General features: G+C 44.8%; 1 protein-coding gene across 1 annotated transcript; it reads left to right on the forward strand.

The window, feature by feature from the left end:
- Positions 1–59,860: 59,860 nt before the first annotated feature.
- On the forward strand, positions 59,861–118,935 carry FAR2 (fatty acyl-CoA reductase 2). The gene is made up of 11 exons (XM_038742340.1): positions 59,861–60,085; positions 65,779–65,954; positions 70,284–70,463; positions 73,899–74,076; positions 83,344–83,388; positions 95,569–95,687; positions 99,748–99,815; positions 104,218–104,389; positions 106,074–106,203; positions 112,836–112,963; positions 118,334–118,935. Exons 1-11 carry the CDS (start codon positions 59,897–59,899, stop codon positions 118,494–118,496), a joined length of 1,548 nt encoding a protein of 515 aa, XP_038598268.1. The 5' UTR covers positions 59,861–59,896; the 3' UTR covers positions 118,497–118,935.
- The last annotated feature ends 2,961 nt before the right edge of the window (positions 118,936–121,896 follow it).

Genomic DNA, 121,896 nt, shown 5'->3' on the forward strand with positions numbered 1-121,896 from the left:
TGACAATTGGCGGAGCCGGGATTTGAACCTTTCCATTGAGCCACGCTGCTTCTGACCATATTCAGTTGAATTGAGGGAAACAGCATCAGGAGACCAGAAAGCACAGCCCAAGATTGTGGTCAAGGAATGTGTCCATTATATTGTACTCTCCCAAGTGCTTAGTACAGTGCTTTGTGCACAGTAAGCACTTAACAAATACCACTGACTGACAGAAATGCTCTTAATAAATATGATTGAGTGTCTCAAGCCCCCAAGATCAAGGTTCCCTTTGACAGGTGAGAATCAATCTACCCTGCAAAACAAGAATCGTGCCTGACTTGGCATTGGGTCGTTACACATAAGCCCTTCGAGGAATGAAATGACATCTCTTTCCTCTGTAGTAGTAATAATAATAATCATAATAATGGTATTTGTTAAGCACTTACCATGTGCAAAGCACTGTTCTAAGCACTGGGGAGGTTACAAGGTGATCAGGTTGGCCCATGGGGGGCTCACGGTTTTAATCCCCATTTTACAGATGAGGTAACTGAGGCCCAGAGAAGTGAAGTGACTTGCCCAAAGTCACACAGCTGACAGTTGGTGGAGCTGGGATTTGAACCCATGACCTCCGACTCCCAAAGCCCATGCTCTTTCCACTGAGCCACGCTGTTTCTAGTACACACCTAAGTGTGTGTGCTTCTTAGTACACACCTAAGCTCTTAGTTCAGCCCTGTGTCCCCAGTGAGTGCTCAATAAATGCCCTTAGTTGATAGACTGAGCTCTCTCTTTACTATTCGTTGTCAAAGTGAGACTGTAACAGTCTTTCACGTTTGTGCTGAAGTGCAGGAGTTCATTACCATCCCAAAGCCCAGATTTCAGGCCTCTCTGTAACAGACTTAGACCTTGCCAGGTTGCTCCAATAAAGCAGGGCTCGGCATACCATAAAATATAAGGCTTCCGTCTGCCACAAGCCAGTCGATGCTTGTCCGACTGCCATCCTGAGCTCGTCTGAACTGTGTTTGGTTGAGAAACCTCTCTGTAAATTTTCCAAGAATCAGTTTGAATCCAGCTTTCCATCGGACTGATGATTCTCTTCCCTTCACTCCCATCATCCTGCTTCTGGAGTGAATAATTATCTCCAGGAGCTGGTAGAGATCATGAGAAGCAGTGTGGCTTAGTGGATAGTGCACAGGCCTGGGAATCAGAAGGAGCTGGGTTCTAATGCCAACTCCGCCACTTGTCTGCTGTGTGACCCTGGGCAGGTCACTTCACTTCTCTTGGCCTCGATTCCCTCATCTGTAAAATGGGGATTAAGAATGCGAGCCCCATGAGGGACACGGATGGTGTCCAACCTGATTAGTTTGTATCTATCATTATGCCAGGCACTGTAATAATAATAATAATAATAATGGCATTTATTAAGTGCTTACTATGTGCAGAGCACTGCTCTAAGCGCTGGGGAATTTACAAGGTGATCAGGTTGTCCCATGTAGGGCTCACAGTCTTAATCCCCATTTTACAGATGAGGTAACTGAGGCCCAGAGAAGTTAAGTGACTTGCCCAAAGTCACACAGCTGAAGAGTGGTGGAGTCAGGATTTGAACCCATGATCTCTGACTCCAAAGCCCATGCTCTTTCCACTGAGCCACGCTGCTTCTCCTGTACTAAGCACTTAATAAGCGCTTAACAAATGCCTCATCGTAGAGGAAAGACCTTGGGTCTAGGAGTCAGTGGACCTGGGTTTTCACTAATTACTTCATTAATTCCAGCTCTGCCTCGAATCCTGCTATGTGACTTTGGGCAAGTCACTTAAATTTGTTGGGCCTCAGTTCCCCCATCTGCGAAATGGGGATTCAAAACCCATTCTCCTTCCCACTTAGACTGTGAGCCCCATATGGGACCTGATTATCTTGTATCTATCTTATATCGTATCTATTTAGAGAAGCAGTGTGACTCAATGGAAAGAGCACGTGCTTGAGAGTCAGAGGTCATGGGTTCTAATCACGGCTCCACCACTTGTCAGCTGTGTGACTTTGGACAAGTCACTTAACTTCTCTGTGCCTCAGTTCTCTCATCTGGAAACCTGTCTACATGTTTTGTCACTTGCCTGTCTACATGTTTTGTTTTGTTGTCTGTCTCCCCCTTCTAGACTGTGAGCCCATTGTTGAGTAGGGACCATCTCTATATGTTGCCGACTTGTACTTCCCAAGCTCTTAGTACAGTGCTCTGCACACAGTAAGCACTCAATAAATACAATTGAATGAATGAAAATGGGGATTAAGACAGTGAGCCCAACGTGGGACAACCTGATTACCTTGTATCGCCCCCAGAGAGTAGAACAGTGCTTGGCACATGGTAAGCGCTTAACAAATACCATCATTATTATATTATTATTACCCCAGAGCTTAATACAGTGCTCAGCACCATAGTAAGTGTTTAACAAATGCCAATACGTATTATTATTGTCATAAAAAAAGAAAAGATCAGAAAAACCTGAGCCTACTATTCAACCCCCATATTCAACCCATCCCTTTATTCCTGTTGTTCCCACCTTCACGACATCACTAAAATCTACCCTTTCCTCTCCTACCATGTTAATACCGTCACTCCTCCTATCCCACCTGGATTTCTGCATCGACCTCCCAGCCTCCTGTCTCTCCCCACTCTCGTCCATACTTCACTCTGCTGGCTGGATCATTTTTCTCCAAAAACATTCAGACCATGTTTCCCCACTCCTCCAAAACTCCAGTGGTTGCCCATCCACCGCTGCATCAAACAGAAACTTCTCAAATCAGCTTTAAAGCAGTCCACCACCTTGCCCCCTCCTATCTCACCTCGCTTGTCTCCTTCTACAACCCAGCCCTCATACTTTGCTCCTCCAATGCTAGGCTTCTCTCTGTGTCTCTATCTCACCCCTGACCCCTCGCCCACATCCTGCCTCTGGCCTGGAACTCCCTCCCTCCTCAAATCTGTCAGACAATGATTCTCCCCCACTTCAAAGCCTTACTGAAGGCACATCTCCTCCAAGAGGTCTTCCCAGACTAAGCCTTCCTTTTCTCTTCTTCCACTTCCTTCTCCATCACCCTGACTTGCCCCCTTTGCTCTTCCCCTCTCCCAGCCCCACAGCACTTATGTACATATCTGTCATTTATATTACAGTCTGCCTCCCCAACTCTAGACTGTAAGCTCGTTGTGGACAGAAATGTATCTGTTGTTATTGTTATTATTATTATTATTATTATTATTGTATTTGTTAAGCACTTACTATGTGCCAAGCACTGTTCTAAGTTCTGGGATGATGATGATGATCATCATCATAATAATAAGAGTATTTGTTAAGCATTTACTATGTGCCAAGCCCTGTTGTAAGCACGGGGGTAGATACAAGGTAACCACAGGTTGTCCCGTGTGAGGCTCACAGTCTTCATCCTCAATTTATAGATGAGGTAACTGAGGCACAGAGAAGTTGTGACTTGCCCAAAGTCGCACAGCAGACAAGTAATAATAATAATAATAATAATGATGGCATTTGTTAAGTGCTTACTATGTGCAGAGCACTCTTCTAAGCGCTGGGGGGGATACAAGGTGATCAAGTTGTCCCACGCGGGGCTCACAGTCTTAATCCTCATTTTACAGATGAGGTAACTGAGGCTCAGAGAAGTTAAGTGCCCAAGGTCACACAGCAGACATGTGATGGAGCAGAATTCGAACCCATGGCTCCAAAGCCCGTGCTCTTTCCACTGAACCACGCTGCTTCTCTTGTGCTTGTTGTATTGTACCTTCCCAAGCGCTTAGTACAGCGGTCTGCACCCAGTAAGCTTTCAATAAATATGATCAATCAAATGAATGAATGAATAGCCAAAGCGGCCACCAATGAAAGAGGTCAAAACTGTTGTCACTGTAAATCCTCAAAGTCTGCCTACCAAATTATATTCTCCCTGGGCATTTCTAGACAGTCTTCTAGCCTGTCTGCTTTTTAAACACTAAGGAATACATTTGCATTCAATTAGTATGGTTACTGAGCTGCAAATATATGCAATTCCAGTCGATAAAAATGCAATGAACTATAATTTAATAAAAAGAATGGTCTTTTGCATGGGGTTTCCAATTTCTCTCCTGGCCTCCTTTGCAGTTTCTGGGGGGTGGAATCACTGCACGACAAGCTGTAAAAAGGAAATTATTTATAAGGGAAAAGATTATCTAGAAAGAGGATGTTTGAACACACATCTATCCTCATTTTTCCCTTTGTGGGCAAAATCTACCCTATCCGTTTATTCAAAATATTCATTGAGCACTTCATGAATTTCCCACCGGGACTTCAAGCTCAATCTGTCTCATACTGAAACTTCCAAACCTTCTCTCCCAAATCCCCCGCTCCAGCTAACTTTCTCCCAAGCCTGCTGAGCTTGACTCTATTCTTCCATTCAGTCATATTTATTGAGCGCTCACTGTGTGCAAAGCACTTTACTAAGTGCTTAGCTTGGTTCCTCTCGCTCTCTCAGCGTATATATCTAGTCTGTCACCAAACTCTGCCCGTTTTACCATCACTTCATCTCTAGGATCTGCCCCCTTTCCTCTCCATCCAAACTGCCACTGATGTAATACCCCCTGCTGCATCAGCCTTCTCACAGACCTCCATGCCTCTAACCCCTCCCCTCTCCAGACCCGTAACTTTTCTCTCTTTCTTGCATTTTCTGCCATTTCTGTTTCTTCATTTCCTAGCGAGCCGGGATTTTAAGCAAGATGGGGGCTCTTCCGTTTTAGCAACCACAAGATCCTAAAAGCAACTGTAACCGTTTCTGAAATCAATCCACTGCCATTCCTCTTTGCTGATGAAATGACAGGATGTGAAGGCTTGCAAGGCTTCATTAGTCAGGAGTTGGAAAAGGAAATCACGCTACTTCTGGCCAGAAAACTAAAAAGTCAACCCTGTGACTAGGAGAGGGCCATCGAGTCACCCAACAGAGAGATTTAATAATTGTGATGTTTCTTAAATGCTTACTAGGTGCCAAGCACTGTACTAAATCCTGGGGTAGGTGAACATAATCAGAGAAGCAACGTGGTCTAGTGGATAGAACATGGGCTTGGGAGTCCTGTGTAGGACAGGGGTTTGAATCCTGGCTCTGCCACTTGTCTGCTCTCTGACCTTGGGCCAGTCACTTCACTTCTCTGTGCCTCAGTTACCTCATCCGTAAAATGGGGATTAAGACTGGGAGCCCTGTGTGGGACAGGGACTGTGTCCAACCTGATTAGCTTGTATCTACCTCAGCTCTTAAATAGGTGCCTGGCATATAGTAAGCACTGAACAAATGCCATTTAAAAAAAAGACAGACGTAGTCCTGTCCCACATGGGAATCCCACCCTAACAAGGAGGGGGAACAGGTATTTATATCCCATTTTACAGAGGAGGAAGCTGAAGCACAAAGAAAATAAGTGACTTGCCCAAGGTCACCAGCAAACAAGTGGTGAAGCTGGGATTAGAATCCAAAATACCTGACTGCCAATCCTGTCCTGTTTCCACCAGCCCTCACTGCTTCCTTCCTTTCTAATTACCAGCCTCCACTGAGACTGCATTTGTAAACTCTTGCCACATGTAAACGAATTAGCATGGCATGCATTTTTTTCCAACAGGTTCCTCCCCAGCCTTCCCCAAACAAAAGGAGGAAACCCACTTGACAGCAGATGTGAAATCTGGAAAGGTTTTCTGAGACCCACAAGACAACAATGAGAAGGCAGGAGAACTGTAGACCCTGACTTCAACTGCCACCAGCTTTTTGTGAATGACAATAACAGACTACAGATAACTGAGCGTTTAAAGAGTAAGAATCTTCCCCAGCTGAACAGCTGAGCTCCTTAACCCATTTAATATTTGTGCTATTTAAGTGCATAAAATATGCTAAGCTCTGGAGTAGGTACAACCAGATCAGACCACTCAATCCCCACCCATTATGATACTTCAAGACTAACAGGGAGGGAGAACACATAGGTAATCTGCATTTTACAGATGAGGAAACAGACACAGAAGTGAAATGATTTACCTAAAGTCACACAGCAGGCAGGTGAGAAGCAGCATGGTGCAGTGGATAGAGCACGGGCTTGGGTGTCAGAAGCTGTGTGACCTTAGGCAAGTCTCTTCCCTTCTCTGGGCCTCAGGTCCCTCATCTGTAAAATGGGGATTAAGCCTGACAATGTGACATGAAGTAGCCCAGATGGGGGTGCTTGAAAGCTGTTTGCATGCAAAAATCATCAGAGTTGAATAGCCTAGAATACAACACAGGACAAGCAGCATAGCCTAGTGGATAGAGCATGGTCCTGAGAGTCAGAGGTCATGGATTCTAATCCCGGCTATGCTATTTGTCAGCTGTGTGACCTTGGGCAAGTCATTTTAGCTCTCTGTGCCCCAGTTACTGTATCTGTAAAAAGGGATTGAGACTGTGAGCCCCATGAGGGACAGGGACTGTTTCCAACACGACTTGCTTGTCTCCACCCCCATGCTTAGTACAGTGCCTGGTGCTCAACAAATGCTAGTTATTATTATAATTATTATTAAGTGGTGGGATTAGAGCTCAGGTCCTTAGACTCCCAGTCTTGTGCTGTTTCCACTAGGCCATGCTGCTTCTTTTTTTCAGTAACATTAAAAAAAAACAATGGCATTTGTTAAGCGGTTACTATGTGTCAACCACTAGTCTAAGCTCTGTGGTAGATGCAAGGTAAACAGGTTGTCAGTCAATCAATCAATCGTATTTATTGAGCGCTTACTATGTGCAGAGCACTGTACAGTCCTGGCTCCATCACTTGTCAGCTGTGTGACTTTAGGCAAGTCCCTTCACTTCTCTAGTCCTCAGTTACCTCATTTGTAAAATAATGATAATAATAATAATAATTTTGGTATTTAAGTGCTTACTAAGTGCCAAGCACTATTCTAGGTGCTGGAGGAAATACAAGATAATCAGTTTGACCCACGTGGGGCTCACAGTCTTGATTAGAGAAGCAGCAGGGCTCATTGGAAAGAGCCCAGGCTTGGGAGTCAGAGGTCATGGGTTCTAATCCTGCCTCCTCCACTTATCAGCTGTGTGACTTTGGGCAAGTCACTTAACTTCTCTGTGCCTCAGTTACCTCAGCTGGAAAATGGGGATTAAGACTGTGAGCCCCAAGTGGGTCAAACTGATTATCTTGTATTTCCTCCAGCACCTAGAATAGTGCTTGGCACTTAGTAAGCACTTAAATACCAAAATTATTATTATTATTATCATTATTTTACAAATGAGGTAACTGAGGACTAGAGAAGTGAAGGGACTTGCCTAAAGTCACACAGCTGACAAGTGATGGAGCCAGGAATTGAACCCATAACCTCTGATACCCAAGCCTGGGATCTTTCCACTGAGCCACGCTGCTTCTCTTAATTGATCAAGGTTGCCATTTTCAAAGATTACATTTATGACAGTTTGCCCAGATAGAAATATCAGAAACACCTTAAAGCAGGATGTCTGCATTTTTGTCTGCTATATAATCAGTCTCCTGGATTTTATTCAGTGACAGTTATGTGGCAAAATCCTTAGAGGCTTCAAGATGACACCCCTTATTTTTTAAAAAACATTTTTATGGTATTTAAGCATTTATTATGTGCCCGGCACTGTACTAAGCACTGGGGTATCATCATCATCAATTGTATTTATTGAGCGCTTACTGTGTGCAGAGCACTGTACTAAGCACTTGGGTAGTACAATTTGGCAAGATATAGAGACAGTCCCTACCCAACAGTGGGCTCACAGTCGAAAAGATCTTAGGGGTAGGTCCAAGATCATCATAGTCTATGTTACACACGGGGCTCAGTTACACAGTTTTAATACCCATTTTACGGACGAGGTAACTGAAGCACCAAGAAGTGACTTGCCCGAGATCATACGGCAGACAAGTGGTAGAGCCAGGATTAGAACCCAGATCCTTCTGACTCCTAGGCCGGTGCTCTACCCACTAGGCCATGCTGTTTCCCTTTGATATTAGGTTTAATCTCTTTCTCCGCCATTTTCCTAAGCGCACTGGTGAAGCTTCACGGTGCTCAATGAGCAGAGTGATATGTTCTCCATCTACGCCCCCTCTCTTGGAGAACTCATTCGCTCCCATGGCTGCCATCTCTACATGGATGATACCCAAATCTTTCTCTCTAGCCCTAACCCCAAGTGCTTCTCTCCAGTTTCACGTTTCCAGCTGTTTTGATGACACCTCTAGTTGATTGCCCTGCCTACACATCAGATTAAACAATATCCAAAAAAGAACTCCTCATCCTTCTGCCCTATCCTTTCGCTGACTTTCCCACACCACCATCCTCCCTGTCTCACAAAACCCTAACCTTGTCATTATCCTCAGTAAATCCCTCTCATTCAACCCACATATCCAGTATGTCACAAAATCCCATCAATTCTACCTTCACAACACCTCTGAATCCTCCCCTTTCCTCTGGATCCAAACTACTACTACACCAATCTAAGCAATTCTATCCCACCTTGATTACTGCATCAACCTTTTTACTGACCCCCCCCTTGTTTCTATCTCATCCCTCTCCAGTCCATACTTCACTCTGCCGCCCCGGCCATTTTTCTAAAACAAAGGTCGGTACACATCTCCCCACTCCTCGAGAACCTCCTGGGATTGCCCATACACCTCTGAATCAAACAAAAACTTCTTCCCATCAACTTTATAGCTCTCAATCACCTTGTCCCCTCCTACTTCACCTCGCTATTCATTCATTCAATTGTATTTATTGAGCGCTTACTGTGTGCAGAGCACTGTACTAAGTGCTTGGGAAGTACAAGTTGGCAAAGTATAGAGACGGTCCCTACCCAGCAACGGGTTCACAGTCTAGAAGGGGGAGACAGACAACAAGACAAAACATGTGGACAGGTGTCAAGTTGTCAGAATAAACAGAATTAAAGGACGTGGGTGAGAGGTCAGTGGCAAGAGAGACGAGATCAAGGTACAGTGAGGAGGTTGGAAATAGAGGAGCAAATTATGCGGGCTGGGTTGTAATAGGAAATCAGGGAGGTAAGGTAAAAGGGGGCAAGGTGACTGCTTAAAAGCTGATGATAAGGAGTGTTTTTTGAAGCGGAGGTGAATGGGCACCTGGAAGTTCTTGAGGAGCGGGGAAATATGGCCTGAACATCTCTATAGAAAAATGATCTGGGCAACAGAGTGTATTAAGTTCTTGAGAGTAAAATACAACACAATTAGTGAACATGTTCCCTGCCGATAATGAGCTTACAGTCTAGAGGGGGAGGCAGACATTACTATAAACGAGTAACTAACCCACAGCCCTGGATCACTGCCACTGTCTGCCTCCTTCACTCTTATGCTTGAACCGCTGAACACTGCTGGCGAAAGTCTAAACACCATGCCAACCTCGTTCACTTCAAGTTTATCCTTTCCTGTCTTAACTCAGCCCTCTCCTCTGCAAGAAAAAACTATTTCTCCTCCCTTATTGACACCCATGCCCATCATCCCCGCCAGCTCTTCCGTACATTCAACTCCCTTCTCAGGCCCCCGGTTCCTCCCCCTCCTCCTTCCCTCACCCCCAACGATCTGGCCTCCTACTTCATTAACAAAATTAAATCCATCAGGTCCGACCTCCCCAAAGTCTCTTCCCCCCTTTCTCCAACCCCCCGGCTCTCAACACTCTCTGCTACTCTCCCATCCTTCCCAGCGGTATCCTCAGAGGAACTCTCCTCCCTCCTCTCAAGTGCTACTCCGGCCACCTGTGCTTCTGACCCCATTCCCTCTCATCTTATGAAATCTCTTGCTCCATCCCTTCTCCCCTCCTTAACTTCCATCTTCAACCGCTCACTCTCCACTGGTTCCTTCCCCTCTGCCTTCAAACATGCCCATGTCTCTCCCATCCTAAAAATACCCTCTCTCGACCCCACCTCACCTTCTAGTTATCGTCCCATATCCCTCCTACCATTCCTTTCCAAACTCCTTGAACGAGTTGTCTACACGCGCTGCCTAGAATTCCTCAACAACAACTCTCTCCTCGACCCCCTCCAGTCGGGCTTCCGTCCCCTACATTCCACGGAAACTGCCATCTCAAAGGTCATCAATGACCTCCTGCTTGCCAAATCCAACGGCTCATACTCTATCCTAATCCTCCTCGACCTCTCAGCTGCCTTCGACACTATGGACCACCCCCTTCTCCTCAACACGCTATCTGACCTTGGCTTCACAGACTCCGTTCTCTCCTGGTACTCCTCTTATCTCTCTGGTCGTTTATTTTCAGTCTCTTTTGCAGGTTCCTCCTCCCCCTACCATCCCCTTACTGTGGGGCTTTCCCAAGGTTCAGTGCTTGGTCCCCTTCTGTTCTCGATCTATACTCTCTCCCTTGGTGACCTCATTCACTCCCACAGCTTCAACTATCATCTCTACACTGATGACACCCAGATCTACATCTCTGCCCCTGCTCTCTCCCCCTCTCTCCAGGCTCGCATCTCCTCCTGCCTTCAGGATATCTCCATCTGGATGTCTGCCCGCCACCTAAAACTCAACATGTCCAAGACTGAACTCCTTGTCTTCCCTCCTAAACCCTGCCCTCTCCCTGACTTTCCCATCACTGTTGACGGCACTACCATCCTTCCCGTGTCACAAGCCCTCAACCTTGGTGACATCCTCGACTCCGCTCTCTCATTCACCCCTCACATCCAAGCCGTCACCAAAACCTGCCGGTCTCAGCTCCACAACATCGCCAAGATCCACCCTTTCCTCTCCATCGAAACCGCTACCCTGCTCATTCAAGCTCTCATCCTATCCCGTCTGGACTACTGCATCAGCCTTCTCTCTGATCTCTCATCCTCGTGTCTCTCCCCACTTCAATCCATACTTCATGCTGCTTCCTGGATTGTCTTTGTCCAGAAACGCTCTGGGCATGTTACTCCCCTCCTCAAAAATCTCCAGTGGCTACCAATCAATCTGCGCATCAGGCAGAAACTCCTCACCCTGGGCTTCAAGGCTGTCCATCACCTCGCCCCCTCCTACCTCACCTCCCTTCTCTCCTTCTCCAGCCCAGCCCGCACCCTCCGCTCCTCTGCCGCTAATCTCCTCACTGGGCCTCATTCTCCCCTGTCCTGCCATCAACCCCCGGCCCACGTCCTCCCCCTGGCTTGGAATGCCCTCCCTCTGCCCATCGCCAAGCTAGCTCTCTTCCTCCCCTCAAGGCCCTACTGAGAGCTCATCTCCTCCAGGAGGCCTTCCCAGACTGAGCCCCTTCCTTCCTCTCCCCCTCGTCCCCCTCTCCATCCCCCCATCTTCCTTCCCTTCCCCCACAGCACCTGTATATATGTATATATGTTTGTACAAATTACTCTATTTATCTTACTTGTACATATCTATTCTATTTATTTTATTTTGTTAGTATGTTTGGTTTTGTTCTCTGTCTCCCCCTTCTAGACTGTGAGCCCACTGTTGGGTAGGGACTGTGTCTATATGTTTCCAACTTGTACTTCCCAAGCACTTAGTACAGTGCTCTGCACACAGTAAGCGCTCAAAAAATACGATTGATTGATTGATTAAAGATATGTACAAAAGTGCTGTTGTGTTGGGGGTGGGGTGAATATGCTACCATTTAAGTTTATGGCTGTTTTCCCAGTTCTCTCCTTTGGGGAAAAAAAAAATTCCTTCTAGTACAGTTTTGGCCAACTTCTTGTCAGAAGAGGCAGAGGACATGCTATAAAATCCTGGCTCTGCCACTTGTCCGTTGTGTGCCCTTCGTCACTTAACCTTTCTGTGCCTCAGTTACCTCATTTGTAAAATGGGGATTAAAATTTACTCCCTCCTATTTTACTGTATGCCCTATGTGTCTGACCTGATATCGTGAATCTGCCGTAGTGCTTAGTACAGTGCTTGGCATGTAGGAAATGGGAAACAAGTACCACTAATTAGAGGAAAAAAAAGAGAAGTATCCAGAGGAGGCAGAATTCCTTATTAGATATAATATATGTCGGTGTAGTTTTAATAAAGCAGATCCTTCAATGCAAAATTAATTCCATTATAAAGCTTATAACCAGGAAATGTCAGGGTTTTTCCTTTTTCATGAAATTAGAAACTAAAATAAAATCTTTGTTTTTCCTTATTGAATGCCAATGGAGAAGGATGGAAAAAATGAATTTAGAGCCAGCTAGAAAGATTTAACAAAAGATCCTTTAAGAGAAAGGTATCAGTTTTGCTTGCCTATGAAAGACGATGTTGATTCAGTCAAGAGTTGGTTGATACATGGCACTCCTTTTTTCCCTAAGTAGAAAAAAATTGCACCAACTTTCTTTATGTGTGTGTGTGATAAAAGAACTACTGGATCATTGGGAATGAAAAATGCCTCAGGATGAAAATGTCATTTCAAACTAGGAAATGTCACCCATTTAATTTTAGGACTATCAAGGTCCTGTGATGTCTAGAGCCCTAAAAATGAGTAGTTTTCATTAAGTATCCTCAGGTGTGATATTAATGACCATCTGATGATGTTGTATCTCTCTAAAGCAGAAGTGCTATGTCAAAACCATTCTGTTAAAGCTTGATGGGACAGATGGAGCCAACTCCAAAATGTGATAATTGATGGTCACGGTTGAATCCTACTTAATGTCCACTGATTCTAATTCTAATTCTCCCAAGCCTTGAGTATAGTGCTGTGCACGCAGTCAGTGCTCCATCCCTACGTCTTAAAAACTTGATATTCACCCCAAACCCCTCCCCAAAGCACTTATGTACATATCCATAATTTATTTTAATTTCTGTCCCCTTTCTAGACGGTATGCTCCCTATGGGCAGAAAACATTTCTACCTGCTCTGTCATGTGCTTAGTACTGCATAATAATAATAATGATGGTGTTTGTTAAGCGCTTACTATGTGCCAAGTACTGTTCTAAGCACTGGGATAGATACAAGATTCTCAGGTTGTCCCATCTGGGGCTCACTGTCTTCATTCCCATTTTCCAAATGAGGTAACTGAGGTTAAGTGACTTGTCCAAAGTCACACAGCTGACAAGTGGCAGAATCGGGATTAGAACCCATGACCTCTGACTCCCAAGCTCATGGTCTTGCCACTAAGCCACACTGCTTCTCTGCATACAGTTAGCTCTCAATAAGTACCATTAAATGTTCGATTGATTATGAATTAACCCAAGCACTAAACCTGCAGTTCCACTATTACCACACTACTCCCCTTATTGTAATTATTATTATTATTATTATCAAGTGCTGTTGAGTCAGAGCGATTCTACGGATACATTTAATCCAGCACGTCCTGTCTTCTGTCATAATCTGTAACCTTGCTAATGGTTTTCTATCCATCTAGAGCTGGTCTGCCTCCTCCATGTATTGAAAAGTTTCACTACTTTTCCACATTTCTATATTTCACTACTCCCCTTACCTTTAATTTTAAAATGCCATCGTATTTTGAATTTGTGCTCCAGGATCGGAAGAACCCATAGTCGAAATATATAGTCTTTTGAGTAACCTTAGTCTTATCTCTAAACATCAATCAATCATATTTATTTATTTATTGGAGAAGCAGCGTGACTCAGTGGAAAGAGCCCAGGCTTTGGAGTCAGAGGTCATGGGTTCAAATCCTGTCTCTGCCACTTGTCAGCTGTGTGACTTTGGACAAGTCACTTCACTTCTCTGGGCCTCAGTTACCTCATCTGTAAAATGGGGATGAAGACTGTGAGCCCCCCGTGGGACAACCTGATCACCTTGTAACCTCCCTAGCGCTTAGAACAGTGCCTTGCACATAGTAAGTGCTTAATAAATGCTATCATTATATTGAGTGTGTAGTGTGTGCAGAGCTCTGTATGAAGCATCTCAGGAGAGTACAATATAATTACCTCCATTACCTCATCTGTAAAATGGAGCTTAAGAGTGTGAGCTCCATGTGGGACATGGATTGTTTCCAACCTGATTACCCATATCTATTCCAGTGCCTGGCATATAGTAAGCTCTTAATAAATACCATCAAATTTAAAAAAAACTATCGTAATTTGCCACAGTGTATGTGGATGTCTGTGTCAAGCAAAAGGTTCCATCTAGGGCTAACTTTGAAGTTCTATCTGGACTAGAGTCATTTGTTTTCACATTTTCTATCGTACCTGTCTTCAAAATCACTTTTGTCTTCCTTGTTACACATTTTAAACTGATCAGTGGGTTGTTCTTATTCATCAACTGTGCATGCCGCTTCTTTGGAGGGTCTTGAATTCTTTTTAATATAATGCAGTAATGCAAAACCATTATAGCTATTGCAGCAGGAAGATTTTCTTTCTAAATAATAATAATGACAATTATAATAATGATTATGGTATTTGTTAAGCTCTCACTATTTGTCAGGCGGAGTACTAAGTGCTGGGATGGATATAAGCAAATCGGGTTGGACACAGTCCCTTTCCCACATGGGAATCACAGTCTCAACCCCATTTTCCAGATGAGGCACCTGAGGCCCGGAGAAGTGGAAATGCTCGCCTGAGGTCAGAAAGCAGACAAGTGGCGGGGCTAGGATTAGATCCCATGACCTAATAACGTCTTGAAAATGTGTAAAGCTTTCATTTTTGCCAGATTGCTTTCCCATTAAATTTTCTCATTTTAGCCCGAGAACAATCTGAGAGGGAAGGTGAGTTAGGGGTAGCAATTCCCATTTTACAGATGAGGACACTGAGGCACAGAAAGTTACTGTTACTGTATGTCATTTGTTGAGGGCTCACTATGTGTAGAAGACTTTTCTTAGCACTGGGGTAGATGCAACTTAATCAGGTCAAACACAGTTCCTGTCCCACATGGGGCTCACAGTCTTACTAGGAGGAACAGCAGGTATTGAATCCCCATTTTACAAATGAGGAAACTGAGGCACAGAGCTCTTGTGACTTGTCCAAGGTCACATAGCAGACAAGTGGTGAAGCTGGGCTTAAAACACAGGTTTGTGCTATATTCACTAGGCCACACCGCTACTAATTCCCAACTCTGTGTATTTTTCTCTGAGCCATATTAGATCCCAACTGCCCCAAATGCAGGTCATTATTTTATTCAGTGTAATGGCATTTCCATTTTCTCTCTGTAACGTTTTCTTTTTTGATCCACTTTGACCAAATATTTTCATTATTATTATTGTTATTATTATTACTATATTTAAGCACTTGCTTTGAGCCAAAAACTGCTCTAAGCCCTTGGGTCGATACAGGTTAGGTTGGATACAGTTCCTCTCCCACATGAGGCTCACAGCCTTATTAGGAGGAAGAACAGGTATTGGATCCCCATTTTACAGTTGAGGGAACTGAGGCACAGAGAATTTAAGGGACTTGTCCAAAGTCACACGGCAATCAATTGGCAGAGTGGGGATTAGAACCCAAGTTGCTTGACGCCCGGGCTCTTTCCACTAATTACCAACTTGTACTTCCCAAGCACTTAGTACAGTGCTCTGCACACAGTAAGCGCTCAATAAATACGATTGAATGAATGAGTGAATGAATTCATGCTCCTTCTCAACCTCCTCACTTTGCCTCGATCTCACCTGTCCCGCTGTCGACCCCCGGCCCACGTCCTCCCCCTGGCCTGGCATGCCCTCCCTCCTCACATCCACCAAATTAGCTCTCTTCCTCCCTTCAGAGCCCTACTGAGAGGTCACCTCCTCCAGGAGGTCTTCCCAGAGTAAGCCCCCCTTTTCCTCAGTTCCCCCTCCCTTCCACGTCACCTCGGCTCACTCCCTTTGCTCTTCCCAAAGGGAAGCATTTAGGACAGTGCTTGGCATATAGTAAGTGCTTAACAAATGCCATCATTATTATTATTCCCCCGCCACCCCACAGCACATATATATACATATATATATATATATGTATATATGTTTGTACATATTTATTACTCTATTTATTTATCTTACTTGTACATATCTATTCTATTTATTTTATTTTGTTAGTATGTTTGGTTTTGTTCTCTGTCTCCCCCTTTTAGACTGTGAGCCCACTGTTGGGTAGGGACTGTCTCTATATGTTGCCAACTTGTACTTCCCAAGCGCTTAGTACAGTGCTCTGCACACAGTAAGCGCTCAATAAATACGATTGATGATGATGATGATATACACATATATAATTCTATTTATTTACATTGTTTACTTGTTTTGATGTGTACATATCTATAATTCTACTTATATTAATGCCTGTTTCCTTGTTTTGATGTCTGTCTCCCCCCCTGTAGACTATAAATCCGGTGTGGGCAGGGGTTGTATCTCTTTACTGCTGAATTGCACTTTCCAAGTGCTTAGTACAGTGCTCTGCACACAGTAGCACTCAATAAATATGATTTAATGAATGAACAAATGAATTAAATATCTAGTTATCCTCTGCCTGATTTCTTGGCTTAGTAATAGTACTAGTGCTAAGAGTATGTATTAAGCATTTACTGTGTTCAGAATGCGGGAAAGAATTCAAAAGCAGGGATTAGACATGCTTCTTGTATCTCTCAATGCCCTATTATTTTTCATTCCGTAGCACTCATCCGCCTCTTTACCCTCCCCCACACTTCCCTAGCACTTATATTCTAATATCTTTAAATTCTGTTACACGGTAATCAAGTTGGTTACAGTCCATGTCCCACATGGGGCTCACGATCTTAATCCCCATTTTACAAATGAGGTCACTGAGGCACAGAGAAGTTAAGTGACTTGCCCAAGGTCACACAGCAGACAAGTAGCAGAGCCGGAACTAGAACCCACATCCTTCTGAATCCCTTGATGAGCTTGTATCTACCCCAGAGCTAAATACAGTGCCTGGCACACAGTAAGTGATTAACAAATACCATAAAAACTAACAATAGAGGAGAACCTAGATGAGCATGAAGAGAATGTACAATTGGAAAAATTTGACAATGCCAGATGTAGGAAGACTCCCTGAAAAGCTCTTTGAATCGGGTAAGCAAGGTTGTGATTCTCGTATATCTTTCCTCTTCAGAAATTCCTTTCTAATGACCAGGAGAAAGAGTCAGTCGCAGTACTGTTTTGTACTCTTAGCATGTGGAAATAATTTCCCTAACCTCAGAAATGTTTCTGGCTATATACAGAAAAGTCGCAGGGCGGCAACGCCATGCGGTATCCAAGCAATGCATGAAATGAATTGATCCATAGTATTTAATAATAATGGCATTTATTAAGTGCTTACTATGTACAAAGCACTGTTCTAAGCACTGAGGAGGTTACAAGGAGATCAGGTTGTCCCATGGGGGGCTCACAGTCTTAATCCTCATTTTACAGATGAGGTAACTGAGGCACAGAGAAATTAAGTGACTTGCCCAAAGTCACACGGCTGACAATTGGCGGAGCTGGGATTTGAACCCATTACCCCTGACTCCAAAGCCCGTGCTCTTTCCACTGAGCCACGCTGCTTCTCGTTTTTCCTGAGCCCTTACTCTGTGCAAAGCACTGTACTAAGTGCTTGGGCAAGGACACTAGTTAGTGGACATTATGCCTGACCTAAAGGAGTTCACAATCTAATGAGAAGCAGCGTGGCTCAGTGGAAAGAGCACGGGCTTTGGAGTTAGAAGTCATGGGTTCAAATCCCCGCTCCGCCACTCATCAGCTGTGTGACTTTGGACAAATCACTTAACTTCCCTGTGCCTCAGTTCCCTCATCTGTAAAATGGGGATTAAGACTGTGAGCCCCCCGTGGGACAACCTGATCACCTTGTAACCTCCCCAGCGCTTAGAACAATGCTTTGCACATAGTAAGCACTTAATAAATGCTATTATTATTATTATTATTAATGAAAAGGAAAAGGGACTCAGATGAACTCTGAGAGGTGCTATTTATTGAGCACTTACTGTGTGCAGAACACTGTACTAAACCCTTGGGAAAGTACAGTATAGTAGAGTTGGTAGATATGTTAGGAAGCAGCTTGGTATAGTGGCTAGAGCATGGGCCTGGAAGTAAGAAGGTCATGGGTTCTAATCCTAGCTCTGCTATTCATCTGCTGTGTGACCTCTGTCAAGTCACTTCACTTCTCTGGACTTCAGTTACCTTATCTGGGACAGGGACTGTGTGCAACCTGATTTGCTTGTTTCCACCCCAGCGCTTAGTGGAAAGAGCCCGGGCTTGGTAGTCAGAGGTCATGGGTTCTAATCCCGGTTCTGCCCCTTGTCTGCTGTGTGACCTTGGGCAAGTCACTTCATTTCTCTGTGTCTCAGTTCCCTCATCTGTAAAATGGGGATTAAGACTGTAAGCCCCACATGGGACAATCTCATTACCTTGTATCTACCCCAGAGTTTAGGACAGTGCTTGGCACATAGTAAGCACTTAACAAATTCCATAATTATTAATTATTATTATGTGGCAGAGGTGGGATTAGAACTGGTGCTTTTCCCATTGGACCAAACTGCTTCTCTAATATAATATTATGTAATCATAATCATAATCGGAGAAGCAGCGTGGCTCAGTGGGAAGAGCACGGGCTTGGGAGTCAGAGGTCATGGGTTCGAATTCCGGCTCCGCCACTTATCGGTTGTGTGACTTTGGGCAAGTCAGTTAACTTCTCTGTGCCTCAGTTACCTCATCTGTAAAATGGGGATTAAGATTGTGAGCCCCCCGTGGGACAACCTGATCACCTTGTATCCCCCCCAGCACTTAGAACAGTGCTTTGCACATAGTAAGTGCTTAATAAATGCCATTATTATTATATAATAGCTCTCAGGTACCTTCAATTTCTCTCTTTCACAGCATGTAAAATATCTCTGAGAATTGATCACTGGCCTACAAGACCAGTAAGCAGCACCTTCTGGTCAACCTGAACCAAGACATTTCTGGAGCTTATTTCTTTGGTCATAAGTAGGTTATAAAAATAATAATGATGGTATTTGTTAAGCGCTTACTATGTGTGAAGCACTGTTCTAAGCTCTGGAGAGGATACAAGGTGATTAGGTTGTCCCACGTGGGGCTCACAGTCTTCATCCCCATTTTCCAGATGAGGTAATTGAGGCCCAGAGAAGTGAAGTGACTTGCCCAAAGTCACACAGCTGACAATTGGCAGAGCCTGGATTTGAAGCCTTGACCTCTGACTCCAAAGCCTGGGTTCTTTCCACTAAGCCACGCTGCTTCTTTTAATGAGGTAATGAGTTAGTGGGTGCCTGAAGCTCTCCTTGCGCCCATCAGGATATAAATGAGGAATTGTGATCCTCAAGTTTGCTCAGGTAATCAATTGTCAATCCAATCTTCTGCTTCCATGGCCCCATCTCCACTCCTAATTATGGATCTAATCCCGGCTCTGCCACTTGCCTGTTGTGTGACCTTGGGCAAATCACTCCTCCTCTCTAAAATGGGGATTAAATACCTGTTTTCAGAAATTCCTGTTCTTCTTCCTACTTAGAGTGAAAGCCCCATGGGGGACAGGAACTGTGTCCGACCTGATGATTTTGTATAATAATAATAATAATGATGGTATTTATTAAGCGCTTACTATGTGCAAAGCACTGTTCTAAGTGCTGGGGAGGTTACACGGTGATCAGGTTGTCCCACAGGGGGCTCACAGTCTTAATCCTCATTTTACAAATGAAGTAACTGAGGCACAGAGAATCAATCAATCAATCAATCGTATTTATTGAGTGCTTACTGTGTGCAGAGCACTGTACTAAGCACTTGGGAAGTACAAGTTGGCAACATATAGAGACAGTCCCTACCCAACAGTGGGCTCACAGTCTAAAAGGAGGAGACAGAGAACAAAACCAAACATACTAACAAAATAAATAGAATAGATATGTACAAGTAAAATAAATAAATAGAGTAATAAATATGTACAAACATATATACATATATACAGGTGCTGTGGGGAAGGGAAGAAGGTAAGATGGGGGGATGGAGTGGGGGATGAGGGGAAGAGGAAGGAAGGGGCTCAGTCTGGGAAGGCCTCCTGGAGGAGGTGAGCTCTCAGTAGGGCCTTGAAGGGAGGAAGAGAGCTAGCTTGGCAGATGGGCAGAGGGAGGGCATTCCAGGCCCGGGGGATGACGTGGGCCGGGGGTCGATGGCGGGACAGGCGAGAGCGAGGCCTAACGGTGAGGAGATCAGCGGCGGAGGAGCGGAGGGTGCGGGCTGGGCTGGAGAAGGAGAGAAGGGAGGGGAGGTAGGAGGGGGTGAGGGGATGGACAGCCTGGAAGCCCAGGGAGAGGAGTTTCTGCCTGATGCATAGATTGATTGGTAGCCACTGGAGATTTTTGAGGAGGGGAGTAACATGCCCAGAGTGTTTCTGGACAAAGACAATCTGGGCAGCAGCATGAAGTACTGACTGAAGTGGGGAGAGACACGAGGATGGGAGATCAGAGAGAAGGCTGATGCAGTAGTCCAGACGGGATAGGATGAGAGCTTGAACGAGCAGGGTAGCGGTTTGGATGGAGAGGAAAGGGCGGATCTTGGCAATGTTGCGGAGCTGAGACCGGCAGGTTTTGATGACGGCTTGGATGTGAGGGGTGAACGAGAGAGCAGAGTCGAAGATGACACCAAGGTTGCGGGCTTGTGAGACTGGAAGGATGGTAGTGCCGTCAACAGAGATGGGAAAGTCAGGGAGAGGGCAGGGTTTGGGAGGGAAGACAAGGAGTTCAGTCTTGGACATGTTGAGTTTGAGGTGGCGGGCAGACATCCAGATGGAGATGTCCTGAAGGCAGGAGGAAATGCGAGCCTGGAGGGAGGGGGAGAGAGCAGGGGCAGAGATGTAGATCTGGGTGTCATCAGCGTAGAGATGAGAATTGAAGCCGTGAGAGCGAATGAGGTCACCAAGGGAGTGAGTGTAGATGGAGAACAGAAGGGGACCAAGCACTGAACCTTGGGGAACCCCCACAATAAGGGGATGGTAGGGGGAGGAGGAGCCTGCAAAAGAGACTGAGAATGAACAACCGGAGAGATAAGAGGAGAACCAGGAGAGAACGGAGTCTGTGAAGCCAAGGTCGGATAGCAATCTGTGTAGGAGGGAGAATGCCTTCTAGACTGTGAGTCTGTTGTTGGGTAGGGACCGTCTCTATATGCGGCTGACTTGTACTTTCCAAGCGCTTAGTACAGTGCTCTGCACACAGTCAGCGCTCGATAAATATGATTGAATGAATGCCTGCTTACTTGTTTTGATGTGTTTATTTATCTCTAATTCTGTTTATTCATTTTGATGCTATTGATGGCTGTTAACTTGTTTTGATGTCTGTCTCTGCCCTTCTAGACTGTGAGCCCATTGTGGGCAGGAATTGTCTCTCTTTGTTGCTGCGTTGTACTGCCCAAACCCTTAGTACAGTGCTCTGCACCCAGTAAGCACTCAATAAATACGATTGAATGAATGAATAGGTATTGAATCCCCATTTTACACATGAGGAACCTGAGGCCCAAGGCCACACAGTCAGTCAGTCAGTTGTATTTATTGAATGCTTCCTATGGGCAGAGCACTGTACTAAGTGCTTGGGAATAATAATAATAATAATGATAATAATAATAATAATAATGGCATTTATTATGCGCTTACTATGTGCAAGGCACTGTTCTAAACACTGGGGGGGAATACAAGGTAATCAGGTTGTCCCACATGAGGCTCACAGTCTTCATCCCCATTTTACAGTTGAGGTAACGGAGTCACAGAGAAGTGAAGTGACTTGCCCAAAGTCACACAGCTGACAAGTGGAGGAGGCGGGATTTGAACCCATGACCTCTGACTCCAAAGCCTGGGCTCTTTCCACTGAGCCATGCTGCTTCTCTATGTATGTACAATACAACAATAAACAGACACATTCCATGCCCACAACGAGCTTGCGGTCTAGACAGCAGACTACCCACTAGACTAGATGATTCGTCTACACAGCGGACCAGTGGCAGAGTTGGGATTAGACCCCTAGGTCCTCTGACCAACCTAATGATCGTGTATCTACCCCAGAACTCAGTACAGCACTTAAAACAGTGCTTGGCACATAGTAAGTGCTTAACAATACCATTATTATTATTATTACAGTGTCTGGCACATAGTGCTTCACAAATAACCCCAAATTAACACATTATTAATTATTAAACAGTTACTTATTATTGGAGGTGACACACTAGAAGGGGGACTGCTCCTATTGTGTACTTGTTTGTTATTCATTTATTCATATTGATGTCTCCCCCCGCCCCTAGATGGTCAGCGTGTTGTGGGCAGGGGATGTTTATTCTTGTACTAAGCTCCCAAAAGCTTGGTACAGTGCTCTCCCTCCCTTCCACGTCACCTCAACTAGCTCCCTTTGCTCTTCGGCCCACTTCCCCACCCCACAGCACTGATGCATATATCTATAATTCTATTTATATTGATGCCAGTTCACTTGTTTCGATGTCTGTCTCCAGAGGATCATTGAGTTTAGGTTACAGCGCAGTGTAAGTGAAGGAAAGGTGACAGGAGTCTGGGGAAATTGTGTAGTAGGGGAGAGCTTTGAGAAGCTGCTAGTTGGGGGGAGGGAATGAGACTGTTCATTGTTATATTGTACTCTCCCAAGCGCTTAGCACAGTGCTCTGCTCACAGGAAGTGCTCAGTAAATATGATCGACTGATTGAATAGCAGTAGGAATGTTTTGAGTGCTGTTGCACCGATAATAATAATAATATTTAAGGGCTTACTATATGTCAAACACTGTCTAAGTGTTGGGATAGATATACCCTAATCAGGGTGGACACAGTCCCTATCCCACATGGGGCTCACACTCTTAATCCCCATTTTACAGATCAGGGAACTGAGGCCAGAGAAGTGAAATGACTTGCCCAAGGGCACAGCAAGCAAGTGGCAGAGTCAGGATTAGAACCTAAGTCCTTCTGACTCCCAAGCCCCGGGCTCTATTTATTCATCCATTCATTCAGTCGTATTTATTGAGCATTTACCGTGTGCAGAGCACTCTACTAGGCGCTTGGGAAGTATAAGTCGGCAACATATAGAGATGGTTCCTACCCAGTAACGGGCTTACAGTCTAGAAGGGGGAGACAGACAACAAAACAAAACATATAGACAGGTGAAACATGGCCATACTGCAATAGTGTAATATTCAACATTTAAAGTCTGTCTTGTCCATATCCATTTCCACTAGGTAGCAAAGAGAGCTTACCTCAGTTACCTCTATCCATCAATCAATATTATTATTTTTTATGGTATTTTTTAAGCATTTACTATGTTCCAGGCACTGTACTAAGTCCTGGGGTTGATACAAAATAATCAAGTTGGACCAAATCCCTGTCCCACATGGGCTCACACTCTTAATCCCCATTTTATAGATGAGGAAACTGAGCCTAATAGAAGTTAAGCGACTTGCCCAAGGTCCTTAAGCAGCGGTAGATTAGGACCAAGGTCATCTGATTCCCAGGTCCGTGTTCTTTCCACTAGGCCACACTGCTTATCTTCTAATTGAGCTTTTTTTAATTCATTTATTCATATTAATGTCAGTCTCCTCCCGCCCCTAGATGGTCAGCGTGTTGTGGGCAGGGGATGTTTATTCTTGTACTCGTTAAATATGAAAGCATCCTTGTACTGTTTTGAAATTGGCCTTCCCTCAGGATCAAGATTTTTAGACTGTGAGCCCACTGTTGGGTAGGGATTGTCTCTAGATGTTGCGAATTTGTACTTCCCAACCGCTTAGTACAGTGCTCTGCACATAGTAAGCGCTCAATAAATACGATTGATGATGATAATCAAGGCATACCTGCATTGCTCCCTCTAGACTGTAAGCTTGTGTGGGCAGGGAATATGCCTTCTAACTCTTTTGTCTATTGGACTCTCCCAAGTGCTTAGTACAATGCTCTGCAGATAGTAAGCACTCAATAAATACCATCGGTTGAATGAATGAATGATTGGTCAGCTCTCTGGAAGATACTTTGATAAGTATTATTCTATTTATTTATTTATTTATTTATTTTACTTGTACGGATCTATTCTATTTATTTTATTTTGTTAGTATGTTTGGTTTTTTTCTCTGTCTCCCCCTTTTAGACTGTGAGCCCACTGTTGGGTAGGGACTGTCTCTATATGTTGCCAACTTGTACTTCCCAAGCGCTTAGTACAGTGCTCTGCACACAGTAAGCGCTCAATAAATATGATTGATTGATTGATTGTACTAAGCTCCCAAAAGCTTAGTACAGTGCTCTCCCTCCCTTCCTTTTCTTTAGTAGCTTTTACTAAGTGCTTGTGAGAGTACAATACAAAGGAGGTGGCAGATATGTTCCCTGCCCACAAGGAACTAATCCAGCCCCCGGGAAAAAGAACATTCCCCAAATCCTTGGTAAAACCCTTAGATCCAAGTTACCTTCTTTGTGTGGTCTCACTATATCGTCGAGCTTTCTGGGAAAAGTTAATATCCACTCCCTTCGGATGCTTGAGGGATAACAAAATGGCGACCATTTGCCTTTAATAATAATAATAATAATAATAATGGCATTTATTAAGCGCTTACTATGTGCAAAGCACTGTTCTAAGTGCTGATGTAGAAGTCTGAACTGTTCTTCGGAAATTTGAAGTCTGGAGGGACTGGAAATACTCCTCAGATTTATCTTTCTCCCCAGAATGATTCAGCTTCTACTTCTGGGGACCCAAATAAACCCCATATATCTGTGCCAATCGTTTTCCTTGACAGAAGCAATTGATCTTTTCAGAACTAATAAGAGATTTCAAATTGTGAGCTCCCTGAGGGAATTAAATGTCTTCAGTAAAAGTTTCCCGAATGTTCTCAGGTGCCTAGGACAATGCCAGGCACCAAGTAGATAATCAAGAGGTATTAGTACCAGTACCATTATTATTATTACTAATAATAATATAATCATTATTATTGAGAAGCAGCGTGGCTCAGTGGAAAGACCACAGGCTTTGGAGTCAGAGGTCATGGGTTCAAATCCCAGCTCCACCAATTGTCAGCTGTGTGACCTTGGGCAAGTCACTTACCTTCTCTGTGCCTCAGTTACCTCATCTGTAAAATGGGGATTAAGACTGTGAGCCCCCCGAGGTACAACCTGATCACCTTGTAACCTCCCCAGTGCTTAGAACAGTGCTTTTCACATAGTAAGCGCTTAATACATGTCATCATTATTATTATTATTATTACCAGTATTTAAATAGTATAGACTCCAAGAAAAATGATCTACGTAACCTTCAAGGATAGTGTTTGTTCTTCCGTATGCTCTATTTCTCCATATTTTCTATTTCCAATTTAACACAATGATCGAAACAAAAGCTAGATTAGCTTGAATAAACAGGTAAGTTTAACTCCATACCATAAAACTGATTTTTAACTTTTCCTTGAAAACGCAGTTTTCTTCTCTCACCAAAAGTAATCTTGAATTTTCCAGCATTTCCCTCTTACCATTTGATTTAAAAAAAAAAAAAAAATTGTTAAAACATGTTTAATGTAAGAGTGCTGATGATTCCTAGCTTGAGTTGTAGGACTTGCCTAGGTGGAAGAATCAGTAAATCAAATCAATTGAAAAAAAGTATTTATTGTGTGGTTACTGTGTGCAAACCGCTGTACGAAGTAATCAGTAGAGCAATCAATGGTATTTACTGAGCACTTATTATACCAAGCACTTGGGAGAGTACAATGCAACAGAATTGGTAGACATGTTCCCTGCCCACAAAGAGCTTACAATCAATCAATAATATTTATTGAGCACTTACTGTGTGCGGAGTACTGTACTAAGCACTTGGTACGAAGAAGTATCTCTTTTTCCCTGGATAAGGATATCCGATATAAGGTGTTGGATTTTTTTGAAGGCAATGTGGCTGGTGTTTCTTTTATTCCTTCAGTTTCATTTATTTAAAATGAATGATAAGCAGTCTCCTGCTTCAAGAAAATATTAAAGAAAATATGTCATAAGCTTGGTCACATACATTAATGACCTTCTGATGTTTCCAGCAAAATCATGAACAGTCCGAACCTGCCCTCGAGTGAAAAGAAATTTCAGAATTTTTCTTGAGAGTGTCTAATTCCTCACTGTGCTTCTGGTAACTTTGATGTTTCTGCAAAAGTTAGGTTAAGACCGTTAGGTGAATTGAACACCCAATTTCTGCTTTGTCTCATTTCCTGGAAGCAGCATGGCTTAATGGATAGAGCATAGGCCTGGGAGCCAGAAGGACCTGGGTTCTAATCCTGCCTCTGCCACTTGCCTGCTGTGTGACCCTGGACAATCACTTCAGTTCTCTGTGCCTCAGTTACCTCATCTGAAAAATGGGGATTAAGGGCATGAACCCTGGGGGAGTGGACTGTGTCCAACCTGACTAGCTTCTGTCTACCCCAACACTTAGTACAGTGCCTGGCACACAGTAAGTGCTCAACAAGTACCATTAGAGAAGCAGCGTGGCTCAGAGAAGCAGCGTGGCTCAATGGAAAGAGCACGGGCTTTGGAGTCAGAGGTTGTGGGTTCGAATGCCAGCTCCGCCACATGTCTGCTGTGTGACCTTGGGAAAGTCACTTAACTTCTCTGAGCCTCAGTTACCTCATCTGTAAAATGGGGATGAAGACTGTGAGCCCCACGTGGGACAACTTGATCCCACTGTATCCCCCCCCAGTGCTTAGAACAGTGCTTTGCACATGGTAAGCGCTTAACAAATGCTATCATCATTATTATTATTAATCAATTAATTATCAAGCGCTTAGTACAGTGCTCTGCAGACAGTAAGCGCTCAATAAATATGATTGATGATTATTATTAAAAACATATCTAAAGATCTGTCTGGCCTGAGAAAAGTCATCTCAGCGGGATTTAGAGATTTCAGAATGGCAAACCTCTTGTTAAAAAGTTCCAAGACATTTTGTGTGTCCTCCGCCTCGATTTCCCCAATTTGGAGGTAAATAATCTCTGCTTCTGAATGGTAGTGGGAGGTCTACTAAATTATCTGAGGATTTTAAGTAACTTGATAGGCAGTGAGGGGTGAAAAGCAGCAGGATGCTGCAGGGCCTAGTGGAAAGAGTCCCAGCCTGAAAGTCAGAGAACCTGAGTTCTAATCCTGGCTCTGCCGCTTGTCTGCCATGTGACCTTGGGCAAATCACTGGCATAATGACGGATAAAGCACAGGCCTGGGAGCCAGAGGGGGTTATAATCCCGATTCAAAACTTGTCTGCTGTGTGGCCTTGGGAAAGTCACCTCACTTCTCTGTGCCTCTGTTACCTCATCTGCAAAATGGGAATTAAGACTGTGAATTCCCTTGCAGGACAGGGACTGTGTTCAACCTGACTTGCTTGTACAGTGCTTTGTACAGTGCCTGGAACATAGTAAACATATAAGAAATACCATAATTATTATTATTATTACTTCACTTCTCTGGGCCTCAGTTTCCTCATTCGTAAAATGAGGATTTAATCCTACTGGCTTCTATCTAGACTACAAGCCCTATAAAGGACTGGGATTGTGTCCAACCTGATAACCTTGTACCTACCCCAGTGCTAAGAAAAGTAGTAAGCGCTCAATAAATGTCGTTAAAAAAAATTTGAAGTGATGCATTTAGTCTTTGTTTTCGTGCACCATTACCAAAGGCTGAACCATGCAATGATCCGTCAAATCTGGGCCATTTGCAGCATGGCTCTGTGGAAAGAGCCCGGGCTTGGGAGCCAGAGGTTGGGGGTTCGAATCCCGGCTCCGCCACGTGTCTGCTGTGTGACCTTGGGTGAGTCACTTCACTTCTCTGAGCCTGTTACCTCATCTGTAAAATGGGGATTGACTGTGAGCCCCACGTGGGACAACTTAATCACCTTGTATCCTCCCCAGCGCTTAGAACAGTGCTTTGCACATAGTAAGCGCTTAACAAAATGCCATCATCATCATCATTTGTGTGATCCTTCCTCTCAGGAGGTTTTGGGAAAATGGAACAAAGCAATGAGCAACGTGCTGTAGTGGATAGAGCAAGGGCCTGAGAGTCGGAAGATCATGGGTTCTAATCCCACCTCCACCACTTGTCTGCTGTGTGACCTCGGGCAAGTCACTTCATTTCTCTGGGCCTCAGTTACCTTATCTGTAAAGAGGGGATTGAGACTGTGAGCCCCACGTGGGACAGGGACTGTGTCCAACCTGATTTGTTTGCATCCATTCCAGCGCTTAATACAGTGCCTGGCACATAATAAGTGCTTTAACAGCATGGCTCAGTGGAAAGAGCACGGGCTTTGGAGTCAGAGGTCGTGGGTTCAAAGCCCGGCTCCGCCACTTGTCAGCTGTGTGACTTTGGGCAAGTCACTTCACTTCTCTGGGCCTCAGTTCCCTCATCTGTAAAATGGGGGTGAAGACTGTGAGTCCCACGTGGGACAACCTGATTACCTTGTATCTACCCCAGTGCTTAGAACAGCCTTGACACATAGCGCTTAACAAATCCCAACATTATTATTATTATTATTATTTAACAAGTACCATCCTTATCATTATTATTAGTATTAAATACAATGCAGGACCACCTCCCATATAGACAAAACACCTGGCAACACAAAAGAAGGGACCTTCTGAAATCGGAGATTACGAGAGAGACATGTTTTAGCACCCGAAAAGCAAATTATCCAGGGGAAAACCACTGAGGGACAAATAGACCTTCTGCTCATTTAGAATTTTCCCCATGATGGGGTCTTGGCGAAGCATTGCATCTTTGGACTTTGATGTCGACCTGTGATTTAGGGGAGCTGAGGAAGTAGCTGAGCTGAAAAGCAGCGTGGCTCAGTGGCAAGAGCAGAGGCTTAGGAGTCAGAGGTCATGGGTTCTAATCCCGATTCCGCCACTTGTCAGCTGTGTGACCTTGGGCAAGTTACTTAACTTCTCTGTGCCTCAGTTCCCTTATCTGTAAAATACCAATTAAAGACTGTAAGCCCCACGTGGGACAACCCGATTACTTTGTATCTCCCCCAGCACCTAGAACGGTGCTCGGCACATAGTAAGCACTTAACAAGTACCATCATTATTATCATGGAGAAGAAAGCGATGGTTTAGTCGTCCAGTTTGACCCTCCTAAGTCCTCTTCTTCTCAGACTCTGCAACAGGGCCCTTGAAAATGGACAGACGCTCGTAGATAAAAGAGACTTCAAGAAACAGTGGATGAATAAGTGCTGAACTTAATAATTAATTATTGTTGAAGGGAATAGGTAGAGTGCAAATGGGGCACTAAAGGAGACAGAAATAACTCAGATCTGGTGGGAGTAAATACTTTGGGGAAAGAGGGATGTTTAATGGGGTAATGGAAAGGCAATCCATTGGAATATCGAAAGGAATTCGCTAATGGTGAAGTCTGATGCAATGTGAAGCAGTAATTGGAATTGTTTGAATATAGTTCATAGAGTCTGGAGCTAGAGTCCAGTCAAAAAGGCCCACCTGTTTATCTCCTGAATATTTGCAGCCCAGATTGAATCTCCTGTGTCCACCTAAAGCACCAGGCCTTGAGGGACACCTACCTCCTAGGCTCAGCCATCTCAGTTTTGTGTTTTAATAGCATTTGTTAAGCACTTATTATGTGCCAGGCACTGTACCGGGGTAGATACAGAGTAATCAGGTTGGACACAGTCCCTGTCCCACACAATAATAATAGTAATAATGGTAATAATAATGGTATTCATTAAGGGCTTACTATGTGCCAGGCTCTGTACTAAGCACAGGGGTGGATACAAGCAAATTGAGTTGGACACAGTCCCTGTCCTGTGTGGGGCTCACAGCCTCAATCCCCGTTTTACAGATGAGGTAACTGAGGCCCAGAGAAGCGAAGTGACTTGCCCAAGATCACTCAGCACACAAGTGGCAGAGCCGGGATAAGAATCCAGGCCCTTCTGACTGTTCTATCACATGCTCTATCCTCTGGGTCATGAATTTCCTCAGATTGATAACTACCAATCTGCTTTTCAGCAAGTCCGTCCCAAGTCAGGAAAGTTTCAGGCACCGGACAACTTTATTTTTATTGTTTTTATTTTGCCGTCCGACCTGATGTATTTGGGCTCTCTGCTTCCATAGTAAAACCTGGCCTTGCTTTTTCATTTGAAGAGATTCTTGGAGTCCAGCGGAGGCAATCTTCACTTGGAAGCTGCTGCCTGTCATCAATCAATCAATGGGATTTATTGAGTGCTTACTGTGTGCAGAACATTCATTCATTCCTTCGTTCAATTGTATTTACTGAGTGCTTACTGTGTGCAAAGCACTGTACTAAGCGCTTAGGAGAGTACAATATAACAACGGACACATTCCTGCCCACGACGAGCTCACAGTCTGGAGTGGGAGAGAGACATTAATAGAAATAAATAAATAAATTACAGATATATACCGACATGGAAAGAGCACGGGCTTGGAGTCAGAGGTCATGGGTTCTAATCGTGGCTCCACCACTTTATCAGCTGTGTGACTTTGGGCAAGTCACTTAACTTCTCTGGGCCTCAGTTACCTCATCTGGAAAATGGGGATTAAGAATGTGAGCCTCACGGGGACAACCTGATTACCTTGTATCTCCCCCAGCGCTTAGAACAGTGCTTGGCACATAGTAAGCACTTAACAAATACCAAAATTATTATTATTATTACTGTGGGGATGGGAGGGCGGCTGAATAAAGGAATAAGGAAGAGCAGCGCAGAAGGGAGTGGGAGGAGAGGAGGGCTTAGTCCGAGAAGGCTTCTTGGAGGAAATGTGCCTTCAATAAGGCTTTGAAGTGGAAGATAAAAATTATCTGTCTGATATGAGGAGGGAGGGCAATCCAGGCCAGAGGCAGGATGTGGACAAGAGGTTGGCAGTGAGAGAGATGAGATTGAGAAGGTTGGCATTAGAGGAGTGAAGTGTGCCAGCTGGGCTGTTGTAGGAGAGCTTTAACACCAATGGTGAGGAGCTTTTGCTTGATGAGGAGGTGGATGGACAACCACTGGAGGATCTTGAAGATTGGGGAAACATGTCCTGAACATTTTTGTTGGCAAATGATCCAGGCAGCAGAGTGATGTATGGACTGGAGTGGGGAGAGACAGGAGGTGGGGAGATCAGCAAGAAAACTGATACAATAATCAAGGCTGGATAGGATAACTGATTGGATTAATATGGTAGCAGTTTGAAGATGAAAGGGGAGATTTTAGTGACGTTGTGAAGGTGGAACCCACAGAACTTAGTGATGGGTTGAATAAGAAGCAGCATGGCTCAGTGGAAAAATCAATCAAGCAATTGTATTTATTGAGCACTTACTGTGTGCAGAGCACTGTACTAAGCACTTGGGAATACAAGTTGGCAACATATAGAGATGGTCCCTACCCAACAACGGGCTCACAGTCTAGAAGGGGGAGACAGACAACAAAACAAAACATATTAACAAAATAAAATAAATAGAATAGATAAGTACAAGTAAAATAGAGTAATAAATACATACAAACATATATACAGGTGCTGTGGGGAAGGGAAGGAGGTAAGGCAGGGGGATGGAGAGGAAGGAGGGGGCTGAGTGTGGGAAGGCCTCCTGGAGGAGGTGAGCTCTCAGTAGGGCCTTGAAGGGAGGAAGAGAGCTAGCTTAGCGGATGTGGGGAGGGAGGGCATTCCAGGCCAGGGGGAGGACGTGGGCCGGGGGTCGATGGCGGGACAGGAGAGAACGAGGCCCGGTGAGGAGATTAGCGGCAGAGGAGCGGAGGGTGCAGCCTGGGCTGGAGAAGGAGAGAAGGGAGGTGAGGTAGGAGGGGGCGAAGTGATGGAGAGCCTTGAAGCCCAGGGTGAGGAGTTTCTGCCTGATGCGTAGGTTGATTGGTAGCCACTGGAGATTTTTGAGGAGGGGAGTAACATGCCCAGAGCGTTTCTGGACAAAGACAATCCGGGCAGCGACGTGAAGTATGGATTGAAATGGGGAGAGACAAGAGGATGGGAGATCGGAGAGGAGGCTGATACAGTAGTCCAGATGGGATAGGATGAGAGCTTGAACGAGCTTGAAAAAGCACGGGCTTGGGAATCAGAAGTCATGGCTTCTAATCCTGGCTCCCCCACATGACTGCTGTGTGACCTTGAGCAAGTCGCTTAATTTCTCTGAGCCTCAGTTACCTCATCTGTCAAATGGGGATTAAGACTGTGAGGCCCACGTGGGACAATGTCATCACCTTGTATCGTTCCCAGCACTTAGAACAGTGATTCGCATATAGTAAGCGCTTAACAAATGCCATCATTATTATCATTATTATTATTAATGAGAGAGAGTCATCAAAGTTAACACCAAGATTATGGGCTTGTGAGACAGGAAGGATGGTGGTGCCATCTATGGTGATGGGAAAGTCAGGGGGAGGACAAAGTTTGGGTGGGAAGATCAAGAGTTCTGTCTATGAAGTTCCTTGGATATTTATGCTGTAAAATGCCTTACCTCCCTTTCAGCAAAGTGATATTGAAAGAGATCGATGAATAATTTCATTTGAGCCTAGGCTTCTACTGCTTTTCTGAGGTACATTTTATAGATTCATCTTCACTCAGCCTTTGTCCTCTCATTTTTTTAAAAAGTCTGCCTTGAGTACTCATTTTGGAACTGCAGTCAAATAAGGAATCCTAACAGATCATTCACTTTACTGAAACATTCATACAGTTCATAGGACACAAATTTCAGTACTAAAGTACCTATGTAGCTTCTAATGATAATGGCAATACTAATGATAATAATTTTGAAATTATTAAGCACTTACTCCACTGTACTAGATGCTGACCCTCTCAGAGTTGCACCTGGAGAGTTTCTAGTACTCTACCAGTCTCTACTATGGGAGGGAAAGTCATGTGGAAAGCCTAGAAAGCCCTCCCTCCTCAAATCTGACAGGCAATAACTCGCCCCTCCTCAAAGCCTTATTGAAAGCACATCTCCTCCAGGAGGCCTTCCCTGACTAAGCCCCCCTTCCCTCTTCTCCCACTCCCTTCTGTATCACCCCCATTTGCTCCCTTTATTCTTCCCCTCTCCAAGCCCCACAGCATTTATGTACATATCTGTCATTTATTCATATTGATGTCTGTCTCCCACCCTCTAGACTGTAAACTTGTAGTGGGCAGGGAATGTGTCTGATTATTGTTACACTGTATTCTCCCAAGCGCTTAGGACAGTACTCTGCACACAGTAAGCACTCAATAAATACCATTAAATGAATAAATGAAGTATCTACCTTAGAGTTTAGTACAGTCCCTGGCTCACAGTAAAGAGCTTAACAAATAGCATTATTACTATTAATGGTAATAATAATAATAATCATATGACCTCAAAGTTGTCATTAGAGGCTACTTTCCAGAGTGAAGCAGAGATGTAGGGGAAATGTGGGTGGCCTTTTTTCTGAGGAGAATTTTAGGGAACAGGCAAGTGGGAGGGAAGCAATATGGCATAATAGAGCATGGGCCTGGAAATCAAGAGGTCATAAATTCTAATCCCAGCTCTGCCACTTGTTTGCTGTGTGACCTTGGGCAAGTCAAACTTCACTTCTCTGGACCTCAGTTCCCTCATCCGTAAAATGGGATGAAGACGGTGAACCCATGTGGGACAGGGACTGTGTCCAACCTGATTACCTTGTATTGCCGATTTGTACTTTCCAAGTGCTTAGTACAGTGTTCTGCACACAGTAAGTGCTCAATAAATACGATTGAATGAATCCACCCCAGAGCTTAGAACAGTGCTTGGCCCTTAGTAAGTGCTTAACAAACACCATAATCATTATTATTATGATTATAATTAGGAAGCGAGAGTCTGGAGTCAGGGTTGTGCTGTGACCTTCTGGTGTTTGCTGACATGTCTTTCCTCCCCTCTTCCTCTTCACATTGTACCCTGAATTTGTTCCTGGGGGTCTAGGCAGGGGAGAGAAGGGAGAGAGACTATGGAGAGACAAATTGACCCAACAAGGCAGTGGGGCACACCTTGTGCAACCCATATGAGAAGCAGCGTGGCTCAGGGGAAAGAGCACGGGCTTGGGAGTCAGAAGTCATTGGTTTGAATCCCGGCTCTGACAATTGTCAGCTGCGTGACTTTGGACAAGTCACTTCACTTCTCTGTGCCTGTTCTCTCATCTGTAAAATGGGGATTAAGACTGTGAGCACCCTGTGGGACAACCTGATCAGCTTGTAACCTCCTCAGCACTTAGAACAATGCTTTGCACATAGTAAGCGCTTAATAAATGCCATCATTATTATAAAAACCAGCGAGCCTGACCTTTAAAAAACTTAAACATCAAATACACTTTTCCCCTTCCTATTCCCTAACAAATGGGTGATCTCTTCCAGCCAATTCAGTCAATAAGATCCCTTCTGGGAGATGAAGAATTAGGGGCAGGGGAGAGAGATGAAAGTGTAGTTAATCACTAACCCAGGAAAGGGGGATAAACGGACACCTGCCTGAGAATCCAGCAGTGATGCTGAGATTTAAAAGGACCCTCTGGGATTTGCAGACTCCTCTCCAGTTAGCACTCCTCTCTCCTCCTCTCCTGCTATTAAAAAGGCAGAGTCCCCTTAAAGAGCTAAAAAAAACCACTCAGGCTAATTCCAGATGGCTCTTTTATGACATCACCTTTTTTAAATGGTATTTGTTAAGGTTTACTAAGAGTCAAACAGTAGTCTAAGCTCTGAGGAGAGATATAAATTTATCAGTTTGGACAGTCCCCCTGTACCACATGGCACTCACAGTCTAAGTAGGAGGGAGTAGGAGCTAATCCCCATTTTACAGAGAAGGGAGTGTGGCTTATTGGCAAGAGCATTTGCTTTGGAGTTAGAAGTCATGGGTTTGAATCCCGGCTCTGACAATTGTCAGCTGTGTGAGGAGGACCTCTGCAATAATAATAATAATTATGGTATTTGTTAAGTGCTTACTATGTACCAAGCACTGTTCTAAGTGCTGGGGTAGATACAAGACAATCAGGTTGTCCCACATGGGGCTCACAGTCTTCATCCCCATTTTACAGACTTTGAGAAGCAGTGTGGCTCAGTGGAGAGAGCCTGGGCTTGGGAATCAGAGGTCATGGGTTCTAATCCCGACTGCCAGTTGTCTACTGTGTGACTTTGGGCAAGTCACTTAACTTTCCATTTCCCATTGAGACCCAGAGAAGTGAAGTGGCTTGCCCAGGGTCACACAGCAGACAAGTGGCAGAGCCGCGATGAGACCCCACAGTCTCTGACTCCCAAGCCCGGGCTCCTTTTTTTTAAAATGGCATTTATTAACCGCTTACTATGTGCAAAGCACTGTTCTCAGCTCTGGGGAGGCTACACGGTGATCAGGTTGTCCCGTGGGGTGCTCACAGTCTTCATCTCCATTTTACAGGTGAGGTAACTGAGGCCCAGAGAAGTGAAGTGACTTGCCCATAGTCACACAGCTGACAATTGTCAGAGCCGGGATTCAAACCCATGACTTCTGACTCCCAATCCCGTGCTCTTTCCCCTGAGCCACGCTGCTTCTCATATGGGTTGCACAAGGTGTGCCCCACTGCCTTGTTAGGTCAATTTTTCTCTCCATAGTCTCTCTCCCTTCCCTCCCCTGCTCAGCCCCCCCAGGAACAAATTCAGCGTACATTGTGAAGAGGAAGAGGGGAGGAAAGACATGTCAGCAAACACCACAAGGTCACAGCACAACCCTGACTCCAGACTCTCGCTTCCTAATTATAATCATAATAATAACGATTATGGTGTTTATTAAGCACTTACTAAGGGCCAAGCTCTGGTCTAAGCTCTGGGATGGATTCATCATCATCATCATCATCATCATCAACATCAATCGTATTTATTGAGCACTTACTATGTGCAGAGCACTGTACTAAGCTCTTGGGAAGTACAAATTGGCAACATATAGAGACAGTCCCTACCCAACAGTGGGCTCACAGTCTAAAAGGGGGAGACAGAGAACAAAACCAAACATACTAACAAAATAAAATAAATAGAATAGATATGTACAAATAAAATAAATAAATAAATAAATAGAGTAATAAATATGTACAAACATATATACATATATACAGGTGCTGTGGGGAAGGGAAGGAGGTAAGATGGGGGGATGGAGAGGGGGGACGAGGGGGAGAGGAAGGAAGGGGCTCAGTCTGGGAAGGCCTCCTGGAGGAGGTGAGCTCTCAGCAGGGCCTTGAAGGGAGGAAGAGAGCTAGCTTGGCGGATGGGCAGAGGGAGGGCATTCCAGGCCCGGGGGATGACTTGGGCCGGGGGTCGATGGCGGGACAGGTGAGAGCGAGGTACGGTGACAATCACATCACAATCACACTTACGTTATTGAGCGCTTACTGTGTGCAGAGCACTGTACTAAGCACTTGGAAACTGAGACTCAGAGAAGTGGAGTGACTTGTCCAAGGTCACACAGCAAGCAATTGGCGGAGCAAGGATCAGAATCCAGGTCATTAAGATTTCCAGGGCTGTGCTCTTTCATCTAGGCTGTGCTGCCTCTCGGTGTTCTCAATGTTGCAAGCGGTGACTCTGTTGGTAAGGGTAGGGGGGTGGTGCAATTTGGGGTGTTGGAAGTGTACCCTCAACCAGTAGCTTTTACTGAGTCTTCGCTGGATGCAGAGCACTGTACTAAGAGTTTGAGACTGTACAAGAGAGTTGGTAGGGACGATTCCTGCTCACAAGTAGTCCACAGTTTGGAGGGAAAGACAGGCGTTGAAATACATTAGGGAGAGGGGAAATGGAGGAGTATAAGAATAGATGTGTAAGTGCTGAAGGTCCGTTTAAGTGTTTAAAGGTAACAATCCAAGCATAGAGGTGATACAGGAGGATGGGTGAAGAGGGGAAATGAGAGAAGCTACCGCAAAATGTGCCACAATCTAGATTGAAAATCGCTCAGTTATTCTGGGCCCAAACTGTTATATTGAAGCTTCAAGAAGCATGGCTTAGTGGAAAGAGCCCGGGCTTGCGAGTCTGAGGTCATGGGTTCTAATCCTGGTTCCACCACTTGTCTGCTGTTTGACTTTGGGCAAGTCTCTTAACTTCTCTGGGCCTGCTGTGTGCCCTTGGTTAAGTCACTTCACTTCTCTGGGCCTCAGTTCCTCACCTGTGCTTTGCACATAGTAAGCACTTACTAAATGCCATCATTATTATTATTATTATTATTAAAATGGGGATTAAGACTGTGAGCCCCATGTGGGACAACCTGAGACAGACAACAAAACAAAACATGTAGATAGGTGTCAAAATCATCAGAACAAATTGAATTAAGGCAATGTGTCAAGCACTGTTCTAAGTGTTGTGGTAGATACGAGCTAATCAGGTTGGACACAATCTCTGTCCCACGTGGGGCTCACAGTCTTAATGTCCAAGAGGATTCGTCTCAACCCTTGAGCCCGTTCTAGGGTAGGGACCGTCTCTATATGTTCTTGACTTGTACTTCCCAAGCGCTTAGTACAGTGCTCTGCACACAGTAAGTGCTCAATAAATATGATTGAATGAATGAATTACCTTGTATACCCCCCAGTGCTTGGAAGAGTGCTTGGCACATAGTGAGCGCTTAACAAATGCCACCATTATTATTATTATAATTATTTACATCCATGGTTAGCATCTTTTTTATGGTATTTGTTAAGTGCTTACTATGTGCCAGGCACTGTACTAAGTTCTGGGGTAGATACAAGATAATCAGGTTGGACACAGTCCCTGTCCCATTTGGGGCTCATGGTCTTCACCCTCATTTTGTAGATGAGGGAACTGAAGCTCAGAGAAGTGAAGTGACTTGACCAAGGTCACCCAGTAGACAAGTGGTAGACACATCTCCTCCTAGAAGCCTTCCCTGGCTAATCCCTCTTCTCTTCACCTACTCCCTTCTGTGCCATTCTTACTTGCTCCTTCATTCATCCTCTTTTCCATGCCCACAGCATGTATGTATTTTTCTGTGTATATATGTGTAAAAATATCTGTAATATTTTTATGTATCTTTTTATTCATTCATATTAATGTCCATCATCCCCTTCTAGACTCTAAGGTCATTGTGGGCAGGAATGTGTCTGTTGTTATACTGTCCTCTCCCAAGCGCTTAATACAGTGCTGTTCACACAGTAAGCACTCAATAAATATGATCGAATGAATGAATGAAGTAGCAGAGCCGGCATTAGAACCCATTCCTCTAACTCCCAGGCCTGTGCTCTTTCCACTAGGCCACACTGTGTCTCAATATCATCAATGGTATTTATTGAGCACTTACTTTGTGCAGAGCACTGTACTAAGGACTTGGGGGAGTACATTACAGCAGAGTTAGTTGATAGACTTTACACTGTAAACCTGTTGTGGGCAGGGAATGTGTCTATTTTATTGTATTGTACTTTCCCAAATGCTTAGTACAGTGCTCTGCACACAGTAAGCGCTTAATAAATACAACTGACTGTCTGACTACTTTTCTTGCCCACAATGAGCTCACAGTCTGGAGAGGAGCCATTAGAAGAGTTATCTTGGAAATCAAAGGAAACACAGACACACACACTAGTTTACTATGGTGGCATGGGCTTGAAACTCTAGAATGATGGTGAGTGAATGATGAATGGAGATTATTTTCTGAAGTAAAATTGTAATGAAGTGAAAAAAGGGAATCACTCTGAAATGAGAATTCATTCATTCAATCATATTTATTGAGCATTTACTGTGTGCAAAGTACTGTACGAAGCACTTGTACCACAGAACAACAGACACATTCCTTCCCACAGTGAGTTCACAGTAGAGGGGCAAACAGACAATAATATGAATAAATAACTAAATAGATAAATACATTAACGGATATATACATATGTGATGTGGGGATGAAAGGGAGGATGAATGAAGGAGCAAGTCAGAGCGGCACAGAAGGGAGTGGGAGAAGAGGAGAGGAGGACTTAGTCAGGGAAGGCTTCCTGGAGGAGATGGGCCTTCAATCATCATCATCATTAATAGTATTTATTGAGCACTTACTGTGTGCAGAGCACTGTACTAAGCGCTTGGGAAGTACAAGTTGGCAACATATGGAGACAGTCCCTACCAGGCTTTGAAGTGGGGCCAAGCAATTATCTGTCTGATAAGGGGAGGGAGGACATTCCAGGCCAGAGGTAGGATGTGGGCGAGAGGTTGGCAGCAAGACAGAGGGGAATCTGAGCCACTCTGCCCTATTTGTATTCTTTTTAAAGATGGTCTATTTGCTTGTGGTGTAAATGCTCAATGTGTCCAGTTACAGTTCACCCCATGAGTTGCACAAAACCCTGTGTCCATAGCCCCCACCAAGAGACAATTGCTCAGCCCCGCTTCAAAGCTTTACTGAAGACACATCTCCTCCAAGAGGCCTTCCCTGACTAAACCCTCCTTTCCTCTTCTCCCACTCCTTTCTCCGTCACCCTTGCACTTGGATTTGCTCCCATTTCCACCCCTCCCTCAGGCCCACACAGCTTGTGTCCATATCTGTAATTAATTTATTTATATTTACGTCTATCTCCCCTTTTAGACTGGAAACTTATCGGGGACAGGGAGTGCCTCTAACAACTCTGTTATATTGTACTCTCCCAAGGGCTTAGAACAGTGTTCTGCACACAGTAAGCAAACAATAAATATGAATGATTGATCCCCTGGGTCTCTTTGAAGAGATAAGCCATAGAACATCGCAAGGCGAATTGTTAAACCAGATCCAAATCACCTTAAATTGCTCGTGAAGGATGCCCGTTTCAGAATCTAAATTCAGGAGCTGGCATTTGAGCACTGAACAGACCATGAATCCATCGTTGTGCTTTTACTTTGTATCTGTCCACAGTGCCTACCCAGGGTAGTGACCAGGAAATTGGGGATGCCTGGGTTGACTGACCCCATGAGACATGCAAACTAGTTTTAATGAATGAAAAAGGGAACCATCTGGCTGATCCTGTCGAAAGAGTTCTTGTTACTTTCAACTCTGCCAAGAAAGAAACCTCATGTCTTGTGCAAAGGAAGCTTCTTTTTCCAACTTTGAGAAGCAATATAAATTCTAAGAGCATGTGTGTGTGTATGTTTGTGTGAGAGAGAGAAAGACTATGAATAAAACATTTGCTTTCAAACACATCAGCATGCACTTGGGTAAATGCATGCTAATACTATGTTGAACTGTTCAATTTATACTCTCGAGCTGTTCAGGCAGTAAGTTCTTTGCAATCCGTGGTCAACCTTTTAGATGGATTTTTTGATCTTTTTATCCTGAGTAGAAAGTTGAGCCTCCAATTTAGACTTTGGCAAACAGTGAATTTTGAAGGACGATAGAAACGAGGGGTTGTGGGAAGACACCAGAGGAAGAATTTAGAGGACAGGAGGACTTTCCCTTTCTTTGTCGAAAAGCTGGGGTCTATGTTAAGTGCTTCATATACCCTCAATCCTTTCTTAGAAAAGACTTGCCCAAAGGATCATTCCATTCCAAGCTGCTGAAACTTGTAGCAGTTGAATGATTTTGTTGCTCCATTGGTGATGCGTTTTGATTTTTTTTTAAAAGTGGACTGAACCATATATTCTCAAGGATTGGAGGACCCTTCACCTAAAACAGCAAAGAGCTCATGGATGGCCGGTATCCTATTCCCTCCCGTTACGGGGAAAATGGGAAACCAGTGAGAAGCATGCATGCATTCATTCATTCAATCACATTAATGAGGGCATACTGTGTGCAGAGCACTGTACTAAGCACTTGGAAAGTACAATTCAGCAATAGAGACAATCCCTGCCCACACCAGGCTTACAGTCTAGAAGGGGAATAATAATGATGGTATTTGTTAAGGGCTTACTGTGTGCCAAGCACTATTCTAAGCTTTAGGGTAGACACAAGGTAATCAGGTTGTCCCACGTGGGGGTCACAGTCTTAATCCCCATTTTACAGATTTGGTAACAGAGGCACAGAGAAGTTAAGTGACTTGCCCAAAGTCACACAGCTGATAAGTGGCAGAGCTGGGATTAGAAGCCACAACTTCTGACTCCCAAGCCCAGGCTCTTTCCACTAAGTCATGCTGTTTGGAGATGGTTCCCTGGTATTTATTGAGTGTTTACTGTGTGGGAGCACTGTACTATCAATCAATCAATCAATCATATTTATTGAGTGCTTACCGTGTGCAGAGCACTGTAGTAAGCGCTTGGGAAGTACAAGTTAGCAACATATAGAGACAGTCCCTACCCAACAGTGGGCTCACAGTCTAAAAGGGGCTTGGGAGAGTCCAATACAACGATAGACAGACACATTCCCACCTGATTATCTTATACCTATCCCAGTGCTTAGTACAGTGCTTGGCACATAGCACGTAACAAATAGTACAGGCAACAGCAACAATAAGAGTGCTCTTGAAGAAGCAATGGTATTTATTGAGCACTTACTGTGTGCAGAGGACTGTTCTAAGCACTTGGGAGAGTAATAACAATAATGATGATGGTATTTGTTAAGCGCTTCCTATGTGCAAAGCACTGTCCTAAGCGCTGAGGGGGGATACAAGGTGATCAGGTTGTCCCATGTGGGGCTCACAGTCTTAATCCCCATTTTACAGATGAGGTAACTGAGGCTCAGAGAAGTGAAGTGACTTGCCCAAGGTCACACAGCAGACATGTGGCAGAGCTGGGAATCGAACACATGACCTCTGACTCCAAAGTCCGTGCTCTTTCCACTGAGCCACGCTGTTTCCCACTGAGCCATAACAGAGTTAGTAGACATGTTTCCTGTCCACAAAAGAAATAGTCCATGATTCATTAAAAGTCAAATAGTTCCTTTCTGTTTCCATATTACCTTGGCTAAAAATTGATCCATTGTTTTGGATTCAGTGGCAGTGGGTGGATTTCATTTTTATGGTATTTGTTAATCAATCAATCGTATTTATTGAGCGCTTACTGTGTGCAGAGCACTGTACTAAGCGCTTGGGAAGTACAAGTTGGCAACATATAGAGACAGTCCCTACCCAACAGTGGGCTCACAGTCTAAAAGGGGGAGACGGAGAACAAAACCAAACATACTAACAAAATAAAATTAATAGAATAGATATGTACAAGTAAAATAAATAAATAAATAGGGTAATAAATATGTACAAACATATATACATATATACAGGTGCTGTGGGGAAGGGAAGGAGGTAAGATGAGGGGATGGAGAGGGGGATGAGGGGGAGAGGAAGGAAGGGGCTCCGTCTGGGAAGGCCTCCTGGAGGAGGTGATCTCTCAGTAGGGCCTTGGGCTCTCAGTAGTGCCTTGTTAAGCAATTACTATGTGCCAGGAACAGTTCTAAGGTCTGGGGTAGATACAAGATAATCGGGTTGGACTCAATCTCTGTCCCACATGGGACTCACCATCTCAATCCCCATTTTACAGATGAAGTAACTGAAGCACAGAGAAGTGAAGTGACTTGCCCAAGCTCACACAGCACAGGACCGGTGGAGCCAGGATTTTCCTTTAAATAACTAGAGCTTCTACCAGGGAAGTTAATTTCACTGATTGCATAATCTTTGGAATGGCTCCGGGCTGGGAGTCAGAAGGTCCTGGGTTCTAATGCTGACTCCACCACATGTCTGCTGTGTGACCTTGGGCAAGTCGCTTCACTTCTCTGCGCCTCAGTTACCTCATCTGTAAAATGAAGATTGAGACTGTGAGCCCCACTTGGGACAGGGGCCGTATCCAACCCAATTTGCCCAGCAATACAATATTTGGCACATAGTAAGGACTTAAATACTGTTATTATTATTATTATTATTATTATTATTATTATTATTATTATTATTATTCTTTCTCTCTGTGGGGGCCTCATTGAAATATGAGCAGTCCATTAACTCCATCTAGGTGATTTCCTTTTAAACTGTGAGCCCACTGTTGGGTAGGGACTGTCTCTATGTGTTGCCAATTTGTACTTCCCAAGCGCTTAGTACAGTGCTCTGCACATAGTAAGCGCTCAGTAAATACGATTGATTGATTGATTGATTGATTTCCGAGTGGAAGGGTAGGAAGGTAGGTACTCTTTTTCTCTTGCATTTTCTTCTTACTTTTGGCCTTTATACTTTCCTCTGGGCTTATCCCAGAAAAGGGGTGATTAGGTGGGGAAAAGTGGGATCCCTAAATTCCCAATCTTCTGGCTAAAGAGGTGGAAAACTGTTTATGTAGTAAAGTTGTGTTGGACTTCAAGCCTGGTTGATTTGGGGCAAGTCAAAGAAGAAAAGTGATCTCTCTTTCTCTCTCTTCCTCTCTCCCCCATGCATTATTTATATAAAATATATATGAAATATATAGTAAATGCTTAACAAATACTACTGTATATGCTCTCTCTAGACACAAAGCAGCATGGCTTAGTGGTTAGAGCCTGCATCTGGGAGTCAGAGGTTATGGGTTCTAATCCCGGTTTTGCCACTTGTCAGCTGAGTGACTTTGGGCAAGTCACTTCACTTCTCTGGACCTCAGTGATCTCATCTGTAAAATGGGGATGAAGACTGGGATCTCCACGTGGGACAGGGACTGTGTCCAACCTGATTACCCTACCGCTTAGAACAGTGTTTGGCTCATAGTAAGCACCTAACAAGCACCATAATTATTACTATTATTCTTATCAATTCCCACTTTACAGATGAGTGGACACAGAGGCCAGAGAAGTTAAGTAACTTGTCCAGTGTCATTCAGCAGACAGATGGCCACACCTAAACCCAAGTCTTCTGACGCCTAGTGCTTTTTTCCACTAGGCCATGCTGCTTCCAAAAAGAGCCCGGGCTTGGGCGTCAGAGGTCATGGGTTCTAATCCTGACTCTGCCATTTATCAGCTGTGTGACCTTGGGCAAGCCACTTAACTGCTCTGGGCCACAGTTACCTCATCTGTAAAATGGGGATGAAGACTGTGAGCCCAACTTGGGACAACCTGATCACCTTGTAACCTCCCCAGCACTTAGAACAGTGTTTTGCACATAGTAAGTGCTTAATAAATGCCATTATTATTATTATTACTCCAGCGCTTAGAACAGTGCTCGGCACATAATGAGCACTTAACAAATACCATAATTATTATTCAGCGCTTAGCACAGTATCTGGCACATAGTAAGCACTTAGCAAATACCAGTGTAATCAAACCAGTCTTTCCTTTTCATTCATTCATTCTTTCAACTGTATTTATTGAGCGCTTACTGTGTGCAGAGCACTGTACTAAACGCTTGGAAAGTACAATTCAGCAACAAATAGTGACAATCCTTGCCCACAATGGGCTCACAAGGGGTGACTTTAAGTGCTGGATTTGCTATCAGGCAATCATTAAGTCTCAGTCTTTCCAAATCTGCCCCGAGGGCCTGCAGTTACTGATGGTCTTACACTTACCTCAGAAACAAAACAGGTTTTTCCAAAAGCCAACACAAGACTCTTAGTGATTGCCAACAAGCTCTGTACAGGATTTCAATAGTCAAAAGGTTAGAGAAGCCACAAGTCACCTGACCTTATGACATCGCTAAACTCCTATTCAGCAAATGGGCTGAATTTCAGCTTGGGATCAATAACCCTATCTATCTTCCACCAAATCGATGAAAGAAACTCTGGATGCGTTCAAGTGACTAAATGATGCTATCTCCGGTCTAGAAGGACCAATAGACCTCCCAGACTTTAGGGATCCACCAAACTAGCTCTCTTCCTCCCTTCAAAGCCCTACTGAGATCTCACCTCCTCCAGGAGGCCTTCCCAGACTGAGCCCCCTTTTTCCTCTCCTCCTCCCCACAGCACTTGTATATATTTGTACAGATTTATTACTCTGTTTATTTTAATGTACATATTTACTATTCTATTTATTTTGTTAACGATGGGCATATAGCTATAATTCTATTTATTCTGATGGTTTTGACACCTGTCTACATGTTTTGTTTTGTTGTCTGTCTCCCCCTTCTAGACTATGAACCTGTTGTTGGGTAGGGACCATCTCTCTATGTTGCTGACTTGTACTTCCCAAGCACTTAGTACAATGCTCTGCACACAGTAAGCACTCAATAAATACGATTGAATGAATGAATGAGATGTGTGGGGAATTTAGTTGCGTGTTAGTGCCAGGTACAGTGGGGAAAATGAATGTAAAAAGCGAGGAGGCTAGTGGGAATACAAAACCCCAAACAGTATCTGCACTAAAATTAATCCAGGGGCATTTCTCTGCGAAATTGTCTAAAGCTATTAAGTTGCAGCTGATGTCACTAAGAAGCAAAGGGTGCAGGGAATGTATCTGTTTATTGTTAAATTGTACTTCCCAAGTTCTCTGTACAGTTCTTTGCACACAGTAAAAGCTCAATAAATACAACTAACTAGTACAGTGCACTGCACCAAGTGGGAGTTTGATAAATAATGTACCAGCCACATCTTTTTAAGGTATTTGTTAAGCACTTACTATGCCTCAAACATTGTTCTAATTGCTGGGGTAGATTAACACTGTCCTTGGTGAGACAGGGAGTGTATCCAGCCTGATTAGCTTGTATCTACCCCAGCGCTTAGTATAGTGCCTGACAGATAATAAGTGCTTAACAAATACTATAATAATAATTACTATTATTTTATCAACAATATTATTAAGTTGGACACAATCTCTGTCTCACATGGGGCTCAGAGTCTAAGAAGGAGGGAGAACAGAAGCACAGAGAAACTTGCTCAATATCAAACGGTTTTCTCTATCTAGACTGTAAGATTGTTGTGGACAGGGAACATGTCTACCCACTCTGTTATATTTTACTCTCCCAGGTGCTTAGAATGGTATTATAATAATAATGATGGTATTTGTTAAGCGCTTACTATGTGCCAAGAACTGTTCTATGCGCTGCGGTAGATACAAGGTAATCAGGTTGTCCCACATAGGGGTCATAGTCTTAGTCCCCATTTTACAGATGAGGTAACTGAGGCATAAAAAAGTTAAGTGACACCCAAAGTCCCACAGATGATAAGTGGCAGAGCCAGGGTTAGAATCCATGACCTCTGACTCTTAAGCCTCGCTGCTTCTCTATGCACTCATGAAGAGCTCAACAAATAGGATTGATTGAGAAGCAGCATGACTTAGTAGATAGAGCACAGGCCTGGGAGACAGAAGGACCTGGGTTCTAATCCTGGCTCTGCCACATGTCTACTGGGTGACCTTGAGCAAGTCACTTAAACTTCTCTGTGCCTCAGTTACCTCATCTGCAAAACAGAGATAAGAGCGTGAGCCCCATGTGGGACGAGGGACTGTGTCCAATCTGATTAACTTGTGTTTATTCCACCACTTCTGTATTTTTATCAAGAAAACTCTGTGGATCCACTACCGGAGCGATTGCCGATGGAGAGCGGGGTGCTCTGGGACAACAGCGTGGCTCAGTGGAAAGAGTCGGGCTTTGGAGTCAGAGGTCATGGGTTCAAATCCCGGCTCTGCCACTTGTCAGCTGTCTGACTTTGGGCAAGTCACTTCACTTCTCTGTGCCTGTTACCTCATCTGTAAAATGGGGATTAAGATTGTGAGCCCCACATGGGACAACCTCATCACCTTGCATCCTCCCCAGCACTTAGAACAGTGCTTTGCACATAGTAAGCACTTAACAAATACTAAAATTATTATTATTATTATGTGTCCATGGTGTTGCTATGGGTCGGAAACAACTCGAGGACATAAGACAAGATCCCTGCACTTAGAAGAGTGCTTGGCACATAGTAAGCACTTAACAAATCCCATAATTATTATTATTAAGACCAGATCCCAAACGATAGCATCCATCCTAGCTACAAAGACGTGCTCACTTTAACCCAGCTATGCTTGCGTGGGCCGTGTGAGGACAGTGAGTGACAGCGGCAGACCTGAACAGCGGCTGGATAGGAGCTGAAATTAGGACACCGAAAACAAACAAGGCAAAGGAAATGTTTTAACCTCGCAGGAGAACGAGGAGTTAGGTGAGGACAAATGCCAACTGAAAATCATAGCAGTTGCTGAGTGCAAATCAGCGTGGCACAATGCCATCCAAGAGGAAGCAGCTCTCTTTAAACAAAACATTTGTAAGGAAAGAGGGACAAGGACGCAAAGGAGAAAACAGCTGTCGATGCTGTCAACTTTTCTGGGGGATGGTATCTTGTAAGGGCTTAATGTGTGCCAGGCACTGCACTAAGCGCTGAGTTGGACACAAGCTAATCTGTCTGGCCTCAATCCAGGGCCCACACGGGACTCTCAGTTTTAATCTCCATTTTACTGATGAGGTAACTGAGGCACAGAGAAGTGAAGTGACTTGCCCAGGGTCATACAGATCATGGGGAAGCAGTGTGGCTCAGTGGAACCAAGAGCACGGGCTTTGGAGTCAGAGGTCAGGGGTTCAAATCCCGGCCAACTGTCAGCTGTGTGACTTTGGGCAAGTCACTTCACTTCTCTGAGCCTCAGTTACCTCATCTGTAAAATGGGGATTAAGACTGTGAGACCCCCATGGGGCAACCTGATCACCTTGTAACCTCCCTAGTGCTTAGAACAGTGCTTTCCACATAGTAAGCGCTGAATAAATACCATCATTATTATTATTATAATTGTACAGCAGACAAGCGGTGAAGCCGGGATTAAAACTGTTTGTGAAAAATCATTCTCGGCAGTCATTCATTAATTCAATCGTATTTTTTGAGCCCTAACTGTGTGCAGAGCACTGTACTTGGCACTTTGGGAGAGTACAAACGAACAATAGACAGAACATTCCGTGCCCACAAGCAGCTCACAGTTTCAACTACCCTGTTGCCAGGGCTTCTCGAACCACACAAAGAGAAAACAGAAAATAGGTGGAGTTGGGGTTTGGGCGAACACAGGTACGATAAAGGCAGGCCCTCGCTGAGGAGGAGGAAGGGTTGAAAGGTATTTTTGTTTGTGCATATTTGGGCACTTTTCCTGGCATATTTCAACAGCACCTGGCAAGCCTATTTCTTCTTGTTGGTGACAGTTAATGAATCAAGTATCACTATATGCTCTTCTGTCTTCAATTTGTTTAAACACGTAGTGTACTTCCTTGTAGCATGTTTCAGTTGTTTTTTTAAACAGATGATCTTTGATGTGCACTCAGAGAGCAAAATGAGAGCACCCTTGGAGGATATGTTATTTCCAACTGTGTTTAGGGAATAATCATTATTATTATTATTATCATTATTATTATTATTATTGTTATTATCATGGTATTTGTTGTGTTGTTTTGTTTTTTGTTAATGGTATTTGTTAAGAACTTACTATGTGCCAGGCACTGTACTAAGCACTGGGGTAGATATGAGCAAATCAGGTTGGACACAGTCCCTGTCCCACATGGAGCTCACAGTTTTAATCCCCATTTTACAGATGAGGTAAATGAGCCCCAGAGAATGAAGTGACTTGCCCAAGGTCAAGAAGCAGACAAATGGCAGAGCAGGGATTAGAACCCAGGTCCTTCTGACTCCCAGGAGCATGCTCTGGCCACCAGGCCATGTTCTCCAATGTGTTAAGACACAGTGGCCAGAATAATGGGAAGCTCTTACAGAATTTTGAAGCATTTCATTCATTCAATTGCATTTATTGAGTGTTTACTTTGTGCAGAGTACTAAGTACACTACGACAATAGACAGTGCCAACTTGTACTTCCCAAGCACTTAGTACAGTGCTCTGCACACAGTAAGTGCTCAATAAATACGACTGAATGAATGAATGAATTCCCTGTCCACAACGAGCTTACGATCTGATTCCTGCCATTCCCCCAATCCGTTCATTCGGTCGTATTTATTGAGTGCTTACTCTGTGCAGAGCACTGTACTAAGTACTTGGGAAAGTACAATACAGCAATACAGACAATCCCTGCCCACGACGAGCTCACAGTCTAGAGGGAGGGAGGCAGACATCAATACAAGTAAACAGACATCAATATAAATAAATAAAATAACAGATAAATACGTAAGTGCTGTGGGGCAGGGAGATGGGGGAAGAGCAAAGGGAGCAAGTCAGAGGGATGCAGAAGGGAGTGGGAGATGAGGAAAAGTGGGGCTTAGTCTGGGAAGACTTCTTGGAGGAGATAGGCCTTCAATAAGGCTCTGAAGGTAGGGAGAATCATTGTCTGCTGGATTTGAGGAGGGAGGGCATTCTAGGCCAGAGGTAGGACATGGGCCAGGGGTCAAGGGTGAGACAGGAAAGATGGAGGCCCAGTGAGAAGGTGAGCACCAGAAGAGTGGAGTGTGCGGGCTGGGTTAGAGAAGGAGAGAAGCAAAGTGAGGTAGAAAAGGACAAAGTGACAGACTGCTTTAAAGCCAATGGTGAGGAGTTTTTGTTTGATACAGAGGTGGATAGGCAAACACCAGAGATTTTTGAGGTGGGAGTGACATGCCCTGAACGTTTCTGTAGAAAGATGATCCGGGCAGCGGAATGAAGTATGGACTGGAGTGGGGAGAGGCAGGAGGTTGGGAGGTCAGAAAGAAGCCTGATGCAGTAATCTAGGAGGGATAGGATGAGTGATTGTACTAACGAGGTAGTGGTTTGTGTGGAGAGGAAAGGGCGGATTTTAGTGATGTTGCGGAGGTGAGACCAACAGGATCTGTTAAGGATTGGATATGAGGGTTGAATGAGAGAGCACAGTTAAGGATAATGCCAAGGTTATGGACTTGTGAGATGGGAAGGATGGTGGTGCCATCTGCAGTGATGGGAAAGTCTGGGAGAGAACAGGGTTTGGGTGGGAATATAAGTAGCTCTGTGTTAGACATGTTGAGTTTGAGGTGGTGGAAGGATCTAGACTGTGAGCCCACTGTTGGGGTAGGGGCCGGCTCTATATGTTGCCAACTTGTACTTCCCAAGCGCTTAGTACAGTGCTCTGCACACAGTAAGTGCTCAATAAATACGATTGAATGAATGATCTTCAAGTAGAGATGTCCTGAAGGCAGGAGGAGATGTGAGCCTGGAGGGAGGGAGAAAGAACAGGGATGGAGAGGTAGATTTGAGTGTCATCTGCATAGAGATGGTAGTTGAAGCCGTAGGAGTGAATGAGTTCTCCAAGGAAGAATATGTAGATGGAGGATAGAAGTGGACCAAGAACTGAACCTTGAAGGACCTCTACAGTTAGGGGATGGGAGGGGGAGGAGGAGCCCACAAAGGTGACTGAGAATGAATGGCCGGAGAGGTACGAGGAGAATCAGAAGAGGGCCGAGTCCGTGAAGCTGAATTTGGATAATACCTTGAGGAGAAGGAGATGGTCAACAGTGTCTAAGGCAGCTGAGAGGTCGAGGAGGATTAGGATGGAGTAGGAGCTGTTGGATTTGGCAAGAAGGAGGTCATCGGTGACCTTTGAGAGGGCAGTTTCAGTGGAGTGAAGGGGGCGGAAGTCAGATTGGAGGGGGTCCAGGATAGAATTGGAGGAGATGAAATTGAGACAGCGGGTGTAGGCAACTCGCTCTAGGAGTTTGGAGAGGAAAGGTAGGAGGGAGATGGGATGATAACTGGAGGAGGCTGTGGGATCAAGGGAGGGGTTTTTTAGGATGGGGGAGACATGCGCTTGTTTGAAGGCAATGGATAAGAAGTGGAGAGTGAGCGGTTGAAGATGTCTGTTAAGGAGGGAAGGGGCGAGAGTTTTTATAAGGCATGAAGGAATGGAGTCCGCTGTGCATGTGAAGGGAGGTGGCATTCTAGACTGTGAGCCCACTGTTGGGTAGGGACCATCTCTATATGTTGCCAACTTGTACTTCCCAAGTGCTTAGTACAGTGCTCTGCACACAGTAAGTGCTCAATAAATACAATTGAATGAATGACTTTGAGAGAAGGCAGATCTCCTCTGGAGATACTGCTGGGAAGGATGGGAAAATTGAAGAGGGGGCCCAGAGGAGGGGGGAATGAGGAGGGGGAAGGGTGATTTTAGGGAGCTCACACCTGATGGTGTTAATTTTCTTAATAAAGTAGATGGCCAGATCACTGGGGACAAGGGACGGGGGAGGCGGGGAGACAGGGGGCCTGAGGAAGGAGTTAAATGTCTGTTTCAACTGGCTAAGGCGATAGGCATGGGTGTTAATAAGGGAAGAGAAATAGTTTTGCTGGGCAGAGGAGAGGGCAGAATCATAATAATGATGATGGCATTTATTAAGCGTTTACTATGTGCAAAGCACTGTTCTAAGCACTGGGGAGGTTACAAGGTGATCAGTTTGTCCTTCTGGGGGCTCACAATCTTAATTCCCATTTTACAGATGAGGTAACTGAGACCCAGAGAAGTGAAGTGACTTGCCCAAAGTCACACAACTGACAGTTGGCGGAGTGGGGATTTGAACCTGTGACCTCTGACTCCAAAGCCCGGGCTCTTTCCACTGAGCCATGCTGCTTCTCTAGTACAGTGCTCTGCGCATAGTAAATGCTCAATAAATACGATTGAATGAATGTCTCACCTGGGATTCACAGCCAAGGAGGAGGGAGAACAAGTATTGCATCCCCATTTTGCAACTGTCGCTGAGGCACCGAGAAGCAAAGTGATTTACCCGAGATCACACAGCAGTCACGTGGCAGAGCCAGGATTAGAAAGCCAGGTCTTCTGGCTCCCAAGCCCATGCTCTATCCACCAGGCAACACCGCTTCCTACTGTCTGTGTTTTTGCAGAATCTGCTGACAGACCGAAAATACAATGCGATGATAATAATTATAATGATGGCATTTGTTAAGCGCTTGCTATGGGCCAAACACTGATGTAAGCGCTGCGGTAGACACAAGGTTATCAATTTGTCCCATGTGGGGCTCACAGTCCTCATCCCCATTTTACAGATGAGGTAACTGAGGCCCAGAGAAGAGAAGTGACTTTCTCAGAGTCACAGAGTTGACAAGTGGCGGAGCTGGGATGAGAATCCATGACCTCTGACTCTCAAGCCCGGGCTCTTTCCACTAAGCCATGCCGCTTCTCGTGTGATGACTACAGTGTGTCAGCTTAGATAAACCAGATGGAGACTTGCCCAGATTCATAATCAATGAAGAGAATTATAATTTTATTATAATAATTATAATAAATAAATATAATAAATAAATATAATTATAATGAAGAGAAATATAATAAAATTATAATTTTATTAAGCCCTTGCTATGTGCAAAGCACTGTTCTAAGCGCTGAGAAGGTTACAAGGTGATCAGGTTGTCCCTCATGGGGCTCACAGTCTTAATCCCCTTTTTCCAGTTGAGGGAACTGAGGCACAGAGAAGTTAAGTGACTTGCCCGAAGTCACACAGCTGACAATTGGTGGAGCCGGGATTTGAACCCATGACCTCTGGCTCCAAAGCCCGGGCTCTTTCCTACTGAGCCACACTGCTTCTCTATAAGAAGCAGTGTGGCGTAGTGGAAAGAGCACAGACCCGGGAGCCAGAAAACTGGGGTCTAATCTAGGCTCTGCCACCTGTCTGCTGAGTGACCTTAGGGAAGTCACTTCACTTCTCCGTACCTCAGTTTCCTGGTGTGTAAAATGGGGATTATACCTCTTTTCCCTCCGACTTAGTGAAACTCATGTGGGGTGCAGATTATATGTCTGATCTCCTTTCCTAGAAACTACTCCAGAGCATACTAAAGCCTAGAGGCACATAATAAGCACTTAACAAATATCAAAATTATTATTATTTTTATAATTACTATCCAGGATTAGAATCTGCTGTGTGACCTTGAACAAATCACTTCACTTCCTCAGTGCCTCAGTTCCCTCATCTGTAAAATGGGAATTGAGTCTGTGAGCCCCATGTGGGACAGGGACTGTGTCCAACCTGATTTGCTTGTATCCACCCCAGTGCTTAGTAAAGTGCTTGGCACACAGTAGCACTTAACAAATACCACAATTATAATTATTATTATTAGTAGTAGTAATAATAATAGCTGCCTCCCAAAACTGAGTACCACGAGGTTGTTAATAATTGCAACAATCAAGCAACGGCATTAGTACAGTGGTGAGCACTGTACTAATCCATTGAATTGTATCCTTTTCTCCAGATAAATCATTTTAGATTATGTTTCTAAATTCCCACAAGTACTTATGAGAAGCAGCATAGCTTAGTGGAAAGAGCCCGGGCTTGGGAGTCAGTGGTCATGGGTTCTAATCTCGGCTCCGCCACTTGTCAGCTGTGTGACTTTGGGAGAGTCACTTAACTTCTCTGTGCCTTCGTTCCCTCGCCCGTAAAATGGGGATTAAGTCTGTGGGCCCCACGTGGGACAACCCAATTACCTTGTATCTACCCCAGCACTTAGAACAGTGCTTTGCACATAGTAAGTGCTTAACAAATGCCAACATTATTATTATTATCACTTAGCTCAAATCACTTTGTTTTTCCTTAAAATTCCAGCACTCGGGCGGTACGGAGTTTTGAACAAACTGGACTTCCCAGTTGAAATAGCAATCAATCAATCAATCAATCGTATTTATTGAGTGCTTACTGTGTGCAGAGCACTGTACTAAGCGCTTGGGAAGTACAAGTTGGCAACATATAGAGACAGTCCCTACCCAACAGTGGGCTCACAGTCTGAAAGGGGAGACAGAGAACAAAACCAAACATACAAACATAGCAGAGCCGTGCTCTCTGAACTTTGGGGTTTCAATGAGCTTATTGTGCTAATGAGTGTGTGTTGAGCCTCAGAAAAATTCAGCCATAAAACGATCTAAGGGCTGACAGGTACTTGGCTCCTTTGTAACTCTTGCCTGACTCTCTGCTCTTTTTTTCCCAGAGATCCATTCACGTTTGCAAAGTTTCTGCCTCATTAAAGTGCTTGGCAGAAGATTTGCCCCACCATCTGCACATTTCACGTTCTGTCTCGAGTCTTTCGGGGAAATTCATGCCTGGGGCAAGGATCTTTCAAGATTTCAGGCAATAATCGTAATAATTGTGGTAGCTTACTATGTGCCAAGCACTGTTCTAGGTGCCGGGCTAGATACGAATCCCCGCCTCACATGAAGGTCACAGTCTCTGGGGAGCAGGACAGGTATCGAATCTCCATTTTACAGATGAGGAAACTGAGGCACAGGGAAGTTAAGATTCTGGCCCAAAGTCATACAGCAGGCATGAAACGGAGCCAGGATTAGAACCCAGGTCTAAGAAGGAACACTCTGAATTACACAGTATCCCCTATTTTAAGCAAAATCATTTTAGCTGTTTTTTCAATCCTATTTGTTTATTTTTGATGGCATTTTTCAGCGTTTACTATGTGCCAGGCACAGTACTAAGCACTGGGGTAAATACAAGCTAACCAGGTTGGACACAGTCCCTGCCCCACACACATGGCACTCACAGACTTAATTCCCATTATACAGATGAAGTAAATGAGGCACAGAAAAGTGAAACGACTTGCCTGAGGTCATACAACCAGGCAAGCGGAGAACTGGGATTAGAACCCAGTTCCTTCTGATTCCCAGGCCCATGCTCTATCCACTAGGCTTCTTTATTGAGGACTTCTGGAGCACTGTACTAAGTGCTTGGGAGAGTACAAGAGAACAATAAATAGGCACATTCCCTGTCCACAATGAACTTACGATCTAGAGACCGTAAGTGCTTAGTAGTGCTCTGCACACAGTAAGCGCTCAATAAATTGAGAAGCAACGTGGCTCTGTGGAAAGAACACGGACTTTGGAGTCAGAGGTCATGGGTTCAAATCCCGACTCCGGCAATTGTCAGCTGTGTGACTTTGGGCAAGTCACTTAACTTCTCTATGCCTCAGTGACCTCATCTGGAAAGTGGGGATGAAGACTGTGAGCCCCCCATGGGACAACCTGATCACCTTGTAACCTCCCCAGCACTTAGAACAGTGCTTTGCACATAGTAAGCGCTTAATAAATGCCATTATTAGTTTTAGTATTAAATACAATTGAATGGAGACGAGCTTACTGTCTAGAGTTTGTGTTGTACTCTCCTAAATGCCCAGTACAGTGCTTTGCACATAGTAAGCACTCAGTAAATACTATCCTTAAGTGATCCACAGCCACCACCTATGTTCTATTGTACTTTCCCAACTGCTTTGTACGCTACTTTGCACACAGAAAGCACTCAGTAATACTGTTGATTGATGGACCGATTCACAGCCACTAACCTCATTACCCTAGTACTTGACTAATTACGACTGGCTCTTTTTTATAAATATGTGTAATCCAAAAATCTACCCTAAAAATGAGGACTATGAACGATGAACATGACAAAAGTAATCACCCTAAATGTAAATAATGTAAAAATAGAATGAATGCCTTTACTTTTGCGATACTTTTTTATGAATCTACCGTGAAATTCACACAGCCAACCTCCGCCGCTTGCTTTCAGCTGTCGGACTGGTGATGCTATTGAAGGAAATTGGCAGCAGCGAGTCTTCCGTGACATATTTTTTACTCTCTCGTTTCCCGGCAGTTCTTCTTTCATACTGATTTCCACTCATGCTTTGTCTTCCATCGCTAAAATCCGCCCTTTCCTCTCCATCCAAACTACTACCAGGCTGATCCAAGCACTTATCATCAATCGTATTTATTGAGCGCTTACTGTGTGCAGAGCACTGTACTAAGCGCTTGGGAAGTACAAGTTGGCAACATATAGAGACAGTCCCTACCCACCAGTGGGCACTTATCCTAGCCCACCTTGACTACTGCATATGCAGCGTGGCTCAGTGGAAAAAGCACGAGCTTTGGAGTCAGAGGTCATGGGTTCAAATCCCGGCTCCGCCAACTGTCAGCTGTGTGACTTTGGGCAAGTCACTTAACTTCTCTGTGCCTCAGTTTCCTCATCTGTAAAATGGGGATTAAAACTGTGAGCCCCCCGTGGGACAACCTGATCACCTTGTAACCTCCCCAGCTATTAGAACAGTGCTTTGCACATAGTAAGCGCTTAACAAATACCATCATTATTATTATTATATGCCTCGTCACTGTCCTCCTGGCCTCCTGTCTCTCCCCATTCCAGTCCATACCTTTTTTTTAATGGCATTTATTAAGCGCTTACTATGTGCAAAGCACTGTTCTAAGCGCTGAGATTTGTGAGGTCCCACCGAGACAACTTCACGCTGTTTCCCGGATCATTTTCCTATAAAGAAGTGCAATCCACGTTTCCCCTCTCCTCAAGAACCTCCAGTGATTGCCCTCCATTTCTGCATCAAACCGAAGCTCCTTACCGGCGACCCTTAATCTCTCACCCAACCCACCTCCTCCCATCGTATTTCACTGATCTACTACAGTCCAGCCCACACACTTTGCCCCTCTGGACCACCTTGCTGGCTTTGCCCTGATTTCATTCGTTTCACAATCCAACATCCTCCCTCAGGCCTGTAACTTTCTCCCTTTCCATAGAGGCCAGACAAGCTCTCCCCATTCATTCATTCATTCATTCATTAAATCATATTTACTGAGCACTTACCGTGTGCAGAGCACTGGACTAAGCACTTGGGAAGTACATGTCGGCAACAAATAGAGACGGTCCCTACCCAACAGCGGGCTCACAGTCTAGAAGGGGGAGACAGACAACAAAACAAAACATGTGGACAGGTGTCAAGTCATCAGAATAAAACTTTCAAAGTCTAAAAGCAACGCAGAGTAGTGAGTAGAGCCCGGGCCTGAGTCAGAAGGTCGTGGGTTCTCATCCCGGCTCCGCCCCTTGTCTGCCGTGTGACCTTGGACCAGTCACTTCACTTCTCGGGTCCTCAGTTACCTCATGTGTAAAATGGGGATTGAGACTATGAGCCCCATGTGGGACAGGGACTGTGACCAACCAGATTTGCTTTTATCCACCCCAGCGCTTAGTACAGTGCATGGCACATAGTAAGCACTTAACAAATATCATAATTATTATTATTATTATTAAGGTCTGTTGTTATGTTATCGATATGTCAGTCAGTCAGTCATGTTTATTGAGCAGTTACTGTGTGCAAAGCACTGTACTAAGGGTTGGGGAGAACAATAGAACAATAAACAGAACCCATCCTTGCCCACAATGCTCTGTGCCTCAGTTCCCTCATAATAATACTAATTCATTCAATCATTCAATCGTATTTATTGAGCGCTTACTATGTGCAGAGCACTGTACTAAGCGCTTGGGAAGTACAAGTTGGCAACATATAGAGACGGTCCCTTCCCAACAGTGGGCTAATCAAATGATGGCATTTGTTAAGCACTTACTACGTACAAAGCACTGTTCTAAGCACTGGGGTGGATTCAAGGTGATCAGGTTGTCCCATGTGGGGCTCACAATCTTCATCCCCATTTTACAGATGAGGTAACTGAGGCTCAGGGAAGTTAAGTGACTTGCCCAAGGTCACACAGCAGACATGTGGTAGAGCAGGGATTAGAACCCATGACCTCTGACTCTCAAACCCGGGTTCTTTCCACTGAGCCACACTGCTTCTTATCTGCAGCATGTTTTAGTAGTCCAGGGAAACCATGAAAGAGGTCAGACCAGCAGCTAGATCGATTGGGACCATAACAATGGTAAAGGAGGAATTGTTAGCAAGGTTATGGATTATGGCAGAAGATAAGATGTTTTGGAGAAAATATACCCATAGAGTCGCTATGAATTGGAAACAACTCGAAGGCATTTAATAATAGCAATAATAATATGTCAGTGGAAAGGATCACAATCTATGTAGTTCACTGGAATAGCTGAGACTAAAATGCCCAGTCTCTTGGGCCACGCTGCCTCCACAAAAAAAATGTGCCTGTTGACAACTGAGCATATTCCAGAGAAACAGCATGGCTTAGTAGAAAGGGCAGAGGTCGTGGGTATGCTGTGTGACTTTGGGCAAGCCACTTAACTTCTCTGTGCCTCAGTTCCCTCATCTGTAAAATGGGGATTAAGACTGGGAGCCCCATGTGGGACAACTTGATTACCTTGTATCTACCTCAGTGCTTAGAACAGTGCTCTGCACACAGTAAGCGCTCAATAAATATGATTGATTGCTTGGCACATAGTAACTACTATATGTATATATGTTTGTACATATTTGTTACTCTATTTATTTTACTTGTACATATCTGTTCTATTTATTTTATTTGTTAGTATGTTTGGTTTTGTTCTCTGTCTCCCCCTTTTAGACTGTGAGCCCACTGTTGAGTAGGGACTGTCTCTATATGTTGCCAACTTGTACTTCCCAAGCACTTAGTACAGTGCTCTGCACACAGTAGGCGCTCAATAAATACGATTGATGATGATGAAATACAAGAATTATAAATTATTATTATTATTACTATTACCTGGACTCCCTCCTACTTAACTTGTGAGCCCCATTTGGGGTCTGATAATCTGGTATCTACCCCAGCATTTTGTACTGTGCTTGGCACACATGGCTCAGTGGAAAGAGCACGGCTTTGGGGTCAGAGGTCGTGGGTTCAAATCCCGGCTCAGCCAATTGTCAGCAGTGTGACTTTGGGCAAGTCACTTCACTTCTCTGGGCTTCAGTTACCTCATCTGTAAAATGGGGATTAAAACCGTGAGCCCCCCGTGGGCCAACCTGATCACCTTGTAACCTCCCCAGTGCTTAGAACAGTGCTTTGCACATAGTAAGGGCTTAACAAATACCCTTATTATTATTGTTGTTATTATTAAATACCATTATCATTATTATTATAATTACCACAGTGCTCTGCACACAGTGTACACTCAATAAATACCACTGATTGTTTACTAGATGGATGGCCAACATCAAGAGAATTAAAAATTAACAGAAAAGGACTCGCAGGGCAAACCCAGAGACTCCACATTGATTGGCTGAGTTGAATATAATAATAATAATAATGATGATATTTGTTAAGGGTTTACTATGTGCCAAGCACTGTCCTAAGTGCTGTATCTGGGGGAGATACAAGGTTGTCCCACATGGGGCTCTCAGTCTTAATCCCCATTTTACAGATGAGGGAACTGAGGCACAGAGAAATTGAGTGACTTGTCCAGTGACATATTATTATTAATATTACTACCAAATGCCTTTGAGTTGTTTCCAATTCATAGTGACTCTATGGATATATTTTCTCCAAAACAGCTTATCTTCTGCCATAATCCGTAACTTTGCTAAGAGTTCTTCCCTAACCATTGTTATGGTCTCTATCCAACTAGCTGCCTGCCTGCTTCTTTCACGGTTTCCCTGGACTTTTCCTAGCATTAGTGTCTTCTCCAGAGAATTAGTCCTCCTGATGATGTGTCCAAAATAAGATGATAATAATACTAATAATAATAGCATTTATTAAGCGCTTACAATGTGCAAAGCACTGTTTTAAGCGCTGGAGAGGTTACAAGGTGATCAGGTTGTCCCATCCCCATTTTACAGATGAGGGAAATGAGGCCCAGAGAAGTTAAGTGACTTGCCCGAAGTCACACAGCTGACAATTGGCAGAGCTGAGATTTGAACCCATGACTTGTGACTCCAAAGCCCAGGCTCTTTGCACAGAGCCACGCTGCTTCTCCTAATAAGATAATCCAGCTAATAAATAATCTATGTCTAATTCCCACCTGTATTCTCTTTCCAAGCCCTTAGTATTGTGCTCTGCACAAAGTGTGTGCTTAATAAAATGCTACTATTGTGTGACCCTGGACAAGTCACTTAATCCTTCTGGGACTCGGTTTCCTTATCTGGAAAATGGGGATGAGATTGATTGCGAACCTTGGGTGGATCAGGGATTGGGTCTGCTCTCTTAGCTTTGCCTCAACCCTACACTTGGCACCAAGAGTGTGCTTTGGAAATAACACAGTCATTATAATAGCCTGGCTTAGTGGGCAGAGCACGGGCTTGGGAGTCAGAAGGTCATGGGTTCTAATCCTGGCTCCACCACTTGCCAGTAGTGTGACCTTCTGGAAGTCACTTCACTTCTCTGAGTCTCAGTTCCCTCATCTTTAAAATAGGGATGGAGGGTGTGAGCCCCATGTGAGACAGGGACTGTGTCCAACCCCTTCTGCTTGTATCTACCCCAGCGCTTAGAACAGTGCTTGGCACATAATTAAATGCTTAACAAATACTATAATTATCATTATTATGATTACAGTGCCTGGTACATAGTAAGCACTTAAATAGTATTGTTATTATTATTATTCTAGGAACCTCCCATCCATATTTCCAGTTACACAGATACTGAAAGATTTTGGACCCCTAAGGCTGCGATTTTTATGCTTCCTCTTAGATATCATCTTTCAGAAGCCGGCAAGAAAAGAAAACGAGGGGGTCGCCATGTCTACCATTGCGGCTTTCTACAACGACAAATCGATCCTCATCACGGGAGCCACGGGATTCATGGGCAAAGTGCTGGTGGAGAAACTTTTACGCACCAGTCCTGACCTCAAAACCATCTACATCCTCGTCAGGCCCAAGTCTGGACAGTCGATGCAGCAGAGAGTGGCCGAGATGCTCAAATGCAAGGTCAATTATCATCATTATTATCATTATTGTTATTATTATTAATTATTTTATGTCATAGTTCTATATCTATAATGATATACTTATCATTGTGATGTATTGTAAGAATAATTCATTCAATCATCTTTCTTGAGCGCTTACTGTGTGCAGAGCACTGTACTAAGCGCTTAGCATTATACTAATAATAATGATGGTATTTGTTAAGCACTTACTATGTGCAAAGCACTGTTCTAAGATACAAAGTGATCAGGTTGTCCCACGTGAGGCTCACAGTCTTAATCCCCATTTTACAGATGAGGGAACTGAGGCACAGAGAAGTTAAGTGACTTGCCCAAAGTCACACCGCTGACAATTGGCAGAGCCGGGATTTGAACCCATGATCTCTGACTCCAAAGCCCATACTCTTTCCACTGAGCCATGCTGCTGTTCTTCTATATTATGATATTGTATACTTTTATTGTTTTATTTGTTGAGATATGATTATATTGTGATAATAATATAATTTATAATATTTATTAAGCACTTACTATGTGCCAAGCCCCGTCCTAAGCTCTTTGAGTAGGCACAAGATAATAATAATATGAGAAGCAGCGTGGCTCAGTGGAAAGAGCCTGGGCTTTGGAGTCAGAGGTCATGGTTTCAAATCCCTGCTCCTCCAATTGTCAGCTGTGTGACTTTGGGCAAGTCACTTCACTTCTCTGTGCCTCAGTTACCTCATCTGTAAAATGGGAATTAAGACTGTGAGCCCCCGTGGGACAACCTGATCACCTTGTTACCTCCCCAGCGCTTAGAACAGTGCTTTGCACATAGTAAGCGCTTAACAAATGCCATTATTATTATTATTATTATAGTATTTGTTAAGGGCTTATTATGTGCCAAGCACTGTGCTAAGCTCCTTGAGTAGGCACAAGATAATAATAATAATAATAATAATAGTATTTGTTAAGCACTTATTATGTTCCAGGCACTGCAAATGAGGTTGGACACAGTCCCTGTCCCACATGGGGCTCACAGCCTTGATCCCCATTTTCCAGATGGGGTAACTGAGGCCCAGAGAAGTGAAGTCACTTGCTCAAGGTCACCCAACAGACAAGTGACGGAGCTGGGATTAGAACCCATGACCTTCTGGCTCCCAGGCTCGTGGTCTAACCACTATGCCATGCTGCTTTGGACACAATTTTTGTCCCACATGGGCCAAATAGTCAAGGTAGGAAGGTTCATATTAAAAGTGGGAAATCGATCAGTGATATTTATTAAGCACTGACTGTGTGCAGAACAGTGGACCAAGCACTAAGGAAAATATGGGGCCTTCTGTCACTTTTAGAGGAGATTTGTTGGCTCGGGCAAAATCTGGGGCTTTCACAGCTGCTTGTAGTGAATGGTCAGGGAGCGAATGAATCAGAGAAGCAGTGTGGCCCAGTGGAAAGAGCACCGGCCTATCAATCAATCAATCAATCAATCGTATTTATTGAGCGCTTACTGTGTGCAGAGCACTGTACTAAGCACTTGGGAAGTACAAGTTGGCAACATATAGAGACAGTCCCTACCCAACAGTGGGCTCACAGTCTAAAAGGGGGAGACAGAGAACAAAACCAAACATACTAACAAAATAAAATAAATAGAATAGATATGTACAAGTAAAATAAATAAATAAATACATAGAGTAATAAATATGTACAAACATATATACATATATACAGGTGCTGTGGGGAAGGGAAGGAGGTAAGATGGGGGGATGGAGAGGGGGACGAGGGGGAGAGGAAGGAAGGGGCTCAGTGTGGGAAGGCCTCCTGGAGGAGGTGAGCTCTCAGTAGGGCCTTGAAGAGAGGAAGAGAGCTAGTTTGGCGGATGGGCAGAGGGAGGGCATTCCAGGCCCTGGGGATGACGTGGGCCGGGGGTCGATGGCGGGACAGGCGAGAGCGAGGCACGGCCAAGGTGTCGGTACAAAGACAGACTTCCCAGCATGATGTTTCACAGCAAGTAGCAAGGCGTAGTGGCTAGACCTCAGGCCTGGGATTCAGAAGGTCATGAGTTCTAATCCCGGCTCCCCCACTTGTCTGCTGTGTGACCTTGAGCAAGTCGCTTCACTTCTCTGGGCCTCAGTTCCCTCATCTGGAAAATAGGGATTGAGACTGTGAGCCCCACGTGGGGCAGAGACTGTGTCCAATCCGACTGGCTTGTAGTCATTCATTCATTCATTCATTCAACCGTATTTATTGAGAGCTTACTGTGTGCAGAGCATTCCCCCCAGTGCAGGCACATAGTAAGCACTTAACAAATGCCGTAATAATTACTATTATTATTATTCACAGAAGCACCTCTCTTCAGAGAAAGAGAAGTACAAGTATTGACTACATACTATACACTCAATGTATATGGAGACTTTATGTCAGTTTGATACTTGTGTATATATTCATTCATTCATTCATTCAATCGTATTTATTGAGCGCTTACTGTGTGCAGAGCACTGTAGTAAGCGCTTGGGAAGTACAAGTTTGCAACATATGGAGACAGTCCCTACCCAACAGCGGGCTCACAGTCTAGAAGGGGGAGACAGACAACAAAACGAAACATTTATATGTTTATGTTTATATGTTTATATTCGATATAAAATAAATAATAGAGTAATACATATGTACAAACATATATACATATATACAGGTGCTATGGGGAGGGGAAGGAGGTAAGGTGGGGGGGAAGAGAAGTGGCTTGCCCAAGGTGACACAGCAGACCAGTGGTGGAGCCAGGATTAGAACTCATAACGTTTTGACTTCCAGGCCTGTGCTCTAGCCGCTACACCATGCTGCTTCGTACCACCAGCACTACTACGACTATTTCTGGGACTTTGGGGTCTTCTCAGAGTCCGGTTCTTTTTTGCCGTGGCTGAGCAGACCGGCCTTCCTTGTCCAACCAGATGAATCCCTCCTCTCCCCGAAGCCGGCAACTGGCCCGGCCTCATCCAATCTGAGTGGCTGGAGGTGACCCAGACCTTTCCTCGGGCCCAGGGAGGCCAGGTGGTCCCTGAACCCTGATCCGGATTCTGACGTGGATGGGCCGTCCTGCTCAGCCTCTGCCCGCTCTCTTCCCAGGTACCTCAATGCCCTGGAAGCCAGAGTCACCTATTTCTCGGGGATCCACAAATTCAAGGAGGTCTTAAGGAACGAGGAGCAGTTTCACAGTTTCAGGCTTTATACATATGTGTATATGTGTATGTATATATACATTCACTTCCCTATACATATACATGGAAGTATCAAAGTAAGATACTTAAGTTTCCTCTAGCAGAGAATATGCAACCTACCAGCCCATAAACAAAATATGCCTTAAACCAAAATCTTGAGTTACCCGTAGTCCGGTCTTATCATATGCCGTCGAGTCGTTTCCGACCCATAGTGACACCACGGACACATCTCTCCCAGATCGCCCTGCTCTCTATCTGCAATCGTTCTGGTAGTGGATCCGGAGAGTTTTCTTGGTAAAAATCCCGAAGTGGTTGACCACTGCCTACTTCCATGCAGTTAATTTGAGTCTCCGCCCTCGACTCTCTCCCACGCCGCTGTTGCCCAGCGTGGGTGAGTTTTGACTTGTAGCAGATTGCTTGCCACTCACTAGCCACTGGCTGAGCTAGGAGTGAAATGGACAGGCCTTTGCTGGACTCTCCCTCCCGTAGTCGAGACTGGTAGAGAACTGGAAACTCTCCAGGTGCCACCCTGGAGAGGGGTCCTAGGGGTCCTAGTCTGGTACTGATTCATTCATTCATTCAATCGTATTTATCGAGTGCTTACTGTGCACTTATCACATTGCCTGGCACATAGTCAGCGCTTAACAAATACCGTAATTATTATTATTATTTTCTCCTTAGGGTAGACTTTGTACAATGAATCTGCAGGGCTGTCTGGCTCCAGACAGTAATGTAGATTGCTCGGAGTGTCTCCTTGCTGTCTCTCTTTCTGAGCCTAAGGTGGATAGCTCTTAATGCTAAGATAACAGCACCCTCAAATGTATACGTTGCTTTGTTTTCTGAAGTCTCAAATGGATTTAAGATTTAGTTTACATTTTGGACCCATTTCCTCTTTGGGGGAGAATGCCACGATACACAAATGAAGAAAGAGTATGGCCTAGTGGCTATAGCATGGGCCCGGAAGCCAGAAGGACCTGTGTTCTCATCCTGGTTCTGCCCCTTGTCTGCTGTGTGACCTTGGGCAAGTCACTTCACTGCTCTGGGCCTCAGTTTCCTCATCAGTAAAATGGGAATTTAGACTATGAGCCCCACCTGGAACATGGACTGTGTCCAACGTGATTCCTTCCTCTCCCCCTCGTCGCCCTCTCCATCCCCCCATCTTAACTCCTTCCCTTCCCCACTGCACCTGTATATATGTATATATGTTTGTACATATGTGCTACTCTATTTTACTTGTACATATCTATTCTATTTATTTTATTTTGTTAGTATGTTTGGCTTTGTTCTCTGTCTCCCCCTTTTAGACTGTGAGCCCACTGTTGGGTAGGGACTGTCTCTATATGTTGCCAACTTGTACTTCCCAAGCGCTTAGTACAGTGCTCTGCACACAGTAAGTGCTCAATAAATACATTTGATGATGATGATGACTACTTTGTATTTACCTCGGGGCTTAGCACATAGTAAAAACGCTTAAAAGATACCATAATAAAAAAGAAAACATCAGAATCATAGATTGGGAAGAGGTCTAGAAAGATCGTCTTTATCTTCTCTCCAGTAAGAATCAAAAGACATGGTCAACCAAATTTTATAACCCTAATTATTCTGATTTTTTTTTTGCATGCATGCATGCATGTACATATTCATTCATTCATTCATTCAATCATATTTATTGAGCGCTTACTGTATGCAAAGCACTGTACTAAGTGCTTGGGAAGTACAAGTTGGCAACAAAAAGAGACGGTCCCTACCCAACAACGGGCTCACAGTCTAGAAGGTGACATATGCATGTCACCTATACATTTCTCAAGTTATTTGGGGTTATATAGAGAAGGTGTCTTTAAATTGGTTTAGATTTTACCTACAGTCAGATTTACTTTTCCTTCCCTAATGAAAATGGGCCTTATAAAATGAGATGTAGTGTTCCTATTTCTGTCCTAAAATGTTTCACAGTTCTCCCACTCTAGACTTTAAGTTTGTTATGGGCAGGGAATGTGTCCGCTAATTCTGTTGCATTGTACTCAAGCTCTTAGTACAGTGTCAAAGTGCTCTGCATGCTGTAAGTACTCAATGAATACAATCGAATAGATGAATTCGCTCCCAAAAGTTTAATACACTGCTCTGCACACAGCAAGTGCTCAATAAATACAATTGAATGAATGAATACGCTCCCAAGTAGAGAAGCAGTGTGGCTCAATGGAAAGAGCACGGGCTTTGGAGTCAGAGGTCATGGGTTCAAATCCCTGCTCTCCCAGTTGTCAGCTGTGTGACTTTGGGCAAGTTACTTAATGTGGATTAAGACTGTGAGCCCCACGTGGGAAAACCATATTACCATGCATTCCCCCCAGGGCTTAGAACAGTGCTTGGCACATAATAAGCACTTAACAAATACCAGCATTATTATTATTATAGCAAGTGCTCAATAAATACAATCAATTGATGGATTTCCCCTCCGCCCCTTAAGACCCCGTGAGATTTTGCTGTCACTCAGTGGTCGGCGGGTCTGCTTGGGTTTCAGCTGTTCGACAAAGTCAAAGAAACCTGTCCCAACATCAAGGAGAAGATCAAACCCATTTACGCCGACCTCAAGCAGGGAGATCTGGCCATCAGCAAAGAGAACTTGCAGGAACTCCTGGCATGTATCAACATCGTTTTCCACTGTGCCGCCACCGTTCGCTTTGATGACCCACTGAGGTAAATTCCCCCTTTTTCTTTCATTCATGCATTCATTCATTCACTCATTCATTCAATCGTATGTACTGAGCGCTTACTGCGTGCAGAATACTGTACTAACCGCTTGCTTTTCCCACTTGAGGCCTTGGAGGGGTCAAATGGCCAAGTCAGGGGCCCCATTTTCATTCATTCTATTGTATTTATTGATCCGTTTACTGGGTGCAGACACTGTACTGAGTACTTGGGAAGGTACAATAGAACAATAAACTGACAAATTCCCTGCCCACAACGAGCTTACAGTCTAGACTGTGAGCCCGTTGTTAGGTACGGACCGTTTCTATATGTTGCCAACTTGGACTTCCCAAGCGCTTAGTACAGTGCTCTGCACACAGCAAGTGCTCAATAAATGCGATTGAATGAATGAATGGAGGGAGACACAGGCAATAATAGAAATCAATCAATCAATCAATAAGTGCTAACGGGAGGCTACTCTAGATTAGTATCTCTTTGTGGACCACTCGTCTGTCTGCCAGCTCTGTTATATTGTACTCTCCCAAGCGCTTAGTACAATGCTGTGCCCACAGTAAGTCCTCAGGGAATACGACTGATTAATCATGTACATAACCATAATTTATTTATTCATATCAAGTCTGTCTCTCCCTCTGGACTGCAAGCTAATTGTGGGCAGGGAGCATGTCTACCAACTCTGTTAAAGTGTAATAATAATAACAATAATAATAATAATAATAATAATAATAATGGCATTTATTAAGTGCTTACTATATGCATAGCACTGTTCTAAGTGCTGGGGAGGTTACAAGGCAGCCCTTGCTGTAGGCAAGGAGGGAGAGAGGTGTACCCTCCCAAGTGCTTAGTAAAGTGCTTGGCAAATAGTAAGCACTCAATAAATCTGGCTGATTGATCATGTCCATATCTGTAGTTTATATATTTATGTTAAAGTCAGCCTCTCCCTCTGGATTGTAAACTAGTTGTGGACAGGGAGCGGTCTACCAACTCTGTTAATAATAATAATAATAATAATGATAATGGTATTTTTTAAGCACTTACTATGTGCCAAGCACTGTTCTAAGCACTGCGGTAGATTCAAGGTAATCAGGTTTTCCCACGTGGGGCTCACAGTCTTAATTCCTATTTTACAGATGAGGTAACTGAGACACAGAGAAATTAAGTGACTTGCCCAGAGCAACACTGCTGATAAGTTGCGGAGCCGGGATTAGAACCCACAACTTCTGACTCCCAAGCCCATGCTCTTTCCACTGAGCCACACTGCTTCTCTGTTAAATTGTAGTCTCCCAAGCACCTAGTACGGTGCTCTGCACAGAATAAGCACTCACTAAACATGACTGATTGATTAATAATAATAATAATAATTGGCATTTGTTAAGCGCTTACTATGTGCAAAGCACTGTTCTAAGCGCTGGGGAGGATACAGGGTGATCAGGTTGTCCCACGTGGGGCTCACAGTCTTAATCCCCATTTTACAGACGAGGTAACTGAGGCCCAGAGAAGTTAAGTGGCTTGCCCAAGATCACACAGCAGACATGTGGCGGAGCCGGGATTCGAACCCATGACCTCTGGCTCCCAAGCCCGTGCTCTTTCCCCCGAGCCATGCTGCTTCTCAGTAATTTATGTTTTTATATTAATGTCTGTCTCCCCCACTAGACAGCCTAGACATTAATATAAATACGTAAATGACCGATCACCATCAATCGTATTTATTGAGCGCTTACTATGTGCAGAGCACTGTACTAAGCGCTTGGGAAGTACAAATTGGCAACATATAGAGACAGTCCCTACCCAACATTGGGCTCACAGTCTAAACGGATATGTACATAAGTACATAAGTGCTAACAGGAGGCTCCTCTAGATTAATATCTCTTTGTGGACCTCTCTGTTGTCTGTCTGCCAACTCTGTTATATTGTACTCTCCCAAGCGCTTAGTACAATGCTCTGCCCACAATAAGTCCTCAGCAAATACGACTGATATACATATACATATGACCGATATGTACATAAGTGTTGTGGGGCTGAGGGAGGGGTGAATAAAGGGGAGCAAATCAGGGTGATGCAGGACTGAGTGGGAGAAAAGGAAAGGAGGCTTAGTCTGGGAAGTCTTCCTGGAGGAGAAGTGCCCTCAATAAGGCTTTGAAGGCGGGGAGAGGAATTGTCTGTCAGCTATGAAGTTGGGGGGAACAGGCTCAAAACCATCATCTGCAAACACAGCCAGGCCAAACAAGATGGCACCTTCCCCTCCCTATGGATCACGGTGGCCTCATCCATCCATCGGTCAATCAATCATGGTATTTCTTGAGCACTTACAGCATGCAGAGAACTGTACTAATTGGCTGTACTAATTGTAATTGGCTCCGCCAGTTGCCAGCTGTGTGACTTTGGGCAAGTCACTTCACCTCTCTGGGCCTCAGTTACCTCATCGGTAAAATGGGGATCAAGACTGTGAGCCCCCCGTGGGACAACCTGATCACCTTGTAACCTCCCCAGTGCTTAGAACAGTGCTTTGCACATAGCAAGTGCCTAACAAATATTATTATTATTATTATTATTATTATTATTATTATTAAGTGCTTAATAAATGTCATTATTATTATTATTATTACTAAGCACTTGGAAAAGTACAGTACAAAGAAGTAAGTCCCAGACTGAGCCCCCTCCTTCCTCTCCCCCTCGTCACCCTCCCAATCCCCCCACCCTTTCCTCCTTCACTTCCCCGCAGGACCTATATATATATATATATATATAAATATGTACAAGTAAAATAGAGTAATAAATATGTGCAAGCATATATATATATATACGTATATATGTATATATATATATATATATATATGTTTGTACATATTTATTACTCTATTTTACTTGTACATATGTATTCTATTTATTTTATTTTGTTAATTTGTTTTGTTGTCTGTCTCTCCCTTCTAGACTGTGAGCCCGCTGTTAGGTAGGGACCGTCTCTATATGTTGCCAACTTGTACTTCCCAAGCGCTTAGTACAGTGCTCTGCACACAGTAAGTGCTCAATAAATACGATTGAATGAATGAATGAACCTATAATGGGAGGGAGATGTGCAACTTTCTTGACTGTAATCCGTTACCTGATTCCAGAGTTTAGGCCAAGCTAATTTGGCCAAAGCCAAGGACTGTTGTCCGGCAGTGAGGAATCCTAGACAAGGCATGTCAACAGGCTCTGTCTGTTTACTCTTCTATTGTACCCTCCCAAGTGCTTAGTACAGGGCTCTGCACAAAGTAAGGACTCAATAAATACAATTATATGAATGAATAATACCTCTGTGTGACTTGTAGCCTGAGAACCAGAATATAATAATAATAATGATGATGATATTTGTTAAGTGATTATTATGTGCCATATGGGTAGCTATTGAGTGCTTACTGGGTATTTATTGAGCGCTTACTGTGTACAGAGCCCTGTACTAAGCGCTTGGGAGAGTACAGAGAAGCAGCGTGACGTGGTGGAAAGAGCCAGGGCTTGGGAGTCAGAGGATGTGGGTTCTAATTAGAACAGTGCTCCAGCGCTTAGAACAGTGCTTTGCACATAGTAAGCGCTTAACAAATACCATTATTATTATTGTTACTATCCCGGCTCCGCCACTTTTCTGCTGTCGGACCTTGGGCAAATCACTTAACTTCTCTTTGCCTCAGTTACCTCATCTGTAAAATGGGGATCAAGACTGTGAGCCCCACGTGGGACCAACTGACTACCCAGGCTCTTTCCACTAAGGCTGCTTCACTGTTATTATTATTTAACCATATCATAGACACATTTCCCGCCCACAATGAGCTTACGGGAGCTTAGAGGAGCAGCGTGGCTCAGTGGAGAAGAGCACGGGCTTTGGAATCAGAGGTCATGGGTTCGAATCCCGGCTCTGCCACATGTCTGTGGACATGCTGTGTGACCTTGGGCAAGTCACTTAACTTCTCTGAGCCTCAGTTACCTCATCTGTAAAATGGGGATTAAGACTGTGAGCCCTATGTGGGACAACCTGATCACCCTGTATCCACCCCCAGCGATTAGAACAGTGCTCTGCACATAGTAAGCGCTTAACAAATGCCATTATTATTATTATTATTATTACAATCTAAAGAGGCAGATATTAATAGAAATAAATAAGTTATGGATCTGGACATAAGTGCTGTGGGGCTGGGAGGGGGATGAATAAAGGGAGCAAGACAGGGGGACGCAGAAGGGAGCGGGAGAAGAGGAAAGGAGGACTCAGGGAAGGCCTCTTGGAGGAGATGGGCCTTCAAGAAGGCCTTTGAAGGGGGCAAGAGTGATCATCTGTGTGTCCCCCAGACACGCCTTGCAGCTGAACGTCCTGGCCACCCAGCAGCTCCTGCTCATCGCCAGCCAGATGTCCAAACTGGAAGCCTTTATCCACTTCTCCACCGCCTTCTCCAACTGCAACCTGAAACACATCGACGAAGTCATCTACCCGGCCCCCGTGGAGCCCAAGAAGCTCATCGACTCCGTGGAGTAAGTTGGTCCGGGACGAGCTTGCTTCTCTCCTCTTCCCAGTTGTCCCCACCGGCCGATTAAGGGACCATCTCTTTCCGGACACATCCTTCACACCCTGATCCACCCCACTGCTCCCGATCTGCCACCTACCCCATGGAGGGTGGGGGGCAGGAAGGGGGCAAGAAGCAAGACAACTTGGGAACATGTTTGTGGGCGCTGCGGACTCCTTACCGTCGCCTTTATTAGTCATCTTTTCCCCTCCTACCTCGCCTCACCCATCACCTCCTATCATTATTATTATTATTGTGGCATTCATTCATTCAATCATATTTGTTGGGCGCTTTCTGTGTGCAGAGCACTGTACTAAGCGCTTGGGAAGTACAAGTTGGCAACACATAGAGCCAGTCCCTACCCAACAACAGGCTCACAGTCTAGAAGGGGGAGACAGACAACAAAACAAAACATGTGGACAGGTGTCAAGTCATCAGTGGTACAGTGCTCTGCACACAGTAAGCGCTCAATAAATACGATTGAATGACTGAATGAATCAGTGCTTACTGTGTGCAGAGCACTGGAGAAGCAGCGTGCCTCGGTGGAAAGAGCCCGGGCTTGGGAGTCAGAGGTCGTGGGTTCAAATCCCGGCTCCACCAATTGTCAGCTGTGTGACCTTGGACAAGTCACTTCACTTCTCTGTGCCTTTTACCTCATCTGTAAAATGAGGATTAAGCCTGAGAGCCCCACGTGGGACAACCTGATCACCTTGTATCCCCCTCCGGTGCTTAGAACAGTGCTTTGCACAGAGTAAGCGCTTAACAAATGCCATCATTATCATTACTAAGTGCTTGGGAAGTACAAGTCAGCAACATACAGAGATGGTCCCTACCCAACAACGGGCTCATATTTGTTAAGCGCTTACTATGTGCCAAGCACTGTTCTAAGTGCTGGGGTAAATACAAGATAATCAGGTTGGACATAGTCCCTGTCTCACGTGGGGCTCACAGTCTCATTCCCCAGTTTCCAGATGAGGGAACTGAGGCCCAGAGAAGTGAAAGAGAACGTCGGTACTAATCCCGTCTCTACCACCTATCCGCTGTGTGACCTTGGGCAAGTCACTTCACTTCTCCGTGCCTCAGCTGCCTCATCTGGAAAATGGGGATTAAGAGTGTGAGCCCCATGTGGGTACATGGTCTGTGTCCAACCAGATTATCTTGTAACTACCATTTAGAACAGTGCCTGGTATTTAGTAAGCGTTTAACAAATACCATATATACAACAGAGGAGCAGCATAGCGTAGTGGATAGGACATGGGACTAGGAGTCAGAAGGTCATGGATTCTAATCTCGGCTCCGCTACCTGTCTGCTGTGTGACCTTGGACAAGTCCCTTCACTTCTCTGTGCCTCAGTTACCTCATCCGTAAAATAGAGATTAAGACTGTGAGCCCCACATAGTACAGTGATAAGCGTTTAGTACAGTGCTCTGCACACAGTAAGCGCTCAATAAATATGATTGAATGAATGAATAACAACCTGATTACCTTGTATATACCCCAGCGCTTAGAACAGTGCTTGGCACATAGTAAGCGCTAAACGAATGCTATAATTTTATTATTATCATTATAATTATTATTAACAATGGTGAAAGACATAAGATAAATACATCAATAAAAAGTAAAAAATCAATGAATAAATATGATGGCTGGATTGATATTTTCCCTGTTTCACTGTGGCATCAGCAGTGGGTATTTTAGGACTGAGCTTCGTTCTGGGCCCTTGCTTTCTGGTGTCCATTGTAAATTTGGGGCTTCAGGGGACAGTCCTTGGAAGGTCTACCAAATTCACCACCAACAGCTCAGTTCATGGTCTCACCCTCGTTTTGTCTCTGCTCTTATATGCCCCAACCCCGCAGCGCTCATGAAATAATAACTATGGTATTTGTTAAGCACTTATTGTGTCACCAGGCACTGTACTAAGCACTGGGGTGGATACAAGCAAATGGGTTGGACACAATTCCTGTCCCGCACGAGGTTCCCAATCTCATTCCCCATTTTCCAGAGGAGGTAACTGAGGGCCAGAGCAGTGAAGTGACTTGCCCAAGACCACGCAGCAGCCGAGATTAGAACCCACATACTAATGATAATAATAATAATAATGGCATTTGATAAGTGCTTTTTATGTGCAAAGCACTGTTCTAAGCGCTGGGGGGATACAAGGTGATCAGGTTGTCCCATGTGGGGCTCACAGTCTAAATCCCCATTTTACAGATGAGGAAACTGAGGCACAGAGAAGTGAAGTGGCTTGCCCAAGGTCACACAGCAGACAAGTGGCAGAGCCAGGATTCGAACCCTTGACCTTTGACTCCCAAGCCCGGGCTCTTTCACTGAACCACGCTGCTTCTCTGGCTCTATCCACTACATGTCTTTGAATGAGATTTTATAAATTCCTTATTTATTCATATTAACATCTGCCTCCCCCTCTAGACCACAAGCTCGTTACGGTCAGGGAACGTGTCTGCTAATTCTGTCACATCAATCAATCAATCAATTGTATTTATTGAGCGCTTACTGTGTGCAGAGCACTGTACTAAGCGCTTGGGAAGTACAGGTTGGCAACATATAGAGACAGTCCCTACCCAACAGTGGGCTCACAGTCTAAAAGGGGGAGACAGAGAACAAAACCAAACATACTAACAAAATAAAATAAATAGAATAGATATGTACAAGTAAAATAAATAAATAAATATTGGAATCAATCAATGGACGGTATTTATCGAGTGCTTACTTTGTGCAGAGCACTGTACTTTGTCAGCTGTATGACTTTGGGCAAGTCACTTAACTTCTCTGTGCCTCAGTTTACCTCATCTGTAAAATGGAGATGAAGACTGTGAGCCCCCTGTGGGACAACCTAATCACCTTGTAACCTCCCCAGCGCTTAGAACAGTGCTTTGCACATAGTAAGCACTTAATAAATGCCATCATCATTATTATTATCATTACTAGGTACTTGGGAGAGTACAATACAACGGGATCATCATCATCATCATCAATCGTATTTATTGAGCGCTTACTATGTGCAGAGCACTGTACTAAGCGCTTGGGAAGTACAAATTGGCAACATATAGAGACAGTCCCTACCCAACAGTGGGCTCACAGTCTAAAAGGGGGAGACAGAGAACAAAACCAAACATATTAACAATATAAAATAAATAGAATAGATATGTACAAATAAAATAAATAAATAGAGTAATAAATATGTACAGACATATATACAGGTGCTGTGGGGAAGGGAAGGAGGTAAGATGGGGGGATGGAGAGGGGGATGAGGGGGAGAGGAAGGAAGGGATCAGCAGGCACGTGCCCCCATACTCTCCCAAGAGCTGAGTACCATGCTCCGCGCCTAGTGAGCACTCGATAAGGACCGTTGATTGATCGAATGATTGATCGGTTTCTCTTCCAGGTGGCTAGATGAGAAGATTGTGGAAGAGATCACTCCCAAACTGATTGGCGACAGGCCCAACACCTACACGTTCACCAAAGCCTTAGGGGAGACCGTGGTGGAGCAGCAGAAAGGAAACCTCAACATAGCCATCATCCGACCGTCCATTGTGGGAGCCAGTTGGAAAGAGCCTTTCCCAGTGAGCAAAGACTCCCCTTCCCCTCCTCCTTTTTATCTCTTCATCATACTCGTGAAGCACTCACTCCCATCCTTCAAAGCCCTACTGAGAGCTCGCCTCCTCCAGGAGGCCTTCCCAGACTAAGCCCCCCTTTTCCCCTGTTCTTTTCCCCATCGCCCCGACTCCCTCCCTCTCCTCTACTCCCTTCCCGGCCTCACAGCACTTGCGTATATTTGTACATATTTATTATTCTATTTATTTCATTAATATATCTTATTATTAATTTATATGAATTTATCAATCTATATTAATATAATATACTTTTATTATATATCTAAAATTCTATTTATTTTGATAATAATAATAATAATGATGGTGGCATTTGTTAAGCCATCATGTGCGAAGCACTGTTCTAAGCACCAAGAAGGCTACAAGATGATCAGGTTGTCCCACGGAGGGCTCACAGTCAATCCCCATTTTACAGATGAGATAACTGAGGCCCAGAGAAGTGAAGTGACTTGCCCAAAGTCACACAGCTGACAATTGGCGGAGCTGGGATTTGAACACATAACTGACTTCAAAGCCTGTGCTCTTTCCACTGAGCCACGCTGATGCTATTGATGCCTGCCTACTTGTTCTGTTTTGTTGTCTGTCTCCCTCTTCTAATAATAATAATAATAATAATGGCTTTTGTTAAGCGCTTACTATATGTGAAGCACTGTTCTAAGTGCTAGGGGGGATACAAGGTGATCAAGTTGTCCCACGTGGGGCTCACAGTCTTAATCCCCATTTTACAGATGAGGTAACTGAGGCTCAGAGAAGTTAAGTGACTTGCCCAGTGTCACACAGCAGACAAGCGGCGGAGCCAGGATTAGAACCCATTACCTCTGACTCCGAAGCCCCTGTTCTTTCCACTGAGCCTTGCTGCTTGTAGACCATGAGCCCGTTGTTGGGCAGGGATTGTCTCTATCTCTTGCCAAATTGTACTTTCCAAGCGCTTAGTACAGTGCTCTGCATACAGTAAGCATTCAATAAATATTGAATGAATGAATCACAGAGCTCGATTATTCGATCGGCGGTATTTATAATAATAACAATAATAATAATAATAATAATAATGGCATTTGTTAAGCACTTAATGTGTGCCAAGGACTGTTCTAAGCATTGTGATAGATACGAGGTGATCAGGTTTGTCCCACAGGGGGCTCACAGTCTTAATCCCCATTTCACAGATGAGGTAACTGAGGCACAGAGAAGTTAAGTGGCCTGCCCAAAGTCACAGAACTGACAAGCGATAGAGGCGGGATTAGAACACACAGCCTCTGACTCCCAAGCCCGTGCCCTTTCCCCTGAGCCACACTGATTCTTGTTGATTCATGTTGATTTATGGAGTGCTTATTATGTTCAAAGCACTGTACTAAGCGCTTGGGAGACTACATTCCACAAAATTAGCAGACTTCTTCCTCAGATGTTTCCAATCCATTAATCAAGTGATTAGTACAGTGCTGTGCATATAGCATGGCTCAGGGGAAAGAACCCGGGCTTGGGAATCAGAGGTCATGGGTTCTAATCCCAGCTCTGCCAACTGTCAGCTGTGTGACTTTGGGAAAATCACTTAATAATAATAATAATAATGATGGCATTTATTAAGCACTTACTATGTGCAAAGCACTGTTCTAAGCGCTGGTGAGGTTACAATGTGATCAGGTTGTCCCACATGGGGCTCACAGTCCTAATCCCCATTTGACAGATGAGGTAACTGAGGCACAGAGAAGTGACTTGACCAAAGTCGCACAGCTGACAAGTGGCAGAGCCGGGATTTGAACCCATGGCTGCTGACTCCAAAGCCCGGGCTCTTTCCACTGAGCCACGCTGCTTCACTTAACTTCTCTGTGCCTCAGTTACCTCATCTGTCAAATGGGGATGAAGACTGTGAGCCCCACATGGGACAACCTAATCACCTTGTATCCTCCCCAGCACTTAGAACAGTGCCTTGCACATAGTAAGCACTTAACAAATGCCATTATTATTATCATTATTGTTAAGCACTCAATAAATGCAATTGATTGACTGATTGATGGCATTTATTGGGTGCCAGTTGGGTGAAGGACACTGTTCTAAGCACTTGGGAGAGCCCAGTAGAGGTAGAAGACGTAATCCCTGTCTTCAAGGAGCTTACAAACTAATCTGGGGGACAGATGTGAAATAATTGTATAATGGGAGGAAGACGTATTCAAATCATAAAGTATTTTTGACCTCTATGAGTCAATTTGTACTTCCCAAGCGCTTAGTACAGTGCTCTGCACATAGTAAGCGCTCAATAAATACGATTGATTGATTGATTGATCAGCTTGAACAGACTTTGTGGACTCTGTAAGACACAGTCCTTTGTGACGTAGATGTGGTCTTTGTGGGTGTTGCTCACAAGAGAAGCAGCGTGGCTCAGCGGAAAGAGGCCGGGCTTTGGAGTCAGAGGTCATGGGTTCAAATCCCGGCTCCGCCAATTGTCAGCTGTGTGACTTTGGGCAAGTCACTTCACTTCCCTGGGCCTCAGTTCCATCATCTGTAAAATGGGGATTAAGACTGTGAGCCCCCCGTGGGACAACCTGATGACCTTGTAACCTCCCCAGCGCTTAGAACAGTGCTTTGCACATAGTAAGCGCTTAATAAATGCCATCATCATCATCATCATCACAAGACTCTCCCTCGCTAAGGCAAGGTGTCATGACTTCCCAGCTCTGCCAGCTGTCAGCTGTAGGACTTTGGGCAAGTCACTTCACTTCTCTGGGCCTCAGTTCCCTCATCTGTAAAATGGGGATTCAGATTGTGAGCCCCTCATGGGACAACCTGATCACCTTGTAACCTCCCCAGTGCTTAGAACAGTGCTTTGCACATTGTAAGCGCTTAATAAATGCCATTATTCTTATTATTATTATTATTATCACTTACTGTACAGAACCAATAATAAACAAGTAGAGCAGTTGGGCCAAATGGGTAGGGCACGGCCTGAGGCTCAGAAGCCCCTGGGATCTAATCCTGGCTCTGCTAATTGCTTGCGGGGTGACCTTGGGCAAGTCATTAACCTTCTCTGTGCCTCAGTTTCCTCAAATGTAAACGACGGGATGCTTGTTCTCTCTCCTGTTTGGACTGTGAGCTCCATGTGGGACAGGGATTGTGTTTGCCTTTATTGATTTGTACCTTCCCCAGAGTTTAAAACAGCATTTGACACATGGTAAGTGCTTTAAAAGTACCAGAAGAAAAAGTACCGTGAGAAGCAGCATGGCTTAGTGGAAAGAGCTCGGGCTTGGGAGTCTCAGGTCATGGGTTCTAATCCCAGCCCCGTCACTCGTCAGCTGTGTGACTTTGGGCATGTCGCTTAACTTCTCTGGGCCTCAGTTACCTCATCTGTAAAATGGGGATTTAAGACTGTGAGCCCCACGTGGGGCAACCTGCCAACCCGGTATCTACCCCAGTGCTTAGAACAGTGCTTGGCACATAGTAAGTGCTTAACAAGTACCATTATTAGTAGTAGTCATAGCAGAAATATTTATGGAGACTGTAAGTTCGTGGTGGGCAAGGAACATGTCCACCAATTATGTTATATTGTACATATATACAATATAGTATATATTCGCTCAATATATATATTGTGTATATTCACCAAAGCGCTCAGTACGGTGCTCTGCGCACAGTAAGCATTCATTCATTCACTCAATCGTATGTATTGAGCATTCATTCATTCAATCATATTTATTGTGCGCTTACTGTGTGCAGAGCACTGTACTAAGCGCTTGGAAAATACAATTCAGCAACAGATAGAGGCAGTCCCTACCCAACAGTGGGCTCAGTAAAGTGCTTGGGAAGCAGCACAGCCTACTGGAAACATCAGGAGTCAGAGGACTTGGGTTCTAATCCTGGCTATAGCAACTGCTTGCTTCTGACCTTGAGCAAGCCATTTAACTTCCCTGTGCCTCAGTTCTCCCGTTCTCCTTCCTACTTAGACTGTGAGCTCCATGCAAGACAGGGACTGTATCTGACCTGATAAACTAGTACCTACCTCAGTGCTTAGTATAGTAGTTGACATCTATTAAACGCCTAACAGACCCCATTAAAAATAACTAAATGCATAAATATATAAATAAATATTATTATTTGAGAAGCCACCGTCCCCATCTTCCAAGCCCTACTAAAATCATACCTCCTCCTGGAAACCTTCTCTGATTAATCTGTCATCCCCCCACCCTATCCCCTATACCTTCCACATCACCTATGCACTTGAATTTTCAGTCATTCATTCATTCACTTGCATTAATTGAGTGCTCACTGTGAACAGAGCACTGTACTAAGCACTTTTCATTCAGTCATATTTATTGAGCGCTTACTGTGTGCAGAGCACTGTACTAATTGCTTGGGAAGTCCAAGTTGGCAACATATAGAGATGGTCCCTACCCAACAACAGGCTCACAGTCTAGAAGGGGGAGACAGACAACAAAACAAAATATATTGATAAAATAAATAGAATAGTAAATATGTACAAGTAAAATAAATAGAGTAATAAATCTGTACAAGCATATATACAGGTTTTGTGGGGAGGGGAAGGAGGTGGGGTGGGGAGGATGGGGAGGGGGAGAGGAAGGAGGGGGCTCAGTGTGGGAAGGCCTCCTGGAGGAGGTGAGCTCTAAGTAGGGCTTTGAAGGGAGGAAGAGAGCTAGCTTGCCGGATGTGTGGAGGGAGGGCATTCCAGGGCAGGGGGAGGACGTGGGCCGGGGGTCGACTGCGGGACAGGTGAGAACTAGGCACAGTGAGGAGATTAGCGGCAGAGGAGCGGAGGGTACGGGCTGGGCTGGAGAAGGAAAGAAGGGAGGTGAGGTAGGAGGGGGTGAGGTGATGGACAGCCTTGAAGCCGAGAGTGAGGAGTTTTCGCCTGATGCGTAGGTTGACTGGTAGCCACTGGAGATTTTTGAGGAGAGGAGTAACATGCCCAGAGCGTTTCTGCACAAAAATGATCCGGGCAGCAGCATGAAGTATAGATTGAAGTGGGGAGAGACAGGAGGATGGGAGATCAGAGAGGAAAGTACACTTGGAAAGTACAGTTCAGCAATAAAGAGAGACAACCCCTGCCCACACCAGGCTTACAGTCTAGATGGGGGAGACAGACATGAAAACAAATCAGCAGGCATCAATATAAATAAATAGGATTTGTATATATATACGTAAGTGCTGTGGGACAGGGGAGCGGGGAGAGCAAAGGGATGAGTCATCAATCGTATTTATTGAGCGCTTACTGTGTGCAGAACACTGTACTAAGCGCTTGGGAAGTACAAGTTGGCAACATATAGAGACAGTCCCTACCCAATAGTGGGCTCACAGTCTAAAAGACTGTGAGTCGAGGTGATGTAGAAGGGGGCAAGAGGAAAGGGGGCTTAGTCTAGGAAGGCCTCTTAGAGGAGGTGAGCCTTCAGAGGTGAAGAGATCTAGTTTGGCAGATGTGAGGAGGGAGGGCATTTCAGGCCAGAGGTAGAGCCTGGGCCAGGGGTCCATGGCGGGACAGACGAGAATGAGGCCCAGAGGAGATTAGCGGTGGCAGAGGAGCAGAGGGTACGGGCTGGGCTGGAGAAGGGGAGAAGGGAGGTGAGGTAGGAGGAGGCGAGGGGATGGACAGCTTTGAAGCCAATAGTGATGAGTTTTTGCTTGATATGGAGGTTGATAGGCAACCACTTGGAGATATTTGAGGAGAGGGGTGATTTGCCCTGAGCATTTCTATAGAAAAATAATCTGGGCAGCAGAGTGTAGTATGGACTGAAGTGGGGAGAGTCAGGAGATTGGGAGGTCAGAAAGGAGGCTGATGCAGGAATCCAGTCGGGATAGAATGAGTGATTGTACTAACGTGGTAGCAGTTCAGATGGAGAGAAAAGGGTGGAGCTTGGCGATGTTGTGAAGGTGAGACCGGCAGGATTTGGTGATGGATTGGACTGAATCTAGACTGAAAGCTCTTCGTGGGCAGAGAATGCGCCTGTTAATCATTATATTCTCCCAAGTACTTAGTACAGTGCTCTACTCACAATAAGCGCTCAATAGACACAACTGAATGAGTAGTCCCTAAGTACTTTGATACTCACCTCCGCCCATAGCAGTTATGTTCAGATCCTTCTACTCTGTTGCTTCCCCTCCCTGTAATTTCTATTAATGTCTGTCTCCCCCATTAGATTCTAAGCTCCTCCAGAGCAGAGATAGTAATAATAATGATGATGGCATTTGTTAAATGCTTACTATGTGCCAAGCACTGTTCTAAGCGCTGGGGGGGTTGAGACAGGGAGGACGGTGGTGCCGTCTACAGTGATGATCTACTGTACCTACTGACTCCACTGCATTGCACTCCACTCCATTAGTGTTTAGTGGAGTGCACTGACACAGTAAGCACTCAATAAATGTCATGGATAGACTGTGGTACACTTTACTAGGCCTTTGGGAAATACAGAATTACTAGTTGACATGTCATCTGCACACAAGGAGTTTACAGTCCTTAGAGAAGCAGCATGGCTCAGTGGAAAGAGCCTGGGCTTGGGAGTCAGTGGTCGTGGGTTCTAATCCCGGCTCCACCACATGTCTGCTGTGTGACCTTGGGGAAGTCACTTCACTTCTCTGAGCCTCAGTTCCCTCATCTGTAAAATGGGGATTAAGACCGTGAGCCCCACATGGGACAACCTGATCACCTTGTATCCCCCCAGCGCTTAGAACAGTGCTTCGCACATAGTAAGTGCTTAACAAATGCCATCATTATCATTACTATTATTATTACTACAGCCTACCCGAGGAGACAAAGTGTAAGTCAAGGTGTAATGTAGCAGCATTCCTGGGGATAGAGCCTGGGCCTGGGAATCAAAAGGCTCATGGGTTCTAATCCCATGTTCCACCACTTGTCTGCCGTGTGACCTTGAGCAAGTCACTTCACTTCTCTGGGCCTCAGTTACCTCATCTGTAAAATGGGGAATTAAAGCTGTGAGTCCATGTGGGACAGGGACTGTGACCAACTTGAGTACCTTCTATCTACCCCAGTGCTTAGAACAGTGATTGGCATATAGTAAGTGCTTAACAAATACTATTATTATTATTAATCGATCAATCAATCATATGTACAAAGTACTTACTGGGTGCAGAGCATTGTACTAAGCGCTTGAGAGAGTACAATACAACGGAGTTGGTATTCATTCAGTTGTGTTTATTGAGTGCTTACTAGATGCAGAACACTGTATTAAGCACTTGGGAGAGTACAGCAATAAACAATGGCATTCCCTGCCCACAACGAGCTCACAGTCTACAGAAGGGGAGACAGACATCAATACAAATAAATAAAATGACAGATATGTACAGAAGTGGTGTGGTGCTGGGAGGGGGGAATTAATTAATGATGGCATTTGTTAAGCACTTACTATGTGCAAAGCACTGCTCTAAGCACTGGGGAGGATACAAGGTGATCAGGTTGTCCCACATGGGGCTCACAGTCTTAATCCCCATTTTACAGCGAGGGAACTGAGGCACAGAGAAGTTACGTGACACAGCTGATAAGTGGCGGAGCCGGAATTTGAATCCATGACCTCTGACTCCCAAGGCCGTGCTCTTTCCGTTGAGCCACACTAGAGCAAAGGGAGCAAGTCAGGGCAACGCAGAGGAAGTGGGAGATGAGGAAAAGCGGGGGCCTAGTCTGGGAAGGCCGCTTGGAGGAGATGGGCCTTCAGGAAGGCTTTGAAAAGGGGGAGAGTCATTGTCTGGCAGCTGTGAGGAGGGAGGGCATTCCAGGCCAGAGGCAGGACGTGGGCCAGGGTGGTGGCAAGGCCAAGACACAGTGAGGAGGTTGGCATTAGAGGAGAAATGTGTGGGCTGGGCTGTAGGAGAGCAGTGAGGTGAGGTGAGGGGGTGGGCAAGATGATGGACTGCTTTAAAGCCAATGGTGAGGAGTTTTTGTCTGATGTGGAGGCAGAAGGGCAACCACTGGAGTTTTTTGAGGAGCAAGGAGTCAAGTTTTTGTAGAAAAATGATCCGGGCAGCAGAGTGAAGTATGGACTGGAGAGGGGAGAGACAGGAGGCTGGGAGGTCAGCAAGGAGGCTGATTCAGGATTCCAGGTGGGATAGAAGGAGTGATTGTATTAGCATGGCAGCACTTTGTATAGAGAGGAAAGGGAGGATTTTAGTGATGGTGTGAAGGTGGGACCGACAGGATTTAGTGACAGCTTGAATATGTGGGTTGAATGACAGAGAGGAGTCGAGGATCACACCAAGATTACAGGCTCCTGAGACAGGGAGGACGGTGGTGCCGTCTGCAGTGATGGGAAAGTCATGGGGAGGACAGGGTTTTGGGTGGGAAGATACGGAGCTCTGTTTTGGATATGTTAAATTTGAGGCGAAGGGAGAACAACCAAGTAGAAATGTCTTGAAGGCAGGAGGAGATGCAAGACCGGAGAGAGGGAGAGAGATCAGGACTAGAGAGGTAGATTTGGGGATCATCTGATTAGAGGTGATAGTTGAAGCGAATGAGTTCCCCAAGGGAGTGGGTGTATATGGAGCATAGAAGGGGACCCAGAACTGACCCTTGAGGGACCCCCACAGTTAAGGGATGGGTGGGAGAGGAGGAGACCAGAAAGGAGACCGAATGGCCAGAGAGCTAAGAGGAGAACCAGGAGAGGACAGAGTCAGTGAAGCCAAGGTTGGATAATGTTTCCAGGAGAATGGGGTGGTTCACAATGGCAAAGGATGGAGTAGAGGCCTTTGGATTTGGCAAGAAGGAGGTCATCGGTGACCTTTGAAAGGCCGGTTTCTGTGGAGTGAAGGGGACAGAAGCCAGGTTGGAGGGGGTGCAGGAGAGATTTGGAGGAGAGGAATTTGAGACAGCGGGTGTAGACAACTCACTAAAGGAGTTTGGAGAGGAAAGGTAGGAAGGAGATGGGGAGATAACTGGAAAGGGCAGTGGGGTCAAGGGAGGTTTTATTGAGGATAGGGGAGACACGGGCATGTTTGAAAGCAGTGGGTTCCCTGACCACAAGAAATTAGGCAAGGCAAAGAAAGACTGTGATGCCACAAGGAGCTTCACTGGGAAATTGAGTCTGTCAAGTTATTTTTCAAGTTTGCTGATGTTTCAGCCATTGATATTTTCAAGAAACCTGAGACATGGGGAGTTGAACTTGTGTTGAGTGTCCTGAAGTTCCAATATGATTTGGTTGTCGGTGCTTTGAAGCCATGGCTATTTTCTGAGCTGTGTAGTGGAAAAAAACAACTTTTTTTTTTGTCTTTCAGGGCTGGATTGATTCCTTAAATGGACCTAGTGGCCTCATCGTTGCGGTATGTGTAAGGGGTGGGCTGGAAGGGAAAAAGGGAAGGCCCAGTGCTTAGAACAGTGCCTGGCACATAGTAAGCGCTTAACAAATACCATAATTATTATCATTATTGTTATGATCCCTACAAGATTTGAATAGGAATCCTCACCAAGTGACAGACGTTCCATTTTCTGCATTATTCAACCCCTTCAACCTCAGGTCCTTCACATCTTGATAGTAATGGAATTGATTGAGCTCCCATTGGGAGAAATGCACTTTACTAGTAATAATTGGGGTATTTGTTCAGTGTTTATTTTGTGCCAAACGCTCTAATGAGCACCAGGTCACCTGCAAGAAATCATTTTTTGTGGTATTTGTTAAGGGCTTACTTTGTGCCAGGCACTGTACTAAGCGCTGGGATAGATAAAGGCAGCATGGCCTAGTGGAAAGAGCACCGGCTTGGAAGTCTACGGTCATGGGTTCTAATACCATCTCCTCCGCTTGTCTGCTGTGTGGCCTTCGGCAGTGTGGATCAGTGGGAAGAGCCCGGGCTTTGGAGTCAGAGGTCATGGGTTCAAATCCCGGCTCTGCCACTTGTCAGCTGTGTGACTTTGGGTAAGTCACTTCACTTCTCTGGGCCTCAGTTACCTCATCTGCAAAATGGGGATTAAGACTGTGAGCCTCACGTGGGAGAATCTGATCACCTTGTAACCTCCCCAGCGCTTAGAACAGTGCTTCACACATAGTAAGCGCTTAGTAAATGCCATCATTATTATTATTATTATTATTATTATTATTATTATTCAGCAAGTCACTTCACTTCTCTGGGCCTCAATTACCTCATGTGTAAAATGGGGATTGAGACTGTGAGCCCCACGTGGGACAACTTGATTACCTTGTATTTATCATAGTGCTGGGCACATAGTAATAATAATAATAATGATAATAATGGTATTTGTGCAAAGCACTGTTCTAAGCACTGGGGAGGTTACAAGGTGATCAGGTTGTCCCATGGGGGCTCACAGTTTTAATCCCCATTTCACCGATGAGGTAACTGAGGCACAGAGAAGTGACTTGCCCAAAGTCACACAGCTGACAGTTGGCGGAGTCGGGATTTGAACCCATAACCTCCGACTCCAAAGCCCGTGCTCTTTCCACTGAGCCACGCTGCTTCTCCAAGTATTTGTTAAGGAAGCACTTAACAAATACTACCATTATTATACAGGCTAATCAGGTTGGACACAGCACAGTTCCTGTCCCACAAGGGTTACACAGTCCTAATCCCCATTTTACAGATGAGGTAGCTGAGGCCTAGAGAAGTGAAGTGACTTCCCCAAGGTCACCTGGCAGACAAACGGCAGAGCCAGGATTAGAATCCAGATCCTTCTGATTCCCAGGCCCGGGCTCTAGCAATAATAGGCCATGCTGCTTCTTATATAGCAACTCAATTTGCTTTATCCACCCTGGCTCTTAGTAAAGTGCCTGGCACATAGTAAGCATTTAATAAATAATAATAACAAAAATGGTATGTGTTAAGCACTTACTGTGTGCCCAGCACCATTCTAAATGCTGACCATCATTATTATTAATATTTAGTACATCACCTAGTACGATGCAACAAAGGATAACCGTTTTACATGCTCCATCTGACTGGGAATGTGGGTTCCACCTTTGAAGCCAACTTTCACTCTAGTGTGAATTTCACAGTCAGTAGATGTCACCTTCAACTATAAAGGACGGTTGTAATAAGAATAATGATGGCATTTGTTAAGCGCTTACTATATGCAAAACACTGTTCTAAGCGCTGAGCACTGTTGTACATGATTACAAGAAAATCAAGTCCCTGTCCCACCTGCGCTTCACAGTCTAAGTAATGGGAAAAACAGATATCAAATCCCCAATTAATAATCAATCAACCGTCTTATTAATTGACCAGTTACCTTGTGCAGAACACTGCACTAAGCACTTGGGAGAGTACAGTGTGGCTCAGTGGAAAGAGCTTGGGCTTTGGAGTCGGACACCATGGGTTCAAATCCCGGCTCCTCCACTTGTCAGCTGTGTGACTTTGGGCAAATCACTTCACTTCTCTGGGCCTCAATTCCCTCATCTGTAAAATGGGGATGAAGACTGTGAGCCCCTCATGGGACAATCTGATTACCTTGTATATACCCCAGCTCTTAGAACAGTGCTTTGCACATAGTAAGCGCTTAACAAATACCAATCAATCAATCAATCAATCAATCGTATTTATTGAGCGCTTACTATGTGCAGAGCACTGTACTAAGCGCTTGGGAAGTACAAATTGGCATCACATAGAGACAGTCCCTACCCGATAGTGGGCTCACAGTCTAAAAGGGGGAGACAGAGAACAGAACCAAACATACCAACAAAATAAAATAAGTAGGATAGAAATGTACAAGGAAAATAAATAAATAAATAAATAAACAGAGTAATAAATATGTACAACCATATATACATATATACAGGTGCTGTGGGGAGGGGAAGGCGGTAAGGCAGGGGGATGGAGAGGGGAACGAGGGGGAGAGGAAAGAAGGGGCTCAGTCTGGGAAGGCCTCCTGGAGGAGGTGAGCTCTCAGCAGGGCCTTGAAGGGAGGAAGAGAGCTAGCTTGGCGGATGGGCAGAGGGAGGGCATTCCAGGCCCGGGGGATGACGTGGGCCGGGGGTCGATGGCGGGACAGGCGAGAGCGAGGTACAGTGAGGAGATTAGTGGTGGAGGAGCGGAGGGTGCGGGCTGGGCAGTAGAAGGAGAGAAGGGAGGTGAGGTAGGAGGGGGCGAGGTGATGGAGAGCTTTGAAGCCCAGGGTGAGGAGTCTCTGCCTGATGCGCAGATTGATCGGTAGCCATTGGAGGTTTTTGAGGAGGGGAGTGATATGTCCAGAGCGTTTCTGGACAAAGATAATCCGGGCAGCAGCATGAAGTATGGATTGAAGTGGAGAGAGACACGAGGATGGGAGATCAGAGAGAAGGCTAGTGCAGTAGTCCAGACGGGATAGGATGAGAGCTTGAATTAGCAGGGTAGCGGTTTGGATGGAGAGGAAAGGGCGGATCTTGGCAATGTTGCGGAGCTGAGACCGGCAGGTTTTGGTGACGGCTTGGATGTGAGGGGTGAATGAGAGAGCGGAGTCGAGGATGACACCAAGGTTGCGGGCTTGTGAGACGGGAAGGATGGTAGTGCCGTCAACAGAGATGGGAAAGTCAGGGAGAGGACAAGGTTTGGGAGGGAAGACAAGGAGCTCAGTCTTCGACATGTTGAGCTTTAGGTGGCGGGCGGACATCCAGATGGAGATGTCCTGAAGGCAGGAGGAGATGCGAGCCTGGAGGGAGGGGGAGAGAGCAGGGGCAGAGATGTAGATCTGGGTGTCATCAGCGTAGAGGTGATAGTTGAAGCCGTGGGAGCGAATGAGGTCACCAAGGGAGTGAGTGTAGATTGAGAACAGAAGGGGACCAAGCACTGAACCTTGGGGAACTCCCACAGTAAGAGGATGGGAGGGGGAGGAGGAGCCTGCAAAAGAGACTGAGAAAGAACGACCGGAGAGATAAGAGGAGAACCAGGAGAGGACGGAGTCTGTGAAGCCAAGGTCAGATAACGTGTTGAGGAGAAGGGGGTGGTCCACAGTGTCAAAGGCAGCTGAGAGGTCGAGGAGGATTAGGACAGAGTATGAGCCGTTGGATTTGGCAAGCAGGAGGTCATTGGTGACCTTTGAGAGCGCAGTTTCCGTGGAATGAAGGGGACGGAAGCCAGACTGGAGGGGGTCGAGGAGAGAGTTGTTGTTGAGGAATTCTAGGCAGCGCGTGTAGACAACTCGTTCAAGGAGTTTGGAAAGGAATGGTAGGAGGGATATGGGACGATAACTAGAAGGTGAGGTGGGGTCAAGAGAGGGTTTTTTTAGGATGGGAGAGACATGGGCATGTTTGAAGGCAGAGGGGAAGGAACCAGTGGAGAGTGAGCGGTTGAAGATGGAAGTTAAGGAGGGGAGAAGGGATGGAGCGAGAGATTTCATAAGATGAGAGGGAATGGGGTCAGAAGCACAGGTGGCCGGAGTAGCACTTGAGAGGAGGGAGGAGAGTTCCTCTGAGGATACCACTGGGAAGGATGGGAGAGTAGCAGAGAATGTTGAGAGCCGGGGGGTTGGAGAAAGGGGGGAAGAGACTTTGGGGAGGTCGGACCTGATGGATTTAATTTTGTTAATGAAGTAGGAGGCCAGATCGTTGGGGGTGAGGGAAGGAGGCCCTGCTGAGAGCTCACCTCCTCCAGGAGGCCTTCCCAGACTGAGCCCCTTCTTTCCTCTCCCCTCGTCCCCCTCTCCATCCCCCCGTCTTACCTCCTTCCCTTCCCCACAGCACCTGTATATATGTATATATGGTTGTACATATTTATTACTCTATCTATTTATTTATTTATTTATTTTACTTGTACATTTCTATCCTACTTATTTTATTTTGTTGGTATGTTTGGTTCTGTTCTCTGTCTCCCCCTTTTAGACTGTGAGCCCACTGTTGGGTAGGGACTGTCTCTATGTGATGCCAATTTGTACTTCCCAAGCGCTTAGTACAGTGCTCTGCACATAGTAAGCGCTCAATAAATACGATTGATTGATTGATTGATTGAGGAGGGGGAGGAACCGGGGGCCTGAGAAGGGAGTTGAATGTACGGAAGAGCTGGCGGGGGTGATGGGCATGGGTGTCAATAAGGGAGGAGAAATAGTTTTGTCTGGCAGAAGAGAGGGCTGAGTTAAGGCAGGAAAGGATAAACTTGAAGTGAACGAGGTTGGCATGGTGTTTAGACTTTCGCCAGCAGCGTTCGGCAGCTCGAGCATAAGAGCGAAGGAGGCGGACAGTGGCAGTGATCCAGGGCTGTGGGTTAGTGGTGCGAGAGCGGCGAAGGGAAAGGGGAGCGAGCGAGTCTAGCTGAGTAGAAAGGGTAGAGTTGAGAGCAGTAATCTGATCATCAAGACTGGGTAGAGAGGAGAGGGCGGCGAGGTGGGGTGTGAGGCGCTCCGAAAGATGGGTGGGGTCCAGAGAGCGGAGATCTCTGTGAGGGAGTAATACGGATTTACAGGGGAAAGGAGTGTGAGTGAAGAGGCAGGTGAGAAGATTATGATCAGAGAGAGGGATCACAGAGTTGGTGAGGGTGGACACAGTGCAGCGGTAGGAGATGATGAGGTCGAGGGTATGACCAAGTTGGTGAGTGGGTGAGGTGGGGTGGAGGAAGAGGTTGGCAGCGTCAAGGAGAGATAGAAGGCGGGCGGCAGAGGAGTCGTTAGGGATATCCATGTGGATATTGAAGTCTCCAAGGATCAGAGTGGGCATGGAGAAGGAGAGAAGGAATGTGAGGAAGGGGTCAAAGTCGTTAAAGAAGTTGGAAGTGGGGCCCGGAGGGCGGTAGATGACGGCTACAAGAATCTGGAGGGGGTGGTAGAGGCGAATAATGTGGGCTTCAAAGGAGGGGAAGGAAAGGGAAGGGGGAGGAGGGATAGTGCGAAAGCGACATTGGGGGGCGAGAAGGAAACCGACACCTCCTCCTTTTCCAGTGAGTCTGGGGGAGTGGGAGAAGAAGAGGCCTGCACTGCAGAGAGCAGCAGAAGAGACCGTGTCGTCCGACGACAGCCATGTTTCAGTTAGGGCGAGGAGGAGTAGAGAACTGGAAAGGAAAAGGTCCAGGATGAAAGGAATCTTACTTAAAACGGAGCGGGGGTTCCAGAGGCCACACTTGGCATCAGCTGTCGAGGGTGGGGAGGGAGTGGGAAGGGTGCGAGGGGTGGGGAGGGTTTGGATTGGGATGAGTTGGCGGGGGCCTGGGCGGGGAGAGTGGGAAGGGGGGGTGGCGATGGGAAAGGAGAACTGGGATGGGGTGGGGGCGGGGAGAAGGGGAGGAGGGGGGGTCGGGAGGGAGAAGCAGAGGACCTGCGCTGGTACAGAGGAATCCTTGGTAGGGGTTGAGGGGGAGCGGTCTTGGTGGGTGAGAGGGAGGGAAACAGCTGGGTGGGAGAGGGGAAGGGGAAGGTGAGGAATGGGAATGGCAGTTGGGAGCAAGGGAACTGAAAGTTCATGGTGAGGTCAGCAGGGCGAGTGACAGTACAGTGGGGGGTTAACAATTGAGATGCAGAAGCAATAAAACAGTAGCAATGATAAAAGTAGGCGATGGCATCACAGGGTGTAGTTGAGCAATCAATATGCTATGGCAATAATAGAATTGGCAAACAATGATGCCACAGAGAGCAGATACAAACTATTAAGAGCTGGAGTAGGGTGGGCCAGTTAAGGGGGGTCAGGGAGCAGAGATACCTGGGGAGGGGAGCGAACAGTCAACTAGCATGGGAGGGCTGAGGAGGTGTGAATGAGGTTGTCGTTAATGTAACATGTAACATGGTGCGAACAAGGTGCTAACAAGGGCTTTTTACCTGGGGGCGGGCGGGGGTAGAGTCAGTCAGGACCGGACCGGGAAGGGGGGGGGGATGAGGGGCACTTTACGGAAGGCCTCCTAAGTGGGGGGGGGTGGAAGCAGGCGGGGCGTCCGTGGGGGCGCTGAGATGGCGGGAGGGTGGGCGGCCAGGCCTCTCGGGAACGGAGTCACGGGCGTCAATGGCGACGCTCTGAGGAGAGGAGCCTTCCGGGAGCGGCAAGTCCTCGCGGGGTGATGGCGGGGTGATACCAACATTATTATTATTATTATTACAGTTCAACAGAGTTGGTAGAACTTACCCTTGCCCACATGGAGCCTACGGTCTATTATTGTAATTATCATTATTATTAATTGTATTTATTGAGCGCTTCCTGTGAGCAAAACACTGCAGAGGGAGAGATGGACATTAATACAATGAATGACAGATGTGGACATAAGTGTTGCGGAGCTGAAGGAGAGGTGAATTCATTCATTCATTTATTCAATCGTATTAATTGAGCGCTTTCTGGGTGCAGAGCACTGTACTAAACGCTTGGGAAGTACAAGTCAGCAACACAAAGGTCACAGCCCTGAGGGTGACACAGAAGGGAGTGAGAGAAGAGGAAATGAGGGCTTATTTGGGGAAGACTTCGTGGAGGAGAGGGGCCTTCGGTAACGCTTGGAATCAGGGGGAGAGTCATTGTCTGTGGCATTTGAGGAGGGAGGGCGTTCCAGGAAAGAGGCGGATATGGGCGAGGGGTCAGCAGTGAGATAGGTGAGACTGAGGTAAAATAATCAATCAATCAATCAATCATATTTATTGAGCGCTTACTGTGTGCAGAGCACTGTACTAAGCTCTTGGGAAGTACAAGTTGGCAACATATAGAGACAGTCCTTACCCAACAGTGGGCTCACAGTCTAAAAGGGGGAGACGGAGAACAAAACCAAACATACTAACAAAATAAAATAAATAGAATAGATATGTACAAGTAAAATAAATAAATAGAGTAATAAATATGCACAAACATATATACATATATACAGGTGCTGTGGGGAAGGGAAGGAGGTAAGATGGGGGGGATGGAGAGGGGGACAAGGGGGAGAGGAAGGAAGGGGCTGAGTGTGGGAAGGCCTCCTGGAGGAGGTGAGCTCTCAGTAGGGCCTTGAAGGGAGGAAGAGAGCTAGCTTGGCGGATAAGAAAGTTGGCTTTAGAGGAGCGAAATGTGCCGAGCCAGGTTGTGATGGGAGAACAGCGAGGTGAGATAGGAGGGGGCGTGACGGGGAAAAGGACATTAATGTACATAAATTAATAAATAGATGAGTAAATGAATAAATAAATAATTAGCGATATCTATGGTTTTGGGGGGGGGCGGGGTTGGGTGGGGGAAGATTCATTCATTCATTCAGTCGTATTTATTGAGGGCTTACTGTGTTCAGAGCACTGTATTAAGCGCTTGGGAAGATGAGTCAGGAGCATTGACTGCCGCTGGCTTGGCTTACCTGCCGAGATGACGCTGGTGCAGCTGGGAGAGCATCAGCCCACCGTCCAGACAGTAGCCGCCCCGAGAGCTCCTGGCTCAAGACACCCCCAAAAATTCCCGTTGGAAAATAGCACGTGGCCTCCCTTCCCATCCACCAAGACCAGAGAGCCAGGACAGGACCTATTAATCCAGTGCTCTGCACACAATAAGCACTCAATAAATATGACTAATTGATTGACTGAGAAGAGTCCAATACAGCAGAGTTGGTAGACACATTCCCTACCCACCAGGAGCTTCCAGTCTAGATGGAGTTTGTCCCTTTCTGATTTCTCCCAGAATGTGGCTCTCTCTCATTCTTTCATTCATTCAATTGTATTTATTGAGCACTTACTGCGTGCAGAGCACTGTACTAAGCGCTTGGGAAATCCAAGTTGGCAACATATAGAGACGGTCCCTACCCAACAGCGGGCTCACAGTCTAGAAGGGGAAGACAGACAACAAAACAAGACATATTAACAAAATAAAATAAATAGAATAAATATGTACAAGTAAAATAGAGTAATAAATATGTACAAACATGTATACATATATACAGGTGATATACACATTACAGCGCCAGGCCCATAGGAAGCGCCTAACAAATGCCATGATGATTATTATTAGTAATAAATAATCACAACTATTATTACTTAAACCTTCTCTTACATCTGCAGGTGTATCCCAGGCACCCCCTCCCCCCTCACACCCCACCCGCAGGGAAGGGAAACTGAGGCTCGTTCACTCGCTTACTCGTATCTATCCCTTAGCTTAGAACAGCGCTTGGCACATAGTAAGCACTTAATGATTTGCACATAGTAAGTGCTTAATAAATGCCATTATAAAAACAAAACAAATACCATTATTATTATTATTATTATTATTATTATTACTTTCAGCCATTCGATGGTATTTAATGATGATGGTATTGGTTAAGTGCTCACTATGTGCCAAGCACTGTTCTAAGCGCTGGGGTAGATAAAAGGCCAGCAGGTTGTCCCACAAGGGGCTCACAGTCTTAATCCTCATTTTACAGAAGGGGGAACTGAGGCCCAGAGAAGTGAAGTGGTTTGCCCAAGGTCACACAACAGACAAGTGGTGGAGCTGGGATTGGGCTCTTCCCGCTGCTTCTCCAGTGAGCGCTTACTGTGTGCAAAGCACTGTACTAAGCGCTTGGGAGAGTGCAGTATCATCATCATCAATCGTATTTATTGAGTGTTTATTATGTGCAGAGCACTGTACTAAGCGCTTGGGAAGTACAAATTGGCAACATATAGAGACAGTCCCTACCCAACAGTGGGCTCACAGTCTAAAAGGGGGTGACAGAGAACAAAACCAAACATACTAACAAAATAAAATAAATAGAATAGATATGTACAAATAAATAAATAAATAAATAGAGTAATAAATATGTACAAACATATATACATATATACAGGTGCTGTGGGGAAGGGAAGGAGGTAAGAGAGGGGGATGGAGAGGGGGACGAGGGGGAGAGGAAGGAAGGGGCTCAGTCTGGGAAGGCCTCAGTATGACAACCAGCAGACACATTCCCTACTCACAAAGAGCACACAGTCTAGAGGAGGAGACACGGTCCCCGAATCCTGCATTCCACTCCAAATTAAGTCAGTTCAGTCACTTGCACAGAGACGGTCCTTTCTCTGCTGGTCAACTTCTCACCTCCCTCCGCCACCCGGGAAACGTGCTCTCTTCCTCCCTTCAAAGCCCTACCGAGAGCTCACCTCCTCCAGGAGGCCTTCCCAGACTGAGCCCCCCTTTCCTCTGTTCCTCCTTCCCTCCTCATCACCCCACTCCCTCCCTCTGCCCTCCCCCCTTTCCCTCCCCACAACACTTGTGTTTATTTGTACATGTTTATTACTCTATTTTATTAATGATGTGTATATAGCTATAATTCTATTTATTCTGATGGTATTGACACCTGTCTACTTGTTTTCTTTTGTTGTTTGTCTCCCCCTTCTAGACTTTAAGCCCATTGTTGGGTAACGACTGTCGCTATCTGTTGCCAAATGGTACTTTCCAAGCACTTAGTACAGTGCGCTGCTCACAGTAAGCACTCAATAAATACGATTGAAGAAGTGCTCTGCTCACAGTAAGCACTCAATAATAATAATAATGATGGCATTTGTTGAGCGCTTACTATGTGCAGAGCACTGTTCTAAGCACTGCGGGGGAATACAAGGTGATCAAGTTGCCCCACGTGGGGCTCGCAATCAATCCCCATTTTACAGATGAGGTAACTGAGGCTCAGAGAAGTTAAGTGACTTGCCCAAGGCCACACAGCCGTCATGTGGTGGAGCCGGAATTCGAACCCATGACCTCTGACTCCAAAGCCCGTGCTCTTTTCACTGAGCCACGCTGCTTCTCATATAAATACGATTGAATGAATGAATGAATTACTTCTAGAAAGTCAGCTTAATGTCCGTGGCTGCTGTTTCTGCGTGACTGCAAACTTTGACTCTCTGAAAGAAGTCCTTTAAGACTTTAAAAATGTAAATGGAAATTGTGAAAACATATGCACTAACAACACACACCTTTGACTATTCAAAATAGAGAACATCTACAGTTCAGTGTTTTGGAGATACTGAGATTTGTGGGCAGGGAATGTGTAATAATAAATGGTAATGATAATAATGGTATATGTTAAGCACTTACTAGATGCCAGGCACTGCGTTAAGCTCTGGGCTGGATACAAGCAAATCGAGTTGGACACAGTCCCTGTCCCACGTGGGGCTTGCGGCCTTCTAGACTGTGAGCCCATTGTTGGGTAGGGACCGTCTCTATATGTTGCCAACTTGCACTTCCCAAGCGCTTAGTACAGTGCTCTGCACACAGTAAGTGCTCAGTAAATATGATTGAATGAATGAATGAATCCCCATTTTACAGTTGAGGGAACTGAGGTACAGAGAAGTGAAGTGAACTGCCTAAAGTCACACAGCAGACAGTGAGCCTGATGTGGGCAGAAATTGACTCTATTTGCTGCCAAACTGTACCTTTCAAGTGCTTAGTGCAGTGCTCTGCACAAGGTAAGCTCTCAGTTAATACGAATGAATGAATGAAGTGGCGGAGTCGAATTTAGAACCCATGACCTTCTGACTCCCCCTTCTAGACTGTGAGCGCTTTGTAGGCAGGAACTGACTCTATTTGTTGCCGAACTGTACTTTCCAAATGCTTAGTACAGTGCTCTGTACACAGGAAGTGCTCAGTCAATACGTGAGCCCACTGTTGGGTAGGGACCGTCTCTATATGTTGCCAACTTGTACTTCCCAAGCGCTTAGTACAGTGCTTTGCACACAGTAAGCGCTCAATAAATATGATTGATTGATTGATTGAATGAATGAAGTGGCGGAATCGGGATTAGAACCCATTTCCTTCTGACTCCCCCTTCTAGACTGTGAGCCCACTGTGGGCAGGGATTATCTCTATTTGTTGCCGAATTGTACTTTCCAATCAATCAATCAATCAATCGTATTTATTGAGCGCTTAGTACAGTGCTCTGCACACAGTAAGTGCTCAGTCAATATGATTGAATGAATGAATCATTGGAAGAATCATTCTAGTGTCCTCTAAAGCACTTAATACAGTGCTCCACCCACAGTAACCACTCAATAAATATGATTGGCCTACTGAGTGACTCCTGGTGTCCTCTCGGTGCCCACATGTACATATTTATTACTCTATTTTCTTAATGATGTGCATACATCTATAATTCTATTTCGATGGTATTGACACGTCTATTTGTTTTGTTTTGCTGTCTCTCTCCCCCTTCTAGACTGTGAGCCCGTGTTGGGTAAGGACGGTCTCTATCTGTTGCCCAGTTGTACTTTCATTCATTCACTCATTCATTCAATCGTATTTATTGAGCACTTACTGTGTGCAGAGCACTGTACTAAGCGCTTGGGAAGTCCAAGTTGGCAACCTATAGAGACGGTCCCTACCCAACAGCGGGCTCACAGTCTAGAAGGGGGAGACAGACAACAGAACAAAACATATTAACAAAATAAAATAAATAGAATAGTAAATATGTACAAGTAAAATAGAGTAATAAATCTGTACAAACATATACACAGGTGCTGTGGGGAGGGGAAGGAGGTAAGGTGGGGGAGGAGGGGGAGAGGAAGGAGGGGGCTCAGTCTGGGAGGGCCTCCTGGAGGAGGTGAGCTCTCAGTAGGGCTTTGAAGCGCTTACTACAGTGCTCCGCACACAGTAAGTGCTCAATAAATACGATTGAATGAATTGAATGAATGTCGTCTTCTCCATCTCCCAGGCCGGGAAAGGCATCCTGCGGGTCATCAAGGCCACCCCCGATGCTGTAGCCGACGTGGTTCCTGTAGACATCGTCATCAACCTGACCCTGGCCGTGGGGTGGTTCACCGCTGTCCACAGGTAAGTAGCAGCCTCGCCTGGGAGTCCGAAGACCTGGGTTCTAATCCTGATCCGCTGTTGGGCTACCTTGGACAAGTCACTTCCCTTCCCCAAGCCTCAGTTCCCTCATCTGTAAAATGGGGAAAAGGGCTCGGGGCCCCACATAGGATGGATACTGTGCCTACCCTGATTTGGTGGTCTCCACCCCGGCGCTTAGTACGGTGCCTGGTCCATAGTAAGCACTTAACAAATACAACAGTTATTATTAGACTATTAAGTAGGGGCCCACCACCGGGGAGATTTATTCATTCAATTGTATTTATTGAATGAATTCATAATGTATTCAATAAATGTATTTATTGAATGAATTCATAATGTATTCAATAAATGTATTTATTGAATGAATGAATGAATGAATGAACTGAGCGCTTACTGTGTGCAGAGCACTGTACTAAGCGCTTGGGAAGTATAAATCGTTGCCCACCACCCAGGAGATTCATTCATTCAATTGTATTTATTGAGCCCTTACTGTGTGCAGTGCACTGTACTAAGCGCTTGGAAAATGTATTCAGGTATACATATATACCTGTATATATGTATATATGTTTGTACGTATTTATTACTCTATTTATTTTACTTGCACATATCTATTCTATTTATTTTATTTTGTTAATATGTTTTGTTTTGTTCTCTGTCTCCCCCTTCTAGACTGTGAGCCCACTGTTGGGTAGGGACCGTCTCTACATGTTGCCAACTTGTACTTCCCAAGCGCTTAGTACAGTGCTCTGCACACAGTAAGCGCTCAATAAATATGACTGATTGATTGGTAGTACAAATCGGCAACATTTAGAGACGGTCCCTACCCAACAACGGGCTCACAGTCTAGAAGGGAGATCCAGGAGCTTGGAAGCGTCTCTGTTAGATTTTCATTTGTTCTTTCAATCGTATTTATTGAGCGTTTACTGTATGCAGAGCACTGTACTAAGCGCTTGGGAAGTACAAGTCGGCAACATATAGAGACGGTCCCTACCCAACAATGGGCTCACAGTCTAGAAGAAATCTAGATTTTCTCAGGAGGAGTCTGGACCTGCATTCCAGACCTGAGGGATGCTGCTTGTAATAATAAGCAGAGGGATGCCGCTTGTAACAATAATAATAATTATTATTAATAATTAAAAGTTAAGCGTTTCATTCAGCAAATGAGCTTGGGCAAGTCACTTCACTTCTCTGGGCCTCAGTTACCTCATCTGTAAAATGGGGATTGAGATGGGGACCCCCACATGGGACAGGGACTGTGTCCAACACGATCTGCTTGTATCCACTCCAGAGCTTAGTACAGTCCCTGGTACATAGGTGCTTAACAAATACCATTATTATTATTATTAATCATTCAATCACATTTATTGACCACTTACTTTGTGCAGAGCCTAGTACTAAGTGCTTGGGAAAGTACAGTGCAGCAGTGAAAAGAGACAATCCCTGCCCGCAATGAGCTCACAGTCTATCCACCCCAGTGCTTAGTACAGTGCCTGGCACATAGTAAGTAACCAATATCATAATTATCATTATTGTTAGAGGGAGGGGAGACAGACATCCTGTCGGTAGCAACACCGACAGATTCATAGATATGGGGCAGTCAATTGCACCCTCTTTTTATTTGGGCTGGGGTCCCCCTGGGGTGGGGGAAACTGAGGCTGGGACAATGCCCACCCCCACGCTGCTGATGGGGTACTCCACAGCCCTGGCTCACCCTACAGAGAGAAGGTCTTGTCCTCCTTGCCCCTGCAACGGGGGGGAATGGGGAGAGACAGTGAGCCCTCTCGGGAAGCCCCTCCATGCCAGGTGCTGTACTAAGCGCTGGGGTAAATAGAAGCTTATCAGGTTGAACCCAGTCCCTGTCCCACATAGGGCTCACAGTCTCAATCCCTATTTTTCCAGATGAGGAAACTGAGACCCAGAGAAGTGACTTGGCCAAGTTCACACAGCCGACAAGTGGCTGAGCTGGGAATAGAATCAATCAATCAATCAATCGTATTTATTGAGCGCTTACTGTGTGCAGAGCACTGTACTAAGCGCTTGGGAAGTTGGCAACATATAGAGACAGTCCCTACCCAACAGTGGGCTCACAGTCTAAAAGGGGGAGACAGAGAACAAAACCGAACATACTAACAAAATAAAATAAATAGAATAGATATGTATGATTAAAATAAATAAATGAATAGAGTAATAAATCTGTACAAACATATATACATATATACAGGTGCTGTGGGGAAGGAAAGGAGGTAAGATGGGGGAAGGAGAGGGGGACGAGGGGGAGAGGAGAGAAGCGTTAAGTACAGTGCTCAGCACACAGTAAATGCTCAAATAATACAACTGAATGAATAGGGATGAGGGGGGCAGGTCTCAGGGGAAGGAGCATGGCTTAGTGGATCTTGGGTTTTAATCCCAGCTCTGCCACTTGTCTACTGTGTGGCCTAGGGTGAGTCACTTCCCTTCCCTGGGCCTCAGTTACCTCATCTGGAAAATGGGGATGAAGACTGTGAGCCCCACGTGGGACAACCTGACAACCTTGCATCTACCCCAACGCTTAAAACAGTGATTGGCACATAGTCAGCACTTAACAAATACCATTATTATTATTATTCTGTTGACCCCGCCCCTGCCCCCAGTATCCAGCCTGGAGCCCCTCTGAGGTCTTAAATTTACCCCAGCGCTTAAAACAGTGCTTGGCACAAAGTCAGCACTTAACAAATACCATCATTATTATTATTATTATTCTGTTGACCCCGCCCCCGGGTATCCAGCCTGGAGCCCCTCTGAGCTCTTAAATTTACCCCAGCGCTTAAAACAGTGCTTGGCACATAGTCAGCGCTTAACAAATACCATTATTATTATTATTATTATTATTATTATTATTATTCTGTTGACCCCACCCCTGCCCCCCGGGTATCCAGCCTGGAGCCCCTCTGAGCTCTTAGTCTTCCCAGCTGCCTTGGCTCTGTGTCTCAGTTCCCTCATCTGTAAAATGGGCATTTAAGACTATGAGCCCCACGTGGGACAACCTGATTACCTTGTAACTACCCTATATGCTTGGCACATAGTAAGCGCTTGACAAATACTATTATTATTATGATTATTATTATTATTACTAAGAACTACCAAGACAACGTCATCCGGCCCCTTCAGCAAAGGCGTTCGCTTCACTTCTCTGGGCCTCAGTTCCCTCATCTCTAAAAAAAAATGGGGACTAAGACTGTGAACCCCATGTGGGACAGGGATTGGGTCCAACCTGATTACCCTGTATCTACCCCAGTGCTTAGAACAGTGCTTGGCGCATAGTAAGCGTTTAGCAGGGACCATAATTATTATTAACTGTGAGCCCACTGTTGGGTAGGGACCGTCTCTATATGTTGCCAACTTGTACTTCCCAAGCACTTAGTACAGTGCTCTGCACACAGTAAGCGCTCAATAAATACAATTGAATGAATGAATGAATATTAACAGATATCATTAAAAAAAATATTCAGGTCGGACATAGCCCCATCCCACACGGGGCTTCCGGTCTGAGCAGGAGGGAAGGAAAACCAGGACTGGGGAAACCGAGGCCCAGAGCGGTTAAGGGCTCTGTCTGAGCTAAGCACTGTGCACAGCGTTGGGGTACATGCGAGATAATCAGGTCAGACACAGTCCCCATCCCATGTGGGAATCCCGGTCTGAGGAGGAGGGAGAACAGGGCCTAGGGAAACTGAGGCCTAGAGCACGGTGCACAGTGCTGGGGTAGAGGCAAGGTAATCAGATCGAACCCAGTCATCCCACATGGGAATCCAGGTCTGAGGGGGAGCGAGGCCAGGGACTGGGGAAACTGAGGCCCAGAGCAAAAAAGGGCTCTGTCTGTGCTAAGCACTCTGAAAGGAGCAGGGATAAATACAAGACAATCAGGTTGGACACAGTCTCCCTCCCACAGTCTGAGGGGGAGGGAGACCCGAGGCTGGGGAAACTGAGGCCTAGTGAAAAAATGGCCAATCCATTCGTTGGTCCTCTACCTGCTGCCTCACACTTATCTGTCTATCTCATTTTCCAGGCCCAAATCAACTCTAATATACCACTGCACAACGGGAAACCTCAATCCTTTCCCCTGGGGAATGCTAGGTAAGTTTCTTACGAGAGAAAAAATCAAAACAAAGGTTCACAGCTCTTCTCTTTTCTGGGAATTGAAGTCCCACCCACCCAACCTTGAGCAATTCCATAAAATCCCATTAAAAAAACCACCAAACCTAGGCATCTTCCTGAGTTGCCCCTGTGTCTTTTTGTTGCTGTTGTTGTTGTTGTTGCTGTTTTATATGGGGTCCATGAAGCACTTACTCTTCGTCAAACACTGTTCTAAGTGCCGGTGGTAGTTAACAAGTGAATTGGGTTGGACAGAGTCCCTATCACAATCCCTACAGTCTAAGTAGGAGGAAGGTGAGCCCACTGTTGGGTAGGGACTGTCTCTCTATGTTGCCAACTTGTACTTCCCAAGCGCTTAGTACAGTGCTCTGCACACAGTAAGTGCTCAATAAATACGATTGGTTGATTGATTGATTGACTTAGGACAATGTTTGACAAATGGGAAGCACTTAACGAATACCACAGGCATTATTAAAATGCATTTTTCTTTACTTATCCCTCTCTCATCCTTTAGACTGTAAGCTTCCTGTGGGCAGGGAACATGTCTACCAACTCTATCCTTCTCCCAAATACTGTGTGCAGAGCACTGTACTTAGCAAGTTCTCAATAAAAACAGTAGCTCCATCTCCACTCCCCTGACCCCCTTAAAACTTGGATCCCAAACGGCCATTACTCCCTCCAAAATTTTCCTCCCTACTCCAATCCCTCAACCCCTAATAATAATAATAATAATGGTATTTGTTTGCCCACTATTGGGTAGGGACTGTCTCTATATGTTGCCAATTTGTACTTCCCAAGCGCTTAGTACAGTGCTCTGCACACAGTAAGCGCTCAATAAATACGATTGATGATGATGATTTGTTTAGCACTTGCTATGTGAGAAGCAATGCTCTAAGCGCTGGGGGGGACAACAGGTGATCAGGTTGTCCCATGTGGGCCTCACAGTCTTAATCCCCATTTTGCAGATGAGGTAACTGAGGCACAGAGAACTTGAGTGACGTGCTTAAAGTCACACAGCTGACAGGTGGAGGAGCTTGGATTAGAACCCACGACCTCTGACTCCCAAGCCCATGAACTCTCCACTAGTCCACGATGCCGGTTTCACAGCCCTTAACAAAGTACTTGGCACAGAATAAGCCTTAATGAAAGCGTATCTCCTCCAAGAGGCCTTCCCTGACTATTTTATAATAATAATAATAATAATAATTATAGTATTTGTTAAGCGCTTACAATGTGCCAAGCACTGTTCTAAGCATGTAATAATAATAATAATAATAATAATATAATAATTATGGCATTTATTAAGCGCTTTCTATGTGCAAAGCACTGTTCTAAGAGCTGGGGAGGTTACAAGGTGATCAGGTTGTCCCACGGAGGGCTCACAGTCTTCATCCCCATTTTACAGATGAGGTAACTGAGGCCCAGAGAAGTGAAGTGACTTGCCCAAAGTCACCCAGCTGACAAGTGGCAGAGCCGGGATTTGAACCCATGACCTCTGACTCCAAAGCCCGAGCTCTTTCCACTGAGCCACGCTGTTTCTCACGGTATTATTAATGTCTGTCTCCCCCTCTAGACAGTAAACACGTTGTGGGCAGGGAATCTGTCTGTTATATTTTTATATTGAACTCTCCCAAGCACTTAGTACAGTGCTCTACACACAGTAAGAGCTCAATAAATATGATTGACTGACTGAATAAGCTCTCATTTCCTCCCCCCCGCCCCCCAGCTCACGGCACGAAAGTCCATATCTGTAACTTCTTTATTTCTATGAATTCATTCAATTGTATTTATTGAGCACTTATTGTGTGCAGAGCACTGTACTAAGCACTTAGAAAGTACAATTTGGCAACAAATAGAGACAGTTCCTACCCAACAATGGGTTCACAGTCTAGAACAGGGGGAGACAGACGACAAAACAAAACAAAAAAAGGTCTGTCTCTCCTTCTAGACTGGAAGCTCCTTGTGGGCAGGGAACATGGCTAGCAACTATTTTATACTGCTGTATTGTTCCTTCCCATGCACTTAGTAATAATAATAATAATAATAATAATAATAATAACAATAATGGCATTTATTAAGTGCTTACCGTGTGCAGAGCACTGTTCTACAGTGCACTGCACACGGTAAGCACTTAATAAATATGACTGATTGATTAATGAGCAGAGAAGCAGCGTGGCTCAGTGGAAAGAGCCTGGGCTTTAGAGTCAGAGGTCATGGGTTCTAATCCCGGCTCTGCCAATTGTCAGCTGTATGACTTTGGGCAAGTCACTTAACTTCTCTGTGCCTCAGTAACCTCATCTGTAAAGTGGGAATTAATCAATCAATCAATCAATCGTATTTATTGAGCGCTTACTGTGTGCAGAGCACTGTACTAAGCGCTTGGGAAGTACAAGATTAAGACTGTGAGCCCCATGTGGGACAACCTGATCAGCTTGTATTCTCCCCAGCGCTTAGAACAGTGATTTGCACATATTAAGCACTTAATAAATGTCATCATTATTATTGTTATTAATTCATTCATTCATTCAATCGTATTTATTGAGCACTTACCGTGTGCAGAGCACTGTACTATGCGTTTGGGAAGTACAAGTTGGCAACATCTAGAGATGGTCCCTACCCAACAATGGGCTCACAGTCTATTAATAATAATAATAGCATTATTATTATTATTTTACTTGGATGACCCACCAAGTTTTCATTCATTCATTCAATTGTATTTACTGAGCACTTATTGTGTGCAGAGGAGAAGTCTCATGGCATAGTGGATAAGTCATGGGCCTGTGAGTTAGAAGTTCATGGGTTCTAATCCCCACTCTGCCATATGTCTGCTGGGTGGCCTTGGGCAAGTCACTTCACTTCTCTGTGCCTCAGTTCCCTCATCTGTAAAATGAGGATTAAGACTGTGAGCCCCACATAACAATAATAATAATGATAGTATTTGTTAAGCGCTTACTATGTGCAAAGCACTGTTCTAAGCGCTGGGGAGGTTACAAGGTGATCCGGTTGTCCCACGGTGGGGGTTCACAGTTTTAATCCCCATTTTACAGATGAGGTAACTGAAGCACAGAGAAGTTAAGTGATTTGCCCAAAGTCACACAGCCGACAGTTGGTGGAGTTGGAATTTGAACCCATGACCTCTGACTCCCAAGCCCGGGCTCTTTCCATTGAGCCACATGACAGGGACTGTATCCAACCCGATTTGCTCATATGCATTCATCCATTCATCCATTCAGTCGTATTTATTGAGCACTTACCATGTGCAGAGCACTGCACTACGTGCTTGGGAGAGTCCAGCACTTAGTACAGTGCTCTGCCACTTGTCAGCTGTGAGACTTTGGGTAAGTCTCTTCACTTCTCTGTGCCTTAGTTGCCTCATCTGTAAAATGGGGATTAAAACTGTGAGCCCCACCTGGGACAACCTGATTACCTTGCATCTTCCCCAGCAATCAATCAATTGTATTTATTGAGCGCTTACTGTGTTCAGAGCACTGGACTAAGCGCTTGGGAAGTCCAAGTTGGCAACATATAGAGACGGTCCCTACCCAACAGTGGGCTCACAGTCTAAAAGGCTTAGAACAGTGCTTGGCACATAGTAAGTGCTTAACGAATACCATCATCATCATCGTTCTTATTATTGTTATTACAGTGTTTACCACATAGTAGGCGCTTAACAAATACTATAATCATTATTGTCAGTATTATTAGTGCTCTGCACATAGTAAGCTCTCTTCCTCCCTTCAAGGCCCTGCTGAGAGCTCACCTCCTCCAGGAGGCCTTCCCAGACTGAGCCCCTTCCTTCCTCTCCCCCTCGTCCCCCTCTCCATCCCCCTATCTTACCTCCTTCCCTTCGCCACAGCACCTGTATATATGTATATACGTTTATACGTATTTATTACCCTATTTATTTATTTATTTATTTATTTATTTTACTTGCACATATCTATTCTATTTATTTTATTTTGTTAGTATGTTTGGTTTTGTTCTCTGTCTCCCCCTTTTAGACTGTGAGCCCACTGTTGGGTAGGGACTGCCTCTATATGTTGCCAATTTGTACTTCCCAAGTGCTTAGTACAGCGCTCTGCACATAGTAAGCGCTCAATAAATACGATCGATGATGATAAATCCGATTGAATGAATAACAATAATCATCATCATCATCAATCGTATTTATGGAGCGCTTACTGTGTGCAGAGCACCGTACTAAGCGCTTGGGAAGTACAAATTGGCAACATACAGAGACAGTCCCTACCCAACAGTGGGCTCACAGTCTAAAAGGAGGAAGACAATATGAGTCAATATGAGGGGGAAGACAATAATGAGTTTTGACCTGAGCGACCCAAGGCTGTTGGACGGAAACCCGGCTTGTCCCAATATCTCCTTCTAGGTTACCACGTCCTGAAAACTTTCCAAGAGTCTCCTCTGGAGAAAGCCTTCAGGAGGCCCTGCACGGACTTCATTTCCAGCAGCGTCACGGCTCACTACTGGAATGCCGTCAGCCACATTGGCCCGGCAATTCTCTACGATTTCTACCTGAGGATCACGGGGAGGAAGCCCAGGTGACCACCAGCCGAGAGGAGAGGGGGTCGTGAGGGAAGGGGGGTGGTCTGCCTGGGTTAGCCCCCAGGGCTTTGGGATGCCCCTCTGGGTTTAGCCTCCGGGATGCCTTCCCAGACTGAACCCCCTTTTTCCTCTCCTCCTCCCCATCTCCCCCGCCCTACCTCCTTCCCCTCCCCACAGCACCTGTATATATATGTTTGTACAGATTTATTACTCTATTTATTACTCTCAGCACTTAGAACAGCGCTTTGCACATAGTAAGCGCTTAATAAATGCCATTATTATTATTTATTTTACTTTTACCTGGTTACTATTCTATGTATTAATGATGTGCATCTAGCTTTAATAATAATAAGGATGGCATTTATTAAGCGCTTACTGTGTGCAAAGCACTGTTCTTAGCGCTGGGGAGGTTACAAGGTGATCAGGTTGTCCCACGGCGGGCTCCCAGTCGTCATCCCCATTTTCCAAATGAGGTAACTGAGGCACAGAGAAGTGAAGTGACTTGCCCAAAGTCACACAGCTGACAATTGGCGGAGACGGGGTTTGAACCCATGACCTCTGACTCCAAAGCCCGGGCTCTTTCCACTGAGCCACGCTGCTTCTCAAATAGCTTTACTTCTATTTATTCTGATGACTTGACACCTGTCTTCGAAGTCACTCATCCAACTGTGTCATCCATATGGACAAAGATTCCCACAACCCATTCAGTAATAATAATAATAATGATGGCATTTGTTAAGCGTTTACTATGTGCCGTGCACTATTCTAAGCACTGGGGTAGATACAAAGTAATCAGGTTGTCCCACAGGGGGCTCGCAGTCTTAATCCCCATTTTACAGATGAGGGAACTGAGGCACAGAGAAGTTAAGTGACTTCCCCAAAGTCACACAGCTGGTCATTGGCAGAGGTGGCATTAGAATCCATGACCTCTGACTCCCAAGCCTGTGCTCTTTCCACTACGCCAGGCTGCAGCTCTAGAGTTAATAGACATGTTCCCTGTCCACAAGGAGCTTACAATTTAACACAGTTCCTTGGGATATTGTCAAGGAGATAGGCAGGGCTACTTGGAGAGCAGGAGCACATGTGAAACACAGAGCAGAGAGGGAAATAAATTCACACCATTGTTTTTGTTGGTTGTCCCCTTAAAAAGCGACAGAAAAGCAGCGTGGCTCAGTGAAAAGAGCCCGGGCTTTGCAGTCAGGGGCCATGGGTTCAAATCCCCGCTCTGCCACTTGTCAGCTGGGTGACTTTGGGCAAGTCACTTAATTTCTCTGTGCCTCAGTTCCCTCATCTGTAAAATGGGGATTAAGGCTGTGAGCCCCCCGTGGGACAACCTGATCACCTTGTAACCTCCCCAGCGCTTAGAACAGTGCTTTGTACATAGTAAGCATGTAATTCATTCATTCATTCAATCATATTTATTGAGCACTTACTGTGTGCAGAGCACTGTACTAAGCGCTTGGGAAGTACAAGTCGGTAACATATAGAGACGGTCCCTACCCAACAATGGGCTCACAGGAGAGGAGGGGGAGACAGACAACAAAACAAAACATGTAGGCAGGTGTCAAAATCGACAGAACAAATAGAATTAAAGTTAAATGCCATAAAAAAAAGCTTGAAAAAATGTGCCGCTTTTTCAGAGTAAACTCACGGTGGCTTCTCTCCCATTCTCGACTTCAGGATGACCAAGTTGGTCAACCGCCTGCTCAAGTCCCTTTCCCTGCTGGAGTATTTCATCAATCGGAGCTGGGAATGGAGTACGTACAATACAGAAATGTTAATGGGGCAGCTTACCCCTGAAGACCAAAATGTAAGTTCGCGGCTGAATTTGATCAATCAATCAATCAATCAATCGTATTTATTGAGCGCTTACTATGTGCAGAGCACTGTACTAAGTGCTTGGGAGGTACAAATGATGACCGATCTCGCTTTCATGGCCCCTAAGTTGAGCTGTAGTTGGCTTTGTCACTATGGAAGTTGCCCCCATGAACATCACTCATTCATTGTCATATTTATTGAGCACTTAACTGTTCTGAGCGCTTGGGAGAGGACAATCTAACAATAGACACATTCCCTGCTCCCAGAGCACCGGAGGTTAGCTTCTCCTTACGTTTTCCGATCCAAACCTGTTCAAAATGTTCAAGAGATTTTTCAGACCAAAGGAGAGGACAATTTAAGTTCCTGTATTTCATGGATGTTGTTTGTTCATGGAGCTAGGCTTCCTCTTATTACGCTGTTTTACCTTTCAGAATGGCCAAATGATTTTTTTAAGGGTATTTGTTAAGCACTTACTACGTGCCCAGCCACTGTGCTAAGTGCCTCAAAATCTGTTCAGGACGGCCTCGGAGTCTTCAGGGGCAAGAGAAGTTCCAAGTCCTAATAGGTTTAGAAAAAGCAGAATTAAATCTTGAGAGAGCATGGGCTCCTAGATAAAACTGGTTGTCCCTTGGATAGAGCATGACCTTGGGAGTCATTCATTCAATCGAGTCAGAAGGTCATGGATTCTAATCCCTGCTCCTTCACTTAGTGCTTAGAACCGTGCTTCAGCACATAGAACAGTGCTTACCACATAGTAAACGCTTAACAAATACCACCATTATCATTAGTGTCTGCTGTGTGACCTTGGGTGAGTCATTTCACTTCTCTCTGCCTCAGTTATCTCATTTTTATCCCGCCCCATCTTACCTCCTTCCCTTCCCCACAGCACCTGTATATATGTATGTATGTTTGTACATATTTGTTACTCTATTTATTTATTTATTTTACTTGTACATATCTATTCTATTTATTTTATTTTGTTAGTATGTTTGGTTTTGTTCTCTGTCTCCCCCTTTTAGACTGTGAGCCCACTGTTGGGTAGGGACTGTCTCTATATGTTGCCAACTTGTACTTCCCAAGCGTTTAGTACAGTGATCTGCACACAGTAAGTGCTCAATAAATATGATTGATGATGATGATGATTTATAAAATGGGGATTGAGACTGTGAACCCCATTTGGAAGAGGGACTGTGTCCAACCCGATTCTCTCACATCCACCACCTCCTGACCCCAGCGCTTAGTACAGTGCCCAGCACAAAGCAAGCACTTAATACCATAATTATTACTATTATTATCATTAGGCTAAATTAAGGCTTTTCAGAACGACTTGCCTTTTCTCATAATAATAATGACAAAAATAATTATGGGTGGTATTTGTGAAGCACTTACTATGTGGAAAACACTGTACTAAGCACTGGGGTAGATGGACGATAATCAGATCTCACATGGGGCTCATGGTCAAAGTAGGAGAGGAACAGGTATTGACTCCCCATCTTGCAGATGAAGGAACCGAGACACAGAGAAGTTAAATGACTGGCCCAAGGTCACCCAGCAAGTATACGGAGAAGCAGCAAGTATAAGAGAAGCAGCGTGGCTCAGTGGAAAGAGCCTGGGCTTTGGAGTCAGAGGTCATGGGTTCCAATCCCGGCTCCGCCAACTGTCAGCTGTGTGACTTTGGGCAGGCCACTTCACCTCTCTGTGCCTCAGTTCCCTCATCTGTAAAATGGGGATGAAGACTGTGAGCCCCCCGTGGGACAACCTCATCACCTTGTAGCCTCCCCAGTGCTTAGGACAGTGCTTTGCACATAGTAAGCCTTAATAAATGCCATCATTATTATGTGGAAGAGCCAGGGTTCATTTGTTCAATCATATTTATTGAGCGCTTACTGTGTGGGGTTGGAACCCAGGTCCTCTGACTCCCAAGCCTGTGCTCTGTCCACTAGGCCACAGTGCTCCTGCTGCTGTCCATCAATTTATTGAGCACTTTCTAAGTGAAGAGCACTCTACTAAGGGCTTGAGAGAGTATAAAGCAACAGAGTTAACAGAGCTTAATCTCCTCCAAGAAGCCTTCCCTGACTAAGCCCTCCTCTTCTCTTCTCCCATTCCCTTCTGTGCCGCTCTAACGTGCTCCTTCATTAATCCTCCCTCCCATCCCCACAGCACATATGTATAGATCTGCATATAGTTGTAGTTTATTCATTTATTCATCTATTTATTTATTTATATTAGAGTCTGTCTCCCCCTCTAGGCTGCAAGCTCATTGTGGGCAGCAATGCATCTGTTCGTTGTTGTACTGTACTCTCCCAAGCGCTTAGTACAGTGCTTTGCACACAGTAAGCACAGAGAAGCAGAGTGGTTTAGCGGAAAGAGCACGGGCTTGGGAGTCAGAGGATGTGGGTTCTAATCCCTTCTCTGCCACCTGTCTGCTGTGTGACCTTGGGCAAGACACTTAACTTCTCTGTGCCTCGGTTACCTCATCTGTAATATAGGGATTGAGACTGTGAGCCCCACGTGGGACAACCTGATTACCTTGTATCTACTCCAGCTCTTAGAACACTGCTGGGAACATGGTAAGCACTTAACAAATATCATCATTACTATCATTTTTATTATTATTAATAAATACGACTGAATGAATGAACAGAGTTAGTAGACCCATTTCCGGCTCATGAGGAGTTCTTAGAACAGTGCTCAGCGCTTAGAACAGTGCTTTGCACATAGTAAGCGCTTAACAAATACCATCATCATCATTATTATTATTATTATTATTATTATTATTATAGTCAAGAGGGAAAGACAGACATTAAAGGAAATTGCAATTCTGTACATAAGTGCCGGAGGGGGCGAAGATTGGGTGACTATCAAGTGCCCAAAGGGTATCAATCAATCAATCGTATTTATTGAGCGCTTACTGTGTGCAGAGCACTGTACTAAGCGCTTGGGAAGTACAAGTTGGCAACATATAGAGACGGTCCCTACCCAACAGTGGGCATAGGCGAAGCAGAAGAGAGAGGGAGTTGGGGAAATGGAGACTTAATTGTGGAAGGCCTCATGGTGGAGATGTGATTTTAATAAGGCTCTGAAGGTGGAAAGAGTGATGGCCCATCGTATTTGAAAGGGGAGGGAGTTTCAGGACACAACGGGGATATGGGTGTTGGGACAGCAGCAAGACAGACAAGATTGAGTGACCAGGTTGGTATTACTACTGAGAGCTCACCTCCTCCAGGAGGCCTTCTCAGACTGAGCCCCCTCCTCCTCTTCCCCCTCCCCATCCCCCCGCCTTACCTCCTTCCTCTCCCCACAGCACCTGTATAGATGTATATATGTTTGCACATGTTTATTACTCTATTTATTTTACTTGTACATATTTATTCTATTTATTTTACTTTGTTAATATGTTTGGTTTTGTTGTCTGTCTCCCCATTCTAGACTGTGAGCCCGCTGTTGGGTAGGGACCGTCTCGAGATGTTGCCAACTTGGACTTCCCAAGCGTTTAGCACAGTGCTCTGCACAGAGGAAGCGCTCAATAATACGATTGAATGAATGAATGAACTGGGTGGGCTGGGAGCTAGCAGGAGATCTGCAAGGTAATCAGTAATAATAATAATGATGGCATTATTATGGGGCCATCACTCTCTTCACCTTCAGAGCCTTATTAAAATCACGTCTCCACCATGAGGCCTTCCACAATTAAGTCTCCATTTCTCCAACTCCCTCTCTCTTCTGCTTCACCTATGCACTTAGATCCATACCCTTTGGGCACTTGATAGTCACCCAATCTTCGCCCGCGTCCAGCACTTATGTACAGAATTACAATTTCCTTTAATGTCTGTCTTTCCCTCTCGACTATAATAATACTACTAATAATGATGATGATGGTATTTGTTAAGCACTTACTATGTGCAAAGCACTGTTCTAATCAATAAATCGGTCAGTCGATGGCATTTACTGAGTACTTACTGTATGCAGACCGCTTAGCTAACAGCTTGGGTGAGTACAATGTAACAGAATTAGCAGACAGATTGCTTCCCATAACGACTTTACACTCTGGGGGTGAGGGATGAGTGCATAGAAAATAATGTAGGAAGGGGGTGAGCTGATTGAGTGCTTTAAAGCCAGTGGTAAGGAGTGTCTGCTAGAGAAGCAGCGTGGCTCAGTGGAAAGAGCACGGGCTTTGGAGTCAGGGGTCATGGGTTCGAATCCTGGCTCTGCCAATTGTCAGCTGTGTGACTTTGGGCAAGTCACTTCACTTCTCTGTGCCTCAGTTCCCTCATCTGTAAAATGGGGATTGACTGTGAGCCCCCATGGGACAACCTGATCCCCTTGTAACCTCCCCAGCGCTTAGAACAGTGCTTTGCACATAGTAAGCGCTTAATAAATGCCATTATTATTATTATGTGAAGGTGGATAATAATAATTAATAATTTGGGTATTTAAGTGCTGGGGTAGATACAAGATAATCGGGCTGGACACGGTCTCTGTCCCACACGGGGCTCACACTCTTACAGATGAGGGAAATGAGGCACAGAAAAGGTAAGTGACTTCACACAGCAGAGAAGTGGCAGAGAGTGGATTAGAACCCATGACCTTCTGACTTCCAGGCACAGAGTCCAGTAGGCAACCACTAGAAGTCCTGGAGTTGTGGACATTCATTCTTTGAATTTTATTCTTTTTTCTTCTTCTTAACTGGAGCCCCTATCCTGCTCTTCTTTCATTCATGAATCTGGTACAGTATTGCAAGCACTTTAGCAGGATTACACTCTGGGCCCCCGGTGACCCAGGGGAAATATCAGCTGACTGACCAGACATCCTTTTCAGGATAGGCCAATTCCAAATGATAATAATAATAATAATAGCATTTATTAAGCGCTTACTATGTGCAAAGCACTGTTCTAAGCGCTGGGGAGGTTACAAGGTGATGAGGTTGTCCCACGGGGGGCTCACAGGCTTCATCCCCATTTTCCAGATGAGGGAACTGAGGCCCAGAGAAGTGAAGTGACTTGCCCAAAGTCACACAGCTGACAAGTGGCGGAGCTGGGATTTGATCCCGTGACCTCTGACTAAAATTTATTTTATTTTGCTAGTATGTTTGGTTTTGTTCTCTGTCTCCCCCTTTTAGACTGTGAGCCCACTGTTGGGTAGGTGCTGTCTCTATATGTTTCCAACTTGTACTTCCCAAGCGCTTAGTACAGTGCTCTGCACACAGTAATCGCTCAATAAATACGATTGATGATGATGATGATGACTCCAAAGCCCGGGCTCTTTCCACTGAGCCATGCTGCTTCCCCAAAGCCCTCCTGGAGATCCTGTACTACTACTACTAACAATGGTATTAAGCACTTCCTATGTGCCAGGCACTGTACTAAGCGCCATGGTGGATGCAAGCAAATCGGGCTGGACACAGTCCCCATTCCACATGGGGCTCGCCGTCTTAATCCCCATTTTCCAGATGAGGGAACTGAGGCACAGAAAAGTTGTGGTATTTGATAAGTGCTTAGTATGTGCCAGGCACTCTACTAAGCACTTGGGTAGATCCAAGCTAGTCAGGTTGGACCCAGCCCATCACCCCTATGGTCTTAATCCCCATTTTACAGCTGAGGTAACTAAGTCACAGAAAAGTGAAGTGACTTGCCCAAGGTCACTTGGCAGTGGCATAGCTTGGATTAGAACCCAGGTCCTTCTAACTCCCAGGCCTGTGTTTTGGCAACTGGACAATGCTGCTCCTGGCCCTCCTGGGTGTCCAGGTAGATGGTTGGCTAAAATTGGCAATTTTAAGAAATTCATATGGTTCCTTTTTATTATTAAGAAGAAAGCTTTAGTTTATTTTATTTATTTATCATTTATTTTATTTTGTTAATATGTTTGGTTTTGTTCTCTGTCTCCCCCTTCTAGACTGTGAGCCCACTGTTGGGTAGGGACTGTCCTATATGTTGCCAACTTGTACTTCCCAAGCGCTTAGTCCAGTGCTCTGCACACAGTAAGCACTCAATAAATGTGATTGATTGATTGATTGATTGATTGATTGATTTTCCCCCCTGCCTTAGTTGCCTGATTCTGAATGAAGAGGGAGAAATTAGTCCTAGTCGCCCTAAGTCATTTATTCCTCAAGCTCCTCTTGGATGACACAGATAATAACAATAATAATAATAATGATGGTATTTGTTAAGCATTTACTATGTGCCGAGATCTGTTCTAAGCGCTGGGGTGATAATGATAATGATGATAATAATAATAATAATGGTATTTGTTAAGTGCTTACTATGTGCAAAGCACTGTTCTAAGTGCTGGGGAGGTCACAAGGTGATTAGGTTGTCCCACGTGGGGCTCACAGTCTTCAACCCCATTTTCCAGATGAGGGAGCTGAGGCACAGAGAAGTTAAGTGACTTGCCCAAAGTCACACAGCTGACAACTGGCGGAGCCAGGATTCGAACCCATGACCCCTGACTCCAAAGCCCGGGCTCTTTCCACCATGCAAATCTACAAACTTTCCTCGAGTCGTTTCCAGTTCACCAGTAAGGGCTTGGTGGCATCGATCCATGTGGACGCGTGGTGCCAAATCGAAACCCGCCGTGATTTTGTTTCAGAATTGCAACAAATTATGTTAATCAAATCTGTCATTTCAGCTCTTCAATTTTGACGTGCGCAAGTTGGATTGGTTTGAGTATGTTGAAAACTACTGCATTGGGACTAAGAAGTACCTTCTGAAAGAAGACATGTCTAGGCTTCCTGCCGCGAGGCAGCACTTAAAAAGGTAAGCCCTGGATACTTGTTAAGCGCTTCCTGTGTGTCAGGCACTGGGGTGGATCCAAGCAAATCATCATCATCATCATCATCAATCATATTTATTGAGTGCTTACTGTGTGCAGAGCACTGGACTAAGAGTTTGGAAATCAATCAATCGTATTTATTGAGCACTTACTGTGTGCAGAGCACTGTATTAAATGCTTGGGAAGTACAAGTTGGCAACATATAGAGACAGTCCCTACCCAACAGTGGGCTCACGGTCTAAAAGGGGGAGACAGAGAACAAAACCAAACATACTAACAAAATAAAATAAATAGAATAGATATTGGACGCAGTCCCTGTCTCACCTGGGGCTCGTGGTCTCAATCCTCATTTTACAGACGAGGCAACTGAGGCACGGAGGAGTAAGATGACTTGCCCAAGGTCACAAAGCAGACAAGTAAGAGAAGCAGCGTGGCTCTGTGGAAAGAGCCCGGGCTTTGGAGTCAGAAGTCAGGGGTTTGAATCCTGGCTCCGCCACTTGTCAGCTGTGTGACTTCGGGCAAGTCACTTAACTTCTCTGAGCCTCAGTTACCTCATCTGTAAAATGGGGATTAAGACTGTGAGCCCCACGTGGGACAACTTGATCATTTTGTGTCCCCCCCCCCCCCACCTCCAGCGCTTAGAACAGTGTTCTGCACATAGAAGTGCTTAACAAATGCCATCATTATTATTATTGGAGAAGCAGCATGGCTCAGTGGGAAGAGCATTGGGGTTGGAGTCAGAGGTCATGGGTTCAAATTCCGGCTCTGCCAATTGTCAGCTGTGTGACTTTGGGCAAGTCATTTCACTTCTCTGGGCCTCAGTTCCCTTATCTGTAAAATGGGGATTAAGACTGTGAGCCCCACGTGGGACAACCTGATGACCTTGTAACCTACCCAGTACTTAGAACAGTGCTTTGCACATAGTAAGCGCTTAATAAATGCCATTATTATTATTATTATTTTAAAAAGTGGAGGATCTGGGATTAGAACCCATCACCTTTTGACTCCCAAACCCAGGCTCTGTCCACTATGCCATACTGCTTTCAGAATAATAGTATTTAAGCACTAACTGTGTGGCTTAGTGGTAAGAGCACAGGTTTGGGAGTCAGAGGTTGTGGGTTCTAATCCCGGCTCTGCCACTTGTCATCTGGGTGACTTTGGGCAAGTCACTTCACTTCTCTGTGCCTCAGTGACTTCATCTGTAAAGTGGGGATTAAGGCTGTAAGGCCCCTGTGGGACAACCTGATTACCTTGTATCTATCCCAGTGCTTAGTACAGTGCACATAGTACAGGGCACATAGTGAGCGCTTAGCAAATACCATCATTATTACTTTGTGTCAAGCACCGTTCTAAGTGCTGGGGTAGATATAAGCTAATGTATGTCTACCAATCTTTATTTATTTATTTTACTTGTACATATTTATTCTATTTATTTTATTTTGTTAATATGTTTTGTTTTGTTGTCTGTCTCCCCCTTCTAGACTGTGAGCCCGCTGTTGGGTAGGGACCGTCTCTAGATGTTGCCAGCTTGTACTTCCCAAGCTCTTAGTACAGTGCTCTGCACACAGTAAGCGCTCAATAAATACAATTGAATGAATGAATGAATTGAATGAATATATCATATTTATTGAGCACTTGGTGTGCACAGAGCCCTGTACATAGCGATTGGAAGAGCACAATACAACAGAATCCCCCTTCTAGACTGTGAGCCTGCTGTTAGGTAGGGACCGTCTCTATATGTTACCAACTTGTACTTCCCAAGTGCTTAGTACAGTGCTCTGCACACAGTAAGTGCTCAATAAATACGACTGAATGAATTAGCAGACACGTTCCTTGCCCATAACGAGCTTACAGTTGGGGTGGGTAGGAGGGCACAAGCAATATAACCGAATTGGTAGATACATTCCCTGCCCACAAGGATTTTACAGTCTAGACTCCACCCGGGACCGACACTGGTCACTTGTCCCGAACCGGTACTCCAGCACGGCCCTGGGTTCTAATTCCCCTTCTGCCTTTTGCTTGCTGCGTGACCTTGGGCAAGCGAGTTGACTTCCCTGTGCCTCGGTGTCCTCAACTCTAAAATGGGGCTTCAATATGCATTCTCCCTCTTACTTAGACTGTGAGTCTGATGCGCAACAAGGACTGTGTCTGACCTGATTAACTTGCATCTACCGCAGAGCTTAGAACAGTGGTTGACTCACAGAAAGCGCTCGACAAATACCATAATAATGATAATAGTTATAATAATAATAATGATGATTTGCAGGCTCCCCTAGTGACCTTGTTGAAGACACTCCTCACTAAACTCCTCACTAATGGCTTCAAAGCTGTCCATCCCCTCGCCCCCTTCTACCTCACCTCCCTTCTGCAGCCCAGCCCGCACCCTTCGCTCCTCTGCCGCTGTTAACCTCCTCACTGGGCCTCGTTCTCGCCTGTCCCGCCGTTTACCCCTGGCCTACCTCTGGCCTGGAATGCCCTCCCTCCTCACATCTGCCAAACTAACTCACTTCCCCCCTTCAAAGCCCTACTGAGAGCTCACTTCCTCCAGGAGGCCTTCCCAGACTGAGCCCCCCTTTTCCTCTCCTCCTCCTCCCCTTCCCATTCCCCCAACTCCCTTTCTCTGCTCTACTCCCCTCCCCGCCCCACAGCACTTGTGTATTCATGTACATGTTTATTATTCTATTTAATTAATGATGTGTATATATGTGTAATCCTATTTATTTAAATTGATGCCTAGTCACTTGTTTGGACATCTGTCCTCCCCTTCTAGCCTGTGAACCCATTGTGATGATGATGATGGTATTTAAGCGCTTACTATATGCAAAGCACTGTTCTAAGCAGTGGGGATGTTACAAGGTTATCAGGTTGTCCCACGAGGGGGGGTTCACAGTTTTAATCCCCATTTTACAGAGGAGGGAACTGAGGCACAGAGAGGTAAAGTGACTTGCCCCAAGTCACACAGTTGACAGTTGGCGGAGCCGGGATTTGAACCCATGACCTCTGACTCCAAAGCCCTGGCTCTTTCCACTGAGCCACGCTGCTTCTTCGTGTTAATAGAGTTGGTAAACACGTTCCCTGCCCACAGCGAGCTTACAGTCGAGAGGACGTGGTTTGGGGTCTTTCTTCCTCTCCTGCCCAGAGGGATTTCCAACTCCCCATCAGGGCAAGAGGGAGAAAGTCCTCACTAGAGTGAATGTTCTCGTGGGCAGGGAACACATGTCTTGATCCTTCTGCAAGGACACCAAGTGGGCGCTCAGTAAAGAAGTGCAGTGACTTGCCCAAGGCCACCCAGCAGACAAGGGGCAGAGCCAGGATTAGAACCCAGATCCTTCAGGCTCCCAGGCTCTGACTCTATCCCCTAGGCCGCACCACTTCTTAGCCTTGGGCCCTGTGTCCCTATAGTAAAATAATAATATTTTATTATTATATAAATAAAATATAAATATTTTATATTTAAAAAATATAAATAAAGTATTTTTATTTATATAGTATAATAATAATAATAATAGTATTTATTAATTGCTTACTATGTGCCAGGCACTGCACTAAAATACTGGTTCAGCTACCTGAACACTGCTGGCTAACGACCAGGAGGAGGAAATAGGGAAATAAGATGTCAACTGGGTTGTGTGTAACAGTGTATATTTACTGGGAGCTTGCTTTATTCCCCAACCCCATTTCACATATTCCTCCTCTGAAGGTGGGGAACCTACCTGTACCCCCAGAGGTGGAGGGGATAGAGAATATGTCACACTTCCCTGAGCCTTGATACGGTTACAGGCATCGGGATAGAAAGTCTAGGACTATAAAGTGACAGGTGGAATTAATAGGATAGGCCGCAGTTGGTCCGTAGAATTTTCTAACTGTATATATTCCTTTCTCCTTCTTCTTCCAGGCTCAGGAACTTTCACTATTTAATAATAATAATAATAATAATAATAATAATAATAATAGCATTTATTAAGCACTTACTATGTGCAAAGCACTGTTCTAAGCACTGGGGAGGTTACAAGGTGATCCTATTTAATAGGATATGTTGAAGAACGTCCATAAAATTTTCTAACTGGATATATTTCTTTCGCTTTCTTCCACCAGGCTCAAAAACATTCACCGCTAACAGGATAGGCCGAAGTTGGTCCATAACATCTTCTAACTGTAGAGATTCCTTTCTCTTTCGTCTTCCAGGCTCAGAAAATTTTGCTGCTAATAGGACGGGCCAAAGTTTTGTCCATTTTATTTCTAACTGTATATATTCCTTTCTCATTCTTCTTTCAGGCTCAGAAACATTCAGTATAATAGGGTAGGCTGACGTTTATCCCTAAAATTTTCTAACTGGATATATTCCTTTCTCCTTTGTCTTCCAGGCTCAGAAAATTTTGCTGTTAATAGGATGGGCCAAAGCTTTGTCCATTTTATTTCTAACTGTATATATTCCTTTCTCATTCTTCTTTCAGGCTCAGAAACATTCAGTATAATAGGGTAGGCGCAGTTTATCCATAAATTTTCTAACTGGATATATTCCTTTCTCCTCTTTCTTCCAGGCTCAGAAACATTCAATAGGGTCAGCTGAAGCTTGTCCATAAAATTTTCTAGGTGGATATATTCCTTTCTCCTCCTTCTTCCAGGCTCAGAAACGTTTATTACTTAATAAGTTAGGCCAAACTTTGTCCATAATATTTTTTTAATTGTAGAAAATTTGGAGAAGCAACAAGGCATAATGGATATAGCACGGGCCTGGGAATCAGAAGGTCATGGGTTCTAATCCCAGTTCTGCCACTTGTCTGCCGTGTGACCTTGGGCAAATCATTTCACTTCTCTATGCCTAAGTTACCTTGTTGCTCTTTTACCATGTCTGGCACATAGTAAGCGCTTAAAAAAATGCCATTGTTATTATTATTAGTAGTAGTGGTAGTAGAATAAAATGGGGATTAAGACTGAGCCCCATGTGGGACAGGGAATGTGTCCAACCCGATTATCTTGTATCTACCCCAGCGCTTAGAACAGTGCTTGACACATAGTAAGTGCTTAACAAATACCATTACTGTTATTATCATTATTATTATATTCCTTTCTCTTTCTTCTTCCAGGCTCAGAAACATTCACTACTAATCAGATAGGCCAAATTTTGTTCATAATATTTTCTAAATGTATGTATTTCTTTCTCCTCCTTCTTCCAGAGTGAGAAACATTCACTGTTAATAAGATAAGCCGAAGTTTGTCCAGAAAATTTTCTAACGCTATAGATTCCTTCTGCCTTCTCCCAGATTCAGAAACCATCACTACTCACGAGGTAGGCCAAAGTTTGTCTGGACGATTCTCTAACCGGGTGTATTCCTTTCTCCTTCTTTTTCCAGGCTCAGAAACATTCACTACCTCTTCAACACCGTTGTCTTCCTCATCGTTTGGCGGGTCTTCATCGCCCGATCGCAGATGGCTCGGAATGTCTGGTACTTTGTAGTGAACCTCTGCTATAAATTCCTTAACTACTTCAGGGCATCCAGCACCCTTGGGCACTGAGAACTTAGTCAAAAACCAGTGGGTGTAAGGATTTCAAAGCGATTTAAAAACTTGCCTGTTCCCATAACCCTCCAAACCGACCATCATGTATTTGCCAGAATTTTTTTCGGTGACGATGTGGTTTTTCTTCCAGGGAAAAATTCCTACGGAGGTAAAACTTTATCCCAACCTGCTTGGCCATATTGCAACTTCTGAGAAAAAAAAAAAAAGATATCTCAGGTTTTCCCTGACCCTATTTCGTGCCACATGACTATGAATATCAAAGGCAGCTTTTTTCTTCCCAAATATGACGCTTCACAAAAAAAAAAATCAACCTGTATGTTCAAATCAAATGGCACAAAATACGGATGGAAGTACTGAACAAAGAAATGTATAAGTTAAAGAACTTCACTGTCCTTGTAATAAGGTTTTTGAAACTTAGCCTAAAGGCACAAAATGAAAAGTGAGATGAGTAAATATATATGAGTAAATATATCTATCTCTATAGAGTGATAGATATACAAATATCTATCAATATATATGTAAATACACACATATGTGTAGATATATTTAGTGGATAGAGCACGGGCCTTGGAGTCAAAGGTCATGGGTTCTAATCCCAGGACCACTTCTTGTCTGCTTTGTGACCTTGGGCAAGTCACTTAAATTCGTAATGCTTCAGTTCCCTCATCTGTAAAACGGGGATTGAGATTGTGAGCCCCATGTGGGACAGGGACTGTGTCCAACCCTATTTTCTTCTCTCCATCACAGTGCTTAGTACAGTGCTGGCACATAGTAAACGCTTAACAAGTATCAGTTATTTTGAGATGTATCAAGGCATAGGGAGTCAGAAGGTCATCAATTCTAATCCCTGCTCTGCCACTTGTCTGCTGTGTGACCTTGGGTAAGTCACTTCTCTGTGCCTCAGTTACCCCACTGGTAAAAAAAATGGGGACTAAGAGTGTGAGCCCAATGAGGGACAGGGACTGTGTCCAACCCAATTACCTTGTACCTATCCCAGGGCTTAGAATACTGCTAGGCACATAGTAAGCCCTTAACAAGTACCATTATTATTATTATTATTATTATCTACATACAATATATAAATATATATGCTTTTATGTATTGATATACACACATCTATATACAATATACAGATATGTATTTATATATACAAATATCTATATGCAATATATAGATATCTGTAGTACTTGTTAAACACTTACTATGTGCCAGGCATTGTGCTAAGTGCTGGGGTAGATACAAGAAAATTGGATTGGACACAGTCCCTGTCATTCATTCATTCATTCAATCATACTTATTGAGTGTTTACTGTGTTTAGAGCACTGTACTAAGTGCTTGGAAAGTACAATTTGTCCCAACTTCTCCAAACTGTGGGAAGGGAGGAAGCAGTAAAGATGCATCAAAGTGACAAATAGTATCAAATCTTGTTTGGAAAATGGCATTATTGGGATTATTCTTATATTTGTTAAGCACTTGCCATGTGTCAAGCTCTGTTCTAAGCCCTGGGGGAGATACAAGTTAATCAGGTGGGACACGTGGGGCTCACGGTCCAAATAGGAGGGAGAGCAGGGTAATTGAGTCTCCCCGTTCACAGATGAGGAAAAAAAGTTGTTCATAGTTTAAGGCTATCTTAATAATGAGCCCAGAGAGAGCCATAGCCACACAAAAAAAATAAAGATCTCCCCGCACCCACAGTGTGTTTTTGTACTGGGCACAACAAGTTTTCTTTCTGGCTGCTATTAATCCTGGCTCTAGAGCTTGATCATATTTACTGAGCACTTACTGTAGGCAAAGCACTGTATTCATTCATTCATTCATTCAATCATATTTATTGAGCGCTTACTGTGTGCAGAGCACTGTACTAAGCGCTTGGGAAGTACAAACTTAACACTTGGGAGAGTACAATCTAACACTACAACAGACACATTCCCTGCCCACAACAAGATTAGAGTCTGGGGCTCTTCAGCCTCTGGAACATCCTTCCGGCATAATAATAATAATAATGGCATTTGTTAAGCGCTTATTACGGGCCAAGCACTTTTCTAAGCACTGGGGGGGTATACAAGGTCATCAGGTTGTCCCACATGGGGCTCACAGTCTTAATCCCCATTTTACAGATGAGGTAACTGAGGCCCAGAGAAGTCAAGTGAATTGCCCAAAGTCACACAGCTGACTTTGGAGCCAGGATTAGAACCCATGACCTCTGACTCCCAAACCCGTGCTCTTTCCACTGAGCCACATTGCTTCTCTGCATAAAAATACTCCTTCACTTTTACTAGTTCCCTGCACTGACTTCCTCTGTTGGCTGTTGCCTTGGGCCTGGTTCTTTTTTCTGTATGCATTTCTTCTCTGTTGCACTTTCTTTCCCTTTTCTTTCATTCATTCAATCGCATTTATTGAGTGCTTACTGTGTGCAGAGCACTGTACTTAGCGCTTGGAAAGTACAATTTGGCAACAGATAGAGACTATCCCTACCCAACAATGGGCTCACTTTCAGGTAGACCCGTCTCTCTTCTCCCCGAATTAGGGTGGGTGTTTTTTCCAAGAGAAATCCATTGTAAAATCCTCTCAGCCCCGTAGATTAAAGCATAATTTTTAGACAGAGCTTTCCCCCACATAACTCAATGAAAGAGGAAAATGAGAGGTCCTCCTTCAATCTTGACCCAGAAAATAATCTTCTCATTAGTCGTCATCATCATTACCATCATCATAATACTACTACTTGTGGTACTTAAGCGCTTACTATGTGTCAAACACTGTACTGAGCGCTGGCGTAAAAAGATAATCAGGTCCCACATGGGACTCACATCCTAAGTAGGAGGGAGCATAGGGTTTGGATCCCCATTTTGCAGATGAGGGAACTGAGGCACAGACATGTTAAGTGACTTGCCCAAGGTCACACAGAAGATACGTGGCGCAGCTGGAATTAGAGCCCAGGCCTCCTGTCTTCCACGCCTGGGCTCTTTCTACTTAGTACAGTGCTCTGCACACAGTAAGCGCTCAATAAATACGATTGATTGATTGATTCTACTTGGCTATGCTGATCGTCACCAGTGGCATTTATTGAGTGCTATGTGCAGAACATTGTACTAAGTGCCCGAGAGAGTACAACAGAGTTGGCGGATACCTTTCCTACCCCCAAGGAGCTTACCATCTAGAAGGTTAGTCTGCCGATAATATTTCAATGAATTATTGACTGTAGCCTCAACCTCCCAACTGAAGTCAGAATTATTTAAAGGGTTACTGCAAGATCCTAGCATTTCAGAAATGTATTATTATTTGGTGAGGTTTTGTGCGTTTTGGGGCTCCAAGATGATGAAAGGTCTTATGCTTTTCTAAAGCAGTAACCCTCTACAGCTTTTCCTCTCCTAACAATCAGCGTTTTAACACAAGCTGG

Source organism: Tachyglossus aculeatus, chromosome 2 (genome assembly GCF_015852505.1).
Source record: "Tachyglossus aculeatus isolate mTacAcu1 chromosome 2, mTacAcu1.pri, whole genome shotgun sequence".
Lineage (NCBI taxonomy): Eukaryota > Metazoa > Chordata > Mammalia > Monotremata > Tachyglossidae > Tachyglossus > Tachyglossus aculeatus.

Bases quoted from the DNA above. Each gene is read 5' to 3' on its own strand.
- FAR2 (XM_038742340.1), top strand. From the start codon at position 59,897: ATGTCTACCATTGCGGCTTTCTACAACGACAAATCGATCCTCATCACG. The intron at 65,955-70,283 runs GTAAATTCCCCC...TGTGTCCCCCAG, and splicing joins CGCTTTGATGACCCACTGAG to ACACGCCTTGCAGCTGAACG. The intron at 74,077-83,343 runs GTGAGCAAAGAC...TTTGTCTTTCAG, and splicing joins GTTGGAAAGAGCCTTTCCCA to GGCTGGATTGATTCCTTAAA.